The following is a 117,850-nucleotide window of genomic DNA, read 5'->3' on the forward strand; positions in this document are numbered from 1 at the left end:
CGAGTGCAGGAAAATCGCCCCAGAGGGGCTGCTGCGATACAAGGATATCTGCAAGCGGGATCTGAAGGCCTTAGGAATGGACCTCAACAGATGAGAAACTGACATCTGAGCGTTCAGTCTGGAGGCAGGCGGTGCATCACGGCCTCTCCCAATTTGAAGAGACCCTTGTTCAGCAGGCCGAGGCAAAGAAACAGTCCCAAAACCAGCAAAATCAGGGAGCTAGACAAGGGACAGATTGTATTTGTCTTCAGTGTGGAAGGGATTGTCATTCTCAAATTGGCCTTCTCAGCCACACTAGATGCTGTTCCAAGACCTCTATTCAGAACATGTTACCATAGTCTCTTGAGACTGAAGGATGCCTACCTGACAAATAAAAAATGAACAATTTGCTGAGCCCAGACTGTATTCATCCACGGATTTTAAAAGAGTAGATTTTCCAGTAAGGCTAGTGATGAAGGTAAAGGTTCCCCTTGACAATTTTTGTCCAGTCATGTTCGACTCTAAGGGTGCTCATCCCCGTTTCCAAGCCATAGAGCCTTCGTTTGTCTGAAGACAATCTTCCGTGGTCACATGGCCAGTGCGACTTAAGACACGGAACACTGTTACCTTCCCACCGAAGTGGTCCCTATTTATCTACTTGCATTTGCATGCTTTCGAACCGCTAGGTTGGCGGGAGCTGGGACAAGTGACGGGTGCTCACTCCGTCATGTGGATTCAATCTTACAGCTGAAGATCTACAGACCTTACAGCACAGAGGCTTCTGTGGTTTAACCCGTAGTGCCACCATGTCCTTCTAGTGATGAAAACCTGCATCAACAAATTAATTAATTAATAATTAAAAATATATTTACCCCACCTTTCTCCTTACCCCACCCAAGGCAATTTACATTATTACAAGATAGTATTCCAAGTGAAGAGTGGTGAGTATACAAATACAAAAAGGATTAACAAATGCTATACTAAGAAACCTAAGCAGCTTTAGATTCAAATGCCTGGAAAGTGGCCAGGGTATTAATAGTTTGTTTTTTACAAAGGGATTCTGGAGACATGCAAGAAATTATTGGCTGATTAAATCGGCATGGCTTCCATGTAAATTGATGGAAAACTTGATTAAATTCAACATTTCAAAAATGGCAAAAGGAGGAACATGGGAACTACAGGCCAGTCAGCCCCATCGATCCCAGGCAAAATTCTGGAACAGATTGTAAAGCAGTCATTGTGCAAACACCTAGAAAACAATGCAGTAATAACAAGAAGCCAATGTGGATTTGTCAAGAACAAATCCTGCCAGACTAATTTGATCTTGTTTTTTGAGCAGGTAAGCTCCCTGATAGACAGAGGGAATGCTGTAGATGTAGTATATCTTGGTTTCAGCAAAACTTTTGTCAAAGTACCCCATGATATCCTGATTAGCAAGCTAACTAGGTGTCGGCTGGATAGATCAAGTGTCAGATGGATACACAATTGGCTACAGAATCATACTCAGAAGGTGATGATTAATGGGTCCTTCTTTAACTGGGAGGAGGTAACTAGTGGAGTGCCCCAAGGCTCAGTCCTGGGCCTGGCTCCTCAATATTTGTATTAATGACTTGGATGAGGGAGTGCAGGGAATGCTTGTCAAATTTGTGGATGATACCAAATTGGGCAGAATAGCTAATACCCTAGGAGACTGAAACAAAATTCAAAATGACCTTGATAGGATGGAGCACTGGGCTGAAAGCAACAGAATGAAATACAACAGGTATAAGTGCCAAGTACTGCACCTCGGAAAAAGATACCACATGCACAGTTACAAGATGGGGGATACCTGGCTCAGCAAAACAAAGAGTGAGAAGGATCTTGGAATTGTCATAGATCACAAGCTAAATATGAGCCAACAGCGTGATGTGGCTACAAAAAAGGCAAATGCTATTTTAGGCTGCATTAATAGAAGTATAGTTTCCAAATCCCGCAAGGTGCTAGTCCCCCTCTATTCAGCACTGGCTAGGCCTCACCTTGAGTATTGTGTCCAGTTTTGGACACCACACTTCAAGAAGAATGCTAACAAATTGGAACAAGTTCAGAGGAGGGTGACAAGAAACTAAGCCTTATGAGGAAAGGCTGAAAGAATTGGGCACATTTAGCCTTGAGAAAAAAGGCTGAGGGGTGATATGTTAGCACTTTTCAAATATTTGAAAGGCTGTCATACGGGGGGGGGGGGGGGGGCAAGATCTGTTCTCAATCATCCCAGTGTGCAGGAAGCCAGATTTCAGTTGAATATCAGGAAAAACGTCCTAACTGTTAGAACAGTATGATAGTGGGACCAGTTACCTTGGGAGTTGGTGGGTGCTCCAACACTGGAGGCATTCAAGAAAAGCTTAGATAATCACCTGGCAGATGCTTAGATTGTATTCCTGCATTGAACAGGGGGTTGGACTTGATGGCCTTGTAGGCCCCTTCCAACTTCACTTTTCTATGATTCTATGATCATAAACATACAGAACAACAGATCTTGCCAGGTCGAAATCAACAGGGTTTCTGCAATTGGTAAACTGAAGATACACTACCAGTATCACCACTATGCATTAAAGCAAAATAAGTTATTAGATGGTGTGATGGACACGTCAGTAACCACTCCAGTCCATCACAATGGAACCCTGATTCAGGAGCCAATGGCTGTACAAAAAAGGCGGGACTAGGGATATATAAGAAAATGGATGACAGTTAAAGAGCAGTTAGAGTCTGATTGGAGTCAGTTAGGGAAGAGTTAGGGATGAGTTAGGGACTGGTGTTAGAGAAAAACAGTTTAGGCAGTTAGGACCAGCCTGGTGTTAGAGCAGAATAAAGAGATAGAGAACAAGATATGAAATGAATAAATACTTGGATTAACATGATTCTACCCAAGCAAATATAAATGTTACTAAAGCACAGTTGATTGAATAAATGAATTAAGACCATCCATGATTTACTTTACATGATTTACTTGTGAACACTTTAATAAACATTGTTTAATTGAATAACACTGATTAAAGAGTCCTATTTGATATAGTGGGGGAAAACTCTTCTGGTGGCAGCAAAAAGGGTTGAAAAGTAAATGTCATACCCAAAAGTGAACCTGGGTTGTGTGGAAGAACAAACAGGGGAACTGGGGGTGTGTGTAACATAAAGTGGTGAGCAGTGGGTGGGATTCGAATGAAATCCAGTGAGCCATAATAAAGTGAAATTTATTAGGCTGGCCACGAATAAAAAGAAATTCTCTGAGTCTAAGAGACCTGGTTGTTAATAGTCCAGGAGTAGGAAACCCTAAAGCTTAAGGTGAATAGCTTGATAGGGACTCCTGATTGTGGAAAGACAAAGGCAGGAAAAGACTCTGAGGAGATTTCTGTACTGTACTTAACAGTTTACCTCAAGCTGAGAGGGTAAAGACCAAGAGGGCTAGCTTTAGATCCCAAAGCTCTGAGAAAGGGAGCACTGAGGGGATCAAAAGTGGAAGCCAAGGTCTAAAAGAAATAGCTGAAGTGGAATTGGGAAAGGCTTATCAGAAAAGAAAAATATTGCTTGAAATATCTGGGTGTTTGTAGACCAAGAGATACAAAGTAACAGACACAAGGACCAGCGAGACTGAAGCCCAAAGATACAATGTAGCAATATTAAGCTGCCAAAAGAAAGCTACATAGTTTAAATCTCTAACACAGGAAAAAAAGAGGTCTTGTTAAATTGGGGGTTGTATATTAGAATTGGTGAGAAAACAGCCTACCAATTTAATAATAAATATAAACTGTTGATTATGACTTCCAGGAGAGGGAAGAAGGCAGTTAGGGAATTTGCTGAGAGTCAGATTTTACCTCAGGAAGGAGAAATTTCAGATCAAGAGGGCCAGGAATATGAGGGCCCAAGGGAACAGGAGGATGCCTCAGGGAGAGAAAACTCCCTAGAGTTTATAAAATGGAAGTTTGAAAAAGAGCAGGAATTTCAGTTAAGAAAATTACAGCTTGAGACTCAAACCAGAGAACTGGAAATAAAAGCTGAACAAGAAAGAGCAAGGGCTGAAGCAGAAAAGAGACAGCTGGAGGCAAGAGAAAGGGTAGAAGCCAGACAGCTGGAAATGAGGGGAAAAGAGATGCAACATCAACTAGAAAAAATTGGAAATGGCATCTCTAAACAGTAATAACAGTAATAGTACAAATGAAGGGATCTCAAAAGTAGACCTTAAGAAATTCCCTCAATTTAAAAAAGGAGATTGCCCTGAATCTTTTCTAATTTCGTTTGAGAGATCCTGCTGGGACTATAGTGTGACAGAACAGGAACGTATTCTGATATTAAGGTCTTTAATTAGTGCTGAAATGTCCGAAATTTATGCTAGTATGTCAGAAGACCAAGCTAGACATTATGAGATCTTTAAGAAATTAGTTTTCTCAAGATTTGGAATAACCAGTGAAAAACTCAGATGTAAATTTAGACAGTTAAGTAAGAAGGCTGAGTCATATTCACAATTTGGGGCAAATCTGGTTCAATATTTACAGAAATGGCTGGAGCAATCTCATGTGCGAACTTTGGAGGATATGCAGCACCTCATAGGATTAGAACAATTTTATTCAGCTTTGCCTGCTGAATTAAGATATTTAGTTAGAGACAAACAACCTAAAACAGTACAACAGGCTAGTGAATCTGCAGATTTAATATCAGAGATTAGAAATTCAAAATATTCTGAAGTGAAATTGGACAGAAAATTTGAAGAAAGAAAAAGAGAAACTAGAGATTTCCACAAAACCAACAAATATACAGATGGGAGCCATTTTAGAGAGAAAGCAGTACCAACAGAAGAGCAAAAGCTTTGAAGAAAAAGGAGACAGAACCCCTTTCAATGAACAAAGAAAATTAAAAGCTTGTTTTGCTTGTGGGAAACCAGGTCATTATGTTTCAAATTGTGAATTTATTAAAAACAAAGAAATGGGACAACAGAAAACAGGGGGAGTCGTACCTAAAAAGATGTACTGTATACAAAAACCAGATGAAGGGTCTGATACAAACCAGCAGGATGGCAGTTTAACTGATGCAGTGAAGCAGGAGCTACTGCCTCCTCTAGCAGATATTGTTCACTGCTATTACATTAAAACCAACAGGGAATTGATGAAGTCATCTGGGGAAAATATTTACTTTATTAATATCAAATATCTAGCTTTGAGAGATTCATGTTCTCAGATAACTATATGTCATACTGATATTATTCCTGATACGACCAGATAGGCGGGATATAAATACAATAAATAAATAAAATAAATAAATATTCCACAGGAAGATATTATTCCTAAAGAGAAAATTTCAGTTAAAGGAATTGGGACAGAATTAGTTAAGTTACCAATGGCTAAAGTACATATAAATTATCAAGGGTGGGCTGGTAAATTTAAAGTAGCTGCTTCAAATCAGATTCATACGCCTTGTTTAATTGCTTTAGATTTGATTAATTATATTAAGACTGATTTGATCACCACACACTCACATACAGAAAAGATAGAAAATCTTTATAGTAATAGTGAGGTTTCTGAGGAAGTTATAAGTGCCAGCCAATCTGAACTTGTAGGAGGCATAGATATAATAAAGTCTCAGAAAAGGAGTTTTAAACCAGAACAAGAAAATGATTTTACTTTGCAACAATCTAGTAATGCAGTTAAAGAAGAACCAGTAATTTCAGAATCCGCTAAAAGATTCTCTATAGATAGAAATGTCCACAAACAAATGGATATCCCTTTTGAATGCAGAGAGATGTCTGGAGCTGAAAAAGAGGTCTGGAATAAGATGAGACATGTTAAAGGAGGTTTCATATATATAAGCTCGCAAGATAGTCAGAACACACCCACTACAGTAACTGGAGAAAGTGGGGGAGAAAACAATTTGCTGGAGAGCCAGAGAAATAAATGCATAGAAGAAAGTTGTAAGGGTATGAGAAAGCCCGATGAAATGAGTTTTAACCAGGAGATAAAGGAGAATAATAACTTAGAGGATTTGTTAAAAGAGTTTCAAAATATCACTCTATTCTCTGAAAGTCCTGAGAAAATCTATGCAGACAAAGATCTTGTAACTAAAGACAACCCCTTAGTGATGACTCCTAGAAACGAGGAAAACTTACATGAGGATCAGGAAACATCATGCTACCCTGAGATGGTGAAACTGAAAACTTTAGAGGGAAGTAAATTGGAGTCAGCAGAAGTAGTATCTAAGGAAAAGATTCAGCTAACTGAAAAAGCTGATAATTCTGTGTCTGAACCCATAGCTAAAACCAAGCAACAAGAAACCCTATCTAAGAAATTTAAGAATAAAGAAATAGAACTAGATAAAGTTAAAGGTTCATCAAAAATTAATCAAGTAGACAAAATGGAAATGCAAGGAGTATTAAATAAATTTACTCTAGTCATAGAAAAAAATAAAAGAGGATAGAGTGAAAGCTATGATAAGGATAGCAGGCTATACCCAGCATGGAGAGAGCAATGCCAGATGTATAGCCTCTCCTTTAAAAATTATAAAAGCTAAAAGAAAAAATAAGAAGATCCAGAGATCGAGCAGATGTAAAGAGACCCTTGGAAAGCTGCAGACTACATTAAAGAGAAGTCAGCACAGTATCCAGAGAGGTCATTGTATCCAGGGAGGTTGTGTCCAGAGACGTTGTCGTGTCCAGAGATGTCGAGTCCACAGAAGTCACATCGTGAGAGGTCCAGAGTTCCGGGGTGACTTCAACATCATTGCTGTAGCAGGATTCGAACCAGGAGCCGTGCGGAGCAAGGCGGGCAACAAGAAAGACTGAGCAGGTGAGAGACATTTAATTGGGAACTGGAAGGGGAGATTGTTAATTGACGGGCCATTGCAAAGAAAGAAACTTTATGTGAGGTTATGAACTGTGAAACATAAAACCAACAAACTAGCAAGAGGGACACTAAATCTGAAAGACTTTGATGGTGAGACCCAAAGAAAAAGAAAGATTCAAAATAATATTGCAGATGCATGGTTTCGAAGACCCAACGGATAACAGAAACCAATGAGAAGTGGTACAAGAAGACTGAAAAAAAAACACCTTATAATAACAAATATTAGAAGTGAAACTGTAATCAAAGGTTCTGTTATGTTTTGCAATGTAGTAATGTAGCAGTATGCAACGTAGTGTTAAAATTGATGACAAGTAATAAATAAATGTAAATGTAATAGAATGCAAACTGGTCAAAATTAAAATGTTATAATTGCATGAAAAAATGTAAAAGAAATGGAAGAAATATTTTAAAATGTAAGTTATATAGTATAAGAAATGTTAAATAGGTAATGATATAAGTAATAAAAATGGTGATACTGTACATGTAATGAAAAGTAAAATGGAAAAAAACTAGTAAGTTTAAAAGAGGTAACAGAGAAAATGTAAAAGTATAAAATGTATATTTGTTAAATGTTTAAAGAAAGTTTGTATATTGAAAAAATTTATTCTCTCATACGTTGTACATGAGGGTAAATCACTGTAGAGTTTACCCCCATGATACAAACTTTGCCAAGGGAGGAGGTATGTGACAGACAGGTCAGGAACCACTCCTGTCCATCACAATGGAACCCTGATTCAGGAGCCAATGGCTGTACAGAAAAGGCGGGACTAGGGATATACAGTATAAGAGAATGGATGACAGTTAAAGAGCAGTTAGAGTCTGAGTTGGAGTCAGTTAGGGAAGAGTTAGGGATGAATTAGGGACTGGTGTTAGAGAAAAGCAGTTTAGGCAGTTAGGACCAGCCTGGTGCAGAATAAAGAGATAGAGAACAAGATATGAAATGAATAAATACTTGGATTAACATGATTCTACCCAAGCAAATATGTTACTAAAGCACAGTTGATTGAATAAATGAAATAAGACCATCCATGATTTACTTTACATGATTTACTTTATAAATCATGATTTACTTTAATAAACATTGTTTAATTGAATAACACTGATTAAAGAGTCATATTTGATATAGTGGGAAAAACTCTTCTGGTGGCAGCGGAAAGGGTTGAAAAGTAAATGTCATACCCACAAAGTGAACCTGGGTTGTGTGGAAGAACAAACAGGGGAACTGGGGTGTGTGTGTAACAGATGGCTTTGGGGAGAACGTTTTAATGTCATTGTGGCCCCATTATCTCTAATAGCTCTGGACCATAACTATAAAGACATCCAGGAACTGCCAGTATCACCTGCCCTACAGCCAAGCCTACCAGACCCAAGGGAGATTGAAGATGACATGATCACAATAACTCTGTAATTAAACATTTGCAGCCTAACCACAAAGCAGAGGAAGAGTTCTTCCTGAAGGACAGGATGAAATGCATTTGGGCACCTACAGCCAAGGGCAATGCTTGCCCACCAGAATCCCAGATTTATTTATCTTTACAGACAGACACACATCCAGCTTGTCAGCAAAAGATTTAGAGAGATCCCTGAAATTTCCTCCTCTTGGGAATCCTACCATGAGACTTGGATGGTCTGCGTTGTTCAAGAGAAGAGCCTGACTGAGCAAGAAGCTCAGATGAATGCTGCTGCTACTTATGATCTATGGGTGCTACTATTCCAAATTTTATTAAAATGTGCGTACCTTTCACATACAGTGATAATGGAAACCCAGTAAGATGTAAGTTTACATTAAAAATATTTTAGGGCACGATTACATTGCCAACTAAGCAAAGTTGTGTTGGCGTATTATTGTGTCGATTAATGTCATGTGCTCTTTGCGTCATTGTCCCCATCCTCATTGGACAGCCACATTTGATCCCAGTTGAATCAGGGATTACAATGCTCTCTAAATGGCCTTAAATATACCTGGGGTTCACACCGTGGGTCTGTCCTGACTCTGCCTGCATTTTGTACTTGTTCATAAGTTCATAAGTACTTGTCAAGTTAATTTTTTTCTCTTCTTTATTCTACATGGCATAGTGTTACATCAGTGTTGCAGTCAGAAAGACTCCAAGCGCCTATGGGATGCAGCACTAAAGTTTGTTTGTTTATTAAAAAGGGAAACAGTTCAAACAGTAGGCATGATTTCCTGATGGGACAGCATCCCATACCCATTTGAAACACATCACCAAAACATCAACACAGGGAAAACCCCACACAGAATACAATTACACAGCCAAACCACGCTAGAAGTCAAGGGGGATTTAGTGTGTCAACTCCTCCATAAGTTCCATTGATTCAAATAGGACTGTGTGTTAATGTAACTCATAATTAGAGCAACCCTATTTGCATCAATAGGAGACGTGGTGGCGCTGTGGGCTAAACCGCAGAAGCCTGTGCTGCAGGGTCAGAAGACCAAGCAGTCGTAAGATCGAATCCACGCGACGGAGTGAGCGCCCGTTGCTTGTCCCAGCTCCCGCCAACCTAGCGGTTCGAAAGCATGCAAATGCGAGTAGATAAATAGGGACCACCTCGGTGGGAAGGTAAACAGCGTTCCGTGTCTAAATCACACTGGCCATGTGACCACGGAAAGATTGTCTTTGGACAAACGCTGGCTCTATGGCTTGAAGAGCGGGATGAGCGCCGCCCCCTAGAGTCGGACACGACTGGACAAAAATTGTCAAGGGGAACCTTTACCTTTACCTTTACCTATTTGCATCAATAGAATTTATGGAGGATTCACCAAACCATCAGTGATTCAATGGGTCTATCCAAGTGTGATCTACTATACTACACAACAGAAATTTAACTATTATTTGTAGCAATAGAGAATTTAAGTATGGTAAGAGGTTTATGTTATCTGATGCGAAAAGGGGCTGATAATGGGAAAAGTAACATGACCAGGTTCCTCTGGAACCTTCAGCTTTGATCAGTCCTACTCATTTCTCCTTTCCTTGCCCGAGATATTCCCTGCAGACTTTATTGCACCTCTCTACAGAGTGTTTGCCTAAGATGAAGGAAATAATTCTAGGATGAGAGCTTTTCTCTGACAAGATTTATGAACTTGTCAGTGTTATGACAAGGATAGCAATAGCAGAAAATATCCAAAGCATGTTGAAGTATTACATCAATTCATCTCTCGTTTGCTTTTTAAAGAGTCCCTTACTTCACATAGTTTTATTAGAGTTGATGCTGCTGCTTGTGTTCTCTGTGAGAGTTGTCTAATCCCAAGATTTGAGAATGTTCTTCCCACTGCTTGTAGACTTCTGAATGTGATGTTAAGGATCAAAGTCTGTGTATACAGGTGCTGAAGGAAAACTGACTTCTGTGTCATAGAGGTGCATGCCACATAGCAAATTATGTGAATATTCTATTATACAGCTTCCCACACTCAAACTAAAGAATTCTTGTGGACACAGCTGTACTCAATGCTTTTGATATATTTTGTTTATTTGCATTTCCATGTCACTGTTCTCCCAATTAAGAGCCCAAAGTGACTCACAAATTACTAAAAATCAGTATTTTTGTATTTTATGAAGGATACAAAGAGAAACTTTTGATTTTTTTTCTTCTGTTGTGTTGCTACATTATTTTAAATTCATCTATTTTGTTTGAAAATATCAATGACTGAAAGTTTAACAAATAAATTGTTAATGTTACTGTTGCATCCCACCAGTGTCCCTTGTTTGTTCTCCCCAAACCCTGGTCCACCCGCTGGATGCGTTTGCTCTTTTTACGCTGCCATCAGTGGATCTAGTCCACACTACACCAAATATAGGCATCCCAGACACGTGCTGCCAATACAACAGGTTTATTGATCTTTTAAAAAGGTAAAGGTAAAGGTTCCCCTTGACAATTTTTGTCCAGTCGTGTCCGACTCTAGGGGGCGGCGCTCATCCCGCTCTTCCAGCCATAGAGCCAGCGTTTTGCCCGAAGACAATCTTTCCTTGGTCACATGGCCAGTGCGACTTAGTTGGTAGGTAAATCACAGATGTAAATCACAGTTGTTAAGGGTCATTCATTAAATTGGATTTGATTATACGTTTGCTGCTATGTGCTTTTATTCACAATAACCATGTTGACAATGTTCTTTTACCATCTACCTATTCTCTATTCCTTTTAACTCTTTCCTGTTCTTTATGACACTCCAACTTTCCACTCTCAGTATTAACTCTCTCAATTCAATGTAACTCTCTTTGATCTACTGTGCATTGAAATCAATTCTAGGAATGCTTCACAAATTTCCTTCTGCAGATTCTGATAAAAATGTGCAGAACAACACTGAAATAGTAAATCATGGCAATCCAGTGAATCTGCACCTTAATCTACATTTTCCCCTTCCACTGCTGTATGTGTGTGCATGCCATCAAGTCAAATTTGACTTATGGTGACCCTCTCCAGGATCTTGTAGGTAGAAAACACACTGAAGTAGTTTACCATTCCCTTTTACTGGGAGCGCCTTGGACTATGCAGCTTGCCCAAGACACACAGGCTGGTTCTTCTCCAAGGAGGCACAGGGGGGAAATCTGCCAACCTCTCGCTCCACAGCCAGAAACCTAGACCACTGAGCTCACCCAGCCAGCTACTGGACCCTCATATTTTGACTGAACATTAGGAACAAAGTGCTACAAATGGTGAGAATGTTCAGTGTTGGAACAAACTGTCTCAGAAGGTGGAAGACATTCCTTCATGAGGAGGTTGTTCAAACGAAGATTGGACAGATGGCCATGTGTCTGAGATACATTCTCTGCAACAGAAGGCAATTTGACTAGATGACTCTTAGTGACTAGAAGTCTATGATTCCAAGACAGTCTTTTTCACTCTTAGTGCAGTCATTGGCCCAGTGAAAGAGTGATGATGGTGGAAAGCAGCAAAGCACAAGTACATTTCAATTCCTTTATTTTTTTTCTATATACAGTTTAGTAAACGAAATAGTCAATATAATTAAATAAAGTTCAGCATGTCAGGATCATAAAAATACACCCAGAACAAAGATATGATAGAAATATACACACTATGATACATTTAAATTAGGTATTCGAACATGGCTTACAGTTTGTTTGTGGTTTTTAAGGAATGGGGGAGTAATTACACTGCTGCTTTTGTAGCATCTTACAACACAAACAGCACCTCTGTCCTCAAAATTAGACTCATTGTATAAAATGCAATGCCACTTTGGTTTTGTGCAGAAGCAACAGCTACTATTTGGGAGCTGCACTATACAGACATGACAACACAAAAGGCAAAAAAAAAAAAACCAAACAACAAAACAAATCCCCAAAGCTTCCTCTCAAATAACCTTTTCCCCACCCCAACAAATAAAAAGTTAATGAAGCATGACTATCCCATATATTGTAGACTTAATTATTTACCCTATATACATACAAACATGGATCTACACATCAGCATTACAAGAAACCATATTGCACTGACCAAAACTTGAATACTGCACAAAGTATGTGCTTCTAGAATACTGTGTTGGCACCCAATTTCTGCTTCTTGAGGTGAGAAACTTCATCTCACCCCATCAGGTTTTTGGTGCCTGGCATAGACGTTTGAGATGTGAAATAGCCTGCTGAATGGTATTTATTGCTTTCTTAAAGTAATTCTAGAGAATGTGAAATGAAGAGGACAATTTCAAATACTGTACGAACCAAGAGATCTACCTTGCATGTCTAGAAGCAATTTATGTTGCCATATATCCACCTTTTCAATCAGGAGGGGCTGCTGTTCTCTCCTACCCTCGGGGCACCCTACAATTTATACTTCTTGAGGACAACAAAGAAGCTCACAGAAGTGCAACCCTGGTTAAGTTACCTTTAACATACACTTTAAACTAAGAGCTGCTTCTTACGGCAAGAGTCAAGCTAGGCATAAAGAGGCAGCCATATAAGATAACAGGTTTGGCTTTTTTTTTTTTTTTTTTTTTTTTTTGAAAAGGGCTTAACATGACATGGTGCACACAAAGCAAGGTTAGCAGACCTTTTCCCATTCCTGCCACCTGACTGCGTTGTACTCTGCCAGTTAATTGTCTCTGAATTCTGCTACCAGAGGCAAGTGAGATGAGATCAATGTTTGAAGCAACTGCATGACATAAGGTGGGGAGGGGCACAGATGCTGTGAACAAAATGATCATTGGCTGCATAAGCATTTTGCACACATAGCACAAAGTTCAACAAACAGGATTTGTTCTTCCAGGGCATAGATGAATGGTGTGGGGGGGCCCTGGGTGACTCTTTTCCATTGTTAACTTACTTATCATTTGAAAATGATTTATGATTTGTAGATATCTATATTTTTAAAAGCCAGTGCTATACATACATGTATTTTGTCCTCAGAACAGTTACTGTTTTAAGTAGCAGCAGCAGCGGCTCCAGAAAAGCTATTTCACATTGTACTGTACCTTATTTTTAAACTCATGAAACAAATTTCCTTCATCCCATTAAACCAGCTCAGGGGAAACCTTGATGTTTACAACACTGACTTGTATGGAAAATTAGGACTTTTTTAAGACCAAAAAACTGAACATTAATAGATTTAAACAAATTAAAGGAATAAAAAATTGTTCAAAGCTCAGCCACAAACACACACCTGTTGGCTGAAGGTAGGTTATCTGGTTACATTTATTTTTATATCCTGCAACAAATTAAATTATGATGAGTGGAAAGCCAGTCAATAACTGGCTTCTTAACCAAATGTCTGAACTTCTCCATTTATAAGAGGCCAATGTGTATCTCCTGGCAGAACATACAGGCATTGCAAATTTAACTCCAAACTAAATTTCTAATGGATCAAAAGCTGTTATTAGCACATTCTCACAATATGCTTCATTTGTTTTAAAGTCAGGCTCTTAGATTTCAGCAGAGAAACCCATTAACTTTACCTAGAATTTGTGTCAAATCTACAGAGGAAGACTCTGACACAAAGACAATGGAGTAGTGTTGGTCTTTTCTAAGTGTTTATAATAGAAAAACTGGTCTTCTGGTCCCAAGTTATGCAAAATGATTCGTAATGCAGGTTTATGATTTTCTGCTAAATGAAGAAATCCAATCATGAGGAAAAATGCATTAGAACTCAATGACATTACCCAGTATCTGCACTGAAAACAATATTGCAAACAATAATTAAGATAGGAGTACAATGTTAGATTTACCTCCAACTACAAATACACTTTCTTTTTTTACTGGCTTTTATTGTGTACAAACTAAGATAAATGTTTAAAGGTTTGTTTGGGTTTTTTTTGATAGTATGAAAAGTGCTTATTCTCAGTTAGTGAAGATGCCCCAATCTCCACCAATCTGATATGCTCAACATGCCATCTTAGTTCAGTTTCTATTCAGAGAAGCTGTAACTACAAATAGATTTCATAACACTCAAAAAATTATTCTCTATGTAACTCTATCTGTTACCACAAACTAAGTGTATTCTGTATCTCAGTACCACATTCTTCACAATGATGATGAACTAAAAAGAAACTAGGATGGTCTGCATTGCAGGTCTGATTCTTAAGGCAGCTGCTAGTTATTCAATGAAAAAATACTAAGGCAAAGCATCCAAGTACCGCTTGTGGCTGGAGATGAGGAAAGGAATTTTCTTGAAGTTAAATATTTTACAATAGCACTGAGAAGTTTCTACCAAGATTGAAGCCATTTTGATTCATGACTCAGTAAGCAATAAAGGTGTTTCATTTTGGAAAATTTTGCTTTCTGAGTCCACTGAGTCAAGGCAGGTTGGTTTCCTGTTGTTGTTGCTCAAATTCGGGACAGAGTACCTAGGAACCTATTTCCACTCAGTAAAATATTTGACTGCATACGGTTTTTATACCATTGGAAGCAGGGCTCTAAACAACAAACGTAAATGGCTAAAATCCCCCCCACCCCCAATACTGCTCATGAAAATCTGCTGAACCACATCAGTGCAACACAGATTAAACTATATACACAAATATTTACAGAACCAACCTGCAGCACAGAGCAGTGGCGTGATCAAGAAATGTACTTGGTTCCTCGTGATCAAGACGCCAATTCTACAGACCGCAGTGTCTTTACTGCAACAGCTCAACAGAGTGGTAGGTGTCCCCCTACATGACGGCTATGGATACCATGCACAAGAGCCACAGGCCTCTTTTGTGCAAGATATCCTCACAGAAAGGTGCCAGTGCTCTTGTATGATTCATAGTAACTTGTGGAAGATGTCAGCTTGCTTAGGGCAAGGCTGGTCTACTTGATGGTCCCATTTGTGTTCTTGTGAATGTTCAGTCCAGTCCTGATTATGAAGAAATACTGTTCTTCAGCCTCTTCTCCTCCGGTCATTTAAACTTAAAGTGCAGACAGCATGCTCCAGACACACAGTAGCTGAAGATCTTTTAGTTGCTGCTGAAGGGACATGGGTTGCATATGGGGAGGACAGCACTACTTGGCAATCTTGTCTAATCCATTTCCACAGTTTATTAGCTGAGAGGTGGTTTAAGCTTAGCAATTCAGACCGAGCCCAGTCCAGTGATCTGGCACCATTAAAAAATACTTATCCATTGCTTCACAAAACCTGGTACGGTATAGTTCCGGAGACACAACAGTTGGCATTTTACCTAATAATTTGGAAGAAACCAACAAAAGCCATGTGTTAAAGGGAACAGTAAAAGATATATCTACATTTTACAATGATGGCAAGATGTTTTGATCCAAATTCTATTCTACAAAAAGCCTCAGAAACAAAAAAATTACATTTTGAAAACCACTACATCCACATAAGCAGAGCAAGAACATGAAGATTATTCCCTTGCGTGTAAACGGATAAGATAAGGTAGCAAAAGATATGGTCTGCAAGCCCACATCCTCTAAAAAAAATTAATACATTTCCAAAATAGTTTTGCTCAAAAAATGTCCTTCTGTGCCTCTCTAGAGGATATTGGAGGGAATTTTGCCTATTTTGCTCCCCCCACACCATGTTTGTCCACTCCATTTTTTAAAAAACAGAGCTTTTAAAAAAGCTTTGGACTCAGAGGATGTGAAAGAGAATTTTCAATTTAAAAACAAATTGAAAAGAAAAGAAATTCCAGAGTGGGTGGGAGGACAAAAGCGTGTATGAATTATTCCAAGGTCCAGGAGTGGTTGTGTGTGGTCCCTAGACTGCTAGACGTTCCCCATCCTTGAATTCCCACAAGTGTTGTGTGGTAAAGACAGAAATGGAGACCAAATGAAAAACTTGAATTGCCGACATGTTTACTTCGACCTGCACACGACTGAAATCTTGTTGCTACTGGATTTCAGCTAATGTTTATTAATAAAACATGTTCTTTAAATTTCATATCCAATTTCCAGCTGGACCTTAACGACAACATGTGGGGTAGGTATCTACACCATTTTACTAGCCACACACTTTGAAGCTCTAAGCTGCTGCTCACATAATTTTAAACCAAAAACAGCAAGATGATAACCCAAACCAAGTATTTAGGGCTAAGCTATTTCCTACTGTAAAACTATTGCAGCAAACACTGTATTATTGTTAAAGCAACAGTATGCTTTGTAATTAAAACATACAGTTTGCTTTTTTCAAATGTAACATTGCTAAACTCTATGTCTAAAGTTAGATATCTGTACTGAAATTATGTTGGGAAAAATAGGATCATTAATGGAATCCATACATCTCATCCTCCATATTTTATCATATCACACCTAGCCTTCTAAAACTAGTAGCTAAGGGGATAGCACAAAATTTAGGCCCGGAACAAGGTTGTGGCTCCCTTTCTCATACTTGCTTGCTGACCAACACACCTGCCCTGAGAACAATTACAGGAAGAAGTACAGGAATCTTTGTCCTTATTGGGGGGAAAAGCAGCCTTAAATATAGTATCTGAAAGAATGAACATGTTGATGAAAGCAGCAAGCACTTAGTATTCCAAAATTGTATCTGCACCTGTACACACATAGTAGTATTATCAGTTGACAATGAGTGCATGGAATAAAAAGAAGTTAAAGGAGGCAAGCAATATAAATGGTAGGCTGTAAAGACTTCTTGAACTCACCTTGTCCTCCTAAGATGCCTGTTGACTTCACCACCATTTCAAGTTTTTTGTCCCAAGTAAATGTGCGAATGTAATCTATAGTAGAAAAAAGTAACACACTTTAGCTCCAAAAGACCAGTTTCCAAAGCTGTACAGAACACATGCCCCTAAACAAATAACATTACATCTTCACAGCTCCTTCTGTGTAGGTGACATCACATTTCCTCATTTCTGTAATGCTGTGCTTTCCCCTGGCTTTGTCACCTTGAGTCACCATGAGAAAGTGTGTGTTTTTTTTCCCTATAGCTTTCTGATAATAAGCCTGCATGGCTTTCAAAGCACAGAATTGCTCAGAAATATAACCAGTTTCAGTAACAGTCTCTCAACAGAACACAGAACTGATTATTTACTTTTGCCAATAACATCCTACCATGAGAGGGTTCTCAGAGAAGTTACATTCTCAGTGCATTGTTCCAGTTTACATTTAGGGCAATAAAACGTTTTATAAAGCTGGAAAATGTGTTTAGCAAAGTTATAAGTATGTATCTGCATAACTGTAAAAGATTAAGCCTTGCTTTTTGCAACACAGCTATCACACTGAAGCTATTTAACACAGTTATACACCAACAATGGGCACAATTAATACCTTTTTATTTGGACAACAAGATGCACAAAACCACTAAAGGTAACTGAGCACTAAAACACAGTCAACTAAAGCCTGGAGGCGTGCTTCTGACTTTTAAACAGAGAGACAAATGAGAATTATTTAGCTAAATTTTCAAGGGAAAAATTGCAGTTTTAAAAGCTTTGACTAGATGAAAATAAATATTATACATATTGTACTAAATTGTAAGTTTAGCACAGTTAACTACAAACTTTCAGGAGTCACTGAATGCACTGCTGAGTTAGAGTACTCCATAAATCAAACATCCCACTCTATTTATACTCTACCTTTCCTTCAATGAGCTTAAGGTAGTGTACATGGCTCTTATCCCACCCACAGCCCTTCCAGGAATATCCAGTTGAGAATACAACTGGCTCAAAGTCACCCAGTGAGTGTCATGACTCAATGAGGACTTGGATTCAGATCTCCCAATCCAACAGGCTAACTAGTATAGCATAATGGCTCTCAGTTCAATGGAACTGACTTACAACATTGACCACCAAGTAAGCAATCTCTGTCTCTGTGACGAAACACTTTTAGCACTAGCTTGCAGTGCTACAGAGACAGCTAAGTAATTGTTGGAGCTAATTCAAGGAGCACATAGTTGAGTGGTTCCCAATCTTGGGTTCCCAGATGTTCCTGCACTGCAATTCCCCAAAGACATTGCCAACACAGCTAGTAGTGAGGGCTCCTGGAAGTTGCAGTCCAAGAATGTTTGGGTCCCAAGGTTGCGAACCACTGACATAGTCCAACACAAGTCACCTGTTGTGCTGCATAATTGCCACATAGCAATATCTGCATGGCAGTTTCAAGACAGGAAACAGCTCTCATCCAGAAAAACAATAGTTGATTATAATGGGACCAAAGTTACATACCAATAATGCCAACCACAAGTTCATCTGTGGTATCATCACGGCCCACCAAGAGAGAATAGTCAATTATGAGATGGCTGGAAAGGAAGTAAGAATCGCTGTGGATGGAAGCCTTCAGCACTGCCTTGGAGTGAGAACGGATGTACAAGGGATTGTCTCGCACCAGCTTCAAGAGGTTTTCATCCAGTAGCACCACATCACAGCTTTCTTTTCCTGTGTCTGTTTTCACATTTCTATTCCGCAAAGAGCCTTTCAGGTCAAAAACCTAGGAGCAAAATAGGCAGCAGGTTACTATTTGATAGAGACTCCTTTCCCCATGTCCCTGATCTGGTGTTGGTATCAATATTACAGTGATGTTTAAAACTAGAACCTCAACTTCTCATTTTCTCCTCAGATGAACCAATGGGGTCAAGGGGGCTTGAAACAAACTGAACACTTATCAGCACCCCATTGTACATCTACAATCTCTGCTCTTCACACATAAAATGGTCAAGAGCAGGGGCTGTAGCTGTGAAGGCTATCCAAAATGCATTTGGTTTTATTTAGTTATTCCAAGTTTAGTTACCTTTCCATCAAATAAACAGAGGATATTTTGTTACGTGTCGTGAGCTGATACACTTTATTAACTCTTGATAGCACTGCATCTTACTATACACTACTCTGAGAACCTCCTCATGAGGCAAGAAGGTGGGTAAAAGAAGAGTTAAGAAATGAGAATAACAAAAACAACAAAGTGTTAAGACTTCTGAGCCAAAAATGCAAGCTGTAGCATAAATCTGAATAAATTCTGCCATGGTGGACAGGGGCGGGGTGAGGGAGGATATGCAAAAAGACAATTTCCTAAGCTTGCCCCAAATCAAAGCAGTTCTATTACAAAGCAACTAGGTTTCTTGAATGTATCAGCCAAAATATGCAGTGAACTAACTCCACAGATATTCACTCCAACAGAAAGTGAACTGCAAAACAATTCTGCAAAATAACATTGGATTTACATATTTAGAATGCATAACACAAAAGGTTAGGAACTGTCATAAGGCCAAACCATGAACAGATGAATATGCAAGAAGGAGGCCTTTATTCAGAATAAAATATAAACAAGCCTATATCACTTGTTCAAATTTCCACTTTCAGAAGATTCTTAAATCTCGAGATCAGCAACTCATCCACAGATGGAGGCACTGATTTTCCCCTCATCTCTTATTGTAATTACAAGTTGCAACTACTGCCATGAAACTGTGACCTCTTTCTGGACAAACGCAGGGCCTTCCTTATTCCTGGACAGAGCAAGATGATCACCTCAGGCAGCTGATGCCAGAAGGGAGGAACCAAAGATGGTGGAGGAAAGAGCTGTGCACTAAACAGCCTGCTGTGGACCTCCTTAGGTAGTTTGTTGTCTTATGTAAGGCAGAGGATACTGTTCCAAAGCCAGACTTGAAAAACAATCCAGTTGGTAGGCCAAAACAACTTTGCATAGGAAAGGGGAGCAGATGCCATCTTGTACTTCATCTCAGGCAACAAATGTCTCAGGCGAGCTCTGCACATGTGCATCCTGGAATTCAAAATATTCTGGTAACAGCAGATTGGGACAGAACTGGTACAGCACCAAATGCACAGAAACTAGCACTAAGACCTTGATGGAATAGCTGGAGAAGACCAAGACAGGGGATGTCCTCAACATTTCCAAATATAACAAGCTGCTATTGACAGGTTTATAGGCATGTTGCAATGACCAGAGAAAAAGCCACTCAAAAGGGAGGCAGCAGGTGAGCCTCTCGTTCACCTGAGCCATCTTTCTGCCATAGAAGAGGTTTTCCATGACCAGGAGATCAAGCTTCTTCTCCGTGTTGTTCTGAGAATTCTTGTAACCGATCCGATACACCCCAAGAATCTTTGCCAAAGCTGTTGGCTTCTGAAAGAGAAAAGGTGGTTGATTTGCTCAGTAACAAGATGCCAAGTTCCAATTCTCAAATGAAATCTCTAGTTCACATGAATACATTAAAGCAGTGGTCCCCAACCTTTTCTGAACCGCGGACCGGTTGGGTGGGCAGGGTCTGTGCGTGGAGCAGCAGGGAACCCCCCTACGCTTGTAGTTGGGTGGGGCGTGCTCACGGATGGGAGGGGTGTGCTTGCAGGTGGGTAGGGCACCCATGTGTGCAGGTGGTGGGCCATGCGTGCGGGTGGGGTGCGTGAGATCTGTCTCCACTGCCCAGTCCTGCCATGGCCACGGACCAGCACATGGCATTAAAGCAGTCATGAGAAGGAGGGAGGGAATAATCTGCAGTGTTAATTTTGTCAAGAGTTTCTTTTTGTTGGCCAAATCTTTCCTCAAGATATATTCTTTGTTTATTACGACTGATCAGTCATGGACGCATGTGTGTCAGCCTATCCATTTCTAGCACCTATCTATGTCTTTCCATTTAAAACCAGGATGAAAATATCAAGATTAAAGTCACCAGAAAGAACATGTTACATTATTTTACCTTTTGCTGAACTGCATTAGTAATGTACATGAAGTAATGTGGGGCAAAGTCTAGAAAAGACTGGACTTCCAGGCGAGGCATTTGTTTCAAGATGAATCGGTCATCTAAACAAAACAAAACAAACACACGAAAAGGGCATGCTTCCAAAAAGAAAAAGATGGAGTTTATCAAATGCTTTGAAGCAACAGCATCTGAAATCACCTCACAGTTGGTGAAATCACACAGTTCAAGTCCAAGTTTCCATTCAGGCATTAGACAGTTAGGACAGAGTCAGCCCAAAATGTGTTCAAGTTTCATAACCCACTGGTATGGAACAAAAAAGGCAAGGCCAATGTTGATGCAAACTCAGAAGCTTGCCAGTTACCTTCAGTCACATAAAAAGCAGCTCCTGATTTGCCTCCTCGTGCCTGCCAAGGGAGGGAGTGGGAGAGGGAACGAATAAAATCTTCCTCGCTGCTCCCAAGTATCACCTCACGCATTTTATGGAACTCCCCTGCATAGTAAATCCGGCAGTAGAATTTGGCATTGGCATCAGAAAATTCTGCAGTAAAACAGAAATAGTTATTGCTAACAATTTTTAAAATGGCATAATGAATAAAACTGAGTCAGACCATTGGTCCATCTACTTCAATACTGTCTGCTCGGCACCAACTGCTAAGGGTTCCCTGGGGTTTGAGATAGGGATCTTTCTCAGGACTACCTGAAGCAACTAGGAACTGAATCAAGCACCTTTTGCATGCATATCATTTGCACTCCCATCACAACTCTCTGCAGCAATACCCTTGTAGGAGAAAAAAACTTGATGGCTACACAGTCACTATATCTTAGTAATTGAACAAATACTAGCTGGTTGCTGTAGGGATACTTAAGGTGGCATCAGCTAACAGAATCACCAAAATGTACATATTGGCCAACAATGGGGACATGAAAGAACCTGAAACAAAAGAAGGCACTCTCTTTTATAAGTCCCAGTACAAAATGCATGTATGAGGTATACACCGTACAGAATTTTTCACTTTTCCTTTTCCCCTTTAAACTCTTAGTCTTTACTCCTTTTGGCTTTTCAGAGGACATTCTGAAGAGTAATCACTCTTACATTTATGTAGCATTTTAAAGCATCCAAAGCACATCTAGTATACATAACCACAATAAACAACCCACCATTCATATTGCTATTCCTCAGTTATAGATGACAAAGGAAGCTAGTTCTGAGAATTCATGGCTTACTACCATCATCTAGTGAACCCATATTTGTAGACCATACAAGGCTTTAACTGTGGACCTCTCAGTTTAGAATCTTAACCACAGTCTTTGCTATATTGCAATCCAGTGACACCTGTAGTGTCTGTGTGGACCACAGCAAACTATGGCAAGTCCTTAAAGAAATGGGACTGCCTGACCACCTTATCTCCTGAGAAATCTATATGTGGGACAGGAAGCAACAGTTAGAACTGGATATGGAACAACTGACTGGTTCAAAATTAGGAAAGGAGTACAACAAGGCTGTATATTGTCTCCCTGCTTATTTAACTTATATGCAGAATACATCATGCAAAAGGCAGGACTGGATGAATCCCAAGCTGGAATTAAAATTGCTGGAAGAAATATCAACAACCTCAGATATGCAGATGATACCACTCTGATGGCAGAAAGTGAGGAGGAATTAAAAGAACTTCTTAATGAGGGTGAAAGAGGAGAGCGCAGAAATGGTCTGAAGCTCAACATCAAAAAAACTAAGATCATGGCCACTGGTCGCATCACCTCCTTGCAAACAGAAGGGGAAGATATGGAGGCAGTGACAGATTTTGCTTTCATGATCACTGCAGATGGTGACAGCAGCCATGAAATTAAAAGACACCTGCTTCTTGGGAGGAAAGCGATGACCAACCTAGACAGCATCTTAAAAAGGAGATAAATCATCTTGCTGACAGAGGTTTGCATAGTCAAAGCTATGGTTTTTCCAGTAGCGAAGTATGGAAGGGAGAGCTGGACCATAAAGAAAGCTGACTGCCGAAGAACTGATGCTTTTGAATTGTGGTGCTGGAGGAGACTCTTGAGAGTCCCCTGGACTGCAAAGAGAACAAACCTATGCATTTTGAAGGAGATCAACCCTGAGTGCTCACTGGAAGGACAGATCCTGAAGCTGAGGCTCTAATACTTTGGCCATCTTATGAGAAGAGAAGACTCCCTGGAAAAGACCCTGATGTTGGGAAAGTGTGAAGGCAAGAGGAGAAGGGGATGACAGAGAATGAGATGGTTGGACAGTATCACTGAAGCCGCCCAGAGTGGCATGATATACCATATGGGCGGGATATAAATCAAATAAATAAATCAAATAAATAAATAAATAAATAAAACATGAATTTGACCCAGCTCTGGGAGGCAATGGAAGACAGGAGGACCTGGTGTGCTCTGGTCCATGGGGTCATGAAGAGTCGGACACAACTTAACGACTAAACAACAAACAATCCAGTGTGAGGTTTGGCAGGCTGGGCAGATATCACACAGTTACCACCAAGCACAACAGAGAAATACATATTTTGCTTGGATACTAGCCTGAATGTGATAATAAGACCTGAGCAAAGCTGGTGCCACACTTTGTCTGCAGTATGTTTCACCTTTTGGAAACATGTGCACTGGTGCAAGAAAGGCAAATAACATCTCACATGCCTATGAGTGCTTTGCAAGGAGAAACAGGAACTTTGCTCTGCCCAAATCATGTTTTTAAAAACAATCCACTCAACCTCTTTAAACATCATTTCCATGCAATTTGCTCAAGGTCAGGCTTCTGCACCTGTAGTGTCAATCAATAAACCATTCTGCAGAGGGCAGTTCAGTTCAACCACAGTCTTTGCTATATTGTAATCCAGTGGACTTGCCTCTCACATCCCACTCCTGCAATGTGAGGTGATGCACTTGGCTCATACTTACGGAGTTCAACATGTGGATTTCCTAGCTGCTTTTTCTGTGCATCACTTCCATCTGCTTCATCTGAAATGGGAGAGAGAAGATTGAACCAGGTTAGGTGAAAGGACCCAGATTTTTTTCAGTCAAATGGTTTGTGCAAAGGATTGTAGCACAAACAGTTCGTCATTGACATCGCTTGAGCAGGGAGGTATCCAGTACCTTGTTCTGCAGTTGTAAGCTAAACATTCCCAATGGGAAGCACTGCTTGTTCTGGGAAAGTATCTGAGCAAGTGGCAGGATTCCACATTACTCCACTGGCTGGACTTTCTGCTCATCGAAGTCTCAGTAAATCCTGGACAGTGAAAGCCGCTTGCTATTTCTCATCACCACCCACAACAAAAACCTTCTCGGTTTTCCCAGTTAAGTGCAGCAAGTGCCAAACAGAAAAGTACTGAAGAAAAATCAAGCACTGAAACAATTTGATCACTGCTGCAACTTATTATGTACAAATTTACTGAGAGGGATGTGATACACACTCACACATGACTAGAACAGAAGCACACATAACTAAGTAGCACATAGACCAATTCTTAATCTACCAACATACTCAAGCACAAATAAAAGTTTTAAAGCATCTACCTTTTAAATTCCACAGTAACTAAATGGCTTTTGCCAGATGCAGGTTTCTGCAAGGCTTGGGAGAATCTGAATCCTTAGAGTTTGGATCAGAACTTTCAGATGAGCCACAGAGAACTTTTTACCTTGAAAGAGCTGAAGCAGCCTGACTGGCAGGGAAAAATATTGCCATTCAGAAGGGATAGTATTAGATTATACACTCCCGTGATTCAGTAATGTAAAGCTGCTTCAGAGGGCAGATATTTCAGAAGTTAAGATGCTATGTATGCCACGTTGTTACATGCAGCAGAAAGTGTTCCCTCAGAAGGAGATGCATCATTAAAAATGTCTGGGGCTTCTGAGTTCCTCACTTAATGATACAGTATGTGTAGTGTACCACCTCCTCTCTATCATTTGCTACAACTCATCAACAAGAAGCAGAAGAAATGAATCAAGAATGGTCAAGGCCCATGACATGTTAGACATTCAAGGCATGACTCAACTCCCCCGTTTTTCTTTCCAAGGACACTTCAGGCCTGCCACTTCAGCGTGCTAACCCCTCTGCCATTGAGTTTGGGGTGCAGCAGGAGGACAAGGCAGTGGCAGTTGTCCTTGTCCTGCCCCATGCCATTATCCAGAAATGCCCTGCATTCCCATTTTAGAGAATCTTTGTTATTTTTACAGTGACAGTAAGGCACCCATTTTCCATCAATTTTGGAAGAGGTGACAATAATACAGAAGAGCACAAGAGACAAAGAGAACATTTATTATTAGTGTGGTTTGCAAATAGTAAGGAAAGAAATGAGGATCTGATTGCCAGAAGCTGTTGTCAATCAACTTGCTTAGCATGAACCAGAATGTAACAATCTCACAATTATTTGCAATTCTAGAAGCAAGAAGCATACAGCTTACCCACAAAAATACCTTTTTATGCTTATATCTCTTACAGGAGATTTTGCTTACAGATGTCAATCATTTTCATATATTTCTTCTACTACGCACTACACTACCCTGGGCTCTTGGTGGACATGGAGAATTGTTTAAAGCCTCGTACCTTGATTCTCTGCTCCTTGATTTTCTGCCCCTTCCTTGCCCGTCTGCCCAACCTGGTAGTAGGCACTGTCTGCACCGCGTAAGGTCTCCTTTTTTTGAGAAGAAAGGTCAGGGCTCCTGCCTCCCGTGCCACGAAAGAAGGACAAAACTCCATATGGTTTCTTTGCTAAAGCCAAAGAAGAACAATACCGAAACTCATTCGTCATTCTTCCATGAGCCATGCCCCACAGCAAACAACTCCAGTCTATCTCTACTGAAGAAAATTCAGGTATTTATTCTCAGGTCCAGCCCCACCATTAGACAGACTGTGATGGTCACCTCAGGCAGTGGCTGAATTTTATACGTTGAATGTCCAGTTGAATTTTATACATGGAAGGAGAAGGGACACCATTTTGGTCTTTGTTTCATTGTGGGACTAGTCGTGGCTGTTCTACATACTAGCAGAAGTTACATAAAAATATTATTGCCGCACATCAGCCTTCTTTGAAAATAAATATGTGTAATAAGTTAAGCTTATTATAGCTATTGGACCCACAGCACAGCTAGAGTACCCATGGCACAAAGGTACCCATCAATACTAGTTCCAGAGTATGGAGTATTGGTGGTGGTGGTTACCCAAAATACCACTGGGCTACTAAGACTCTTGTTAAATACACTAGATCCTATCTAAAATCTTCCTATAGCCCCTCCCTGCATCACCCCAACCCTGGAAGAAAGAGAGAGCAGAGATCCCTAGAACCACTTGATACCATGGAGGCAGAATGAGCAGCACGTCAAGGTCTGGCCAAGATCCACCCTATTGTGAACAGAGAATCAGGCAATTGCCTAGATCTAGAAGAGAATCTCCCTTCAAACTCTCCACACTATTTTAAGACCCTCCCTTCCCACCAAAGGAAACTGCATCTTCAAATGGCACTGGAGAATAATATCAGCCACTGCTTTGCTTAGAAAGGAACTAACAGTTGAAGTATTCATACCAAAAGATGTACAGTATTATTATGGCACCTTGGGGGGGGGGGCAGAATTCACTGTTGTGTCAAGGAAGAACATTCTCTTCTTGAAAGAAAGTAGCAAAAGATGGATTTGAGAGAACAATACTACAATTTGTAAACATTAAAAGACTGGTATGGAAGAATATTTTTAAAAAGTTAGGCAAGCTAGTATAGAATATACTGAGGTTTGAATTTCAAGGTTTTGTTTTCCTTCCTTGAGCCAACTGCTATCAACTCTTGCTGTGACATGCTTTGCATCTAAAAATAAAAATAACAGATCACAAACTCAAAATGACACAAACTGTAAACATTCTTACGTTGTTCTGCCTCTGCTGTTTGGTTTGATTGTCCCACATTGGCTTCAGGTAGTCGGACGGGACTGCTGTTTTTTGCTCTACTCTCTGCCAGACTAGAAATCAGAGAACATTTTTGGCTACTGAGATTTCAGAACTCCATCACTGTAAATACAATTGCACCAGAACACTCTTTCTGTAATGGCCGACATCATGGCTTCACCAATCTCGGTTCTGCAAACCACAGCACAGACCAGGCAACATTTCCTCTAAAATGGAAGCGCTTTGAGGTTTCATCTAGTCTAAGCATTCAGTTTCTAAAATGGCCAGCCATTTACTTCTGTAAAGCCAATGAGGAGATGGCAGAGACAAAAACCCTCGTGCACTTGCCCTTTGGGTATATTGTCAGAGGGTATAGTGCCTCTGAAAATGGAGGTTTGGACAGGCTGTCATGATTTACTTCCAAGCTTGATGCAAAAGTCCTTAGAGAGCCACAGAGGACTGGATACCAAAAGCAAAAGGAACAGATATGCAGAGCACTGAGTTTTCGCAGGGCAACATTGCAAATAATATTCTACTTTATGCCATGCCACATGAAGCCAAGAGGAAATGTTAGCAAGAATCTAGACTCTTGGCACAAAATGAAAGCTTTAAGTAAGTTCATATCAAATACAGGTTCTTAAAGGAACCTCATTGCTCACTGGCTGTCAAATATGCACAGAAAGGCACTGAGTTGCAAAGAAGCTAACCATGCTGCCTGGAGACTTTGTGGGAGTGACCAAAATATTAAGTTGTCAGTATTTCTGAAAGGTGCAACACTACCTGGGTTGTTGATCAGCAGTAGTCAAACACATTAAAAATAGATTATCAGATCATCACCTGTTGGTTTGAAGTCCTTCTTCAGCACTGGTCTTCACAGTTGCTTTGGATAATTCATCTAAGGCATTTCTGTATTCTTTGCAACTAAAGAGTGAAGGAAATGGACATTTTACATAAATGCCTGAAAACACCTCAGCTTGAAGTTCAAGGTTAGGCACACTATAGGGAGATGGAGTTTAAATGTTGAGGAGAGAAATCTTTGTCTGAGCAGTCCCACTTCAGAATGAAGTGGATTTAAGGGATCAAATGCTCCTCTGTAGAAAATTAGAACCTCTAAAACTGCCATGTCCGGGAGAAAAGGACGTGAGGCAATTACTGGTCATGTAACTTTTCAATACAGAGGTAAGAGAAACACATTTTATCCTGGGAATTTCCTTCCAAAATGGTACAGCCAAGACACAAATAGGGAAGCAAACACATAGAGCAGAAGAAACAAGAGTAAAACACAAAACAATCCAGAAACAGTACATGAGAAGAACCCATTGAGAAGGTACAAAGTCACATTCTGAAGAGGACATGGACATCTATTTTAAGTTCAGACACATTCACACTTAAATTGCTGGCTGAAATCCTGCAGCATACAGTGGGGTCTCGACTTACGAACGGCTCGACATACGAACGTTTCGACTTACGAACCGCTCTCATAGGACTATATGGACTCGACTTACGAACTTGGATTCGAGTTACGTACTCTTTTTTCCCCTTTTTTTAAAAGCTAAGTCATCTTAGGTTAAAAGGAAAAAAGAAACAAAATATCCCCCTCTAGTGGTCGAAGGCGGAATAGCAGCTTCCCATTAGTTTCTATGGACGAAAAGAGCAGATACGGATTAAATGGTTTTCAATGCATTCCTATAGGAAATGCAGATTCGACTTAAGAACTTTTCGACCTGAGAACTGCCTTCCAATATGGATTAAGTTCGTAAGTCGAGACCCCACTGTAACTTACACTGCAGAAGGCTGATTTTATTTATTTATTTATTTATTTATTTATTTATTTATTACATAATCACTTGCAGTAGTTTTTCAGACATGAAACATTTCCAACCCTCCTCCACCCAAAAAGCTACCTTCAGACCCCTTTCATTATGAGGAAGCTGTTGGGGGCAACAGGATGAAGTGGAGATTTTCATAATCCCCCAATGGCTTCCTCAGAGTGAAAAGGCTCTCAAGGGAATCTCAGAACCTCATGGAGGAATTCAAATTCTTAATTTTTGAAAAACCACTGCAGCTGAAGATGTCCATCAGCCTGACCTAACGTAAGTTAAAGCAACAGGATTTCAGCCAATGCTTTCAAACGTTGTTGAGATCAAGAAACAGGAGCTCAATTACTATTTTCTCCTAGAAGTTCTCAAAGTGTAAATAAAATTTCTGTAGAACATCCAATGATACTTTGTACTCATCTGGAAGAAAATGAAAGGTCTCCACTAATGCTATAATACTAAAATCTAATTAAACACCATTAATGGGATGTAGCAACAGCTGCATAAATGTTACTAATTTTACTGACAAGTTATTTTGGCATTCTTTGCCATTTGGGTTTTTTATTGCTGCTTTTGTACCTTTCTCCTTTCTAAAAATATGTAATTTTTCTCTTTCTCAGGGCACTGAGTGGAAAAACAAAATAACAACTGTTTGAAATCAAAAGGAGGAAGAGGATTGATGGAAAATTGGTTGCTACGGTAACATAATTAAATAATGGCTTGATGACTGCGCTCAATGTTGCTTATTACTGTTCCAATTCAGAACAATTATTTCACATCACATATTCCTTTCACCAAAACCAGACCCAAGTAGTCCCTATGTTTAGATGCCCAAGGATCATAAAAGCTTGTTATGGGGCAATGACTTCCTCATTTTTTCCAGAAAAATTCAACTGGTTCTGACTTACTACCAAGCCATTTAATGCATGGCTGTCAGCAGAAATGGCTTCCTTGTAGAACTGCCAGTATTTTCCAACAGAGGCTTTTTGTTTGTTTGTTTTCAAAGCAAACTAAAGCTTTACTTGGCACAGGATCTTGCCCTTCTGCTGCAGATATGTTGGATTCACTGACCTGGCTAGTAACATTCAATTACACTTTACCTAAACCTTAAAAGCAAATGGCTCTTTTTATGGTGCAAAGAATGTCAAAATTATTCCTTTGATCATACTAAGCATAGTATAGAACTGAGTGACAAAGTTAGAAGCTTATGGTCCTGTACTTAGCAGGCAATGAATGCTGCCCTGTTTCACTAAAGTGCTACAGGAGTAGCTTTTCCTTTTACACAAAAAAATGACCCCACCACATTAACATGAAAATACATTCATTAATTCATTCAACCCTGCCCATCTAGACCAAAGTCTAGAGGGAAACCATGTCAAAAATACCTTGGCTTAAAGTGAACCATCAAATGTTAGGCTTAATTAATCTCAAAAACCAGCTTCCCTCTATATGCAGTTCCTTTGTCTAATGAGCCATATTACAGTCAAGATGACTGCCTTTTTTAAAGTAAAGTTTTAGAATCAACTAGAGGACCAAGCAATTAAAATACAATTAATCCGAATGAGTTATGAATCGAAATGATCACTCCAAAGTCTGCAAAAAAGCATTTTTTTAAAAAAGTTGAAAACTAATAAAGCAAGCCAACCTACCTGAGAGCAAACGCTATGATGGAACTTGGCTCCTTTTCACAGACAGCAATAGGAACACGTTCGTGTTCATACATTAAATAATGTTTGTCAGGCTCACTGCATTAAGAACACAGAAGACAAAAGATATTGGTCAGGGGCAAAATATATTCCTGTTGTGTCATTGGAAACCAAGATTATCCACACTCCTGAATTTCCGTTCACCATGTATGGGGGTGAAAGTTGGACAGTAAAAAAGGCTGATGGGGGTGGAGGGAGGATGGATTAATTTAACATATGGTGCTACAGGAGAGATTTGCAGATAACCTGGATTGCCAGAAAGATGAACAAGTGGATCCTAGAGCAAATCAAGACTGCACTATCTTCTCTCTAGAGGCAAAAATGTTGAAGATGAGGCTGTCCTACTTTGAGTACATCATGAGAAGGCAAGATTCTCTGGAAAAGACAGTAACGTTGGGAAGGTTAAAGGCAGCAGAAAAGAGGAACGCAAAATACAAGATGGAATGGGTCGCTAAAAGAAGCCACAGGTTTGAGTTCACCAGAGCTGAGCAGGGCTGTTGATGCCAGGACATGTTGGAGATTTCTCATTCACAGGGCTGCTATAGGTCAGAGGCAACTTGATGGCATGTAACAATAACAACAAGCAAACCCAGGCAGATTCAAGCATTAGTTGCATGAAAACGAAGTTTTGCTTTAGGTCAGACCTGTGGCCAGAGTACATGAGTAAGAATCCAAGAGTCTAATGTCCCTTATGCCTTCCAGTTGAAACCTAAAGGAAATCCCAGATTGACATACTGCCTACAGAAGATATACAGGAATATACACTCGTACAGCAATTTATTCCTGAATGTTTTACAAAAGACATCAATGTTTACTAAAAGAATGGAAGCCTTCACAGCAATCCACAGGGGAGCTAACAGACGGTAATCCGTGGGCTGATTAAGGTCTGAGGGCTTTCTTCTGCCTAGTTCTATTTTAGATTAGCACTGTATAGGAATGATTTAAAGAACATTTTCCTCCCAACCCCCCCCCAGCTACTGTAAAAAGAAAGAATCTTCCAAAGCAATAAAAGCAATAATTGCATCACAGAAAATAAGCAAATGTGCCAGTTCTTGAAGATACCTGGACTTGATGAACCTGAGGCCATCCACATACAAAGCATGTGTGCTATCAATTCATGCCCTCTCCCTCAAACAAACAAACAAACAAAAAGCATGAACAGGTCCTCAAAGGACCAGTAGATCCACATGGCTGGAGACATAGCCAGCCCACACCCCTAATAGGGGACACACCAGCTTGAATTGCATTTGGAAACCAACTGACAGCCAAAGCATCTGCCACAATAAAAGGGCCACAGGGATCCAGCACTTGATCCAGACCAAAATCTAGCCGCAGCTTTCTGCACAAAATGTGGTTCCTAAGTGGTTTTTAGCCACATTTGTAAATAAAGCCATTATAGCAGTTCCAGTAAGATTTGTCTGTTTGTTCATCTGGGTGTCTATAAATGGCCCTTAAAAATCTATTAGGGTAGTGAATAACAAACATTAATTAAATGGTCAAGCACCACAACATGTTATGAAAGCAATACAGTCATTAAAAAAGCAATAAAGGGAAGGGAAGCATCACCACCACACAAGAGCAAACATTCTAAGATGCTCAACCAAGCAGAGACGATTTGACCTGATGCTGAAATTGTTAGGCTTCTTGACACCATTAGCATGAGGTGGACATTCCACAAACAGGGTATCCCAAAAGGAAAGGCTCTTTCCCTAGTTAGCATACAGTGTCTGGTCAGCACCCTGAGCCTTTATGACTTCTGCATGTCTTATGGTATTTAACACATGCCCTAGGAGGCTCATATAGGGGTAGGTACACCAGACACTGTTGTCACCTCAAAGAGTATATTGTGCCAGAACTATATATTTTTAAGGCTGAATAACATTCCTCTTACTTACAAAGGAGATGGGATGGGATTGTAGCTATTTCCAGGGAGCAGATTTGCCAGAATAGCCTTCATGGTAGATTTCTCTTTCACCTGGCTGTCTGTGGACCCCAACAAATGCCCATCAAATACGTCTGGAATTTAAAAAGACACAGGCCATATCTATATGTGAAGATTTTCAAGCCCAGGGCTTCCACAGTTTGATTGAAAAAGCCATTTTTGAGAAATGAATGGAACACCTGCCTTCCTTCTTAACATGTAGAATTTCAACTACAGTACAGTTCAGTCATCACCTACGTAGGTGTCATCAATGTGCTTACAGAGGAGTGGTTAGCTCCTGCTGTTGCTGCCTTCTCTATGTGGAGAACAAAGCACCTAAAGGTGAAAAGGAGGGTCTATACATGAACAAGAACTCCAAGTTTCTACGATTCTTCCTCATATGGGGTAGAAGATTGTCCTCTTCAGACATGTCACTCCACAATAATGGGGTACATCTGAGTCCCTGTTGCATCTGACCCTACATGTTCCACCTCCAACGAAGTGTGTTCCAATTGGTTTGCTCAGCATCAGCTGACGTCAGTTCCATAAGGCTTGTGATTGGAGGAAGCTAAGTCTCCTGGCTGTAGGAAGCTAAGCTTCGTGATTGAAGGAAGCCTGTTTACAGAGGCAAGGTATGGGAAGTTTTGTTTGCTCCATGTTCTCAGCATACTTCCGTGTATAAGACGCTCCACAATTTTTAGTGTAATGACTTTAGGAAAAGTGGCTTCTTAAACATGGAAAAATACAGTAGGTTGTGGATAACCAGGTATGGCTCAGTACTGCTAGTAATGATTACCAACTTAGTTCAACAGTTTTGGAACAATAAAGAGATTACTATGAATTTTACTAATCAAAGGGCTAAAAATATAAAGTGAGCTCTGAGTCTTTGATGGACATGTGCAAACAATCCTAGGAATGAAATGTTTTCAGTTCAAACCTGTCACAATCCTAATAAAAGAAGTGACCTGAGAGATCACAGGCACCGACCTATGAAACATAAATGTTGAAAAAGCCTAATCCCCACATGATTAACCAGGGATATCCAACCATGGATGGAAGTGTTGTATCAGAATGGACTTTTATTACAACTTGAAAAGTATATATATCTACATTATGCCTTTTCAAGTTACATATGTTTGGACTAGAAGGTCCAGAATCCGTAAGTCTGCATATGGAATTGTCTATAATAAAAAAGACAAAACCATGCAGATCAAAGCATGAAGAGTGTGTTTTACTTTAGGCTAGCCTTGTAGCAAGACAACACAGCTAAGAATCCAAAGTTCTTATCTCACTTTGCTTCTGAAATCTAACTGAACTTCCAGTCTTTAATGGGACTTCAGTTATTCTGGGAGATTCTGGGAGCTAGTGACTTTATAAGTAACTTTTCCAACCTGGATTTTTTTAAAAAATCCAAATCCCTCAGTAGTAAGGTTCTGAGAATTACTGATTCCTTCTGGATTTGATTCTCACTTTAACAGCAGTCTGTAATGATCGATAATTCTGTCAGTAGTATTAACAATACTAGCAGTAGCAACAACAACTTATTAAGTTAATAAATGAATAGCCCTATGCTTTAAACTATTCAAATTACTTCACCTATATTAATTAAGATTAATTCTTGCCCTCAAAACACTAAAATACCAAAGTATACAGAAACTGTGATACACCAAAAGGCACACCCAGTTTGCACAGCCAACATATTACATACATCACCATGTCCTTCTACATTATGCCTAATTTGGCTGATTTATGCATATGGCGTGATTTCTTATTGTAATTAAATTCTAATCTTTACTCATTGTTCTTAGCTTTACAGGTTGTCTTTTAATGTTGCACTGTTGTTGTATAATCATTGTTTCCAACTTTAACTATTGTCTTTGACTGTTGTAAGCTGCCTTGGGTCCTTTTCAAGGAGAAAAGTGGAGTAAAAATATTTTAAATAAATAAATAAATAAACACTTGTGAAATCCATAATTAAAATAAGGGATACTGTCTTCTAAAGGACACAACATAGGCCACTATGTTGAGATCTTATTTTGTCTTTTGAATACACTTTAAAGCCAGTCCTAATTTTACCTTGAAGTATACATTATATTTTTTCTGGTTTCTTCAAGGATATTAACCTTTCCACCAATTTTTCAGTTACTCATTTTTGCTGGTGTGCATGTACAATGCCAACACACACTAGAACAGTCCACTCCAACTGCTGACCCTTCAGAGGTTTTGCACTGCAACTCCCATGGTCCTTCACCATCAATCATGCTAGGAGAGGGTGCTGGGATTTGTAGACCAAGAGAGCTAGAGGCTGTCAGGGCAGGGAAGGCTGCCCCACGGTAAGAAATGTCCCTGTTTTGTGAAGGTGACTTCATTTCATAGAAGAATGTTGCTGTGTGCTTTCGCAAGCAGCAACCAGGAAAGAGAACAACAAAAGAAATGGACCATGAACCTTCAGAGCTGTTAGCTGCGTCCGGCTCAGAGAGTGCATTGCCAAAGGAGGTCCCTCCAGTCAGCTGATCTGAGACAACTTCAGGTGGGGTGGGAAGCTGGAGGAGAGAAGAGCTGGTAGAACTCTGACTTGACAAGGTGGTCAGGAAACGATCCTCTGTTAAGTGAAAATGTACACACTAGAAATTAACATAGGGTTGTCCAAAATTCAGTGCATTACTGAATTTTCCACATTTGCTTCTTGAGAAGTACTTACCGTAGCTCACTTGAGTAAGGGAGACAGAGGACATAAGAACAAGCAATTTTCATTTTAGCACTTACACTGCCATACGGGTGTATGAAAAAACAACCACTTTTATTTATTCCTATGTATACACATAAAAATCCCTCTCCTTCTACCTCAAGTTTTGCAACATTTAAACTTACAGCAACTTTAACGTTAATATGCATGAGAACAAAGAGACTTTCTAAGATAAAGAACTGTGATGAAAAAGAAAACAGGGGCCATTGAAATGTGCTTCATCCACAAGCGAATTATTTCTATTGCCAGGTCTCTATATCTTGTTAATCTTTCCAATTCTTTTTCTTATAATAATTACAATTATATAATTGAATTATATAATTATATAATAATATGATGATGATGATTATATATATTAAATATACATTAATTATATATTAGTAGTAGTACTAATTACCATTACTCCTCAACAGGGCTGTTGAGGAGAGGACATTTTGGGGATGGCTTATTCAGAGAGTCGCCACATGTCGGAGGTGATGACACATAACAACAACAACCAAGTCTATCTTCAGTCATTGTTTTGTACTTATTCCATGTTCTTAATATATTGCACAATGCATATATGTACAATGATTATTGCTGTTCCATGCCATCAAGTCAGAACTGCCTTACAGAGCCCTAACAGGGCTTTCAATGCAAGTGAGATATTTAAGGAGTGGCTTTTTACCAGTTCTACTCCCCCTATGAGTTGCCATGGCTGAGCAGGGATTAACACCCAGGCCTCCTGAGCCTTAGTCCATCACTTTATCCACATCACACTGATTATTAGGTACGCTGATTACACTAAAAGTACAATAAACCAATAAAAATGAATGTTACTTCTACATTAACTTCTGAAAGGTTTTTTTTTTCCAAGAATTTGTTTTTGCCTTCAATGTCACAATTTTGAACCCTCACCAATTAGGAAAGTAGAGCAGATAATGTTTTAGTAACAAGTATAATGCTGTGGAAAAACTAAACCCAACAAGTGTAATTAAGAATCACTGTATTGGGCCCTACGCATATATAAACACACTATCCAGAAGACAGAGTCATATGAGACATATCCCTTCCCCTCTATTAACCCAAAGAATATGGGCCTAAGTGACAAAAGGTGTGGGGAGGCATAGAACATGAGATGCAAATATTTCAGAATAGGGAAGTTAGAAACATAGAAAGAGATATTCTGATGCTGCATCATTTTTATACGAATGACTGAAGCTTCGTGGAGGTTGGGGGGCATACCTTTTTCACCATTTGGTAATGCTGGAGAAACATTGCGAGGAGATGCATCTATTGAGCTGATCTGTGAAATAAAAAACAATGATGGTTTCCTGCTGATGTTTTGCTTTTGTATTTCCTACCTTTCACCGTCCTGACTGTGGAATTCTTACACATTGCACTGCTACCAAAAAAGGCACTTCTACCATTAAAGCAGAACTAAATGTTGGGCTGCTTTTCTTTATTCCAAATCAATAAATTCCATTTTAGAATATCAGTTCATTCATTTGCACTGTGATACCTGCAATGGAGTTTGGGATTATGCACATACATCCACCTACTGTATTTGGAATGAAGTCACATTGAAACCAATTTAGAACTAATCTGTAATATGAGACTAGACAAGAATTGTACCCTTTTAATACAATTTGAATGTTTAATCCAGATATTCCCAGCTTGGCTTTTGGCTACATACAATTGGATGCAAGCTCCAGATGTCCATCCAATATGGAATCAGCAAACATGTTTTATTTGTACCTAATTACAGTGGTGCCCCGCTTAACGATTAACCTGCTTGACGACAAATCCACTTCACGACAATGTTTTTGCGATTGCGATCGCAAAACAATGTTTTAATGGGCAAAATACGCTTTAGGACGATCGGTTCCCTGCTTCGGGAACTGATTCTTCCCATTACAATGATCAAAACAGCTGATTGTCGGGGTTTCAAAACGGCTGTTCAAAATGGCTCCCCGCTGTGTTCAGGATGGATTTTTCGCTGCACAGGCATCGGAAAATGGCCGCCCCATGGAGGATCTTCGCTGGACGCTGAGGTATTTCACCCACTGGAACGCACTGAACCAGTTTTCAATGCATTTCAATGGGCTTTTTTATTTCGCTTGACGAGGATTTCGCTCTACAGCGATTTTGCTGGAACGGATTATCCTCGTCAAGCGAGGTACCACTGTACTAGTAATTAGTCCTCAGATGCCTACTGGGATACAATACAACTTCCAGAACACATAGCACTTTAAGAGCTGTGCGACAAATGCTAGTGTTCTTCCCACGTTTGCCTTAGGGATACCCCGCAGAAGCCTCAGAGAAGTAGTGGGAGAGGGAGCATTAGATTTTTCTCACACATTCAATACCATCTTCTCTGAGAGGAAAGATGATAAATATAACCCCAAGGCAGTGTCAGAACAAACCTGCCATTTTACTGGATATAATATAGAAAGTAGGAGAGCTAAATGGAAGCCTCCTTCTTGTCTCTTCTCCAGAACATCTGAAACAACTCTCATTATCAGAGTCTTTTGCCTCATGTATGAAACATGAGCCACATCTTCATGTCTTGCAACAGCAAAGCTGCTAACCAAAGAAACATACAGATCCACATACTGTAGGTAAGGCAGCTTTCATTCTTTTCTAAACAACAGTGCTTAGAACTGAAAAATCTAATTATGTTGCAAATCACTTTTAACATTTCACACATTAATAAGTTAATTTGTACAGCAGTGTGGGGTGGGCAGAAGAGGTGCGCAGACGCTTGAAGAAGACCTCTGGATACATTTTGTAGGTGCAGGGGGAGGAAGGGTTCTGGCAATTCCAATCAACTACATTCTCGACCTCTGATGGCAACACAGGAATGGGCTCAGACATAAGTAGGCAGCTGCCTTTGCCTTCTGAGCCAGCCCGCCCTTTGGCTCTTTCCCACTGAATCAGAACTACAGCTCCAAATTCACCATTCTAAATAGCAGAACTCATTACCTTGCCCTCTTCACCTTGTCTCAGTCGCCCGGGACTAGGGGGTACAGATGGACGCTTCCTCCCCTTCTCTTGTTGGAAGAGATCCTGTAACCTATCAACAGAATTTGTGTTGTCATTCTCACAGCTTAAAAAAAAAGTATACCAGCAATCCAGACAGCAACTTTTGTTTTCAAGTACACCAAAAACAAGAAACCTTTTCAAAATAGGAGGTTGGGACAAATGACATCAGGGCTGGGGCTAGACACCCTGGTGTCCCTCAGGTCCCCATACAAAATGCCAGCTGGAACCTCCCCATGAGCTGTTTGGGGTTGAGGCTAGTTTTGTTTCTCACTTGCTTCCCTTGTGCACAGGAGAGTGGAAAGAAGTGCAGTTAGAGGATGCCTGAGAGCTCCTAAGTTAAGGCACCCTCTCAATGTACCTACCATCCATTGCCTCACCTTCTCCACGTGGAAAAGATGAGCAAGGAGCATAGCGACTCTACTCAGTAACCTTTGTACCCCATCTCCCTTCTGAGGGGTGGGGGCTTTGGAAGGACTGCTGTCTCCCATCCTCAGAGGGCTCTACAAGCTAGATTAGAGCCTGACATATAGGTAAGGCCTAGAACACAAAGGCTCTCTGTGTCTCTAGAATACACATTATTTAGAAGGTAGCAGAAACAAACAATCTAGCCTTTTCCCCCCTTCAGAATTCATTTGACCACTTTATGAAGTTCTTAGTTTGGTTTATTCAACAGGGCTCCTTTAGCTGCTTGTCTAAATGATTAACAGAATTACAGTGGTGCCCCGCAAGACGGGCGCTCCGTTTCACGACGAAATCGCATCACGGCGAAGTTTTTGCGATCGCAAAATGATGTTCTCTATGGGGGAATTTCGCTTTGCAGTGATCGGTTCCCTGCTTCAATAATGGATCATCACAAAGCAATGATTTTCACACGGCTGATTGGCAGTTTCAAAATGGCCGCCCGGTAAAAAACATGGCCGCCCGCTGTTTTCCGGGATGGATTCCTTGCTGCACAGGCAGCGAAAATGGCCGCGCTATGGAGGATCTTCACTGGACTGTGAGTTTTAAGCCCATAGGAATGCATTAATTGGGTCTTAATGCGTTTCCATGGTTTTTTAAATATCGCATTACAACATTTTTGTTCAATAGCGATTTTGCTGGAACGAATTAACGTCGTCATGCGAGGCACGACTGTAGTTCATACTATCTGCAACAAACATCAAAATTAATCCTAGTGTAAAACTATATTTCACATGTTTTCTGCAGTGGCTTGGCAGCTTGTCAGTGGATTGTGGGTCCTAATGTACTGTCTTCTCTTTTTGTTTTGGCCTGATCTTTCTTCTCTTTGTTGCTCTTAATTTAAAAGTGACTAAACTCTTAATGATTTTTACCTAAGGTTTGTGTAACTTGCCTGGCAAGGTCACAGGGCATGTCTTGGTCATGGGCCTAATTACACAACCCAGATGTGTCCCAATACCTTATGAATTAGACAAAATTAGCTGTGGCTAATACCAATAGGATTCTAGCCACTATGCCCCATAAAGCCCCATCAATTTGTATTTCATTACTGATATCTAGTTACATGCTACTCTTAACATCTCCTCAGAAATTTATTTTTTTAAAAATCCAGAATATGTAATCATCTATGAGTAATTAGGTATGGAAGGGAGGAACAAGAAATTGGAATCACTTTCTAATTCCTCTCTTGCGGGAGCTTGGATGGCATCAAGATTACCCTGAATTTGGGTATCAGGCAAATATGAAAGAAAAATAAAAAACAAAAAAGACAAAAACGTTGTGGCACCTTAAAGACTGCTATATTTTAATGTCAGCTTTCATGGACAAGTCCACTTCCTCAGACAAAAGCTTACATTAAAATATAGCAGTTGGTCTTTAAGGTGCCAGAACATTTTCCTCTTTTTTATTATTTATTTTTGTTACATTTTTGCCCAATAGGCTTGCACAGACTAACATGACTACTTCTTCTAAAACTGATTTTGGATGTATCAGCTCTAAATAATGATGCTGTGTTGCATCAAAACAATTTCCAAAATTAAATCTCTTCCTTCCTTCACATCTTTGCCCATTTATTTTATCTTGATCATCTGTAACTATCTGTACTTTCCCCGCCTAATTATATGACTGTATTATTCTAGCCTTCTGCATTTTATCTTTTATGATTTCTTCGGTCTTGATTTATTTGGTTCATTACGCAAAGAAAAACAACAAAGTGTCTTGTGGTCCCTTACAAGACTTAAAAAATAATAATATGGATGGATGAGGGCTGCAGTCCATAATAGCATGCCCAAAAAACCCCCGGTCTTTAAGGTGACACAAGGCTTTGCTGTTTTCACTGCAACAAACTAATACCATTACCCTGCTCCAAAATCACTGCTCAGTGTTTAACCTTCCAACCAACCAGGACAAGTGAGGCAAATGCTATAGGGTTGTGCTGCAACGGGACACAGTAACCATTGGGCAACACAACAAGTGGATCATCAGACAGTAAAGACAGTTGCCCTCTCACCTGTTATTCCAAGCTTGCAGCATCTCACAGAGACTTTGCTTTTTAGTGATCAGAGATTCAGCGACGGAGTGCAGCTGCTGCGGAGTGTCAAGTGAAGAGGAAAGCACCCTCGCTTGAATTTTCTCTATCCAGTTTCGAAACTCTCCTTCTTCCATCTGCCAAAGGAGACAGACAACATTGCCATGGCTCTTCTTGGACAAAGGTCGATTCCTGTTCTTCTAAGAATACTTGTGGCTTACACCAAAGTTCATTTACTTTTGGCTGAACTCTCACAGATACAACCTTGAGTAATTAAAGCTCACCTTTTAACAAGCACGGTAAGAGTCACTGGTGGTGCAGCTAAATACCTCTGCTTTACCTGTTAACATGTCTGCCTCTCTTACCTTGTATTGAACAAATATCTTCAATTAGATTAGATTAGATTAGATTAGATTAGATTAGATTAGATTAGATTAGATTAGATTAGATTAGATTAGATTAGATTAGATTAGATTAGCAGTGTCCAGACTGTGATGGGCAACCTGGAAACCTCCTGCTTTGAGCAAGTATTTCAGATCTACAATACACAGAGGAAGGCTGCTTTTCCCCCATTGAGTCAAAACAGCAGGTTACTCGCCTGTAATTGTAGTTCTTTGATTGGATCTCTGTGATTCACACCCTGGCTAATCTGCACATGCGCGGAGCCTTGTCGGAAAATTCTAGAGCTTCTGCAGTAGCAAAACAAAGAACAAAAAAACCACACATTAGTGTAGACCCCTCCCCCTCAGTATATGTACCTTGGCACCAAGACTCTCCCTCCAGTTAGGTCAACCACCGCATAGAATAGCTGTATGGCATGACAGTGGGGAGGTCAGGTCAGGATGTGTGAATCACAGAGGTCCACTCGAAGAACTACCATTACAGGTGTGTAACCAGGCGTTCTTCTTCGTGGCCTCTGTGAATCACACCCTGGGTGACTAACAAGCTGTCTTACCCGGAGGAGGGTGTCATGCCAAAGTAGGGGATAACACAGCAACTCCAAAGGCCCCATCAGACTTTTGCTGAACATCCAAGCTGTAGTGCTTGATGAATGTGGACGGCTGTGACCACGTGGCAGAGGCAAAAACGTCCAGAAGGGGAACGCCACGAAGAAACGCTGTAGGTGTTGCCACTGCCCTAGTAGAATGAGGGCGAATAAGCTGAGGAGCTGGCAGTCAAGCAAGCTGGTATGCCAGGTGAATGACGGAAGCAACCCATTTAGAAATTCTCTGAGAGGTCACTTGAAGACCCTCAGCAGGGAGCTGGTAGCTGACAAAGAGTTGAGCTGAACATTGAAAGGGTTGCATGCGGGCTAAATCAAATGCTAGAGCCCTTCTGACATCTAGAGTATGATGGATTCTCTCCTGAGAAGCAGATGGAGACAGAAAAAAGGATGGGAGTACCAACGGTTGGGACAGATGAAACTGAGAGACAACCTTGGATCGAAAAGAAATATCTGCAAACAGTTTAACCTTATCTGGATAAAACTGAAGATAAGGGTAATCAGACTGCAAGTTCACAGGAATGACGAGCGGATGTGATAGCAACAAGGAACACTGTCTTAAAGGTGAGTAGTCTAAGATCAGCTGATGCTAAGGGCTCAAATGGAGCCTTAGCAAGTTGCTGCAGTGCCACTGTCAAAGACCATTGAGGTGGGGGTGGGTACATGTGCGACAAACTCTTAAGGAAATGCTTCAGAGTAGCGTGTCTGAAGAATTGTGCTGCTTGAAGAGGTTGGCGGCTGATAAGAGACTACCTGAGACTACTTGAGATAAACTCTCAAGAAGGAAAGGGAGAGGTCTTTGGTTTTCAGATGAAATAAGAAACAAAGGACGGTGGAAAGGGAGGGATTGACCGATGGTAGTGCAGACGCTGCAGTAAAAGACTGGAACTTCTTCCATTTGTACAAAAAATTTTTCTTTTAAAAAAATGAATATGGAATTGTCTTGTAGGATTATGGGAAACTGGCAAAGGCTGAGTCATTCAGGTTGGCACAGCAATATGCTGTGTCATGCTTACATAACGCTACAGTATACAGTGGTGCCTCGCATAGCGAGGTTAATCCGTTCCGGATTAACCTTCGCTATGCGAAAACATCGCTGTACGGATCAAAAAAAGCCAAATTTGTGTTCCAAATCGGCAGAAAACTCACCGTACAGCGATGTTTTCCGGGTCCGGCAGCCATTTTCGCGCCCTCAGTAAGCGAGGGGAGGGCGCGAAAACGCTGCGCACGGCCATTTCGGCCGCAGTGAGACCGCGGATCAGCTGTTCAGCAGCCATTTTGGACCCGCTGAACAGCTGCAAAGCGAAGGTCGGTAAGCGAAACGCTTACCGATCTTCGCTATGCGAATTTCGCCCATTGGGGCCGACACGATGCCTTCGCATTGGCGATCCCGGAAAAGGGATCGCTATGCGAATTCATCGCTGTATGGGGCGCTCGTTAAGCGAGGCACCACTGTATAAGTAAGTTGCTGACTAGGCTTGTTGTTGGGTTAATGTATAGAGCAGTAGCCAGTCACTTTGTCGGAGAGAATCATGAGAACCTGTCAATTCTGAGGTGCTACATGTGTATATTTTTGTAAATGCATCCTTGGTGAAGGGAACATCTCCTGTGTCCTGTATTTTGTTTTTACTCTCAGTTTGGAGATTACCAAGAAAAATCTCAAACAGCATAACAACAACACTGTGCACTCTGAATACTTTCAATTTAGGAAAAACTCACAGAAGCTACCGATACTCGGCTCTCAACACGGCGGTTGAAATAAACTGAAGGGAGAGTCTTGGTGCTAAAGTACATATACTGAGGGGGAGGGGTCTACACAAATGTGTGTTGTTGTTTTTGCTACCACAGAAGCTCTAGAATCTTCCGATGAGGTTCCACGCATGCACGGATTACCCAGGGTGTGATTCACAGAGGCCACGAAGAACAATATATTACCTCCTTTTGGGCAAAAAGGTCCTCCATCTTCTCCTCCCTTGATTTGCTGAAGGTATCTGTTTTCAAAGAAGTCAGCCGTTCATCAACAGCCAGATATACCTGGGACACTCTGCAATAAACAAAAATCTTTAATCCAAAAAAATAGGGAAAAGAGTTAGGTACCATTCAAGATAACCCCAACTCCTTGTACGCTGATATTAAGACCTTAAATTTAGGTGCTACTGGATGCAAATATTCTTCAGTTAAACCTAACACATGTGATCTATACTGCACTTCAAGAAGATATGGCAAAAGCTACATCCTGATTAAAAATGTTATCATATGGTCCAACATATAGTATATAAAAAAACCAAATTAGTGCATCTCATTTCAGAGAGCTAGAGTTAGCCATTTTTGCTGTTATGTACATATAGTGCAAAATGTACATTTATCACCACATATTCCATAAGGTGATACTTTGATCCATGGTACGAAAAGGGTGCCATAGTAATGTGCCTATAATCGCAAAAATTACATTGCAATATCAAATAGAATATTTCCTACTTTTAGTAAAATTGGCTGAACAGCTCAGTGAGTTAGGTAGGGGACTTCAATTCCCCTCTATGCCTCCCGGGAGAAGCCTCGGGCAAGTTGCACATTCCCAGGGTGTTCCAGAAGAAGGAAAGGGTAAACCATTCCTGCCCCTCGTACCCCCTCAAGGTAAGAGGAGGGATAGAATAAAATTGGGTTGTTGTTTTTTAAACTGGAGATGTAGGGGATTTTTAACGGCCACATTTGGACTAGGGGAGGAGAATAAGAGACCTGTAGGCTGCAGTCTGACCACTCCTGTTATAGACACAGCATACTGTGTATACCTTTTGCCTGCCAATTGATTTTATTGAACTGAAAATTATAGGTTCTAGAACAGAATTGGTGGGATGGGCAGAAGAACTCACAATTTCCCTGTTCCCATCCACAGGCATTGCCAATCAACCACAAGAAGAATGCTACAGGACTATCAAGGATTTCTCTCCAACTTTCAGAAAGAAATTCAGCAGCACGCCTCGGTTTCTAGGCTGGGAGATGTGCCTAGCCCTACCACCTGCTCTACAATTTGTAGTACATAACATAATTAGTTCTGGTGACTCATTGTGAAATAGCCACCAATGGCACTTCAGGCTGGATGCCCCAGGCTCCAAACAGCTAAGGAGAGACAGAGAGGTGCTTACTTTTGAGAGAAGTCTTTCAGATCTTGAATTATGGCAACTTTTTGTGGCAGCTGACGTTTTATGTAGATCTTGGGATGGGGGACACATACTTCCAGCAACCGTATTGAAGAATAGCTAGGAAAAGGAAACAAGCACATATTTGAAATATAAATTCTCTGCCATATTATCAAGGACACACATTTCATTCTATCAACAAGGCTATGGGGCTGAAGTCATCTTTGGAATTCAACACAACCTCTGTGCTATTTGGATGATGCACAATATTTAGTTAGGTTGGATTTGCTCCTTTCATTACAATCCAAATGTCTCCCACCTTATTATGGTCCCAACAAAAAGTACGCCTGCTAGATAAATCTCTTTTGATAACTTCCAATTAAGTTTGTCAAAATAAACACAAAGAAAATGTCAGTATAGTAGGCTATATAGGCACTAAATGTTTCTTAAAGGCTCCAAAAACATTTTTGCAGATATTTGCTAATTTCTGCTATTAATTTTAGTCATTGCAAATAATGTTCATAGTTAATGTGATGACTCCAATTTTTCTGATATTGTAAGATATTACCTTTCCTATTCCATGAAATCAGATCTCCCTATCAGCTTAATTGGTATTTATAGTTATGAATGAATTCATTATAATTAAATACTATATCCTAAATCAGCCATCCTCAACCCTTTTTTATTTTTTTTATTTTATTTGACCATGGCCCTTTCAGGAACTCTTCTCAGATTCCAGGTACCCCTGTCAAACAAGGATCCAACACAAACAGATATATTTCAGAAATGTCTCACATGCCCCATTTCAAATGTGCCAGGGTCCCCCAGGTGACTATATGGTTCCTATTGAGATTGGTTGTCCTAAATTATGCAGCGCCTTTCTCATGACAACCTAATCTAACAATGTCATAGGAAGCTGGAGGCACCTCCCCCTGACTCCTTTCTCCTGTACCTTATTGTGTGGTGGGTTTGGTTCAGCCCTGCTCCTTCTCAAATCTGTCCATAAAATATCAAGTTCACATCCCTTCAAAGCCTATCCCCCATCGCACTAACTATGGTTACAGAAAAATTGTTCAATCATTACACCCAAAATTTGGGGACACCAGCAGATCATTTACTTGGCCTGAAAGAATGGCGACTACTAAACATGAGGAAATGTTAGAGTATTTTGAAGTCTGACATTTTATTATTAACAGGCAAGAAGAATAAAAGATTTTGGTAACTTGGAAATTATTAATAGCTCTGTGTAGCAGACTAAAAATAGGTGCAGTATTAAATATTTGATTGAACTGACAATGTATCAGTACAAGAAAAATAAGGATAGCTTTCTCTTCACTAATTAGCTTGTTGAAATTTAAAACATCTCATTATAACACTGATGAAATGATAATTGTAGCTGGAAGGGTTTGTCATCATATATTATACAAATCCTAACTAAAACGGTTGTGTTTGATGGTTGGTTACCAGTAAATTTTCAGGGGGCATGTTTGGCCTGTGTTTACTACACTGGAAACTTCTGTATGAACATAAAGAGAACTAGAAAAATTATCGAGTATATGATATTTACGTTATTGACCTAGATAGGATTTAATTAAAAAAATTAAAATGCAATATACAAAATTAAATAGGTTGCACCCCTCTTATTTTTGCAATCAGAAATTTTAAATCTTAAGGGGAGGAAAGATGTCTGGATTGTTACCTGAAAGAGGCCACCATCTGATTGTAGGAAAAATACTGGTGATAGTCATGATGTATAGAGTGGCCACATGGCTCAGCGTTTGCCCTTCGGGTGTACTGGTGCCCATAAAAACGGAGCTCAAGGTATTTGGCAAAGGACATCGACCATGAATCATTGGAAAGTGGAACAACTGGCGTTACCTGGAAATGTTCAAACAAGTTCATCTGAATGCAACAATGGACAAGCACTCAAGCTAGACAATACTGTCTTACTGGGTGGGTTCAGAATTCAAAGCATGTACATATGCCTAGCCCAAACTCCTACTGGTAGTGTTAATAAACATCAGGACTAGCAGATCTCCAGATAACAGAGGAATAACTCCAGATAACAGTTGAATCTGAAGAGCCCAGTTTTACAGACATGCAACCCTTTCAAAAACCCAAATAGCCTAACTTGTGGCATGCCCTCTTCCATGCTTAGAACTATTTTAACATTATTAAAATAAAGCAGATTTTTCTCTATCAATTTATTCTCTCACAGTTCAGTACTCTCTCTGTTCTCTCCAAATAAGACATAATAAAATGATTGGAGCATAAACTGCCTCAAATCTCAATCTTATATATAAACAAACTCACTGGATAGCCTGGGACAAGCCACTATAACTCAGCCCTGTTTACACCCCTCACAATACAAACTGTTCTACCTCACAAGCTGCTTTACGATTTGAAAGGTACTGAATAGGATCAGAATGCAAACATATCATATATGAATGCTCAGTACTACATTCTTAAAGGGAATCTTATCCTAATTTTATCCTTTTTTTTTTAAGGTCAAAAACTATTTTTTTCAACAATTCAATTTCACTGCACACATGCTGTGCATTGACAATAAAGGTTATTATTATAAAAAAATCTTCCCTTGCCTAGTACCCTCCAAACAATGCTAGATTACAGTTCCCACAACAAATGCTCATTGTGGTGGCATATACACCTGGAAGGCATAAGGTAACAGAAGGTTGACTCATTTGGTATCTTATGGAAATGAAAGGTCTTCAAAATGATTAAAAAGTGTCACTGAGAAGGTAGTTTTATTTTTGGCTTCAGAAAGCTATCCTCTACATATTATGGAAGGAATACTGATAGAGTCTCAATTTGTAGAGATTATCTCAATAAAGACATTTATGATTATACTCATGAACACAGCATTCAATGGCAGGCTTCCAAGGCATTTACTGTTTTCAACAAAACTGGATGGATGTACACAGAGAGATATCAAAGGCCCAAGTGGGGCCCTAAAAGCTTTCTCTGCAGGGCTAGACCATCCTCTTTGTCAGGGGCTTTGCTGGGGCAGGGAGAGGAAGTCCAGTTTATTTTATTTTATTTATTTATTTTTGGACTTATATACCGCCCCATAGTGCTACAAGCACTCTCCGGGCGGTTTACAATTTCATTATACAGGCTATACATTGCCCCCCCAGCAAGCTGGGTACTCATTTTACCAACCTTGGAAGGATGGAAGGCTGAGTCAACCTTGAGCCGGCTACCTGGGATTTGAACCCCAGGTCGTGAGCACAGTTTTAGCTGCAGTACAGCGTTTTAACCACTGCGCAGTCACATACGGAAGGGCCCTACTGGATCTTGGCCAAAGGCAAGAACTCAACACAGAGAGGGCCTAGTGACATGCTCATACATTCTGAACGAGCTCTGCCTCCCCTACCCACACAACCCAGCTTTCTGAATATTCACTAGCAACTACTTGTACTCTATAAGAACTGGCTTTGTAAAAAACAGAACAGGGATCTCTCATTACCTGCTTGCATATTCTACACCAGGAGTAGGTAAGAATTGTGTGCTGGTAACCAGGCACTGGGGAGTCCAATTCCTTTAATACGATTTGTACGCAGCCTCGACCATGGACAAAACGGCGGACATGGTGCACCATAGGCGTTTCACAGAACATGCTTGGGCACTGGTAGGAAGGCCTTCAGGGAACAAAGCAGGAAGCATGAAGGAAACATACTTTTTGTCTTGATAATGATTTTTCAGCCTGATGCTGAACAGCAACTCTTTCCAATATAAACCTGCTAATATGTTTTGGACTATAGCTACCATCATCCCCAATCAGCTCAATCAAGGGTGAGGGGATTATGGGAATATCTGGAACAGACTAGCTTGGGAGAGGCTTCTGTGTAGTATTCATTCTACATTAATTACCTCAAGCTTTTTCTGCTTGTTAAGTAAATGAACTGTTTATCTTTGTACTGTAAATAATACACTATGGTCAAAATAAACTACATATTTATCACATTTTTTGTGGAGGGATTTTTTGACCTCCATTGTGAGAGGGAAAATGAGTTACCTAGAAAGAGTTTAATGTCTGATTTGACCCTTAGTTGTGTCTCTCTAGAGCATCAAAACAAATAAGAGCTTCTCTGCACAAAAGGAATGTCCAACTGAATGTGACACTACTGCAGCAATTTACTCTAATCATTCCAGGAGGAAAGAATGGGATAATAAAGATGACAGACTAAATGAAACTTCCTGTAAGGGGGAGGGGGGGATGCTCAATACTACATAAAAAGGAACTAAATAAAGTGAAGTCCAACAGTACAAAACAACGCAGATGGAACTCTACAGAAACTTACTGTAGCAGTATATTAACATTTACAATAGAATCTGAAAATCTAAACAGAGTAAATCTCACCTGAAACAATACCTTTCTAGAAACACTCCCAAAGTGAGGTCATTCTTTCCATAAAACTCCATTACCACCATCCTACAGTAATTGAGAACAAGAAAATTGTGTTTTGTTTTGGTTTTTGTGTAATTTGAGAATTGTTGTAGGATAACTTCCTAGAATTTCAGGATCCCATGTTTTTTCCTGAACCTGAGAAAGGCTCACATTCCATGAAAAAAAAAAAAAACCCAGATTTCAAAATGACTGCTCATTTAGTCATTATATTGCTTGATTTTTGTAGTCCCTACTAGGGATGGGATCATCATTATCTTAGAACTACAGAGCTTGGGGTTTTTTTTAACTACAAACCCAAGAAGTCTGCTAGAATTGCCTAAGCTACAATTCTGGGGCTTTAGCTCATCCCCACCCATCCCAATAAAGTCATCTGGTGTTCAATGAACGTATAGGTAAAGGTAAAGGTAAAGGTTCCCCTTGACATTTTTAGCCCAGTCGTGTCCGACTCTAGGGGGCGGTGCTCATCCCATTTTTCAAGCCGTGGAGCCAGCGCTTGTCCAAAGACAGTTTCCGTTGTCATGTGGCCAGCATGACTAGGGAATACCGTTTTACCTTCCCACTGAGACGGTACTTATTTATCTACTCGCATTTACATGCTTTCAAACTGCTAGGTTGGCGAGGAGCTGGGACAAAGCGACGGGAGCTCACTCTGTCGCATGGATTTGATCTTACAACTGCTGGTCTTCTGACCTTGCAGCACAGAGGCTTCTGCGGTTTAGCCCGCAGCGCCACCACACCCCTCAACGTATAGCTAGTGATTCAATGACAGGGGGAGATTCTTCAGTTTCTGAGTTCCAAAGCAAATGGTGGAGAGATGTACTGTAACAGCAAGCCTGTGCTTTGGTCTCTGGCATGTTTACTGTGATGTGTGAAGCCAGCAGGGGCCAGCCGTTTGGCCTCCTCCTTTCCCAATAAGCCAGAGAAATAACCCGGAACTTGTTTTACCATAATTTTTTGCCTTACGTGACAAATGGGCACAAGCCTGAGAGCAGGTTCCTTGCTAGATCCCAAAAACAACAACAAATGATGGACACCCTTAGTTTGCTTTGCTGCTCCCACTGCAAAAAGGAGTGACTGGGCAACATGGACCAGAATGCTGCTCCTTCACAGTTAAGCCAAGGTTCCTGCTGTAGCATTTGGGGAAATACACTCCACTCCCCGAGATCACAAATAATTGTGCATTTGGACATCTCCTTATTGCACTGTCCAGCTGTAACTGAATCAAGAATAATACTGCATTGCTACCGGAGAGTTAACACTTATAGCACCCCAGAATATACCAGTATTCTATGTCCCACAATGGCTAACAATTTCCTGACTTGGAAACCCATAGCAGTACATGAGTAGAGCAACTCCCTCCCATTATGTTCTTGAGCAAAGGGTACTGACAGTCAACCTGCCTCCAGTTGTGGAGGTAACAGATTACCATTGTGTATCAGCCTTCCTGTATGAACCCTCTACAACTTTAGTATAACATGAGGCTCCAGGGAGGATTAGATCTTCTGTCAGAACTGAGGGAAGACAGCAAGACACCCCATCTACCATTTCTTCAGCATCAGGTCTAGGAAAGCACATGTGTCTTCCGCAGGCAGGGGAGGGAAAAAGAAAGCAGTGGCTCAATTCTCTAGGATGGGATGGGCATCTTATAGTTCTCCAAGCGCAGTTGGACTGGAACTTCTGTCACGGCAAGAGATGCCGGGAAAGGCAGTCCAACGACATCTATAGTGTCTGAAGTTGCCCACGTCTGCCTTAAAGAATATGTTAAGGGATATGTAGGGGAATATGGTGGCAGCTCCTTCCCACTGCTTATTCTCCAACATCCACCTCAGCTGGGATATCTTGGGGGGGGGGGGTAGATTCAAGATGGCTGCAGATATTTTAGTGGTCTCCATATCAAATATGGTGGAAGAGATGCCACAAATATATTCTCGAGCAGCACTTCCTGCTCCAGTGCCAAAGGTCACGACAAAATTACAACCTTATGTCTACACAGAAAATATATATATTCAAGACACACACTGAGATTAGTCAGAGGGAGAGAAAAAAAAAGGAATTAAATCCACACCATGGGCTAACGCAGGCACTTGGAGCGTTGCTGGATTGAGCCGAAGAGCTGCTAAACAAAACGCAGAGTCTCTGATGGTTTGCAGGGCTAAGGCAGTCCACCTAGCAAGACACATCCCAGAAAAAGAGTTAGTATATCACTCCTCAAAAGAGCAAAGTCATTTTTCAGAACATCCAAGCCACACAATCATTACCGACAGGTTTTAGGAAGGCAGGGATAGATCTGCGATAATGCTATAGGGAGACTAAACAAATGCTTACAATCAGTGCAGTATTCATGCATTTCTCATTTGCATATAAATGTTTCATCCCAGGTGGCTTATTTGCATAGCAGATGCTGTAAAGTCATACACATGACACTACTTTGGGGTACCAAAAGGATAGGTTGGGTTTTAATTTTTTCTTTCTTATTTCAAGGACAGTGGAAATATGGCCCTCTACCTGTTACTGGAAAAATTCTCAGGGCCATTCATGTATGAGGGTCCATGGAGGGTACAACACAAGGAAGGGCCACCCTTTCTTTAAGCCCTATTCCTACATTTTGAGACGATATTCCTCCCACCCAACCCCTCACACTCACATCCTTCTGTAGCATAATACTGCTCAAATCATGGGACAAGAACACTAGCCACAGACATTTTCTTCCCCCCCCCAAAAAAGGGGAGGGGAATTAGCCCTGAAAACACCCAAAGTATCATGCTGGCCATGTGCATGGTGAAGTGGCCTGAGGGGCATGTGGAAACTTCTTGCCATAGCAACACTTTCCCCAGCTTATCAACTTCAGACGGGAGCCCAGTTCTCTTCTAAAGTCACTGGGGGAACAGTGTTTATGTACACACCCCAGCTTGCCACATACAAACATGTGTGAAGATTCTGTGCACTCTTTTGCCAAGGGGATGCCTACCCAATGAAAAATTTAAAGGGCCCAGTTTCAGAAGTCTGAAAAATGCTACTAAAGCTTGAATATCTCTGCCTAAAATTCTCTTTAAAATTCTTGTTTTAAAAACAGCCTTTCCCCTCAACATTCCTACAGTACTAAACAATACAGTTTTGAGCTTTGCTCACTTACTTTATGAGACCAGAGAGATTCACTCTGAATAAACCCTCGCTCTTCATCATCGCCAGTCCTATGTCCAAACTTCATGCCAGCTGCCTCTTTGGTTTGTACAAATGGGTCTGAATCTTTCTGTACAATCCTTCCTCCCCTGGCCCGGAAATCAGCCACCATTCTTGCCAAACTTTGGCTACTGTTCAAATGCTCTGCAATTCTGGTGCTCACAAGCTCATGGGAAGGTAAAATCTGGATGGGTTTGGCCTGGATGCTTCCGTTCATTCCTTGCAACCCAGCCAGATCCCTCAGCAAGTGTCTTTTCCTTCTGCTGTCCAGCTCTTTGTGTTCCTTGTTGAGCCGGGGAGACACATAGACCTGTTCCAGGAAATACTCCCTGGTGGGACATCTCATGCCTCTTTCTGTTAACAGGAAGGGTTCGTGGAATGTGATTAATGGAGAAATGCAGAGGATAATGTCCTTCAGCTCTTGTTTAAATGCCAGAGACAAAGCTCTCAGGCGATCTTCAGAGGAGGTGACTTCCTCTGCTACATACAAGCCAGTGTCATCTTGAAGGGGATCTCTAAACTCCCTGGTCTGACTTTTGGGCTCCTGGTAGTCGTCCATACCCTCTATGCTCCCCAACTGCTCATTGTCTAAAATTCCCAGCTGTTGGTCCGTCAGACTGAGGGGCAACAATGGCTCCAGCACTAATGTGGAAGAAAGGAAGGGTGCTATAGCAGAAGAATTCATCGGAAGATGCTCTGGCTGCTTCTGGGAGGCAACATCTTGTAGATCACCACTGACCTCACCATCCTCTTCTGTCAAAGTTTTCTGTTCCACGTTGCTGAGGTCATCTGAAGATGCTAATTCAGAGATCATGGGCAGCTTGTCCGATGCTGAGTCAACATCTTTTCCTGCTGTGCTGTTTACCTGATCGTGGTGCCCATTTTCTTCTCCCTGTCCTTCTGTCAGATTGGGAAAGGAGCCATTTTTGGCCAGCATTGGAGGCATGGCAAACTCATCCATAAGAAAGGAGATTTCCAGCTGAGAATGGTAAGCCACACAGATCATAAATATAAGAATCTCCTTCACGCGAGCCAACTCGTATTCACCTGCACCACGTAGCTTGATGGTGCATCCCAAGTGCTGGGGGCAGCCTTCAAAAAACATCAGTGTTTTTGTCTGATCTGAAAGAGAAGAGAATGGTGTCTACCTCTTTCACTTTGGAGAAGATTTTGCTTAGAATTTTTTTTTTATTCATATCCCTGGGTCACACACGGGAGCAAAACGTATCGAATTTGCATCACATTGATTTCATCTTTCTGATCATATAGCTCCCCAGGGCCACTTAATAATAATAATCAAAGAACATGAAGGGATAAGACCGTGAAGCTAAGCTGTTCAAACCATTAAGCATTCAAAAAACACAAGCATGCAACTAAGAACAGGCATATAGCAACAGTACAGCAATCCGACTACAGCAGAAGCAGCTTGGCCAGTCCCACAAAAGCTTTGCAAAAATTCATTTTCTCTACATGAAGCTGCCTTTGAAAATGATTCAACTGGTACAGAATGTGGCCTCTCATATCCTTGTTGGGGGTTATATGACTGGAGCACATTACACCAATTCTGTTCAGGCAACCATTTTTCCAGTGTGCTTCCTTCGTTGCCTGAGGTTTTGCTGCTTGACCTTTAAAAACCCTAAATGGTTCGGCTTCAGGTTATTTTGAAGGGCTGCCTATACTGATACAATCCTGACTGTGTTGTAAAACAATCCAAACACAATTTACTGGTGTGTCATTAAAATGAGTCAGACTGGAGGGAACTAGAGACATACAATGCTTTTCAGCGGACGCCTCTACCTTACAAAATTAATCCCCTGGCTTGTCCAATCTATGGTTACTTTTAGGAAGGCTTTTAAAATAAGCTTGTTCTCTATGGCTTTTCATGGGAAATGTTTTAAGATCTTTGCTGCTGTTAAATTCTTAACAGTGTATTTTAGCTAGTTTATTTTAGAATTCTATCCCCCAACAAGCCATTTACATTTGATTCATTGTACCAGTATATGTTTTATATTAGCTTTCTCTTCCAGGGACCCTAGATATATTTTGCATCAAAATTACAGTCAGCTCTTTCCAAAATTTGGAGGGGAATACCTGGGGAAGTCTTCTATGATATATCACATATACATGGTCTTATCGGTTACATAATTTCCAAGCACTTCTTTACATGATGTTCTAATGGATTCCAGTTCTATAACAGGTTATGCTATAAACAGATTTGCCAATCTTTAAGACACTGTAAGATTCTTGTTTGGTTTAGACACAACTGACTAACTCAGCTGCTTGCCTCAAGGGTGATTCTGGTGCTCTGGAAATGTGCTGACAGATGTCAAAATAATATAGAAGTAAATGATTGTCCCTTTACTGTATGAGAAAAGTAATCAAAGTACTTTAGGTATTGGGGGGTGGAATGGTGTAAATCTACTTTTTTAAAAAATGCAAGAGCACAGGTATAATTGCAATGAAACATGCTAATTTAAGATAAGACTGGGAGACTGAGCTACAAATCTAAGTCATTAGCACAAATTTGCCCTAACTTCACTAAGTAGCTCAAGGCAAGCCACCCTATCTATTACTTTTAAACTCAACAAATGCACAGATCAAAGGCAGGACAGTCGTGGGGATGCAGGTACCATTCTCCTGCTCCAGCATTCTTGGGGTTTGGCAACACAATAGTCTTTCAATTAAAAAACACAGACATCTGTTTCTATCTACAGATGTTCTATTGCTGCTAAAATGGAGTTATGTGGACACAATTCTCTCTTTTTTGGAAAAAATGAAACAATCTTGCTGATTTTGGGGTCCACAACAGCAGTTTTGGGGGCCATATGTGGCCTGGAGATCACATGACCCCCACCATGTAGTGGGAAGTTGACAGGTAATACTGACCCACACATTGCATAAGGTAGCTATAGATGTAGGTAAATATTACTAAATATATTGCTCATTGATATGGAAGTCTAGATAAAGAGGGCTATATATACAGAGCATTTTGAACATTTACAAGCACTACATAAATGTCAGGCTACAGTAATCACGCATGATAATACTATTACTGTAAATAGCATTGTATAAAGTACAGTGGTGCCTCGCAAGAGGAATTTAATTCATTCCACGGTTAATGTCGTCTTGCGAAACGCGTTTTCCCATAGGAATGCATTGAAATCTAATTAATGCGTTCCTTTGAGCAAAAAAGTCAGAACAAAGTCAAATTTGGTTTACAAAGGGTTTATTAAGTGCTCTTTAAAGCCATACATATTGTGCAGATGATTTCAAAAATTTCAATCAAAAAACTTTAACTTTTTAAACATCATAGAAAAACATTTAAAAATCAGCAAACATGAGGCAGGAACAAAAAACGGAAAACATTCATCTTGTGAAGCATGGCCATAGGAACATTCATCTTGCGAGTCATCAACCCCATTGCCAAAACCATTTGTCTTGAGAGTTTTTCATCCTGTGAGGCATTTGTCTTGCGAGGCACCACTGTACTGAGTCATCCCATGAGTTATGGGGTCATACTATTTTTTTCTAAAAAAGGCCCAGTGTTTCTTAGTTTTACTTACCATTTGGCAACTGAAAAACCTGTATGTAAAATTTATGGCAGGTCCCCAAGTGTGGCCTCGTCAGCAGCTGATCCATTGACATTAGTACATCCCCCTGAGTCATTCGGCTTACTCTGTCCAAGACATGCTGCAAAACATTGATAAAGAACAAGGGCTTTGCACTTTACCTCTCATTGCGCTTGCATCTAAGAAGCTACAGAAGACTATTTTGTGATGCAAGATGTAAAGCATAATAAATTATCTGCCAAATCTCAACTGGAGATGCACACTGTATAAAAACTACAGAGCATTTACACATTTATTACACATTTATTTATTTATTTATTTATTTATTTATTTATTTATTTATTTATTTATTTATTTATTTATTTATTTATTTATTTATTTATTTATTTATTTATTTATTTATTTATTTATTTATTTATCGGACTTATATACCGCCCCATAGCGCTACAAGCACTCTCCGGGCAGTTTACAATTTTTAATTATACAGGCTACACATTGCCCTCCCAGCAAGCTGGGTACTCATTTTACTGACCTCGGAAGGATGGAAGGCTGAGTCAACCTTGAGCCGGCTACCTGGGATTTGAACCCCAGGTCGTGACCACAGTTTTAGCTGCAGTACAGCTCTGTGGCACCTCACTTTGTTTTTTGCAGTGATTCAGAAATGCTAACAAAGACTCTAGAAGCACGAATTGCAACATAATAAAGTACAAAACACACAGTTTAATTGTGGAACTGACTGCCACAATATGTGATTGCCTGCATGAACAGCTTTAAAAGGAGTCAACACAAATTCACAGAGCATAACACTTCAACTGGCTCCAAGTCATGAAACCTTCAGATTATTTTCAGTACCAGAGGCAATATACCCTTGAAGACCAGTTTAAAATAAAAATGGGAGGGGGTCCAGATGGCCACTGTGTGATCAGACTGCTGGATCAAGAAGTATTTGATTTGACCCAGCTCAAGCTCTTCTGAAAATACTGATCAACTGAGAAGAATGGCAAGAGGCTGCCTGCGCCTATTTGACAGAAAGAGGACAAAGGCGATACAGTGCATGAACTGCAGCCCAACCTGTTGCTCAAGCCCTCCATAGGAATTCTAATTCTTTTACCAAAAGAAAAAAATGGAAGGGAAGGAAAGGAAAGAAGTAGCTAATTTCAATAGAGCATGAGAACACCGAAACATTTTTAAAAGGAAAAACAGGGAGAGTCAGAAGCCAATTGATCTCTCTCTCTCTCTCTCTCTCTCTCTCTCTCTCACACACACACACACACACACACACACACACACCAATCTAACCAAAGACAAATAGCTTGGTTAGAGATTGGCAACCCAATCTCTCTCATTCCACATGATATTATTTAAGGAATCACACCACTTCAAGGCAATCAACTGCATTTACATTTAGAATTGTAGGATTTACCGGCTTAACGTTGATGACCAGAGTAATGCCATGTTCTAGCAGCATGTCTTGGGCAATGCGGGACACCGTTTTTTCCACCAAGACCAAAGTAGGCCTGACATCCACTATCCGCTGGACATAATTCTTCAAGAATTCCCTTTCCTAAAGTAGGAAAAAATGTTATTCATGCATCGTGTGTATGCTACAAAAAAACAGGCAGTATCTCAAGATGAGGTATGAAAAGGGCCACAAATCTGAACATGCTTCTTCAGAAAGTAAGCTTTGTTAAAATCCATGGGAGGCTCTCAAGCGAGGAAGCCTAAAGATCTAAACAGCATCCTAGATTTAAGTATTATTCACAGAGGAACATTGCAGAGGTAACATCCCAATGTCATCAGATGTAAGAAACATGTTACAGGTCTGCACATCCCTTCTCCTTTTTTGTTTTAACCAGTATACATACTCTTATGCTTAACACGAGGTTCATCTAGAATCTGCAAAAAATATATATATATATATTTCAAGCTTTGGTTCAAAGCTTGTGTTTGAATGAGTTACTAGTGGATCAGAGAATGTCAAAGTTGCTATCCTGGGCATAGTTATTAGACAGCAAGGCCCACTGACTTCTGAGTCATCCAGTATAGCAGTGGTCCCCAACCCCTTCCAAACTGTGGACTGGTTGGGTCCGTGGGGGGGGGGCACACTCTCGCGCATGTGTGCTTGGGAGGGGCCCCTGTGTGTGCAGGTGGGCACACCGTGCATGCGGGTGGGCGTGCAGGGAGGCTGGAAGATGTGGCCTGGTCCTGCCAAGGCCACAGCCTGGTACCAGGAGACGGACCAGGGGTTGGGGACCCCCTGCAGTATAGTATAACGCTGAAGGTGACTCCCCAAGATCTTTTTATGGTTTTTACAAATTGAAGCCATTAAAATCTACTTCATTTACTAGATACTCTTTCACATTACTGAATAGAAGATGATAAATGAATTGGAACAAGCAGTGACCTTTTGGTAGTTATGAAAGAGGTAGCTTTTGTAGCAAGACCCCCAAAAGGTAGTCAAATAAATCTGGAAATATTGGTGAAACCAGGCCACAAATATTAAATAAACCACAGCAGAATAAGCCAGCTCATTAGACTTTTATGTGATGCTACAGAACAGAGAGGGTGCAGGAGAAAACTATTCTGACCTGAAGGACAATGGGATCAATACACGTGAACTTTGTTTCTTCTCGATAGAGATACTCAATGGAACACTTCAGTAGAAGAATTTTGGGATTTTTAATACAGGAGTTCATCTAGAAAGAGAAAAAAATCATGAAAAGTATTCCTTTGCCATACCATACAAAAGACAGATAAAAAGCTTTCCTTAAAAGAGCCTCGAGGCACAGTGGTTAAACTGTTGCACTGCAGCCTAAACTGTGCTCACAACCTGGGGTTCAATCCCAGGTAGCCGGCTCATGGTTGACTCAGCCTTCCATCCTTCTGAGGTCAGTAAAATGAGTACCCAGCTCACTTGGGGGGGGGCAATGTGTAGCCTGCGTAACTAACTTGTAAACCGCCCAGAGAGTGCTTGAAGCACTATAGGGTGGTATATAAGCAGCACACTTTGCTTTTTGCTTTGCTTTAAACGGGTCAAGAGGGAGCATTGCAGGTCAAAAGCCAAAATACACACTGCACACAGAAGGTACTGAGTTTACCTCTATGTATGCCTGGGAAAGACCACTGTCTGAGAGTTTCTGTCACTCAGAGTAGGTCATGGGTATTCAACACATAATCCTCCAGATGTTGCTGAACCAGACCCCCTGTCAACCCAATCGCTGATTAAGCTGGCCGACGCTCCTGGGAACTGAAATTCAACAACATTTGGAGGGCCACACCTTTCCCACTCCTTCTATGGATAATATGGTGGTAGATGGCCAACCCTCTCTCTGACATGTAGCAGTTTAAAAAAGAAATGAAGATATAAGAAAGTCAGCCATACCTGATACCTTTTTTAATACTTACAGGATGAATTGTTAGTCTTTATAAACCCAGCAACCTACAGACAACTACCTATTCAGGTTGAAACACACAAACCTGCATTCCTTGTACCTGGAGTGCTGGGGCTGGGCTAGAAAGCTCACCTCATAATGTCAAAACGGCAGTGGTTGCCCCAGGGACCTCTATGCACTGACCTTTCAAGGGCTCAGAGAAGTTACTTTTTTGGATTACAATTTATAGATTCCCAGCCCACCCAATATGGCCACTAGCTGGCTCAAAGATTCACAAAGCTTGAAAAAAATCTTAAAAAGTACTGTAACTTTTTCTAAGCTCTGCTCAACCAAGGGCAAGAGCTTCACTGCAAAGTCGAGAGTGAAGGAGTGGACACTATTCTTATACTCATAGGACATGAATTCTAAAAGGCCCTGATACAGAATGGGACTCAACTGTTCCTAGGACTTCTGGTATCAGCTGTTCCAAACTTGGGGAACCCATCCTTCTCCATTTTTGTGCATATCTGACAACACATTTTAGTAACATTTGTCAAGATGTGTATGCTTGGAATCAAACAGTGGAGACAGAAGACTGAGCCCCCCAAGGGTGGGGAGGGGGGGAGTCACAGAACTTGTAAATTAGGAATCAAATGAACCAGCATACATTTCCCTTCAGTTATCTATGTTGCCACTCGACAGAAACTAAAGCAGTTGCATCATACCTTTTTGTGTGCTATGTTTTTGGTGCATACAAAGCCATTCACCACCACTGAGTCAAATTTTTTTCCACCTGGAATCTGGCAAAACAGAAAAATATTTGATTATACATAATTCCTGTTGATGTCTAATCAACTCAAAATTGCATTAGGAAGTAGATTTAAAAGCAAAGGAGCTTAATATTGGATCCCTCCCCCTAATATCAGAAAGCTAACAAGAAGCAGTCAACAAAATACAGCCCCCACGTTTCTTCAACTGGACTCACAGGTATGGCCTTCAAAGGCCACAGATTTACCCAGTCTCCTATTTATATGGTTAATACTTTTTCAGATATTCAGTTTACTAGGCAAACCAAGATACATTGGGCAGAAACAGTTCAAATTACTTCTTTCAGGAGAGCAGCACATTCCAGGGGTGTCCCATTTCCCAGACACTCAAAATGAGATATGTGATTGATTTAAGAACCCCTTTGATATCTTTCAACTAGCTTCCCAACCACTATCACTAAGCACAGGCACACATTAAAAAAATACTCTCCTGACTACTATCACCATCCTTATTTCTTTTTGGCTAAACTCTATGGCATAGCTACAGAATATTTCTAATTTAAGATAGGTAATTCCCCAGTAAGAACTGGTTAAATCTATAATAGGTTTGGGACTATGGGATGAGAGGGAAGATGGTAATAGGCCATTGTGATGTTTAAACCGTGGCCTCTGCTTGTTTCACCAAACACAGAGCTCACATGAGTATCCCAACACGCCCTTTAACACGCTGCCACCAGTTGATCTCTTTATCTTCCCTATATTTCCTATGAAAGACTGAAGTCTTTTCAGTAATGAACTTTTAAACAGGAACAGGTTTATTGATTACAGGTTGTTTTAGGAATAGTTCTTAAGCATTCACAAAGGCTTTCACAGCCGGGATCTAATGGTTGTTCTGGGTTTTTCGGGCTCTTTGGCCGTGTTCTGAAGGTTGTTCTTCCTGACGTTTCGCCAGTCTCTGTGGCTGGCATCTTCAGAGGACCAGAGCACAGGCTGCTGTCCTCTGAAGATGCCGGCCACAGAGACTGGCGAAACGTCAGGGAGAACAACCTTCAGAACACGGCCAAAGAGCCCTAAAAACCCAGAACAACCAGTTCTTACGCACATTCTTAAAGTTACACAAAGTTTCAGTAGGTTCCTTTAACATTTTCTATCGTAACTAATACAGGTCACACTCTGACTATTCACTCCTTAAAGTCTCTCTCTAACGCAAATCCAAACTATCTCTCTTATCTGCCTCTTACTGAACTCACTAGACTCGAACTCACCCCTCCCTTCTAGTTTCTCCGGCTCCGCCTTCCAACAGCTCTCATAGGTACAGTACATGCAAATAATCTTCTACCTGAGCCAAAGCAGGGTGATCCCTACAGCCATCAGTAAATCTACTTTGGTATGTACAGAATTGAAGGTGCTTACAGTGGGGTCTCGACTTACGAACGGCTCGACATACGAACGTTTCGACTTACAAACCGCTCTCATAGGACTCGACTTACGAACTTAGATTTGAGTTACGAACTCTTTTTTTTCCTTTTTTTAAAAGCTAGGTCATTTTAGGTTAAAAGGAAAAAAGAAAAATATCCCCCTCTAGTGGCAGAAGGCGGAATAGCAGCTTCCCATTAGTTTCTATGGACGAAAAGAGCAGATACGGATTAAATGGTTTTCAATGCATTCCTATGGGAAATGCAGATTCGACTTAAGAACTTTTCGACCTGAGAACTGCCTTCCAATACGGATTAAGTTCGTAAGTCAAGACCCCACTGTATGTACATGTCATCTTATCCCTTTCAAATGTCATCTTATCCCTTTTGACCTATCAAGCCCCATACAACTTGGATCCAAGCTATCTGAAAGACTGAAATTCCCCTTCAGGAGTTTGTTCAGATTTTAGTATATTCAGGGGAAGCGTTTTTCTTGAACACACCGCCATCACAGGTGAGTTTCGTGAGACAGCCTTCTCTGCTGGCAAAGCAGTTACCATGTTCTCTAGACTCACAAAGAAGGTAAAGGTAAAGGTTCCCCTTGACAATTTTTGTCCAGTCGCGTTCGACTCTAGGGGGCGGTGCTCATCCCCGTTTCCAAGCCATAGAGCCAGCGTTTGTCCGAAGACAATCTTCCTTGGTCACATAGCCAGTGCGACTTAGACACGGAACGCTATTACCTTCCCACCGAGGTGGTCCCTATTTATCTACTTGCATTTGCATGCTTTTGAACTGCTAGGCTGGCAGGAGATGGGACAAGCAACGGGCGCTCACTCCTTCACTGGGATTCAAATTTACAGCTGAAGACCTACAGATCTCACAACACAGAGGCTTCTGTGGTTTAACCCGCAGCGCCACCACATCCCTCTGGCTTAATAAGAAGCTGACAGCATATACCAAGATCCAGGTCTATAGAGCCTGTGACCTGAGCACACTGCTGTACTGCAGTGAGTCCTAGACCCTTTGTGCACAGCAGGAGAGGAAGCTGAACACCTTCCATATGCATTGCCTCTGATGCATTTTTGGTATCACCTGGCAGGACAAGGTTCCAAATAGAGCAGTCCTAGAACGAGCTGGAATATTTAGCATGGATATATTCCTGAAACAGCGACATCTATTTTGGCTTGGGCATGTTGTGAGAATGGCTGATGGTTGGATTCCAAAAGATCTCCTGTATGGAGAATTAGTGCAGTGAAAGTGCCCCAGACAGAGACCACAGCTGTGATACAAGGATATCTGCAAGAGGGATCTGAAGGCCTTAGGAATGGACCTCAACATACGAGAAACCTTGACATCTGAGCGTTCAGCCTGGAGGCAGGCCTTGCATCATGGCCTCTCCCATTTTGAAGAGCCACTTGTTCAGCACGTCTAGGCAGACCCAAAATCAGCAAAATCAGGGAACTGGACAGGGGACAGACTGTATTTGTCTACAGTGTGGAAGGGATGGTCACTCTCAAATTGGCCTTTTCAGCCACACTAAATGCTGTTCCAAAGCCTCCATTCAGAGCATGTTACCATACTCTCTTGAGAGTGAAGAATGGCTAATCTAATCTTCTCTGCTGCTAGTTCTATGCTGTGGAACTCCCTCCTGTGGGAGGCTAGGCCAGTTCCCTCTTCAGTCCTTTCTCTTGAAGCAGGATTTTTCTTGGTGACTGGCTCCCTAAGGGAGGAGCTTTAAAACGGAGCTGTTCATATATTTTAAAATGCCTTTTAAACTTTTTTTTAAATAGCCTGTTTTAATATAGTACTTTAACTGCTTTTTAATATGTTATTGTATTTCTGACTCTTAATATTGTCTATTTTAATAATGTAAGGAAAATTCCTTCAGGGTTGAAGGAAATCAACCCTGAGTGCTCACTGGAAGGACGGATCCTGAAGCTGAGGCTCCAATACTTTGGCCATCTCATGAAAAGAGAAAATTCCCTGGAAAAGACCTTGATGTTGGGAAAGTGTGAAGGCAAGAGGAGAAGGGGACGACAGAGGACGAGATGGATGAAGTGTCATCGAAGCCACCAACATGAATTTGACCCAACTCCGGGAGGCAGTGAAAGACAGGAGGGCCTGCCGTGCTCTGGTCCAAGGGGTCACGAAGAGTCAGACATAATTTAACGACTAAACAACAATTGTCTGTTTTAATAATGTAAGTCGCACTGAGTTCTCTCGGGGAGAAAGGTGGGGCACAAACAACAAAAAATGAATGAAATGAACGACTCTTTGGGCACCCATTAAATTAAAAAACATCTTTTTGAAAAAATGTAGATGAGTATGAGAGCAATTTTGCCAAGCTTTCTGGGGCTTCCACATACACAGTGATTTTTAAAATTTTTATTTGACAACTACAGTTGTGCCCCGCTTAACGATTGCCCCACATTACGACGAATCCACTTTATGACGATCTTTTTGCGATCGCAAAACAATGTTTTAAATGGGGGTTTTTCGGTTTGCGAAGATCGGTTCCCTGCTTCGGGAACCAATTCTTCACATTACGATGATCAAAACAGCTGATCGTTGGGCTTTCAAAATGGCTGCCGGGTGCTCAAAATTACTACCCACTGTGCTTAGGGATGGATTCCTTGCTATACAGGCACCGAAAATGGCCACCGTATGGAGGATCTTCGCTGGACTGTGAGTTTTTAGCCCAGTGGAACACATTAACCAGGTTTTAATGTGTTTCAATAGGTTTTTTATTTCGATTTACGACATTTTTCACTCTACAGCGATATCGCTGGAACTAATTAACGTCGTTAAGCGAGGCACCACTGTAGATAGTGCAAGAGGGTTTTCTCAAACATCTGCCAATTTTTGTATGGGCAATCCCTGAGCTCTTGAGACTACCCATCTGTACTATCGAAGTACATAACCTTTTTACACAAATGCAAAGGACATACCACACAGATTCTGCACACCAGCCATCCAGGTGCATAGCCCCATTCCATGTTTGTCAGCCAAAGGTAATAACTACCTTGATAAATCCCTACCTTGGTTTGCCTTTACACAGAGAGTGGGACAACAAAAACAACAAAACCTTTTCTCCCCAACAAGAAAGTGTCAAAATTTCTTCATTCATCTCAAACATTTTGCATATTTTCAAAACTGTTCTTTGAACATTTGTATAAAATGTGCATTACTGGGCAGGGGGAGGCAAATCTTTCTTTTTTGCTACCAGGAACTCACTTCATAACACTAGGTTAGCTTTATGATCAATAAGACATTCATTTTTATGTTTGTTTTCTGCACGTGCTTAAACTTTAGAAAAGCTAGACACTAGTTTTGGTCAAAGATATTTTCACAAGTTGTAAAAGCTACAGCAAAATATTATTGCTTGCCATTTTCAGAGTTGGCAATTCCTTGTTTGGCTGTCTCACTCTAGATATAGCTCGTCTTCCTTGAATCTTGGCAATGGCAAACATCTAGCCCAGGCAAGCAATACCAGGAGGTTAATCTTGATCTTGGTGCACTACTGCCTTCTTGGGGGGGGGGGGGCACATGCACAGTGTTTGACTTGGTGGGTCACAAGTTGTAGAGGGCAAAGCTGTGTTTCAGCACATCAAGTGCTCCTCTCTTTGATGGTCAATCTACCGCTCCAAACACTTCTCTCCCATTCCCAATTCTCCACATCATGAGGACTCACTTTTTTGATGTGGACGAACTGACGGATATCCATGTCATCATCTCTGTTCTTCACATCAGGTCGGACAGTCTGAACCACCTGGCAGACCACAGGCACAATGATATCTCTCCAGGAGAGGGACAATGATTCATTGTACAGCAGCTGCTGCAGGAGTGCCATCATGTGGTTGTGATTAGCCGAGCTGCAGAGAGATGTTTTGAAAACACGGCAAAATGTCAGGAAAGAGGAGAGAGCCACATAGATCTTAAAAGTACTGATGACATCTTCTTCCACTTTTATATATATATTTACACACACACAGACACAGACACATATACATACATACACATACATATATATGTCAACCCTCTACTTACGAACGGCCCTATTTACAAACATTTTGACTTATGAACCGCTCTGATAGGGAAATATTCCCTCTACTCGTGAACTTGTACCAAGATCCTTAACTACATAGGTTAATGTAGCCTTAGCTACAGTACATGACATACATCTCAATACAAGACACACAGATCCCTCTGAGCTTTTGTTAGTAAGAATGATTACATGTCATAAATTCTGAAGTAGGGCTACCCTTTCCAAAGTTTTCTAGATACTGTACAGACTACTCAGAAGTATTTTACCATTCCTTTTTTTCTGGGGTCACTCTGGCAATAAGCAACATGCCCAAGGCTACACAAAAGGACACAGCTGGGATTCAAACCAACAACCCCAGCTCCACATCCAGGTACAAATGCTAAATGGAACTGGGAAGGATCCCGATTTATTCCCAATGTCAGATTTATTCCCTCAAAGAAGTCTGAAGAAGTGGGTTTGTCCATGAAAGCTCACATGAAAATAATAGCAGTAAGTCTTTGAGGTGCCATAACAATTTTGTCTTCTTTATCTTTTTTTATTTTATTTTTGTTTTGTTTTTGCTGACCATTTATTCCCAGATGTTGTTACAGAAAGTCCAACTGACAGAGCACAGCACGCTGTCAAAGCATCCAGGCTTCTCAGCACTGTAGGCCTCAACTTACAGCAGCCTCTCCATGGCTTGCTTTTCCCCATTCTCCTCCCTCAGCAGGTCCAGATTGCTGTGGTGCCAGCCCAAGGGTGTGAAAAACAGCTCTTTGGATTTTTCTTCAACCCTCCGATTAAACAGCGATTCTAACGAAGAGAGAATTTGCAACATCATACAGTGTTAATCCATACAGTGTTTTCTTTTAAGATGAAGGACTGTTTGACACCTGATGTTCTCCATTCAGTTATGAGGAACATGGCTCCTGAGGGGCTTCCATGAGCAGAGCTTAGGAAAGTTGTCTGCTTGGACTACAACACCCAGATTCCTCCAGCTAATATAGCCAGTGTCCATTAGTCATGTTAGGAACTGTGGTCCCAAACGTGACTTTTTAAAGCTCCACTTGCACTGGAAATAATCCCTTACAAGCCAAATCGTATTTCTCCCTACTCTCATTTTCAACCAGGTCATGAGTCATGAAGGACAGCATACCGGCTGAAATCCAGTATTAAGTTGGAATTCAGTAGGCCCACTGAATCAGTGGGGATCTGGTGGGTCACCTCTTCCATAGGTTCCATAGATTGAAATGGACCTAGCCTAGTTGTGACTTATTACTGGATTTCAAGCACTATCACAACACAGAGGCTGGGAGCGAAACAAAACTCATCTTCTGGACATTGTTCTACAAGCCCAAGGAAGCTTTGGACTTCGAGTTCAAGTTGAGAGAAAAGAGGGAGAATCAAACTAATAAATACAACAAATTAATAATGTCATTTATGTTTAGTTGTTTTCTGTATCTACAGCTCTAATTTTTCTTCAATTAAAAAAATATACTGATAATTTTTACATTAACGCATGTAAGGGTAGATTTAGAAAAAAAAATCAAACCATTTCCACAGTGACTTGGTTATCACATGTGAGTGTATTCCTCTAACAAGGGACACTCTTATGCACAGAGATCAATAGATAATCTAACTTGACCCAATGTGTTGGGTTCCACCTGGGAAGACAGAGCTTTACATCTGTGCAAAGCCAAGAAAGCTGACCAGGTGGCTCTGCCAAGGCACTTTCTTTGTTGTGGTTCAGGTAAGGTACTGAATTCTGTCACAGGTAGGCAATTGTGGCCATCCTGATGGGATTTTCCATCATCCCAGGCCAGCATACTCAATGGTGAAGGATCACAGGAATTCCAGCCCTGGAACATCTGAAGGGGGCACAAATGACCCCTTCACATTCTGGAAATTAAACTGCACAAGTCTCAGGCTTACACATTTCTCACTTCACAACACAGGAGTGGAGATAAAAACTGTCCAGATTAATTCCAAATAGATCAAGGACACCACTGGGGAAACAGAGACTTAGAGGTACTGTGCTTGTTGTCTGAATAAAACTGCCTGCTTCAGTTAAAAAGGTTTAAGCGTCTTTCAGTATGTTTGTCTTTTAAAGAACAAATACTTGAAAGCTAAAATCCTATTGGAGTTTTATGCCAGTATAATGTAAGCCTTGTAAATTTTGGAGGTAAATTATCTGAAGTAAAGAAATCACTTCAGACTTTATCTCTTGCATACACATTATTGTTTCACTCACTCTGCAACATATGATATCGACAGTGATTTTTAACTGAAGACTATTCAACTCCGAAGGTTCATATCCTTTGTGTTATTCTTGCAAGGAGTAACTAGCAGGATTTTGGCGACAAAACTGATTCTGTAATTCACAATTTTTGTAAAAAAAAAACCTGGGGCCTCTTTTAATAAATTTAAAAAGTCATTTCTCCCATCATTAATGCCTCTCCCATTAATTGCATTTGATGCCTAAAATACTGCAGTTACAATGAATGAGAATACTCTGAGCATGCTCAATATGAATTCAGACAAGCAGCAACACAGCAGGAGACAAGAAGAGGAGTTGCTTACGCATTTTAAGAAGTAACTACCCAGGTGGGGTCTGGGGGTAATCTTTCAGACTGGGTCAGACAGAAGAAGAGGTGAGTGAGCATCACCCTCCCCTCCCCACATTTGATCTAGCACTGCCACCAGGAAAAAAAGTTGGGCTTGGGCATGGAATGTGGCCCAATGAACTTTAAGGGGAATGAAGAATGGCACACAATTAACTTTACACTGTAACATAAAACTGAGATGAAAGGAAGACAACAAGTGCCCTGTCATGCATCACACATGTTGCAGTCTAAGCTGCCAACTAAGAAAACAAACAGTACTAACAACCCTGCCTGTACCCAAATGAACATCAATAATGCTTTTTTCCCCCCAAACTAGCCACACTTCCCCTGAAAGGGCATATATATCCTGTTGGGAGGTCACACCCTGTTGATTCAGAAGCACTGTTTTGAACTGTTGAGATGACATCTTTCTCATAGGCCTACACAATACTTGTTTATTTGCTTGTCTAAAAACTGACAGGACCAGGAAACAGGTACTGTATTAACTTTACTGCATTATGCAAGAAGGAGGAGCGCAAACGGAACCCAGATCATCAGTTCAAGCATCAGGCAGATTTAAACGGACAAGACAGCTTATTCAGCTCAGGATGACAAGCAAACAGAAAATATCCCAGAAGCCATGGAGGTTGCTTTGTTTAAAAGACACAGGAACAGACTCCTAGAGATTTCATTCAGACTTGAATAAGACCAGGTTTGTTCTGATTTAATTTGTTTAGAACCCTGTTACAGAAGGAGGAGAATGAAAATCTTCACCAAAATTACCCAAGCCTGGTTTTCTCATGGGGAGGAGGGAGAGACCCCTTCCCCCAGTAAACTTACCCTTGATAAAAGCGTCACTTATTGAGATCATTTGTTGCCCTCCGCTGTCAGCAATCAAGTACTCTGAAAGAAGAAACACAGATGTGGGAGGGGACAAAAATGTCAGGTTACATTAGCGTGCCTCTATAATTATATTGTTTACACACCCACACCACAAACAAAAAAGGAGACATGATTCATGCCACTCATTTAGTCACTGCTGTAGACACAACTCCAAGAGGCCAAGAGGATCTTCTCATTCTTCTTTGATCTATCAGATGTGTTGGCATGGCTGCCAGCTAATGTTATACATACACGGTTCCCAACCTTGGGTATTCCAGGTGTTCTTGGACTACAACTCCTAGAAGCTTTCATCATCAGCTGGCTATCCAGGGTTTCTGGGAGTTGCAGTCCAACACCTGGGTTATTCAAGACTGGGCACCCTTGTTTTCCACATTTATGGAACCAGCTTGACTAAACCCAGTACTGTATATTTGCTAATTTACACATAACAATGGTTTAACAGCCTTGCAGTGTGGAGACCTATGGGCCAAGCAAGAAATCAGACAGGTCAAGCAAGGTGAACAGTCTTTACTGAAGCAGGGTGGATGCAAAATTTGCAGCACTTAATTCTTTTGAGCCCTTGTACTCACGCTGTTCCCCAATTCCGGTTTACAACCAACCAACATCCCACAAGGACGCCATGCTTTGGGAATATGTTGTGCAGCTGATTGGCCTTGCATTCTCATCACTACATAAATTTGTGTTCTGAAGCTTGAAGCAATCACAATTTGTAACCGAGATATGTGAGAAAGGGTATGGTGTGATGTTCAACTGACTGACTTTCTAATGTAAAGGTTTGACAGCTGACTGCACAACCAAGAGCATCACCCCTGAATTGCAGATCTTACCATTTTTTTTCTCCCTGTCACCTCACTTTCCCTCACAATTTCTGAATGTGTGTGTTTTCTTGTCTGTTTTAAAGCTGGCTGGATAGCTCAGTGAGTTAGGTATCTGGTTGAGGAGTCAGAGACTGACAGTTCAAATTACCGCTGGGCCTTAGAGAGGAGCCAGTCTGGGTGGCCTTGAACAAGCTGCATAGACCCAGGGCACTCCCAGAAGAAAGGGAATTCTGGTAAACCACTTCTAAGTACCTTCTCTCTAGAAAACCCTGAAAAGGGTTGCCATAAGTCAGAACTGACTTGGCAGCACACAATTATCTTATTACTGCCTGTTTAAATTTATCATTGCCCTGACAACTAAGTTGCCTGAAGAAATTACTAGTTTCCTCGGCTTGCTTTTGAACAATGAAAGTGACAGCTCACGAGAATATTTAAATACAATCAGCCTCTACACATTGTCCATGCATGCCTTTTCAAAAGGGTCTGGAAGCGAATCAGATTCTTCCCCTAGCTCTTTACACCTGTCTTTCCAAAGAAAGTAAGGAATTTCTCGTCATTCCATTTTTTCAGCAACTCACACCTCAAACACTAACCAGTCTTCCTAAAACATCACCCAAGCCCCATCCGTAGAACCTGCCATCCGCCTCAGTCCTCTCACCCAGTTTAGCCAGCTTCAGACAGACAGCCACAAACACTGCAATGGGATATTAATTACAATAAAATTAGAAAATCTCTCATAGCTACTGCAAGCTGATCATAATTTCCATGAAATCATTGTATTTTTAACCCCTCACGCAAGAAATCTTCTATAATGGCACTGACACTTCTAAACTGCAAGTGTAAATAGATGTTACTACTTTCTCCCAGTTTTAAAGCATTAACAGCCAGCAGTATCAATTTAACACTATGCTTATATCCAGCTTCAGAATGTGTTCATCTCGTAAGACAACAGGACCCCACAGATTCTGACCAGATAAAGCATGCACCACTTTCATTTCAGTAACATTTATGCTGAATAAAACGCACAAGGAGCCATGTTGATCCATTAGGAAAAATAAAATCCTAATCCAGTAAGGCAGTATTTTATTACGTCAACAAACGTAACAGAACTGTAAAACAATCTTCCATTAAGCCTTTATGTGCAATGCATTAAACAAAATGGGTGTTAGCAGGAAGTTGGGAGAAGTTCTTGCCAAATCCTTACCCTTGCTTTAATTTAGTCATTTTCTCATGATACTACCAGAGATAAGAGTGTCCTTTTCTCTCAGGTTTCCATTGTTACACACATAGGAAACAGGCATATGCTCTAACTAATGGAAAAAATTACATACTTCCCCTGCAAGGAAAAGTATGCAGTCCTATCACATGTTGTAGCAGCGGAATGAATCACTTCCTCATTTACAATAGCAATATTCCGATGCTGGCTCTGCTATTGCTTTTCCATACCATCTATAACATAGCCAGCCAATTATGTATTCCACAGCACAGTATAAGCAGCACAGGCTCCTGAGGAAGCACATGGCTCAGATCCTCTGCTTAAGCCACTACTACTAGCAAGATTAGTTCTGGATATCAAGACATCTGGGTAGCCTTTCCACAAAAAGCCAACTCTAGCCACCTAGAGTGGTCTTACAGGCCAGATGGGTGGGGTATAAATCAAATAAATAAATAAACATGTCTATTCTGTGTGGAAATAAATTAAGCTGCTCCTCAGCTTTAATCCTCTTGAAGTCCTGCATAGTTTGAGTTTGTTGGTTCCGATCCATTGTTTATGTATTCACATATTTTCCCTACTATTTCAACAGATCATTATCTTATCTATCTATCTATCTATCTATCTATCTATCTATCTATCTATCTATCTATCTATCTATCTATCTATCTATCTATCTATCTATCTATCTATCTATCTATCTATCTGTCTGTCTGTCTGTCTGTCTGTCTGTCTGTCTGTCTGTCTGTCTGTCTGTCTGTCTGTCTATCTATCTGTCTGTCTGTCTGTCTGTCTGTCTGTCTGTCTGTCTATCTATTTATTTATTTATTCCATAGGCTGCCTTTCTCTTGATAAGGGGGCTCAAGGCAGCTCACAATATTAAAAAGAACAGAATTAAAAACATAAGTTAAACATTAAAAAACAATTAAACTATGCACTGATTTAAATACACTTGAAGAACTAAAAGCAAGTAAAAACTATCTTTAGAAAGGCATTCCGGGATTCAATCATTATTGTTAAAAGCCTGCCACAAGAGATGAGTCTTCAGCTGTCGCTAGATGGATAGAAGGGAGGGCCCCCCCCATCTGATATCCTGGGGGAGAGCATTCCATCATTTGGGAGCTGGTATAAAGCAGGCCCTTTTTCGTGTCCCCATCAGCCATGCCTGTGCTTTTCTTATTATCTTACATGAATCTAGTGCTAAATATGAAAATAAACACACTTTTAAGGAAGACTGCTATTCCGCTTAAAATGTCTAAAACTGAATTACGGTAAGTGGATGGTGGCAAGGAACATCACAGGCTAGCTTGGGACTTTTTGTTAAAAAATGAAGAAGATTCACAATTAGTTCCCAGCTGGCATATAAAACGTGAGCCAGAAAGGCGGCACCCTTTTCATGTTCCAGAATACATCCAGGAGATGCACAAGACTCTGAGGGCTCAGATCAAATGCCAAGCAGAAATTATTCTTGAACCCGTTATTTTCTTGAGTAATTTGGTCACATTTGTACAGCTTTCAAGGTCAATTAAGCCTGAACTGAAATTGCCAAGATTTATTGTGAAACGCATGCAATACTGACCGTTTACAACTTTTCCTCCTAATAATCACCAGAAATTCAGATGTATTCAATAAACATTATTGGCACACATGCAATATTAAGAGGGAAATAAAACAATCTGTTAAGTCATAAGGCAAAAGAAGAATTTTTACTATGGTTAGTTTGTTACATTAGTCTCAGCAAATAGCAATTCATACAGAATTTTCTAACCCAAGCTGTTGTGTTACCATGCTGTGATAGTTCAGCCATCTATTCAAACTTAAAAGTAATACTTGTTAGTTTCTCTCTTAATGACTACATCTAAGAGCAAAAGGAGGCACAGGCAATTTACCTTCTACGTATTGCCATTTAGAAATTTAAAAATCCCCTAATTTCCACTGTGTTTTTTTCAGGTGGTGACTTCAAAAGAAACAAGGAAAATGAAAAGTTCATAATTTTGTACAAGATCATATAACCAGAATTTAAATTCTTGTGGTGGGAGGGGAAGAAGGGAGAAAAAACAGATTTTTACTTATTTTATTTTTTTTCCAAATAAATGAACCGTATTTAACGGTAATAATAATAAATTAATAAAATAATAAAACCCAAATGATTCTAAAGTGGCCGAAATGATGCTAAGCAACAGCCCGAAAAATAGCCATTTACAGACCTGCATGTCCATGATACAGTCTGGTGGTGAAACTATGACTCTCAAACCCACCAAGACTCTCCACCTCATAGTAGTCCAACTTATCAGCATGACGCCAGTTTGGGGAAGACTTCTTTAGAGGGTGGTGATCAAAGCTCAACTCCTGAAATTGCCTTGACCATGGACGGAGAAAGGCAGAATAGAAAATCACACTGATTTGGCAGAGTCCATACTGTTATTCTACCTACATCAGAACTACTGGGCTTCTGCCTGTCTGAAACTTCTGTAGAGCCATCCCTAAAGGACATTAATGAAAGCTTAGGTGCAGATGTTCTTCAATACACCTAAACCCAGGTGGAAAAAAAGGATGCCTGATGGAAGAGGCGAGCTCAGAGCTTATAACATCTTATATTGATCAGTTATTTACAATAATTCACATTCCTTAACTGTGAGAGAAAGACATGAGAATAAACAGGGATCAGGGGGGGTGGGGGTGGAGGCACAAACTAGTGTTCAGACAGATGGCTCCCCAAGCCCTGCTTTCTATCCTTTGCAACTCCAAGGGGTTCCTACCTCATACCTTTTTGGTCGGCAGGGTGAGGGGGCACATGTGGATACTTGGAGTGCTTCTTGATATGGAAGTTCACGTTGTCCAGCTCCACGTTCAGGCTGATGGAAGCAGCTGAGTCGCTGTCCATGGCAGACTGGAAGCTGCTGACTGAGGTACGCTTGCTAGGGCTGGCAGAATCTTTTAGATTTGATTGAGGAGGGGGGAGAGATACAGGGAGGAGAGGATGGATTCAAATAACAGATATTCATGAGGGTATCAAAGAGAGGAGAGAAATTATCTCAGTTAAACAATGCCCAGAGTGCAGTGTTGAAGAGACAGAGAGAGACAGAAAAGGGAAGAAAAGAGAGACAGACAGACAGTGTTTTCCTCCACTGGTAAATTGTGGCTATGTTAGGATTCTGGTGGTATTTTGAGGCCATTTGCTTTAAGCAGGGTGGCTTTTTAAAAAAATCACAAAAACACAGCTCTAGAGCAAACACTTCATGCAAGCTTGAAAAACTATTCTAGCAAACCATGCAGAAAATGCTGCATCTGTTTAAAAGGATTAGATAAAGCTTTTATCTACACAACACAACAGGAGGCAGAGCAAAGTAAAACATCTACATGTTAGTAAGGCAAGCCTTCTTAAAACAGGGACACAGAAACTCACTGGTCAAGTTGTCATCTCCTTCTTCCGCAATTTGTTCTGTGTCACTGTCATCGAATTTGATGTCTTTGAACCATGATGGCTCAGAGTGGCCCTCCACAGAGTTGACAGAATCACTGTCTGGAGAAGGAGTTTCAGAAAATTCTGTGCTCTGAAAGATCAGGTGGAAAAGGGAACATGGATTTTTGTTTGTTATTCTCACCATTGCATTAAAATGCTTAGAACACAAATAAATCCCCCTTTTAGAATACAACAGGCTTGACAAGTATAAAACAGTGCTTATACAGTAGTTTTAGGAGAGGCAGCTGTATTAAGTCTTTGCAAGCATTATCAGGCAAATTCCAAAGAAACAGAACAAAACAAGCAAACAAATAAATAAAAAGGCAAAAACATGTGGCACCTTAAAGACTAACTATTATATTTTAATGTAAGCTTTCATGGACACATCCACTTCAGACATATGGAAACAGAATGCTTATATTGGTTCCCTCACAAGATCTTGCATCCCATATTTTAGGCTAAACGACACTGTGGGAGGATGATTTGTCTTCTATTCCATTGCTTGATTTCTTTATTACTTGTTTCAAAAACAAAACAATACATTACTCACCCCACTTCCCAAAATTGGGCCAAATTCTTGTTGCAAAAAACCATCCACCCACCCAAGGGCAAGCATATAGTAGCTTGCCCATTCTAGCAGCTTGTCTTTTATGCCACTCTGATTCCACACCCTGTTTTGCAACTAGTATACCAGCAGGCATGGAAAAGACAACCCACTGAATGAGGGAAGCACTTGTATAATCTCCTTTATGCTCCACATTTCCACAGCAGTATTCTGACCTAGAAGCTTTATGGGAAAATTATTATGGGGGATTAGCTGTGAAGTAGAGACTGTGGACTTTAAGATAAATTCAGATTTGTAGATGAATCTAACAAATTTGTCAAGTCATAACTGACATAGGAAATAAAATATTAGTACCTTCTAAAAATGTTTTTAAGTAGTATGAATGCAGATACTGGTGAGAAAAAGATTACACATAAAATAATCAAGAAACAAGGTCAAAGTCAGTAAACTCAGCTCACACATGTCAGTAGGAGGGATGCTGCACCAAAGATTTTTTTAAAAAGTTCCGCAGGAATGGAAAAAGTTAAATTATACAGCCAACAAAGCCAGCTTTCTGACACCTTATTTATTGCACCAATTAAGCATAATTTGCATCACAATCCCTGCCCACAGGCTTACAAACTGAAAGGCCAGATAGAAAAGGAAAAACTGAGTTAGGAAGAAACCTTGGGAACCACTTTTAAAAGGGGCTGTGGACTGTTTGTCCATAATGAAAATTAAAGCCATTGTCCTCCTTATGCAATTACATCATGACTGGCCATAAGATATTCTTTAGCTCAAAATGTTTTAGTAAAGGTAAAGGTTCCCCTTGACAATTTTTGTCCAGTCGCGTTCGACTCTAGGGGGCGGTGCTCATCCCCGTTTCCAAGCCATAGAGCCAGCGTTTGTCCGAAGACAATCTTCCGTGGTCACATGGCCAGTGCGACTTAGACATGGAACGCTGTTACCTTCCCACCAAGGTAGTCCCTATTTATCTACTTGCATTTGCATGCTTTCGAAGCACTAGGTTGGCAGGAGCTGGGACAAGTGACGGGAGCTCACTCTGTCGCGTGGATTCGATCTTACGACTGCTTGGTCTTCTGACCCTGCAGCACAGGCTTCTGCGGTTTAGCCCGCAGCGCCACCAAAATGTTTTAGGCCTCTACAAATATATCAAGGAGGAAAAGAGTTCAGTTCTCCACCAAAGTCCTCTTAAGAAAATCCAAAGTAAAGGAGCCTGGCTGGCTGGGTCAGTGAAGGCAGCATCTTCCACCATTCCTCCTGGCTAGGTACTGTAGCCCATATGCAAGAATAACACATGCATCCTGAGCTGCAGAGTAGCTGGCATTTTATGCAGGAAACACAGCCTTTAAACCATGATTCTGGCTACTCTAGGTAGTCAAAATCTTTTGTGCAAATTGAGAGTGCTGTAAATAAATGATCGTTCCAAATTGACATTTCATGTTTTAAAAAACATCCTTCAGGAGACTTGTTATGGGTTAATATATATTTTTTTCCCAAAGCAATTAGTCTCTGCCACCTACTCTGGGGTATGCAGAGAGAGCACTAACAAGGCAGTGGTGCACTTTGTTTCATGCTTCTTATTTTACTATCTCAACAGCTTCAAGTCCTAACATAAAGAGCCAGATCAGCTCCAGTTTCTACAGCAGCATATTTAAATACAGCCTCACATGAGCAAACTCGAATAGAACAAAACCTAATGGGTGTCATGTTTTATCTTTCCTACACTCAAAATGATGCTTCCTGATGAGTCTTTCCTGCTTATCCAGAAAGCTACTTGTCTGTGCATTTGCTTTCCTAATTCATCTTCACAGTGAAGAGGTCATTACTGTCTAAAGACTGAAGACATTAGGGAATAACTCAATTGCCTGGCCTTTTTTGTTTGTTTGAATTTGACCAAGCCAGGTAATAATATTTTCAGTGACATGTGATTTCTTTACAAATGCCGCGAAGTCCCTAACACGGTCTAGCAAGAAACATTTTGTAGATAGCCTTATAGACTTATTCAGACCTCCTGTTTTCTACAGTCATTTGAAAAAGGAAGTACACCCTCTTTGAATTCTATGTGTTTTTTTTTTCATATCAGGACAGATGAAAACTATCTGGTCCTTAGCAGGTCCGAAAATTAGGTAAATACAGCCTCAGATGAACAACACATGACATACATATTACACCATGACATGATTTATTCAAAAACAAAGAAGCCAAAACAGAGAAGCCATGTGTGGAAACTAAGTACCTCTTATGATTCAATAGCCTGCAGGAGCAGTAACTTGAAGTAATCATTTTCTGTTTGACTTTATCAGTCTCTCACTGATTTTTATTATGTCCTCATATGTAAAACCATGGAATTCGAAGAGTGTGCACTTTTTTTTACATCACTGTATATTTGAGAAGAACCCCCTACTTGATGCTTTGTAACTTGAAGTCTTATTTTTGAAGATCATTTTCTTGGCTTAAAACTTCCTCTTGAGTCTCCCCCTCCTTCTCCCAGCCAACGGTTCTGCTCAAGTTACCTGGGATATGCCTACCTTTCTCTCCACCGAAGGTTTCACAGGTTTCTCGCTACCTTTCTTGACCTTAAGTAAATTAGTTGACATTAATGAGTTTATCAGAAATGAGATCTGCTCTTCACACCTTTTCAAACAAGCAAGCACACATCTAGGAAATATGATCTTGGCAGAAACTATGAAGGCCACTCAGTTTTTAGTTATCTAGCTAAAAAGAATCCAAAGCCACTGAACAACAAAAAGCAGTGTTAGAATCAGCAAAACTCATACCTCACATCACCACAATAAGAAGTCCATACCTGTAAAGGTCTGTAGAGGGCATATTCATCTCTAAAGATCTGATCATGGTGACTGACACAGTCCAGCCAGCGGCCATCTACCAATGCCTGTCCAATGGCAATTGCCTGAGCTCTGGAAATAAGACAATGTTGAACCCCAAGTTAGTGACTCGAATTATTTATTATTCAAATATATAAAATTCAAATTACTGTGACCCAGAATGCTACAGTCTCAGTGAGTGTGAAATGCCAGCTACACCAGAAAAAGCTCTACTAGCCTCCCCATACCTCCTTCCACATCCAATGAAAGACTCTGCTTACTCATAAGGCAAATACAGTGGTGCCCCGGGTAACGATTACCCTGCTCCATGACAAATCCGCTTCATGACAATGTTTTTGTGATTGTTTTTGCGATCGCAAAATGATGTTTAAATAGGAAAAAACCGCTTGACGATGATTGGTTCCCTGCTTCGGGAACCGATTTTTCGCTTTACGACTATCTAAAAACAGCTGATCGTTGGGTTTCAAAATGGCCAACCACTGTGCAAAATGGCTCCGCGCTGTTTTCAAGACTAATTTTTCGCTGTACAGGCGCCGGTAAATGGCTGCCCTATGGAGGATTTTCACTGGACGATGAGGTATTTCGCCCATTGGAACACATTAACTGGTTTTTAATGCATTTCAATGGGTTTTTTCCCCCTGCTTGACGACAATTTCGTTCTACAGCGATTTTGCTGGAACGGATTATCGTCATCAAGCAGGGCACCACTGTATACCAAGAGCCTCACAGGCACCAATTACTTGCCATATCTTTCCAAAGAGATGCAGCCATTTGCATTATAAGTAAGGGAAGCAATACTTTGAGAGACTACTGGTAATAAAGGCAGGGCAGGGATAGCAGGTAGGGATAGCGACAGAAAACAAGACAGAAGACACAGAAATATCCCTTGATGGATACATCCAAACCATCCAACCAACTGATGGGGAGGAAGTGAGTTTTATTCACAAACAGTAAGTGGTCCTTATTCAGCAAAGTGAACAACAGTCTCAAGAAAGCACACATTTAAGTCCTAGTTCCATTACAAATCATTGCTGTCTTGTGGCAACGGAGAACAGGGCTAGCAAGATTTCAATTATCGATTGCATTCATCCCACCTTAAATTATCATCAACTTGTGATGTTGTGTGTCTAGAACTATAACAGTCACTGTGCCATGCTGTTAGCTCTTCTTCCAATGCCATGTCTATGTCACGGATTACTATAGCCAGCTACCAATAGAGCCAAGGACATTTAGAACACAGAAAATAAATATTAAAAGAACCATTTATTCCATACAGCGAAGAATCTACAAGAATCCAGATGGCATCTAATCCAACTCTCCACTGCAATTAACTATTATCCATTCAAATAGCTGCTTATAGATTAACCAGAAACTCTGTGTTACAAAACCAAGTCAGCCTCCACCTCACACTGCAACCACAGTGACAGATCTTCAGCTATTTGTATATTATTACATACTAAAAGGAGGACCACTTTTCAAAGTCAATGGCACCAAAAGCATAATTAGTGCTGTACTGGGCAAGCGACTGGAACACGGAATGTGAAAAAAGAGAGACTGAGGCAATGCTGAAACTGTAAAATGAGAAACAGTGTGTTTAAAACATGGTGGGCAAAATCCTGTTGCTTAGTATAGTAAATCACACTAGAGTAGGCCCATTGAAGTAATGGGGATTTGCTGAGCCACCTTCCCCAAATGTTCCATTGATTCAAATTCTAACTGCAACTACAGTAGGCTAAAGTAAGTTGCTGCTCGAGTAGGCCTATTTAAATCAATGGAACTTATGGGGAAGCGACTCACCAAATTCCCATTGAGCCTACTTTAGTGTAAGTTACTGCAATAAAGAATTGGATTTTAGCCCATATTACTTATTGTGACTAAACGTGGACTGAAACAGGCCACTTTCAGGTAATTCCCAAGTGTCTAACTCTGAACACCACAAATGCAGAAGGAAAAAGGTGGCTCCAGTAGTAAAGCAAGACATAGCACGAGCAGTTATGGATTACAGTGGTGCCCCGCTAGATGCCTACCCCGCATGACGTCGAAATCGCTTGAGGATGACATTTTTTGCGATCACTATTGCGATCGCAAAACAATGGTTCCAATGGGGAAAATCCGCTTTACGTTGATTAGGAGCCTGCTTCATGAACTGTTTGTTTGCAAAAAGATGTTTTTTCCAGCTCTGCAAAATAGCTTCCCTTCCTTCTCAAAATGGCTGCTTTCCGGACGGAAGCTTTGCATTACAGCATTTTTAAACAGCTGATCGGCAGTTCTCTATGGGCAATGTTCACTGGACGCTGAGGCATTGACCGGTTTTCAACGCATTCCAATGGGGATTTTTTTTGCTTGACGACGATTTCGCTTAACAGCGATTCTGCTGGAACACATTATTGTCGTCAAGCGGGCCACCACTGTATAAAGTAAAGTCTGGCTGATTAATGTCAATCAGACTTCTTAGAAATCTAAAAACACAACTATCATTTAAACCTTCACTAGATATATTAAAGAAGAAGAAATCAAAAGCTTTTATGCAAGTGTCCAGGAAGACACCGATCACATCCCATAACAGGATGTTCTGATAACCGAAGCTGACGGGAATGTAAAAGCTATCATTATGGAACAGTGATAAAATGAGCTTTGTGATCAAAAGAAGAGAAAGCCTCAATAGGTGACTGATGAAACTCTTAAAGTTGTTAGTGACAGAGGAGATGAAAAAGTAATAGATGGAAACCAGGTCAGAATCCTAAATATAACGTTTCAATATCCTGCATGTAGGAACAAAAAGATATAATAAACACTGTTAAGAAATAAAAAATAACAACAAAAGATCTCTTTCATGAGATCCAAGAAATACAAAAAATTTAGATCAAGATTAGGAATGCTGAAAAACCTGACAAGGATAAGATATTGGCTTGTTGGTCTAAGGATGATTTGCACTTAGGTGTCAGGTTCAAATTTCAGATGAGCCACACTTCTGAGTATTTTTAAAATATCCACATTTTAATGGATCCCCGTGTGGTAGAGGGAATAAAAGTGGCATACTCAGACTCAGGAGATCTGGGTTCAAATCCACATTTGGCCATGGAAACTTACTGGGGGAGAGATTAAAGCCACTCCTCTATTAGGGTCATTATATATTGGACATGACTTAGTGACACTTATCAAGGATAAAATAAAGACAAAATGGAAACAACATACAGAGGAACTACTTAGAGAAGAGGCAAGCAAGGATGACAAATTCCTTTAAAGAATTCTACAGTGAAGAACCAAACATTTTAGAAAATGAAGCAAATTCTGCTTTCAAAACAATGAAAAGAAACAAATTTACCAGTAGACAGAATGCTAGTAGAGCTACAGAGACCAGATCTAGCAAAAGCCTAATGAGAATAAGCCAAAAAATGTGGAAAACAAAACAATGGTCCACAGATTAGAAGTATTTAATAAACATTCCAATCACAAAGAAAGGAGATACTGAAAAATACAGTAAATACAGGTCTATTACATTAATTTTCTTTGAAAACTAAGTGATGCTCAAAGTACTGAAACAAAGATTTTTAACATATATGGCGAAATAAATGCTTAATGTTCAAGCTGGATTTAGAGAAGGAAGAGTCACTAGAGATCACATTGCAACTATAAATTAGTTACTAGGACATACCGACAAATTTCAGAATAAAATGATGTTGCACTTTATGTATTAACTGTGTGGATCAAGAAAAGCTATGGATTTTTCTAAAACAATGAGAAACATAACAGTTTCCAGTTGGCAAATGGTGTATTTTATATTCCTATCTGCTCAGCTGAAATATGCAGAACATATGAAAAGCTTGATTGGATTCAGATGAAGAAGTAAAAACTCTCAGAAAAAAACATCAGTAACTTTAGATAAGCAGATGATATATTATTGGCAGAAAGCAGTAACAACTTGAAATAGCTATTAAGGAAGTTTAGAGAAGAAAGTGTAAAAGCAGGAATACATCAGAACACTAACCTGACAAAAACCAATCATTATGGAAGAATTACATAGCTTTAATTGTAATAATGATGAAATCAATCTGGGGAAAACTTTTTATACCTGACGGCAATCATAAATCAAAATGAGGACTGCAGCCAAGACACCAGAAGGCAAAGTCTTGAAAGGGTAGCTGGAAACAATCATTGGAAGTAAAGATGTGTTGTTGAAATCAAAGCCCAGACAATCCATATTACCGTATTCCCAAGTACAAAGTACAGAAGTGAAAGCTGGACAACAAAGCAAGCTGACAGAAGGAAAACTGATTCACTCATAAATTGGTGTGAAGAGTCAAGATTTAGATATCATTGACCACCAGAAGGACACTTTAGCAAGTTTCAAATCCTATCATGGCAGAAATCTCACTAGCAGAAATTTCACTTCCCTCCTTCCATCACTTAGCTCTCTGTGTTTTCCCATCCTAGACTCTGCTCATCTCTCTTTTGTTCTGATATTGTCTGTTTTAATTCTTGGTTTTAGATTGCTCAGACTGTAAGTCGCCCACAGTAGATTCACCTAGCTAGCTAAATAAATAAAAAAATAATAAATAAATAAATAGCAGCTAAAATGACTAAAATGAGGCTACTGTACTTTGGAATACTATGCGAAAACAAGATTCACCAGAAAAGGCAATAATGCTAGGAAATGTGGAATAATATTAAATAAAGGAAGCCATGGTATTTCATTTGCGAGACATGAATAGGACTGCTAATGATAGAACGTTTAATAATAATAATAATAATAATAATAATAATAATAATAATAATAATAATAATAATAATAATAATAATAATAATAATAATAATTATTATTATTATTATTATTATTATTATTATTATTATTATTATTATTATACAAACATGACAATATTGGGAACAGCGTAACACTGCACTGATATTTAACAGATACTCTGTTTGTATTTGTTATATAATGCCAATCAATATTGACATAATTTTGATTGACTGTTTTGTATTTTTGAATACTGTAATAACAATGCATCATAAAGTCAATTTCGACGTATGGCGGCCCTTTTTAGGGTTTTCCAGGTAGAGAATACTGAGAAGTGATTTACCAGAATTCCCTTCTTCTGGGGGAACTCTTGAGACTGTGCAAATTGCCCAAGGCTACACAGGCTGGCTCTACTTGCACGAGGCACAGTTGAGGAATGGAACTCCCAATGTCTGGCTCCGCAGCCAGATATCCAAACCACTGAGCTGATTAATTCATAGTGTCATTGTAAGATGGAAGCAAGTGGAAGTATAGGAAAACAACATAGATTTCCATCTTTAGAACACCTTGCGTCCAGCTTTTTGGAAATGTCATTGGGACCTTAACAGGCGATAAACAAAATATTTGACCCTGTTAACAATGTTTGATCTTCACTAATGTTGGGGGGGAAAAGAACATTTTCTCATTAAAAAATAGAGAATCCACTCAGGTTAACTGGACAAAAATATCCATGTTATAATAGTTACAAATATACCACTAGAAGTTAGAACCTAACAAAGAAGATAAAAAAATGTATTGGGGAATGCTAGTCTCATGGCAGGAGAATCACTGAAATGGAAACAGTCCAGCTATACCTCCTTTACTATATTAATTTTTTCTAAGCTGTGCATTCTCTTTTATTCTGGATGAAAAATGAACTGAGATTCAGAATCAGAAATGGACTTTATGTTCGTAGTATACTGCTACAGTCTGTTTCTAAAAAGGACAGGCTTTTAACAGAAGTTAGTTCTCTTTCCTTTACTCTATCTGATTCAAGTAAATCATTACCTGGTAGTGATATGGCCATTCCTCATGAGCCAGTTGACCAGTTCCTTCCCAACAATGCAGTTGGGATGTGTGCGCAGCCAATAACGATGATCCTGGAACTCCATCCCACTGTTGTGATGGCATATTTTCTTCCAGAGGTCTTTCAACTGGACTGAGTCCTAGAAGGCAAAGTGATGACATTTCTGAGATAATGCAGGCTTAGCGAGCTTAAGTGTTCTCTCTTCATCCTGACAAGGGCTGATTGCATCTGTTGCAAAGTGATCTACAACGTCCCCACCCCATCCTTGCCTGTACCACAATCAATGGGTATTTTATAAAAGAACAGATAAGATACATAGTTCATTTCCAATCATAGATCGTATGACACTCTTTTTCAGTCTAGTCATGAGTTACTACAGAAGACAAAAAGAGCCAAAAGCCAATTTTCCTTTCACCACCAGACCGTTTGTGTAATGGTGCCTGTTGATTTTTTTCTCTCTCTCCTTCAAAAAGCAATGAAGGGAGATCTCTTCAACAATTTGTGCTCTTTACATTTAGCACTGGAGAAAGCAACGTGGTGCCTACGTGTAGCACCCATGCACTCATACACCACTCAGGGTGCCTGTGGAAACTCCTTCCCTTCCTATTTTAAGCCTCCCTTTTGTTGTTGTTTTTAAGTTAAGAATTCTCCTACCTTAGGTGCATTAAAAGCAAAACCATTGGTCTCTGCTCTATAGTCACTATACCTTTACCTTATAGGTCCCTGGAACCAAAGCTTTTTTTTTAATGAAGAGAGAGGAGCAGCTCTGGATTTAGGAACTGAATGGGAATATAATTTAGCTCTTTATGATAAGCAGACTCCCCATCAATTTTGTGAGCATGCCTATCTTAGGTTTCAGGAGCTCTGGACACATCAGAAAATTAGGGAATTCTATCAGCTCTAATTTGAACAGGCCAAATGCTAAATATTTAGAAAAGTGTCGAATTATGTTTTGTTTTTTTAATGGTAAAGAAGCCTCACCTGTCTACTATAACAGTGGTCCCCAACCTTTTTTACACCGTGGACCGGTTGGGGGGACGAGTTCCGTGCACAGGGGGGCAGGTCACCCCCGCACTCTGACACATGCACGAAGGGGTGGCGCTCGCACTGGCGTGTGGGCAGTTGCACGCATGTGCAAAGGGGCGAGCACGCACACACACTTGTGTGCATGCACAAAGGGGCAGGACGTGCTCGCTGGGTGCACATGCATGGGTGGGCATGCGGGGGGGTTTGAAGAACTGTGCCCACAGTCCAGTCCAGCCAAGGCCACGGACCGGCATCGGTCCACAGGCCGGGGGGTTGGGGACCCCTGCACTATAAGACTTACACAATGTTGGACTTTCACAGCAGAGGCAGGAATGAAACAATCTCCTCTGTGTACCTCAAAAAACCCCAGAAATAGTTTCTGAGCAGCTTGAAACCGAAGTAGAGAGGGGAAGGAAAGGAAGGGAAGTTCCACTCTGTTGGTGTTGTACCATCAGCACCATATTGGACTTTGGCCCTTAAGTTTTACACTTCTTGAAATGTTAGTGTAATTCTCAGAACTATCCTTGCTTTGGCACCCTTCCCACCCTCTCAGTAGTTTGCACTCCTCCTTGTCTATGAGACAAAGCAGAGGTATGCACTAACAACTCTTTGCTGGCACTGTCTGCGTTCCAAGAAAAAGAACTTCAAAAGAGCAGAAAGTGAACAAGGGAAGAAAAAATAAAGTTTTGGTTCCCACCCACCCACCCTAAAAAGCAAGCCTTTGAAACCATTGTTACAAACAGACCACATGGGAAATACCACCATTATTGCAATTATAGTAATTATCTCTTTAATAGTGACATATTTAAGACGCTTCACTCATGCATATACATCAAACACAGGCATGTCTGGGATGGACACTCAGCAGGCATCACCTGAAAAGACATTACTTTTCAACGGAGGCAATTCAGACTTAAGATGCATTGAGGAAAAGCATTTCCAGTTACTTGCATCAAGGTGTATACAGAAGAAACAGGTTCCTTACTCCAAGAGCTTTTACATGAAGCGTTTTTGTGCCACAGAAAAAGATGTAACAAATGTACACCCTTGTGCACAAGCAACACAGTGCCAACATATTTTGTAGAACTGATCCAAAACAGTAACTATGATTATAATTTTGCACTGCCCACACATTCAGCAATTCTTGAAAAAGCTTATTTAGATTTTCTTAGAGTCCTTTATGTTCTGTTTATGTAGCCACTGAAAAGCAGAAAAGAAAAAAGAAAGAAAATGAAGGAGGAGTGCAGTGGGGAGAACTTGAAGGAAATTTTAATCCAAAGCAAGCAGTTCAAGAAATGTTAAAGAACCCAACTGGAATTGTGAAGCCTCTGGACAAAAGTGAGTTCCCTAAACTTGACTGAATGAACAGTAGGATCATACCCGTTCACTAAGTCAGAACAGAGATGGCCCAGAGCAGTTTCCTTAAGAAACAGAAAGTAATATACAGTAAAAATATTAAAGGATATTAGAGAACATATTATACAGAGCTATGCATTTCCAGCTCTGTTGTTTGTTATGGGATCATGGACTCTAACATAAGCCATCATTTTATGTTATTTTTAAAAGGATTTTAGATATTACTGGAGAAAGTTAAGATTTTTTTTATTCAGACAACAACCAATCCATGAACAAAGTACTAAGGCAAATGGATAAAGACCACAAAATCACACAACACATGAAGACAGCTACAATATTTTGGCCATGTAAAAAGAAACAAAAATTACAGATCATTACAGCTGATCATTCATGGCAAGATAAATGGGAAAGGGAGTATCTAATGCAGCACAGTTGCTTAGAACTTTTGCATTCAAAGCCAGAACAGCCTTGATAACCCCCCACCTCTGGTAGGAAAGAAAAGAGAAAAAAAATATTCTATAGTCAAGCTGAACGTCTTTTCAGATGAGAGGCACATATCTGGAAATAACCTTACAAATGTTCCCACAGAACGGCAATGGAGACAAAACAGCAGGGCATACACTGCCCTGATGTCTTTGGAGAAAAGACTGGGTTACAAATAACACAAAAAATGCCAGACACAAGATGATAGGGAACAACAACAAAAAGGTCAAAGAACAGTGCAAGACATCTATCATTAAGAAAAAGGGTTCCGGAAAAAATACAGGACATTACTCATTTCTCTCAGAAAGATGCAAGATAACAATGAAAGCTTGGCTTGTACCAGAAGAATTTTGCGCTCATCCTCGTTGGCCTCCTTCACGTAGGTGCGATTAGCCTGTGGGCTGACAGATGTCTCATAGGATGGCACCATAGGAGACCCCGACCGATCCAGAGAAAGGTTAGTAATGCTGGCTGACCTGGGGGAAGAAAGAGAATAGAACTGATCACTTTAAGCTACTCCCATCTCCTTAAAATTAAAGTTTAACTGCGCTCGTCAGCCTTTACAACTCCGAGGGATCTCTCAGGTAACCTCTTTCTTAGCCAGCCAGCAGAACCAGTTTTGAATATCAGCAACTGGAAAGCCAAAGCTTTTTTTAAAAAAAATCCAAGAAATGCTCTCCCTCCCCCCACCCCACTTTTCGAATGCGAAGTACCAATATAGGAACAACATATTTTTAGAAATAATTTACACTATTGGAAAACAAACCTTAAAGGGTCAAAATATTTTTTTAAAAAAATCAAGTGAGCAAAGCAGGGTTCATTGGCAAGGAGCCATCAATTGAAAGTTAACTGAAAAAAATCTTTCCAATTTCCATTCCCTCTTGAGGAGATGTGGAAGATGACCCATTACTATATGTTCTTAATACAGATCACATCTTGGAAGGCTACGTTTTACAATTTATGTCACTTAGTTCAAAGTGGGAAAACGGGCAGTCTCTTACTATTAAATGAGCAATTTGTGCGGGTTTTGTCTGTTTTGTTTAATTGATGATTTTTTTAAAAACTGCAATGTCCCTTTGAACAGCATAAATCTGGGGAAAGAACTAACACAAATGCTACTAAGCGTGCCCTTTCAAGGGGAGGGAATTAAAAATTTTACAGTTACAACTAAAATTTGAAAGTTAAAACTAAAAGTAAAAACTAAATTTATAAAATGAGTAGAAAATGTCATAGGTTGAAAACATCTTCTCTACAGAAAACACCTAAATCATTACAGTTCCCACTCAGTGCATTACTGCTGAAATGAAAGAAAAGTAGTAAGTCACATGGGACTGTGTTTCTTGTGACTCGTTATTTCAATATTCTGATAGAAATCATAGTACCATAATCAAGGAGTATGACTGGAGTCAGGATTTAAAAAGTCTATTTAATCAGAGTGAGCAAAAAACAAAAACAACAACAACAAAACCCAGAAAGAAGATTGGTATTGCTGTAACTCAATTTATCCATTATCCAAAATCTAAGGCCACATAACTTCACTTACAGCACAACTTCCATTTAATAAATATTCTAGAGCTCATTCAATTTCTGATCATTCTATAAAAAAGGTAAATGTGAAGGTTCCCCTTGACATTTAGTCCAGTCGTGTCCAACTCTAGGGGGCGGTGCTCATTCCTGTTTCCAAGCCATAGAGCCAGCGTTTTGTCCATAGACAGTTTCCATGGTCACGTGGCCAGCGCGACTTGACACGGAACGCTGTTACCTTCCCACCGTGGTGGTACCTATTTATCTACTCGCATTTTTTTCATCCTTTTGAACTGCTTGGTTGGCAGGAGCTGTGGCAAGCGACGGGAGCTCACTCCCTCACGTGTATATGAACTGCTGATCTTTTGACCTTGCAACTCAGAGGCTTTGTGATTTAACCCACAGTGCCACCACGTCCTCATGATCATACTAAATACATGTTTTTATTTATTTTATTCATTTATTTATTTATTGGACTTATATACCGCCCCATAGCGCTACAAGCACTCTCCGGGCAGTTTACAATTTTTAATTATACAGGCTACACATTGCCCCCCCAGCAAGCTGGGTACTCATTTTACCGACCTCGGAAGGATGGAAGGCTGAGTCAACCTTGAGCCGGCTACCTGGGATTTGAACCCCAGGTCGTGAGCACAGTTTTAGCTGCAGTACAGCGTTTTAACCACTGCGCCACGAGGCTCTTTTAATTATAATTATGGCCAGATTGTAGCATTGATTATTACTAACTTGACAGAAATCCTGTTTTTCTAAAGAGATGATTTAAGCCTCAAAGAACAGCAGAACATGCAATATTTAAAAAAAAAAAGATGAGGAAGATAAAGTCATAACTGGGACTCATCAAAGGGGAGGGAACGGAAAATGAACAACAAATACTAAGTTGAATTTTTTTTCATTCTTTCTTTTAGTGTGTACCTTTATTTCATTGAATATAAATCTAACTGGACCAGAGTTTGGAATAGTTCCTTTTTCAAACTGCAATTCCCAGAATTCTCCAATCAACCCAGGTCTGCTGTCTAGAGGTTCCTGTGAGTTTTTCCCAGAATGGAATCTTTCCTTTCTACCCTGTTTCCCCGAAAATAAGACTTAACCTGAAAATAAGCCCTAGTATGATTTTTCAGGATGCTCGTAATATAGACCCTACTCCAAAAATAGGCCCCACTTAAGTGAAACCCAGCCTTCCACCATTGTGCAGCAACCAGAAGATGACATGAATGTATTTGAATAAATGTAGATTGCTGTACATTGAAAAAAAAAGCACAACATCCGCTGAAAATAAGCCGTAATGCATTTTTGGAGCAAAAATTAATATAAGACCCTGTCTTTTGGGGGGGGAAACATGGTAAAACATGGCCTAATCCAGCAAACAGCTTCTCTGTCATGATCACTGAGATGCTTCTGGGATATTGGCAAGCTGGATGTGAAAGCAGCAAGCAGTCCTCCGCTGTTCCCCTAGGCATCTTAGCTTGCCCAAGGCTATGCAGGTTGGCTGTTCTCCCAGAAGGCACAATAGGGGATGGCACTTCCCATCCCTGGCTCCACTGTCAAGCACCCCATCTCACACAGCTACCTAACCTATATGTATAATAGTCCCTGATATATGTATATGCCCCAATATCAATATTTGTTAGGTAGATCAAGGCCAACAAGAAAAAGGGGGGGGGGGGAAATCACTGAAAAGGCCCAGTTGTTCAACGGCAGCTCTTAACTCGGACAAAGAGGAAGATTCCACAGCTCTACATAAGATATCAGTACCAACCTTTTAGGGAGTGCCAAAAGCCCCAGAGGAATCCGTAATTTCACACACCCAGTATTTGACATCACTTCACTCAGCACTGAACCTGACCTCTAGATTGTGTTTGCAGTGTAGTCAACAGACAGCAAGAGATCTGCAGTCTCTTCTGTGATGTCAAGCAAACACCACCTTGACATAAGGAAAGCCATTACCATTCCACAAAATGTCAATGCCCATTTATAAGACCTGGTCAACAGAAGCCAGCTTTACTTTATGGAAGCAGAGAACCTCAGCAAGGCGACTGTTGCTACAGAGTTTCATACAAAGATGACCCTGCACTGGAGCTGCTCACCTGTTCCGAGCAGGGGACTTTCCTGCTTCTTCCTGAACTGATCCAAGACGGGTTGACAATGTGGAAGATGAAGAGTCCGGGTGAATCAAGCTGCAGGTAAATGCCACAAGGGTTAAACAGCTATTACCTCTAAACTGAAGCATTTAACAGAACTCGGTGTTATCTTCTGGAAATGATTTTGCTTTTCATCTTCAAAGAGAGAAATGTTTTTAAGTTACTCCTAACAGTTACAGTTAACTGATGAACTGTTACATCTGAAAACAGTCTTTAACACACTCCGATGATGAGTGAAAGAAGTACAGTAGTGCCTCGCTTAACTACGTTAATTCGTTCCAGCAAAATTGCTGTAGAGCGAAAACGTCGTAAAACGAAAAAAATGGCCATTGAAATGCATTGAAAACCGTTCAATGCATTCCAATGGGCTGAAAACTCACCGTCCAGTGAAGATCCTCCATAGGGGCGGCCATTTTCCATGCCTGTGCAGCAAGGATTCCGTCCCTAAGCACAGCGGGGGGCCATTTTCTTCAGCCGGCAGCTATTTTGAAACCTGACAATGAGCTGTTTTTGATCGTCATAAAGCGAAAATCGGTTCCCAAAGCAGGGAACCGATCATCACAAAGCGGAAAAAACCCATTCAAACCATCGTTTTGCGATCGCAAAAACCTCACCGTCAAGCGGATTCATCGTTAAACAGGTAATCGTAAAGCGAGGCACAACTGTATATGGAAGCTCAGAGATACGCCCTTCATGAAATCCAGCCTCAAGTGCATGCTGGATGGGGAACTACTACAGCCATTCTCAACACAGGCCACATGGCCTTCGGGGGGGGGCACATTTGAAGAGGGCCAGAGTGGAAACAATTCTTCACACATCACCTTATAAGGTTTGTTTTGTAATTTATACAATCCTAATTCAGCCTATATTTCTTTCATATTGTGTTCAGGGACATGGCCAAAATAAAGGTTGCGAATGGCTCCGTGAAACATTTGATTTTCAGCCCAGTGCCAGCAGAGGGAGCTGCGTTCATCAGGAAATGTGACAGAATTCATCTCCCAAGACAAGTCAGATTTTTAGCCTATCTCTCATCATTAAACTTCAATGTTTGCTCTGGGAGAGATTATTGCGGGTGTTTTCAACTGTAGCTGCCACCTGACTCACAACATACAATGTGTTTGCTCAGTCTCCAAGGTGCCGCACATCTCCGTTTCACTGAATCCTTCATTAATGCCATTCATCAAATCCAAAGATTTGATGAATGGTGCTTAACACTTCAACTAAAAGCAAAGTTTTGAAAAGCTACTTTCTTGCACTATGACTCCCAGAATACCCCATCTAGCGTGGCCAAAAGAAAAGCAGTTTCAATACATTACGAGGCTTACCCAATATGAGTCATTCCATTTAGTGGATTCAAACTGGAAAATTCAGAGAGCTCAATGCCTGCCCCATTTTCAGGCAATAAAAGCGAGAAATCTTTCCATAGAACTATGAAGGTTTTACTTTCAATAAAAATCACTACAGAACTAGATCTCTTTACAAAAGTTTCCAACAGCAACATATTCAGACCTTTGGAGAAAAGGTAGGAAGAACATCTCCTTAGAGGGCTTCAGGAGGTATTGGTGGAACAACAGGTGCAATTCCCTGCTCAAACTGGCTGAGAAAAACTAAGAGAAGCAAAAAAAACAAGGAACTAGCCCTGTTACACAAACGGCGGCCAAGAGAAAACAATGCCCTCATGCTTATCCTCCCCCAGCACCCATTTTTGGTGCCAAAAAAGAATGCAGTCGCAGTACATGCCCCTAGGCCAGGCACTTGGCAAATTTTACAGTCCCTAGGGACACATCCTAACATCAAGACAGTGGGGTGGCGGGAGGACAATTCAGCCTCTCGGCTCCCTCCTCTCTTTGTCTAGTTAACCATGACGAGAGCGGTGGAAGTCCAAGAAGCACTGCAAAGAGAAAGAAAGAGCCAAAAGAGCCCAGTCGTGCGGAGGCTGAACCCCATCAGATGGGGCCAGCAAACCTAAAGTTCTCTCTCCCTGCTCTACTGACACAAGTCACAAAAAGCAGAATGTGACAAATTTGTCAAATTTGAACGTCAGCTAGCAGAAGCTGACAAATTTCTGAACAGGACACTGGAAAACAACTGCTGAGGCTAGATGGAGAACAGATTTGGCAAACACTCAAAACTACGCTGAAAGATAAAATGCAAAGCCAGCTGATACCTTTGCCAGGCAAGGTCTTCTTCCAGGAAGATGTTGCGGCTAGCTTTCCTGCTGCCAACGGGAGTCCGTGGTTCCCCAGGATCCAGTGCTGACACAGAGGTAGTGGAGTCAGAGAGAACACTCAAGTCTTCCCCAATAGAGTTGCTGTCTGTGGAGTGTGCATAGCTTAAGGCTATTTTACGACAGTATGTACAAGCTCTGAGGTCACCTGAAAGAACAAAATAACATGGAATGGCCTCACACCCTCCCTGGAGCAGAACAGAAGTTCAAACATCAGGAAACGAATCCTCCTTCTGAAATTCCTTATAAACATAAATGGAACAATAAAATTCACCGGGTGAATCAAACATGGACCAATTACTCTCTCTTTTACTGAGCTCTTCTGGGGATAAAGCAGGGAGAAAGAGAGTCAGGTACACCAGACAGAATTCATGGCCATCCTTCTGGTTCCTTTACCCTCTGATCTAGAATAGTCTCACTAAAACAATGGCATGGTGCATTAAGGAAGAGATACAGGGGGAAAGGCCAAAACAAGTTTTTTCCCTAAAGAGAGTAAAAAAAAAAAGCTTGAAAGGAGAAAAAAGAATGGGAATGTGTGATTTAGTTAAGCACAGCTAAGAAGGCTCTGCCCCCTTTTCATGGAACTATGAATGAAGAGGATGAAGGAGCCATATATTGCTCACTTCCAAAACCAGAAGGCTCAATGGAAAAGTTCCATTCTAGAGTCCCCCATAACGTGCTTCAAGGAAATGCCCTTACCTTCCTCAAAAGACTTAATGTTTAAACGCATTATTGCCTCACCTGTGTAACCCATGAATTTTCCAGGGATTTCCTGGTTGCAGCATCGGCTGCAGAAAATCTGCCCGCACAACCGACAGTGGTGTCTGCGCCGAAAGGTGGTGAATTTCTCATTACAGTCATAGCATTCCTTGCATTGGCTGTCTGGCATCCAGTACTGCTTCAGGTCACTGTCCTAAAACGCATAGGTAAATATTCAGTCAAGCCCCAACACAAATCAGATTTGCACAGGGTATTTCTATCTCAGAAGCTAAACAATACCATGAGGTGTAACAAAGCCGTAATTAGACTACATTTGCTCAGTTGCAGGCTCAATTGGATTTCCCACAGCAAGTCCTTCTCAGACTAATTGCCCTGTGGAATATTCTTAGATTACTAATTAAAAGGTTCATCTAGAAGGCATCCACCTACTTATTCAACAGGTTTTGATGGCAGTTCACGCCCCACAAAAAGAGACACCGACCTTTTGAACCAATTGCATAAACAAGGGTTCTGTTCTCGATTCAGCTGACCCCCATCCTCCTCCAAAAAGTCTCTTCTGTTTTATAGAACCATGACTTACTCTAGATAAAAGGATTTCCCAGATTAAACAATTCTGGGACAGAGGCTATAAAGTCATTTTTAAAAAGCAATTAGTTTCAGCTATGGTTACAAGGTCCCCAATTAGAGCTGCAATTTTGAAAAGTGCAGGGGAAAAAACCATTTGAGTAACAGCCACTGACTTTTGAGAAACAGGAAACTAAAGAGCTATGTTAAAGATTCTCACAGTAAGTAAAAGTTACTTTGAACTACTTTTTTTTTTTAAATGTGAATACTACAATCCACTGGCCTGTCACACAAAATACTCTCTCCTTTCCTCTTAGCATCCACAACACAGTATACGGCAAAGCACAAGTCAAGACTTTAACTATGTGATGCTTCTCTATCATTTCATGAGGTCAGACCTCAATAGATGCAGTTTAATTACATAATTAAAAGAATAAGTTTTTTTTTAAGTAACAGCCACAGCCTTCTCTAGTTTACCATATTCACTGGAAAAATGAGTTAATTACAAGTAACATGCAATTTATAATTAGTAACTTCCAAGTTCTCCCAGACATTATAATTCAGTTATATGTGTTGATCCAATAAAAGGTAATAAGGGGGGGCAGCTGAAGTTTCTGCCCTTCCATCGCAAAAGATCAATTTTATACCCAATCTCAGTTGTTAAAGAAAGAAGCTTAGTTGGAAAAACTTGAAAAGTCTTCTGCCATTACCTGTTATTTCCTCAATGACTAATTACAATGACAGGTCAATAGTTGAAATTAATGGAAATTATTCTTGATTTCTGTATTTTCAAAAGATTCTAGACAAACAGCTGGAGAAACCCTTGGCCCTCCAACTGCTGTTAAGCTCCCAAATCTCTTTCGCCTGGCCAAGGATGGGGCCTGGCAGAAGTAGCAGTTCTACAACCTCAGCAGGATGAAAGGTACCTCCACCCCCACCCCCATTATAAATAGTGCTTGTTAAGTCTTCTCAGCAGTGGGGGGGGGGGGGGAGAGAATAGCAGCCATTCATAAAATTCAGGACAGCTCTATTGTTTTAAACTGCACAGGAAAGGCAATACCTGGCTTTTTCCTTCCATGATTTCTTTGAGGCGTTTTAAGACTGTACTGAGGCTCCTCAGCTGAACAGCTGTCCGAGGATCATGCCCACCAAGAGGAGGTTCTTTTCTTCGATTTTCTGAAATGAAAAGATGTTAGCTTTTAGAGGGGAGACAGACAGCATGTGTTCGCATGTTCTCTCTGTGCTATTGGTGGAAATGTTTCAGAAAGCAGAATGAGCCGCTTCAGCGCTGCTGTTGTTTTAAAAGTATGGCAAAGTATGTGTTTACCACTTTCAGAGTGAAGGCTACAACCTCTGAGATAAACAAGCCAGAGGACCTTTTGCAATGCCCTCCTTGTACGAGAAGGGACACTCTCCAATCATCCTTAAACAACCAAGATAAATAAAAAGGATCTCCCAGGACAAGGAAGATTTGATGGCATGTTTGTGAACCCATTCACTTGGAAGAAATTTGGACTGGTTTCAACAGAACGTGCTTCCAGGAAGCACAATGGAGCCTTTCAGTTCAGCCATAATCTACTTTTCTCTGCAATGCTGGACTAACTTCAGTGCAATAAGTAAAAAGAAAAGAAAAGTTGGTTCAGCTGTGGTTGTATTAAGGCATTCTAACATAGGACTTTTCAATTTATTCTGAGAACTGGAATCAGGACTTTGAAAGATGTCTGCACCATATTCTGCTCCCATTACTTTTTCCAGAATGTACAGAAAGGAAAAGCTATTGAAAACCAGGCATCCTGATAAAAATACTTCTACCTTGTTTATTAGAACTAAGGTATTACACCACTGTGTACCCAATGTGATGTAATGATGGACTAGGACTCAGCAATCCTGAGTCTGAATCCTTCTTTGGCTATGGAAAATCAGTGATGTGGGGTTCTGCTGGTAAAAATCACTCCTTGAATATCTCACATACCTTGAAAACCCTATTAGGATTGTTGTTAAGTCAGACACAACTTGAGAACACATATTGCTCACACTTTAAAGCATTCAGAGCTATGAAGAAAAAAATTCAGATATCTGTGTTACATGAAAGCAGAACTCCTGCTAAGCATACAGTCCAGATCACAAAAATGGTCACAAGCATTACGCAATTAATGGCGCTTGACAACATTCCATTGTTTTACCAACATTCAAGAGCTCAACTGATGTCAGCTCCTAGCACTGGTCCAAACATGTCTAATAAGGAGAAATGGGACAAAATCATTAGGCAAGAAACAGGAGTCAGCAAAATATGGCACAGCCCACGTTTGCCTGATTAAAAGCCTGCAAAAAGTTGCTTTTTTGTGGGGGTGGAATGGACTCATAAGGCTCCTTGTTCTAAAACTGGAGAGAAAGGAGGTAAACTAGGAAGCTATCTGTGGGCTTCTGGAGGCGAAGCTTGTTATAAACAGATAACAAGCCTGCAGGCAAAAGGTTCAGAGAAGGGTTACAGATTAGAGAAAATATCAGCTGGAATAGCAACTGTAAAATTAGCTAAGAAATATGTTGAAGATAATTCAAACAATACAGACTATAAGGAAAGAGTGATATGGGGAAATAAATCATTGTGCCATAGCCACTTTTCAAAAAAACATAAGTGAGGAGAGACCAAATGATAAAGATCCAGCTATTTGGAAATTTCTCCTGAACTATAAACGTAATGATAAACTTCTGAACAAAATCACTATTACTCACAACAAAGCTGGATCTCAGCAGATGGTTATCGAAGTTATAAGATTTCCCTACAGAGAAGCAGCTACAGGATTTAACTTGATTTAAATCAATTAAGTCAATTTCCAACCCTCATACGTATATACCCTGTTTCCCCTAAAATAAGCCCTACCTCAAAAATAAGCCCTAGTTAAGTAAACCCCGCCCTTCACCACTGTGCAGCAACCAGAAAAAGATGACATGACTGTATTTGAATAAATGCAGATTGTTGTACATGAAAAAAATAAAACATCCCCTGAAAATAAGCCCTACTGCATTTTTGGAGCAAAAAATAATATAAGACCCTGTCTTATTTTCTGGGAAACATGGTATATACACACTCTATTTCTGCTACTAACAAACAGCAGTTTCACATACAAGTAGGAATACATAATCATGAATTTACATGAGCCAATGTGTTACCGTTCTGTAACGATTCACCATCAATTCATAATGAAATAAAATCACTAAACATCTTGCCAAATTATTAGGAGTACACAACATTTCCTAAGCACTGAAAAATAGCATCTGCATGTTTTTATCAAACTTTCCCTAAAATTACCAGCCTGAGCTTCCCATTGTAACACTGCGGATAGAGATGCCCCAAAGTTTGCCAAACTCCCTCTCGCTGTGACTCCTCTTTCCAAGCAGGTGCTTTTCTACATATTTGTTAAATAGAGCCATCAAGTTCCTTACCAACTGCGTCGTTCTCCATTGGGCACACATTTTATTTTGCTCCCTCTTGTGTAAGTGAAACAAACATGGCTCCTTTGTATTTACTGCTTTATATATCACTGATGTCAGCAGGAATGCTGGCAGCCCAAGGGAGAAGCGGGCAAATTAACTGTTGCTGTGCAAAAGCCAGCCTGGCAGCTTTCGAGGGAGGAGCAGCAGCAGCAGCAGCAGCAGGCTTTGACTCTGTCAGCGCACAAGGACCTTTCGGCCACCCTCTGTCACTAACTCTTGTCTCCAGCAAGGACAATTCATTTCCCCGAGCACAAATAGAGCCATAATTGAAATGAAATATTGGCATCAGGTACTATGCAACTTTGCTACACCATTCTTCACCAGTGGGGATAGGGGTGGCTACTCTGAATGGTCTTCATTGCTGAACGGCCCTTTATGAAAGAACAAACATTTACACCAGACCTCAAGTAACAGTGCACTGCATCATGTGATTATTTTCTACTAGTACCCACTCACACTTATTTTATTAATGGTATTTTGACAGTATTTTTCAATCATACTCCCAGGGTGAAGTATGATTTATAAGAACAAAACAGCCAAAGGGCAATTGAATAATAAAAACAAATATAATGTAGAGCCAGAGGTTGAGTTCAATTCCCCACTATGGGGGACTGGACTTAATAATCCATAGAGCCCCTTCCAGCTCTGAGTTCCATGATGATGATCATGGTTACAAACTACAGGGCTGCATGAAAAAGCCAGGATAAAAATTTTAAGTAAAAATCCTAAAACACCTTTTCAGATAACAGAATGGGAAAATGAAAGGTAGGTTAAGAAATGGCAAAAATTTATTTCCAGTGTGTTCAATTCATGATATAACAAACAGTCTCCCATAGGAGACTGTCATTTATTTCCCCTGATGACCTCTTTTTGACATTACATGTTAAGGGCCAGCAATTCAATATTCATGTCATTCTGTTAATACCACACCTGCAGCTGTTTTTATGTCCAGATTTCCAGTATAGAGAAGCTGTGCAGCAAAAAGAATAGCTCATCACATTGTACAAATACAAGAAATTTTCATTATGAACTCACAGAGCATGAAAGTATGCATATTGGGTCTAAAATCAACAGTGCGCTCCCACTGTCTTTTATAATCTCCTACCAATCTGCTAAAATCAAGATATGCATGAGGGAGTCTGTTCTACAATGCTCCTCAGCCCCAACCAGGAACTAAACAAGATACGCTCTGACATTCTTTCTTGAAAGACTCCAGGAACATACGTAGTCATTAGCAGCAAGTGCATGATACTGAATTTTGGGAAATTGTAAATGTTTTTCCTCATTCCACACTTCTGTAAAAATAAAAAGTAAGTTTTAAAGTTAAAGTTACTAGTTAGTTTTAAAGCCACAATCAGCTTTTTGAGAGACTACCACCAAAGGCTTGTTCTACACATTTACAAACTCATATTTGCTTATCTATAGAAGAAGTGGCCAGAGACGAAAGGCTCATTTACTACCAAAACAGGACTAAGCTGCAACTGGAGAGCAGAGAAAGACAATTTAGATCCCCTCTTACCTTGCAGTTTCCTCTTTTGGTGTCATTAGCATTTTCAAACATCAAATAAAGAAAATATGTCCCGTAAGTAAAAGATTTGTTCATCAATACCTTCCATTAAGAAGTAGTCATTGTCAAGCAGAGTCATATCCATATCTACTAAGTGTGAGGTAGTTAAAGCAGGATATGATACATAAATCAGAGCATGTAAATCAAACTTAAACCAAGACTGGGTGTTCTTACCTTACTACAGAAATTTAGTGACACTTTCTAGCATTGATTGCACCCCTGCAATCCCTCAACATAAGGACTGGGCTTGATCATATTTTATTTCTTAGTACAGCCTGTCTCCACCATTTACACTTCTGATTTCCAAAACAGTAGGTTGTAATCTATAAAAGTGCATGCAGGGCTGAGTCATATTGTAGGTTTAGGCCAGCATAAGCATAAATGTAATCATCATTGTCATCATATTAGAACAGCAGAGCTGGAAGGGATCCTATGGATGATTCAGTCCAGCCCCTGACATGCAGGCATAGTAGGAAATCCCAACTTCTGGCTCCAAAACCAGAAACTGCTATCCATCAATGAGCTAAACTATAGTGACAATTGCCACTAATTAATTATTTGTGGTTTACATTTCTAGTTGCACACAAAGTCACTGAACGAGAGCACAACTATGAGCAGCAACTCATGCTGACACAAATCTACACGGACTTCTGACCAAAATCTCAATAGTGCTAGTCAGATTCCAAGTAACTTCCCCCTTAAGAATCCATCACTTTTTCTATTCTGAAAAATCTGTCCTAGATGATATGATGGAATGACCTCTTCCATGCTTTTATCTGTACTGTCCATTTAGCTATACTACACAGGCAAAGGAAACCAGTGCTCAAAGTGACACACGTGCCCCCTGGCGGTGACTCTTTTTTCACTGAAGAAGCAATGGAATATGACTTCTTTTGGTCAAATAGTTCATCAGTTCATTGTGTATTTGGGACTGAACGGCTCAAATGCTGGAAAAACTAGCTGTTTACCATAATCCTTTCTTCTACTCACAAGTGGTTTTTTTTTAATTAATAAATTGTTGTGTGATGTGTGTGGCTTCCCAGAAAAAAATTATGATGTAACTTGTATTCACTTAGGACACTCTTCATGTTTACGTTAATACAGAAAGCTGCACAGGGACATTCAACTCCAACCTCAGCTTTCCCTTTCCTCTGTTCTAAATGTTTCTGAAGTTCAGGGGAGGAGAATACTCTGAGGAGAAACTAAATGTGCCTTGCGGGTGCTTGTAGCCTCTGTTTCCCTAAAGTAAAAAGCAGCACCATGGGGACAATCTATATTTGTAAAATAGCACAGTGTAAGGAGGAAATGCCTCACTCATCCTTCACGGTATTGCTCCAATCAGGTTAGCAGCTCCACCTCCCCACTACTTTGACTATTTTTCATCAAAAGCAATCAGTCACAAACCCCACACCCAGGCAAAACATGTCATTTGGCCCAGCACTGGTGTAGGGTCTGACTGAAAATTGCCTGCCTTGCAGTGAAGACAGCCTTAAGACTTCTGGCAGAAGAGAAAGCACTTAATTCCAAAGGCCTGTTTGGACTTCAAACTCAGAAACTGCTGCATCCAATTTAGATAGGCCACTGCACTGTGACGAGACATTAGATTATTAGCTAGACTGGGCACTCCAAGTTGTGTGCACTTAAAATGGAAGGGGCATCAGGGATAAAGCCCACATGAGGACTTCACAAACACTACATGTAGGACAAATCATTTCTGCAGCATTTTCTGACATTCTGTAAATATTCAGTTCAAAGAACCGAATCAGAATCTCTCCACAGATTATCAGAAATATCATTTGTGGATTATTTCAAATCAACAACTGTCCCCCCCCCCCCAGCTTTCTATAGGAATATCTGATGAAAAAGCTCACATCTATGTGACCACATCGGCTCTATGCTAAGAAAACAATAACCCTTTTACAGCTTTTAATGCTTTATATGGATCACCATCTGCCCCATAAACACACTTTCCTTGTATTTTTCCATCAGTGTAACAAGGATGGAAAAATGTGAATGCAAGGACATTAGTTTTACACATTATAAGAAAATCCATGTAAGAGAGTGCAGTAACACAGGAGAAAACTTACACCAGCTACATTCTAAATTAAACAAGTTTTCACAGTGTGAAATAGGATGGCAATTTTACCGACAAAGCACTGTTTGTAGTGAAAACCACACAAGACAGACAGAATACAGAAACTGCCTATTTCAAATTCAGCTCTCTTACCCAATGATGTGGAAGATCTTCTCTGCAGTTCCCCAGAAGGCTGTGATTTTTTGTAAGCTACAGGCGATGACCTTAATGACTGTGACCTCAGATTATGCTGCGGACTTGACCAATTGGTATTCAGTGCCTGCTGGTCACCCTGACCAGTTTCTGCCCTCTCCATAGACGATGCAAGTCGGCCATCATCTAAAAAAGGTAAATGTGAGTCTGATCAAGGTTCAGTAATGAGAAGTGGAAATGAAGTACATCTTTCTATTGACTTTTTTAAAAAAAATTAGTATCACTGAGTATTGAAATTGCATGTTCAGCCCAATCCTCTTCCGCAGCCTCTATGTACCAGCTTGGAATAAGGACGCATAAACAGTAACAAAGCAAGTAGACAAGGCAAAGACATAGGGGACGTTTTAGCAGGTGCTGGTGTTCTCCCTCAAGCTCCGCAAAGATATCCCAACTGTGTTAGAAAATAAGACCACTCTGATGGCTCAGAAGCTGCCAATGAGGTCATCATGTTAGTTCCTTGTAGCAAAGACAATGAAAAACTTGTGGCACCTTAAAGCTCAATCAGTTTTATTTTACATATGAAGGAATTCCACTGGCGTTCATTTAAGGTTTGGGTAATTTACTGTAGTTAATTACTGAGGTGGCTCACTTGTTTGCCTGCTGGGCCATGTACTCAACTATGCAACTAAGATGCACCCCAACACTGTAAGCCACCCAGATCTTACATGAACACCAACAGGATTCCAGCCACAAGCCCATTTCTACAGGAGCAGAGAAGAGTGCTTCAATGGACAGACAAAAAGCAAGTGGACTTCAGAAAACTTGATGCCAAAACCTTCAAGGCACTACAATAAATTTCATTGTTATTGATGTCACAAAACTCTCAAAATCTTTCATGAACCATCAAAGGTTTTTTAGGGGAGATCAAATCTCTGGAATACAATAAGCTCCTTTCACACCTGCGCCATCGCCACAAACAAAATCTTAAAGATCACACTATAAGTGCACTGTTTCAAATGATGAAATAACAACTCCTGTACAGTAATATCATAACCATCTACTGGCAATACAAATTTGCTTTGCACAATTTGCTTTCGACCGGATATGTGAACATTACGGTTAGTAATAAAATGTCAGCAATTAATTCGTAATCTATTGGCAGCTGAGTCTTATAACATGACCCACTGTACCCTCAGCAATGTCACGCCAACTTATCTGCCTAGCTTACAATGCAGCCCTGTTCATCTCAAGTCAGAAGTCCAGTCCACACTCTGCTCATTGGGACTTACTTCCACATAAGCATTTATACACCCAATAAAAGGTGGTTTCTTTTTTTAAAGGCCACTTTCCTAGCACTGCACTAATGTATTGCTGCAGCAACAGACATCTAATCTCTCTCTAATGTTAAGTACAGTGGTGCCTCACTTAGTGATGTTGGAAACATTGCTAAGTGAAACGCGGTTCCCCCATTGGAATGCATTGAATAGGTTTCAATGCATTTCAATGGTTAGCGATGTCCGTTTTCGCTATTTTTAAAGTGTCTTAAAATGTTCAAAAACTGTTTAAATGCTTGGAATCATTAGTGCACCTTGTAAAACCTTTGCAAACTTAATTCGGCTTTGTTCTGTCTTCGTTAATTTTTGGTGAATTTTCCCCCCACTGGAATGCATTAACAGCTGTCAAACCTACAGTTCAATGCATTTCAATGGGGGGAGAAAAAATTCACCAAAAATTAACGAAGACTCAGAACAAAGCCAAATTAAGTTTGCAAAGGTTTTACAAGGTGCACTAACGATTCCAAGCATTTTAAACAGTTTTTGAACATTTTAAGACACTTTAAAAATAGCGAAAACGAACATCGCTAAGCGAAACAGGGGGGCCCAAACTGTCATCGCTATGCGAGGCATGGTCCCGAACATCGCTATGCGAAATTTCCCCATTGGAAACATCGCTAAATGGAGCACAAAATCGCTCCTAAAACCTCATCACTAAGCGAATACATCTTTAAATGAGGCAATCGCTAAGCGAGGCACCACTGTATTTTTTTATCTAATCCAATTTCTATACTGTCCCATTACTGTTATCACTCTCTGGGAGAAAGAAATTTTACGATGAAAACACCATGCAATACAGAAAATGCAATAGACCATGTCACTACCTAAAAAAAATTAGTCTACCTTTTCTCTATTCTCTATAAGCAAAAGAGTTGCCTCACTGCATCACAGCAAAAAAAAAACCAACTTAGATCCAAGAAGAAAAAAGTGTCAGCTCAATCCTTTGCATATTAACTTAGAAATAAGTCCCTTTGAATTTAACAGGTAAATTAAATCAGTGGTTCTTAACCTTTGTTACTCAGGTGTTTTTGAACTGCAACTCCCAGAAACCTCAGCCAGCAGAGCTGATGGTGAAGGCTTCTGGGAGTTGCAGTCTAAAAAACATCTGAGTAACAAACGTTAAGAACCAGTGAATTAAATTATCCTAACTCAAGGTAAGTTAATAAAACTCTTAGGTTAATGTATCTTGTTCTGACTCACAAACAGCATAATTTATACTGCACATCTACATGAGGAGGCTTGTGGTGCAGTAGTTAAACTGCTGTAATGCAGCCAAACTGTATTCACGACCCAGGGTCCAATCCCAGGTACTCGGTTCAAGGTTCACTCAGCCTTCCATCCTTCTGAGGTCCATGAAATGAGTACCCAGCTTGCAGGGTCAAGTGCAATGTGTAGCCTTCAATTAACTTGTAAATTGCCTAGAGAGTGCTTTAAGCACTACGGGGTGGTATATAAGCAGCACACTTTGCTTTTTTTTTAAGTCTGAATTTCAGAAAAAGATATCCAAGAAGGGGATGAGATCAGTACTGTCCTTTTTTAGGGATCTTGCATTGACACACCACAGAAATAACAAAAAATCATTCGCACACCAGATTGTGACCACATCTAACATGCAGCCTGCTTGTAGTCTGCTAACATGCCAGTACTATTCTACCTAGCCTGTATCTATGCATACAGATGTCCATGGCACTGGACCTTACAGACTGGGGAAGAAATGTTTTGTTTTAGCATCTGCCAGTCCTAACTCATCTGCTCCACCCCCAAAACGTATCATTTCTATTTTCAAATAGAAAACCATGTGATGTCAGTTGCTAGGGTTGGGATATGTGAAATCCATGGAACCATTTCTATGGTTTCCCTTGACCCAGTATCTTACTCCTACTGTCATTCCATACTTTCTCTTTTTCCTCTCCTATTAGAGCTGGATATCATAATGACTACTCTGACCTGGATGTGGCATCTCTGAACTGTGTTACAGCCAAACCAGCCTACAAGGTCTTTCAGACCAAAAAATGATTCTCTTCTCTTCATGCCTTCCTTCACTTATTTTTATTTGAATAATCATCTATAACAATTTGTACCTTTTTTTGCTCCTCATTAAACAAAATATTCTAAGTTTCTGCAATTTATGTATTTTATGACACCTGGAATTCCACTGCCCAGTCTAAAAATGTTCGTCCCCACCCATGAGAACAACACCAGCCAAGTATCCTCCTACCTCATGCTGGCTGTCCCTTCTAGAGGATGTCAGTCTCAGGGCTATATTCTGGTTTCCCAAAGTCCCACAGCAATGGATTTTAAAACACCCTATAAATCCAGGGAGGCCAGCTACCGTATTTTCCCTTTGTCTGGTATTGGCATTTGTATAAAAACTTTGGGTAGGTGCAACAACGGCCATGCTTTAACGCAACACTGCTCCATAACATATCATTCTATATATGATTGCAACTTGAAAGACAATAAACTCTTACCTTTACTGAAACGAAAGAGATTTACAAAAGAGCTGTAGGCAGATTTAAATGGAGGTTCATCCTGGTCAGGAGTCAAAGGTTTGAAGTGTGTAAGATGAGAGGGACTGCCGGCAGAGTAAGGCAGATCGCTCATAGAGTCCAGTGTTGGAGATGGCTTGTCATCTGTGGCCATCTCATGGATCCTAAGGAAGATTGAACAACGCTCATTACTTTTCTGACGTACCCTCAGTGAAATGCAAGCCACCACCAAGATTCTTCCCCAGCGGGTGCCTATCGGATTTTTCCCCTTTTTGTTTCACTTACCAAAATATGAGCTGGCTTTAGTGACTCCATACCTTGATACAAAAGGGGGCAGGGACACTAACTGCTGCTTCCCCTCAGGCCAGCAAATATCTTGGCTTTTTCTTGGTAAAAAGTACCACAAGCTAGACAGGCACAAGCTGTCCTAACAGTAGCTTCTTGTCCACAATACATGTTATGCACCAGGACAATCAAGTTTTGAGGCATAACCATTTATTTCAGAACAACCCATAGGTTTTCACGATTTACACCAGTGGTTCTTAACCTTTTTGAAAGAAACGCCCCCTTGAGCCATTGAGGAAGTTATCATCGCCCCCCTCCCTGAGGTGATATCTTACCTACCTACCTACCTACCTACCTACCTACCTACCTACCTACCTACCTACCCAGTCTCCCTCCCCACCCGGGTGCGAGGCAGCACTTCACGGGGCAAGGATGAGGACCCAAGAGACCCTTTCCTTCCACCCGATCCACACTCAGTGCTCCCCTAAAGGAGAAAGGCGAGACGTGGCAGGTAGAAAGAGCTGGATCATCTGGCAGCAGCAGCAGCACCGGATCTACTGCCAGCACTGCGGCTGCAGTCGCCTTCACAGGTTTGGCTCACTCCAGCGCCCCCCTACCGCCCCCCTTCTGTTCTTTCGCTCCCACACTGCCCCTTTTCGTTCTACCGCCCCCCTGAAAAATGAAATCGCCCCCTGGGGGGCATTATTGCCCACGTTAAGAACCATTGATCTACACAATACAAGATTTTGCTGTAGTCTATAAAGCAAAACTGATCTTCTGAAATCCTTTGGCGTGCGCTAGTAGCCAGTGGATACTTGCAATATGATCTTGAGGACCTCTACCTTTTCAGAATCCAGCTTCAATATCAGGCATTTCTTGCTTCCTATAAGGTAAAAATCTTTGTTGCAACACTTTGAACATCACTTTGCTTGCATGGGAAATTAAAGCAATGGTCCTATAGTTATTGAAGCCCCCAGGCATCCTCTTTCTTGGGGACTGGAATGTATATTGAACACTTCCAATCTGTGGATCACTGTTTTGTTTTCCATATTTCTTGGCCCATTCTTGTTCAGATTTGGACAGATTCATCTCTGTGACTTGAGATAGTTTTATTGGTACCCCAATTACCTCTGGTCATTTATTAAACCCTAATGCTTTCAGAGCATCTTTCACTTCACTTTCTAGAACTGCAGGTTTTTCATCATTGGATTCCTCTTCAAAGGAAGCGTTTACCTTCTATCTCTTCTGTGCAGGTCTCTACTGTTTCCATCTTCTTTTTATTTTCTCCTGGTCAGAGAGTGTGGTTCACAGTTGGTCATCAGCATTACTAATCTAGGTTTAAATTTCGCTTTGATTTCTTGGACCTTCTGGAAGAGATGACTTTTTTTCCCATTTTGCTGTTCTCCTCTATTCTTGTACACTGTTTACTGCAATAGTTACCTTTGACAATTGCTGAAAAACTGCATTTAGGGTTCTGACATTATTTCTGTCACCTTTGATTTTTGCTTCTTGCCTGTCCTTTACAATTTTAAGGGCTTTTTCTGTCATCCACCTAGGTTTTTCTTTCCTTTTTACTACAGAAACTCTCTTTTTGCATTTTTCCTTAATAACATATTTGGTTTCAATCTACAGTTCTTCTCGTGCATGGTTCACTGAGTTTAATAATGCAAATCTGTTCTTTATTTGGACTTTTAATTCATCAGGAATGTAGTTTAAATTAAACTTTAGCACCACAATTCTTTGGGTGTTCTTTTTCAACTCTAATGTTAGATAGTAACATGAATTCTATCTTTTTGTTCTATCATTCCCCATCTTGAACACACCATATTACTGATTTAATTGTTTAATCATTATGTTGTTTTATTGTATTTTATAATATTTTATGACATTTGTAAGCGGCCCCGAGTAGACGCTGTCTAGGGGGTGTGTGGTAAAAAATTAATAAATACTGTATATAAATAAATAAAAGCTCATGCTCAGTACCACAGCCAACTCTGAGTCTTGTTTCGGCAGAGAGGATACAGCCAATCCATTTCCTGCTTCCAATTACATAGGTTTTCTATTTTGTCCATCTGATGATGTGCATGTCTAGTTGGTTGTTGTGGGTTTTTCGGTCTCTTTGGCCGTGTTCTGAAGGTTGTTCTTCCTAACGTTTTGCCAGTCTCTGTGCCCGGCATCTTCAGAGAACAGCACTCTGTGGCCGGCATCCTCTGAAGAACAACCTTCAGAACACGGCCAAAGAGCCCGAAAAACCCACAACAACCATTAGATCCCGGCCGTGAAAGCCTTCACAAATACATTGCATGTGTAGTTGTCTGTTCAGTTACATGAAGCATACAGCTGCAATAAACAGATTGCTGGATTTGCATAATCCTATCATTCTCCTGCTTTGCTTCTGTCACCTAGAAGAAATTTTCCAACAGCACTTGGTTCTGCTTTGTTCCCTACTTTTGCTTTTGCCTAGAGTGGTCGAAATGACTAGAGAGGCGGGGTATAAATACAATAAATAAATAAATAAATAAATAAAAATTTCTAGTACCAATATTACAACTATATCCTGCTTTAACATGTGATCAACTTTCTCGTGGACACTTGCATAAAAGCTTTAATATTCTCCTTCTCCAACAGCGATAGTTGAAACATAAACTTGAATTATGGTAATGTTGATCTATTTTCCATGAAGTCTAAGGAATATTACTTAGTCAGGTCTTGCATTATAACCCCAACTGTGTGTGCTCCAACTTGCATCTGTATTAGAGGCACTTCATTTCTTCTAAGTTTGTCATTCTCGGAGTAAAACATCTTGCAGTTGTCTGACTTTAAAATATCCCAGTCCATTCCACTTTAGTTCAATGACATCAAGCACTACAATGTTACACATTCCATTTTTTTCCTTTATAGTTTTCAGTTGACCTTGATTCATGCTGCTCACATTCCATATTCCAATTGTATGTGTTGTTCAGCATCAGACTTTTTCGCTTCTGTGCACATAAGCCACTAGACACACCTTTGGCTTTAATCTATGTGCATCATTAGCAACAGTGCTATTTGCACTTTTCCTTTGCTTTTCACCTGTAGCTGACTGAGTGCTTTCTGACCTGGGAGTTCCCTCTTTAAGCACTCTCGTTTCATTTTGGACTGTCTCACCACAGCGTTGTTGTTTTTGTAATGAAAGTTCAATAGTGGTTTACCACTGCCACCTTCTGCACAGTACTAACAAAAGTTTGCTTAAGTGTCACCTTTAGCTACCACTGCTGCCCACATTACATTCGACTCTCCCATCAGGGGATTGCGTTGTAAGTAAATTCAGTAGAGTTTCATCATTGTCACCTTCTGCACAGTATAACAACAGTTAACTTGAGCATCATCTGGGGGGGGGGGTATGGGAGAGAAGTGTCTTTGTCTCTCCTGGCTTTGGTACACCAATTATCATTTAGCTTGGATTTTAGTTCCTTATGATGTATATAAAGCCAGTGCATAAAGACCAGGAACATGAACGAACGGCAAGCCTGTGAATCTGTTGCATATTCGTAGACTCCAATATGCCATGACATGGCAAGCCAGGGTTGTTACATTTTTAAAAGGCTCATGGTCTCTCAACTTACTACCATTAGCTGGATCTGGTATAGCCACATGGACTTTGTCCAAAATAGTCCAAAATACCTGGAAGACCAAAAGCACCTGTGCTCCACAGAATACAATGCAAATTGACAATATACCAGTCAGAAACGAAGCCCAAAATGGAACTGTACAGCTAGAGACCAATAGACAGTTGTTTGCTTTGCAAAAAGGAACTTTGTGATCTTGAAGCAAAGAAAAAGTATATAACAATAGGCTGACCCACAAAAATAAGTCTTCATCAAAGCAATAAGAGAATGAGGTCTGGCAGTCAATGATCATTTCGGAACAAAATAAGCAACTTTCACATGGAACCCAGCTTGTAATGATAATAAAAGGGTCAGTAGCCAGGGCTATAAATCTTCACTTGCCTCATTCCTGTGCACACCCAAAATGTACACATTTTGGCCCCTATTTCTTTCACCCTGGTGTCACTTCAGGCATCAGAAAAGCTAAAAAAGCTCAGCTGCTCCTTACTTCATTTGTCACAGACTCCTCCTCCCCGACTACTTGAGACAAGGCCTCTGCTGCATTGCATTCTGGGAGTGCTCAGGACAACAGTCACCCCCGAATTCTCTCATATGACACTACCTACTATACAGGGGCAGAGGAAGAAGAGAGAAGTTGGAGGAGCATGAAGGAAAAGAGATGATAATAGATAATGTTGCATATATGAATGCACCACAACACACACTCATGCATGCACAAGGACATAACTCTTCCAAAGCCCCAACAAAAATCTGTCACCTCTTGCAATGATCTTCTTCTGTGTCATACTAACCATCTCAGGTTGCATACTCACACAAGCAGAACAACATGTGAACAACTACAGGTTGAAGAACTAGCAGGACTACTAGAGCCATCTCCAGTAGAAATAAGTAATAAGTCTCTAGACCACTATGTTTTGTTTCAGAATTCCTATGAAATGTGCTTGGAGACAGTGCTTTAATAAGTGCCTGGTCAGTTGTTTCCCCATTACCACCACCTCCAAAGAAAAACATGACAAGAGAGCATGACTAGATCATAAGTCAGCAACGAATCTGCATTAGCAAGCTCTACTTAACCCCTGATGAACCAAATGTCTCTCAAACTTTAACAGAACTGCTGTTAAGAACTAAGTATACCCAAGAACTGAGGTATGCTTGACCAAGTCCTTCCAAAAGCCAGCTAAGATTTTGTTTAATAATGATTTCTGTAGTAGACACAGCCCATGAAACGCAACTCAAAATATTTAGACACATAGGCACAGGCCTGCTGCTACGAAGTTTTTTTAAAATATATATTTTATTTGTACATATAGAATACTCCATCCTCAACTCTGGCAAATAAAGCCAATAAAGTTTTCATAGTGAAACTGTGGGCACTTCAAGCACATATTTGCATACGATTTCAGGATGTGTAATAAACCATACTATGAACAATGTGTACGGGGGTCACACTCAATTTAGGACTGCTGTCTTTGGCAGGAGCCACCTTTCCACATTATTAACAGTATAGCTATGCACTGTAAAATATCATCCAACTTAAATTCACAGGACTGATCAGCACTTTCTGAACTCAAATCAACAAAACCATGCAGGCAAATTCGCTAAGTTAACAGGATACAACACAAGCCCACTGTTTTATATATCATATAACTCTAGATCATCCGTAGCCTATCAACACCTTGAAAGGAGAATAAACTCTTCCAGGCATGCAACCCACCGTGCTTCCTGGAAGCAATTCTCACACACCATGGGTGAGAAAACTAATGGCTTATTCAGGAACTTAGAGTAACAAGGAAAAGGAGGACATTTAACTAAGGAAAAACAAATGATGACTAGTTTGGAAACTAGCATAGAAGGAAGTGTCTCGTGAATGAGGCAGTTTTAGTGGTTCTGCTGCCAATCATGTCACCACAGTAAATTCAACTCAAAAACAGCAAACATTCCTCTCCTTCAGTCTCCATGGAGCACAAAACTGAGCCAGCTCCACGCCTTCATTACTGGCAAGGCAATCAGGGCTGCACGTGAAAGAAAAGCCTCTGCTTTGCACACAGCCTAGATCCTGGTCAAAAGAAGGCTAAAGTAGTTTTTTTATTGTTACAGATTTCCAACCTCTTGTCCCACTTTGAATTAGATAATCTGTTAACAAAGTTCTCCCAGTAACTAAGATGAAGTTGTGCAACCAACTCACTAATCCACCAAATGAATAAGAGTAATTAAAGTTCATTCCATTCTGAAATCATTACATGCAATTCTGCAAACACCATATACACCAGAATGTGATTGTTCCAAGCCCTTGGTTCCTGTACTTTATAAATGAAAAGACAACCTTGGCTACTTCAAGAGGCAGACATCCCACCCTTCAGTAATGACATTAAGCACAGGTTCAGTCACTCTGCACCAGAAGTTTATAACCACAGAACAGTCTGTACCACTGTACCCCAACATCTTCCCTTCAACAGCAAGAGGCATGCCTCTCACCTCTTCCTGGATTTGTGCAAACAGCATCAAGATGAACAAAAGAATTCCATCTTTTGTTCAAAGAATTGTCATATGCTGTGATGGCTAACATAATGAATTTTTAAGGCAAAGAAGGGGTTTTTAAATAGGCTCATCTTCCACAGGTACATCAGTCCCTGTTAGCCATAGGAACAGGCATGCATTCATCATACTCAAGAGCCATTCAGTTCTGTCTACCAGATAACTGCAGGATAAACAGGGATAGCTACCACTCTCCAAATCTGCTTGGGGGTTTCCTAGGGCATCTAACCAGCTAGTTTCAGAGACACAGCACGAAACCAGCTGTTTCACTGGACACTTCATGCAGTCTTCAACAGCATTATCTGCTCTTCTCCAATGCCACTGCATGACTCAAGGGCATTAGGAGCATACATAATGCGTACAATGCCAATATTTTTGATCCAAACAGTGCATAGAAACATGTAGGGAGCTTAAATATTTTTCTTTAATTTCTTTCTCATCAAGTTGCAGTGCTTCACTAAGTGTCTTATTACCGTCAAATCCAACTTTGTTCCTATATACATAATGGCCTTATGCCACAGCAAAAGAAGAAAACAATCAACAGGAAAGAGGACTACTGAATATTGTTATTTCATTATTTGAAAAAATTATTAGCAAGGGGCATCAGGCACGAACTAGTTTCTCTATATTAAGAGAAGTAAGACATGTTCTAAGCAGCTTGGAACAAAGAATTTCACTTTAGAGACTTTTTTTCTCCCTGGAATTATACAAAAATGTTGCCTTAAATCACCTGATATGTGTACAGTAACCATAGAGTTAGTATAAATCAGTGGTTCGCAATCTTTTTTTAGTCGCAACCCTGTTTTATAATAACTAAGTAACCTGTGACACACACCTCCTCCATATTTGCATAAAAAGGCATTTTAATGGGATAAAGTCATCCCTTCTCAGAAAGCAGAGGCTTCCTTCTCCTTAAAGTGTCTGTTTCTCATGCATACACATAGCACTAATGTTAATATGCACTAACTTTAATATTCAGCTCCAAAAGGTTAAGAAAGAAATTATTTAATAAGGGCTACAACACATATAAGGCAAACTGAGCAGTGGTTCTTAACCTTTGTTACTCAGGTGTTTTTGAACTGCAACTCCCAGAAACCCCAGCCAGCAGAGCTGATGGTGAAGGCTTCTGGGAGTTGCAGTCCAAAAACATCTGAATAACAAAAGTTAACAACCAGTGCGGCCTATGGCATCAAGCACTCTTTCTCCTCCCAGCTCTTTTCAGAATATTGCCTAGATTCAAATGAGTGAGAGGGGAACAACCTTGAATTTTAACAGCACTGTCCAACATTGGCCCAATATAAATGAACTGATACTGTCAGGATAATTTAGGTTTCTTTTAAAGCAAAAGATTACAGCACATTTTGTTCCATGTAGAAATCTCACCTTTTTTTCCTGCAGTGTCCTAAATACTTTGATATACTACATTAAACTAACTGTCCAAAGGGGAAATGCTTGTTTATATTCTATGTAAGACCACACCGCAATATTTTATCTTAAAATGAATTACTCTTTTGGGTCCAATCAGTTAAGTGATCTGAAACTGGTTGAGTAGTTCTGCCTTAACAGTGAAGTCTTATGTTACTTATTTAATTATTTAAAACAAGAGTGTTCTCCCAGAGCTAACCCCACCATAGAAAACTACACAATAACATCTTGTGGAAGCAATGTGGTCTCAGACAAAGTGAGTGTCCTCATCCACCCTGAAAGTTATAGGTGACTCTTGGCTGTCTCTCAGCATCAGTTCCTCATGTACAAGTAACCTATTTCTAGAAGCAGAAGACAACCATGTATGCATTGCTCCCAAGCTAACAGATGAATGACGGGATACAAAAGAGAAGAGTTTTGGCAGTGATGTGGAGGTTCCCTCTGCTAGGCCACTTTTAAAGATACTGTAATTCCTTCCAGTGCACATAGTCCACCAAGCTGAAGCAAGCCTGTTTTGCAATTGCCACTTAAAAAAAAAAAAAAAGATAAGGAGCCATCACAGTTGTTTCCGTTTTACAGACTGGAACATCTTTCTCATAGAAAGGCTTCATCGTGTCTAAAGGCAGCACAGAAACGACAGGGCTGGCATGCCGGTCCACAAGCCCCAATTCCAGGTCCCATCTACCAGATCACGTCCTAGACATACAGCTTTGACAAGGTAAATAAAAGAAGTGACATTCAAATCCTTCCAACTCCTTTTTACAGATTTTTTTAAAAAAAATTACAGCAAACTGGGTGAATCTACCGCCGGTGCTCAGAAGTTACACCGCGTCGGAAGCAGCAAACCCACAAGCGAAAGGCACACCAGCTTGCAGCCTTGTGTAACAGAATAGGAGCGAGCCGTGAGGATTAGTTAAAATCCGGCCTGCTTCTCAACCGCGCACCAGAAAACTCAAGAAGCAGTTGCGGAGAAGGGAAATAATGTTGTTATTATTAACCGGCACCTCCCCTGCCTCCCGGCTTCGTCCTGCCCCTGAAGCCCTTGTCCTAAATACAAAGGGTCCCCACCTTCCCTGACCTCCCCCGGCTTCCCTCTACCTGCTTCCTGACGGGCGGCATTTGCTCCCCCCTCTTCCAGGAGGCAGCACGACCCGGTGGCCGGGTGAGGCGGCGGGGGGAGAAAGAGGCTGAAAACACGCCCGGCCAGAAGGAGCACCTGACACGGCTTGGATGCGCTTCCTTCTCTTCCTCTACTTCCTGTCTCCACTCCCGGGCGAGCAACTGGAGAGGCAAAGACGCCGCCTCTGGTCCTCCAGAGGCAAAACAATCGATGCCAGAGAGACGGAGCAAGGATTCCAGAGAGGCAAGGGGCACCAAAGGCTACTTACGCGCACACCGCAGGCCTCAACGATCGAGCTCTAATGCCATCGTTCAACCAGGTCTCCCAATCCGTTTCGAAAGGCTGTCTTCAAGATCAGCAGCCAGAGAGTCACGCGAAGTGAGCGAGTAGCTTAAGATGTATGGGGCAAGGCCACAGCCCAGACCTTAAGTGAGCTGGTAAACCTCTACGTCAGGTTTGTAATTTCAGACGGCTAAATACAAAAATGTTCCAAAACAAGGAAAAAACAGCGTGCCACTGTAAAGTTCAGGCTCGTTGCGTTCAATTACGTACCCATGTATTTGGAAAGTTTTATTTCATGGCATGGAGAAACATGCTTGGATGTGACTTCCGTCTCAGTTCTGAAATAGTACAGCCGTCAAGTCAAAGCCGAATTATAGCCACCCTAATACGGCTTTCAAGGTAAGTGGGATATTTAAGGAGTGGTCTTACCAGTCCTACTCTCCCAGTGAGTTTCCATGGCCGAGCAGGGATTCGAACCCCCCCTGACCAGAGTCCTAGTCCGTCACCCTATCCACTACAGAACTGGGAAAAGTTACTTTAAACGACCTCGCAGGAATCCCCTGCCACTGCTGAGTTCTAGTTTTCAAAAGAATATTTTTGCAAGCTCTAGCACAAAAATAAATTGTTTTTCATGAAAACTAGTGCTGAACTTGATGATAAAACCAAACTAGCTAACCTGCCCTGTAAATAAGCAAGATGACATTGTACACTACATGTACAATAACTAATAAATAAAATGTGCCATCAAGTCAAATCTTGACCATTGGTGACCATTTGCAAGGGTTTTCTAGGTAGAGTGCTCAGAAGTGGTTTACCATTCCCCTCTTCTGGGGATGCTCTGGGACTATACAATTTGACCTAGAGAACACAGGCTGGCTGGGGAATTCAACTCCCAGCCAATCCACTGAGCTATCCAGCCAAGTATAAAACTAATACTGTAACAGGTTTTCAGAGGTGTGGGGCCACAACCAAGAAAGCCTGGTTTCTGGTGCCTGCTCTTTCCACCTCCCTTGATTGTTTTTAACATCCTGGACTGTAATGAGCAGGTGGAACGGGCAGTTGTTCTATAAGAGATACATTCCAACAAGTATAAAAGTCCTAAACCATTTAATTTATCACCTTATGTTCACATGTTTTCTGACAACGAAGTGTATGTTTCTAAACATCCGCAGGGTTAATTTTCTCAATGGATGTAACACTTCCTCAGTGGTAAAGGAAACTGAATGTGTTTATGGAAACTGGTGCCTAAGATAACAGGAATCTCGGAGGCATTATAGAAAAAAAGAGGTCTAAGAGGAGATGATACCCAGCTGGGAATGATTGTGACACTCAAACTTTTACCTAATTTTTTAATCATTTAAAAGGAGTCCCATTTAGAAAAGCTTGCTTCCCTTACAAGAAATATCATCCCTTTAATTCAATAGTCCATGAAAACTTCATAGGAGTATACTCTGAATAGATTTCTACATTGCCACAAGCAGCATACAGGCCAGTCTTTCACAATTTCCCTCCACAAGGAATAAGAAGGCTGTCTGCTGGTGTTTTCAACACTAGATATTTGCCAGGGACCCAAAATGGCCACTACCCTGGGAATGTCCTTCCTAACTCTGAACAGGGCACCCAAGTGGATTATCATAATTAATTCTACATTACAGATAGATCTAAGCAAATGGTGGCCAGGTTAAGGCATGGGAGAATATAGCTGAAGTAAAATATAAACAAAGCACACTATTCTAGCTTTTACTGTAAAATACTGCTGTGGGACCCGAACCCCAGGTCAAGAAGTGCTGATAGGAGGGCCGTCCTGCCCCAAGGCGACTGTAGGCACTCAGACAGCTCCTCGTCCCTTCCCTCCCAAGCTGATACATCAAGCTGTAGACACCACCGACTTGGAAAAGAGACTGAAAGGGTTTTGGCAGGAAAGGAGGAAGGGGGAAGGGCAGTAGCGGAGGCGGAAGCAGGGGAGGGAGTTGGTACTCGGGACGTCATCCCAGGTGGATGGGAGTTAGTATGGATGCAGGACCCATGGGACTGGGAAGTGGGAACAGGTCAGAGTGCCTAAGCAAGAGGCAGAAAGCTGAAGGAAGAGGGGACTGCCTCAGCGCCCATCGTACTGGGGAGAGACGGAGACCCGCGAGTGGCGGCGTAAGCTGAGGGAAGAGAAGGAAGCTGTGGAGAGGGAACATGAGGCAAAAAGGGCATGGCATATGAGAAAGATGGGGTGCTTCCTGGGCCCTGGGACACCCAACTTGGTGAAGGATCCCCGTTCTGGGGATGGAGTGGGGATGAGGAGATCACCCCTCTATTGATCCCAGATCCAGAAGACGGGGTACCCCAAGATCCCGAAAGGGTTCAGGCTGGTCCATGGGCCCCAAAGTCATCTAACCCTTTTGGAAAAGAAGATTGGTTGCCCCTGTCGGAGATGTTACTCCCTCAGGAGAAGTTTGTTCCCAGTTTATTGGACATTTCTGTACCCATACCTCTGTTAATAAATGAAGCCGAGTTTGTTGGTTTAAAAACGTCTCATGATTTATTTCAAATGGGGGAGGCGAAGACTAGTGAACCCTCACAACTGGCTCCTGCAATAAGCTGCAAAATTAGGTTGATTCCAGTTACTACACAAAGATGAATCACAGGTGAGTCAGGTAACTTCAGTGTGCATTTCTTGTTTGTAATTATGTTTGTCTGATTCATTCATGACACAGCTGTAGTTTTTATTTTCATATTCATCTGTTGAGTATGAAAAATAAAATAAAAGGCATTTTCTCAAATGGTACAAAGATTTTAAACTTTAATTCTCAGCAGATAAATTTCAAACAGTTCTAGGTTCATGAAAGCTGGAAAGTGGGAGAGATATGTAGTATAGACATTTCTCTATTGAAGAATATGGCAGTTTGGTTTAATTTTCAAATGCCAAAAGTTCAGATCAGTTGTGAAATTTTTCTGGGGCAGCTCCCTAGAGCAGACGTCAAACTGTTTGCACAATAGCATAGGATATGCAGCCAACATACTAGACGTCCAATAGTACTCTTGGTGGGTGGCCTTGGGCAAGGCACTCACCTTCCATTCTCTAAGCCATAAGACAGTAGCCAAGCTTAAAGGTTGAGGAAATATGTCTTTCCTTCACATTTCCACCATTAAAGTGGTGGTATATCATCATATCTAGGTAAGGAAGTGGTAAAAGAACACCTAGCTGCTTTGAATGAGTTCATGTCTTCTGGACTGGATGGTTTACATCCCAGGATAGTAAAATAACTGGCAGATGTGATCACAGAACCACTAAAAGAAATCTCTAAGAGGTCCTGGAGCATGGGCAAGCTGCCAGAGGACTAGAAAAGACCTGATGTGGTTCCAATCTTCAAAAAAAAAGGAGGGGGAGTGGATCCTGGAAACTACAGACCAATCAGCTTGACGTCAATACCTGGGAAAATCCGGGAAAAAAATAATCAAGCAGCAGATTTGTGAGTACCGTGGTGCCCCGCATAGCGATAATCCACTCCGAAAAAAATAGTCGCTATACAGGTTCGTTGCTATGCGGGGCAAAAAAGCCCATAGGAACGCATTAAATAAGTTCAATAAATAAATAAATAAAATTAAAACACGTTTAATGTGTTCCTATGGGGAAAAAACCATTAAGCGAAAATCCTCCATGCGGCTGCCATTTTTGCTGCCCGGTAAGCGAGGAAAGGCCATGAAAACACTGCGGGTGGCCATTTTTTTTACCCGGTGGCCATTTTGGAACCGCCGATCAGCTGTTTTTAAAACATCGCAATGCGAAAATCAGTAAGTGAAACGCTTACCGATCATCACAAAGTG

General features: G+C 40.7%; 1 protein-coding gene across 9 annotated transcripts; it reads right to left on the reverse strand.

The window, feature by feature from the left end:
- Window positions 1–11,757: 11,757 nt before the first annotated feature.
- Window positions 11,758–113,941, reverse strand: PIKFYVE (phosphoinositide kinase, FYVE-type zinc finger containing). 9 transcript variants are annotated; one of them, XM_078379439.1, is made up of 43 exons: window positions 113,849–113,941; window positions 104,762–104,943; window positions 100,957–101,142; window positions 94,728–94,843; window positions 93,125–93,296; window positions 92,324–92,531; window positions 90,103–90,192; window positions 86,814–86,949; window positions 83,590–83,747; window positions 77,765–77,876; window positions 77,487–77,534; window positions 74,334–74,481; window positions 73,694–73,861; window positions 68,834–68,896; window positions 66,074–66,203; window positions 65,058–65,238; window positions 59,910–59,984; window positions 58,402–58,509; window positions 57,237–57,377; window positions 55,808–55,934; window positions 52,198–53,366; window positions 51,130–51,230; window positions 49,017–49,088; window positions 48,123–48,294; window positions 46,335–46,513; window positions 44,642–44,755; window positions 43,434–43,542; window positions 40,478–40,632; window positions 37,951–38,041; window positions 36,211–36,271; window positions 34,687–34,842; window positions 32,215–32,335; window positions 30,263–30,358; window positions 27,634–27,717; window positions 26,779–26,870; window positions 25,471–25,635; window positions 23,826–23,885; window positions 21,259–21,435; window positions 20,895–20,998; window positions 20,195–20,323; window positions 18,418–18,679; window positions 16,900–16,974; window positions 11,758–15,462 (listed from the first exon to the last, which is right to left on the reverse strand). In XM_078379439.1, the coding sequence occupies exons 2-43, from the start codon at window positions 104,931–104,933 to the stop codon at window positions 15,347–15,349; spliced, it is 6,399 nt and encodes a 2,132-aa protein (XP_078235565.1). In that variant the 5' UTR covers window positions 104,934–104,943; window positions 113,849–113,941; the 3' UTR covers window positions 11,758–15,346. The 9 variants fall into 9 exon arrangements, with proteins under 9 accessions (XP_078235565.1, XP_020636364.3, XP_078235555.1 ...); XM_020780705.3 differs by lacking the exon at window positions 113,849–113,941 and adding an exon at window positions 113,731–113,802; XM_078379429.1 differs by lacking the exon at window positions 77,487–77,534 and having other exon boundaries at window positions 113,849–113,938.
- Window positions 113,942–117,850: the final 3,909 nt, after the last annotated feature.

Source organism: Pogona vitticeps, chromosome 1 (genome assembly GCF_051106095.1).
Source record: "Pogona vitticeps strain Pit_001003342236 chromosome 1, PviZW2.1, whole genome shotgun sequence".
Lineage (NCBI taxonomy): Eukaryota > Metazoa > Chordata > Lepidosauria > Squamata > Agamidae > Pogona > Pogona vitticeps.

Excerpts from the sequence above, each read along its gene's own strand:
- PIKFYVE (XM_078379439.1), bottom strand. The coding sequence starts at position 104,933 with ATGGCCACAGATGACAAGCCATCTCCAACACTGGACTCTATGAGCGAT. Across the intron at positions 93,297-94,727 it reads TCATGGAAGGAAAAAGCCAG|GACAGTGACCTGAAGCAGTA; the intron begins GTATTGCCTTTC and ends TATGCGTTTTAG. Across the intron at positions 44,756-46,334 it reads CAGATGGTGGCCTCTTTCAG|CTATTCTTCAATACGGTTGC; the intron begins GTAACAATCCAG and ends TCCTTTTCCTAG.